Here is a 144,179-nt window from a genome sequence, read left to right as displayed (position 1 = left end):
ATCATGTTTTCAAATCCAATTATGTCATTCTATTTCTTCTACAATTAAATGTAGGAACAATAATAACTAATACAACAACAACAACAACAACAACAACAACAACAATGCCCTGCTTTCCATCCATTGTAATCAAATCCTGCCTAAAATGGAATTGCCAATGTTACAGGCAGTTCTCTTTTGGTAAAACGAAACAAAAACTGAAGGCTACCTGCATGAAAATGCTACATTTATTTGTCTGAAATTGGAAGACTTCATCCACTCAGAAGGGGCTACTCTGTGTGCAAATGCCATCCAATTCTGTCAATAGATTAAGGGAATGGTGATATTCATTTGTCGGTTTCCTTATGCTAGTCAAAGGGGAGACACAGAGATCCAGATTTTCTGCAGCAAGGTTCTGATTCTAGGGATGGACAAAAGTCACTTATCTGCTCCTGCAGCTTGCTTCGTGGTGGGGGGGAGGTGCTCCATCCCTCCCCCTGAAATTCTGGGTGGGGGGGAGGCACCTCATCCCTCCCCGCTGAAATTCTGGCTGGGGGGGAGGTGCCCCATCCCTCCCTGTCGAAATTCTGGCCAGGGGGTAGTGCCCCGCCCCTCCGGCCGTGAAAGTTCTTCTCCTGCCGGAACGCAAATGGCGGCGGCTGTAGCTGCCACCGTTTGCGTCCCTGGCCTGCAGTCAGCTGTGATAGGCTACGTAAATCTTTACGTAGCCTATCATGGCTAACTTTGAAAAAAAAAAAAGCGCATACACAAATGGCGGCGCCCATGGGTCCTGCCATTTGCGTTCCTTATTTTGGCCCGGGTAGTCTACGTAAATATTTACGTAGACTACGGCGAAAATAAGGGCAATGCTATTTAATATTTAAATGTAAATATTTACGTAGACTACCCAGGCCAAAATAAGAAACGCAAATGGCAGGACCCATGGGCGCCGCCATTTGCGTACGCACTTTTTTTTTTTTCAAAGTCAGCCATGATAGGCTACGTAAAGATTTACGTAGCCTATCACGGTGTTTTTTGAAAATCTAGCTGTGATAGGCTACGTAAATCTTTACGTAGCCTATCACGTTTGTTGTTGTTGTTTTACTTGGAAATGGTGGCGGTGGCAGCCAGTCGGAAGACCGGCAGCCGCTGCCACCGCCGCCGAACCGCCGCCTGGAGCTGCCGCCGCCAGGGACATTCGCCGAAGGTAAGTCCCATCCCGGGGGGGCAGGGGGGTGGCGGACCGTTTCTCCACCAATTTCGGGGGGGCAAATGCGTTGGCATTAGGCCTCCCAGAGATTCGTGGAGAAATTCTCCGACATCCCTAATTACGACCAGAGGCCAAGTGCGTGGCGTCCAATGTGATCTGAGCCTCCTCAGCCTTCTTTCCAGAGTCCCCAAACAGGGCCTCAGCTGAATTTGGCTTTTGGCACCCTGGCTTAAAGTTGAAAAAAAAATGGAAAGGGGGGTGAAGTTCATCACCTGATCAAATGTAACTAACTCCCTGTGAAGAAATGCCATGTCAATAACTGTTATTGGTCAATAATGTTCTTTTGTCTTGTGTGGCCTCTGTAAGGCTATGGTGCATCATGGTAGGACTGAGGCCTAGCATGGATATCATGTTGAACATCAGTTTTGGTAGTTAGTGCTTTATTATAGTTCTGATTGGGAAGAGAGAGGCGATCACTTGTGATACTTCCGGATGGGGCCTGGCTCAAATAAATTCAATTTTGATTGGTCTGAGAACATCAGACTCTGATTGGCTCAGAGTTCTAGCTAGGTGCAAAAGAGCAGCTGGAAAATGTTAGTTGACAGGGAGTTGATCATTAGAAGTTAGTCAGTGGGTGGTGGTGGAATAATCTTTTGGTTGGTGTGTGCGATAGAAGGACTGGGAGAAAGCTAGGAGAAAGTCAACAGCTGAGACCTGAACATTAAGCTATTCCTTCTTTATGTGATCATCATCCATGGCTAGGGATGTATGAAAGTCACTTACCTTTTCGCGGATGTGATTCGCGGTGGGGGGGAGGCACTCTGTCCTTACCCCTAGAATCTTCAACGGGGGGGGGAGGCGATCCGGTCCTCTCCCCCACCGGAATCCTGCCTGGCCGGCTCCGCTCCGCGGCGGCTCCGCAGAGCAGCCAGCCAGGGCCATCCGGAGCCGGACTTCCGGCCGCAGACAGGCTGCTGCGGACGCAAATGGTGGCTGCCATAGCATCCGCCATTTGCATCCTTCCAGGCTGCCATGATAGGCTACATAAGTATTTACATAGCCTATCATGGCAAGCCAAAAAAACCCCACATCCTCAAATGGTGGGCAGCTACGGCAGCCGCCATTTGCGTTCCCTATTTTTCGCCATTTTATCCTATGTAAATATTTATGTAAGCAATTACGGTGAAAAAAAGGGAACCACAAATAGCGTAGTGGGCACTATATGTGTTCCTTTTTTTTTTGCCATAAAAGCCTACATAATTATATATGTAGGCTAAAACGCCGAAAAATAGGGAACGCAAGTGGCGTCTGCGGTTTTGTTTTGTTTGTTTGTTTTTTGGCATGCCATCAATGATAGGCTATGTTAATACTTACATAGCCTATCATGGCTATGATGATGGAGAAGTGAATGGCGGCCGCAGGGTGGCCGCCATTCGCAAGTCAGCGTGGACGGCAGCAGGTAAGTGCTCCATTTCGCGCGCCTTTCATGGGTTGGGGGCTCGGCTCTGTGCACCTTTCATGGGGTGGGGGGGCAGGGGCTTTGTTCTGTCATGGATTTCAGGCGGCCAAATGCACTGGCATTCAGCCTCACTGAGATCCGTCATGGAATTCTCTGACATCCCTATCCATGGCTGATGAAGATCAGCAGTAGGAGCAGATGGCTGTGTTATGCTGAAGATCTTGGCAGACGAAGGTTACACAATCAGGCATTACAAACCAGATGAAGTGTCCAAGCAGCCAATAGTACAACAGGGGGAGCCTGTAGTGTCAGAGAAAGACTGTATGGACCTGGTTGTGGGTGTATTTGGCTCGGGTGGCGGTTAGGGAATTTGGCCTGAGGTTGAAGAACTCATTAAAAGGCTTGCTTTAGCAACAGTATCTTGAGACCTTAAAAAGTGTTAGCAAGCATTCTTTTGAAACCCCCAAATTAAATAGTAATATCCCCTTATGTATGGACTATCCATTTAATAAACACACTTCTTTAATAGTTCATCTTGTCTCTAGTGGCATTTGCTAGAAAAATTAAGAAACCCCATCAGTGAGATTTTCCAGTGAAGAAGCAATTTCTCCTCTCTCTCTCTCTCTCTCTCTCTCACACACACACACACACACACACACACACACAAATGCCCCTTAAGCTTCAGGGAGGATTTCCTCCCTTTAACCCTCCAGAGTCGAGTGGGGGAGCACGAATGAAGGTTTCAGTATAGCAGGAGCTAGCTACCCTATACAGGATACCTTAAATTAATCTATGGAGGCATGCTGGGGTTTTGCCAAAAGGAAGCTTCTCAACTGAAAAACTTCTTAAGATTTGTTTTTCTTTGGGGGTGGTATTCCCAATTATGGAGAATCTGTTGGTAAATCCATTCACTTCACATACCTCTTGCAGAGAAAACTGATAAGAATCAGAGTCGACACAGATCAGAGTGTGGATTGAGATTCACACCCCCTATGTTTTCTTACCTATTTGAATAGAAATACTCCCATCAGGACATTTTGCGCAGTTATAGCAACATACTTGTTCCCCCTGCCGAACAACCATGCTATATCCAGGATGGCAGCTCTCAACACACATGGAACGGGGTAGTGTCTAATGGTAACCGCAAAGAAGGATGTTTTTCAGCAGTGAGGTCATTTTAGACACTGGACATAATGGCCTGATTCCCCCCCCCAATATAATATTTGTGTCTGGGGGGCAGGCTCCTTATATAGTAAACCCAGATGTCAAACACAATTTCTACTTGTCTCAGTTTTTATAACCTTGGTTAGAAGTATATTTTCCCTAGCCATCGCTACACTCAGCAGAGGAACTAGGTTGCAATTTCCCCCATCCCTGCATACATAGCCTTCCTCTATAACATCTGAGACTTCTGGTCTCTATCCATGTAGCATTTGAACCAGTCTACACTTCTATGGTCCAGACAGTAGGTTAAGCCCAGCTCATTCAAGTTAACTCCTAGATGGTTTCAGTGGATTTATCAACTATGTGACTTAGATTGGCAAGGCTGAATTGTAGGCCTATTCAAATGTTAGGGCAATATATGACTATCCAGACATCTCAAAGGCACCATAGGCTAGTGTGATGGGCAGGAGCAAAAGACACAATCTCACTTTTGCACCATGCAAAGGTGGGTGAAAATTGAAAGTGTCATCTCAACCATGTTAATGCTCATAATCATTATCTGATTTGTAAAATAGTATCCATGTATGATATATGTAGTTTATTTATTTATTTGATTTATACCCCACCTTCGTATCAAAGAAATGGTGCTCAATGTTTGTTTGCAGCATAGAAGAGGGTGGAGAATCAAACACCTCACCAGAAACCTCACACTTTAGCATTCCCAAGAACCTCAAAACCAGCATGCCCCTCTTTATCTTTGCTATAAAATTGTTCAAACCTGATTAAACTTGTGATTCCAGACAATGGCACTTCCATTAACGCTGAACTGTTTTCCTGCAGGAGCATTTGGATCCATGTGTCCAACATGAATTCTTTGGAAGGACTGATTGGGGAATATGAGTGTGTTGATGATATTGTATCCAGAGGTGAGGTCCCCATCCTCATCCAAAGCTATTTCTTCACCAGCTGTGTTGTTAAAGTGGATGTTTCTCAGAAATGAGGCAAGCTGGTTGGAGAACAAAAATTTTACAAACTGGGTGAAATGGTGGGAAATGTTTTATTTTATTCATGTATTCATGTATTCATGTATGTATGTATGTATTTCTATACCGCCCAATAGCCGAAGCTCTCTGGGTGGCACACAAAAATTAAAACCACAAAGTGCAGCATATAACAATATAAAATATTGTTAAATATATTATAACAATATAAAATCTTGTTATAATTTTCAAATGTTTTGAAAATTATGTGTATGGAGTTTGCTTACTTGTGACTGCTGGGCTTGAAAAACCTCCTTGCCACTCTTTTAATATCACCAATGAGGGATAGGCAAGATTCTGTATTTTCCAAAAATCCCAATTTAAAAAACATCCCCATCTCTCTCTCTGTCTCTGGAATTAACAGTGTTACATTTGGGGTTAAGCAAAATATCCCACGTTTTTGCCCAGGCAGCTCTCAGGAGCACATTTTTGCTCTAGAACTGACATTATGAGCAGAAAGTTGCAACTGCCACGTACACCTTGTGGGCAGCAGCTTTATCATGGAGAACAAGTTGCTCCCTAGAAAGTCTTCGCCATTGGCACACATCCCAAATAGCTCTATCCACATATGGAGACTTTCGCGGGAACAACTGAATGCCCATGCCAACCCGCTTCTTTTATCTCACTTCCTTTTTAACCACTGGTGATACATCAGGATTTTATTTAATTTTTACACATGCACACACGCGCGTGCGCACACATACACACCTCTGTTTATTGATAGTCATTCTGCAACACTGAAAAGAAAAAGTCTGAGCTCAACTGGCCTTCCCACATTTTCCCTCACATGCTTGCCCGTACTGAAGACAATCTAGGGAATAACTAGAATAATCCCAACTGAAAGTGGTGCCTAGGCAAGGTAAGTTTGTATGAACACGTTTTTATCCCACCTGTCCACCAAAAAAGGTGGTCTAAAGGTTTGATAGCAAATATTTAAAAACAAATTCATTTTAAAATCACAACAGCAGCTATACAAGCAGAAGTTAAAATAAAAACTAATCAGAGTTAAAACCATCAACATTTAAGTACTCCTCATAAATGTTTGCAGGGTACCAGAACGGTATGGGCCATGCAGAAGGTATACTGAGGTCCCTCCTGATGTCCCGCTCCCCACTCAACCCAAACAGTCTCACCTAATCATCTGCCAGAACAGGGATCCTGGGGACAATCTCTATCATACTTCATATTTCTAAGGCAGAGTGAGTTCAATTTTCTTTGGCAAAACATTTCAGATGTGAGAAAAGTAGTGATCAGAATGAAAAAGCGGTTTCTTCTCTGCTGTCTATCCTCTTGCACCTATAGAACGTCCACCCTATGACAGCATACATCACTTTGTAAAGGGGGGATTCACTCCACTTGGACACAGAGTAGAGTAGAGGGTATCCTCACACAACAAACGTATATCCTGAAGAAAAGTCGGTGCCAGCCTTGTTAGTGTTTAGCTTAGGGATGGGGGAGGAATTTGTTCAGTTCACATTTGAATACAAATGTTCCTAATTTTGCACTCTCAAACCACTATGCAAGCTGAAACTCATTTACCCATTGATATTTGCACTTCTCCAGATGTTGTAATGCTGTTCTCCATTAAAAAAGTACAAAAATGCATATATTGGGGAGAACAGCATTAAAATACATTACATTAGGAAAATTGCTTGCAACAAATTTGTATATTAGGCAAAATGTGTACAAAAATGCATTCATTAGGAGAAATGTGCAGTAGATGTAACACAAGCCTCCCTCAGGTCTGTCTGCCTTTGCTTTGGGACAACTGTCCTCACTGTCCCATAAGTTTCAGCCCTAAATTCACCAGGTAAAAGAGACACCCAGTAGGCCAAATTGGTTCCCTTTACCCAGCCAGAAGTACTCAGGGAATATGACCAGTATTGGTAGCACAGAAAAATGAACAAGACGTGGCAATTTATAATTTAAAAACAAACTGATTAAAGTGTATTTAACGAAAGAGATGTTATATCTTATAATTAATCACTCAGTTCTCAGTTGTTCCCTGCCTAATCTACCGCTTCTAACTCCTATTCTCACAACCCCACTATCTATATGTAGCTTCATCAAACCCCAAGGCTCTACCTGTCTGCTCCTGCCTTTTATCAACTCATTCTCCCCACACATGCCCCTCCTACCTTTCACTCACTGTCTTCCAGACAATTAACTCTAACTTACCTGGGCTCTATTTAACATAGCAAACACATATAAATATTCATATAGACTCAACATGGCAAGTATCGTGATTTTGTCACAGTGCACAAATCTGGTTATGACTGTTCATGCAAACTTTTAAAAAACTGCTCAAAGTTTGGGATAAACTGAACTGAAGGCTGGAGTAATTCTCAAAATTCTAATCAAACCAAATTTAAGACTGGGAAAAATGAGAAACAGTGAGAAACAAAAATGACAGTTTTGTCCATACATACATAAGAAGAGCCTTGCTGGATCAGACCAAGGGTCCATCTAGTCCAGCATTCTGTTCACACAGTGGACTACCAGCTGTTGACCAGGAACCCACAAGCAAGCCGTGAGTGCAACAGCACCCTCCCACCCATGTTCCCCAGCATCTGGTGGACATACAGCCACTGCCTCTGGTACTGGAGGTAGCATGGATCCATAAGGACTAGTAGCCATCAATAGCCTTCTCCAGGAATTTGTCCAACCCCCTTTTAAAGCCATCCAAATTGGTGGCCATCACTACATCCTGCGGTAGCGAATTCCATAGTTTAACTCTGCGCTGTGTGAAGAAGTCCTTCCTTTTATCTGTCCTGAATCTCCCACCGATCAGCTTCATAGGATGACTCCAGGTTCTAGTATTTTGAGAGTGGGAGAAAAACATCTCCCGTAGTTTAACTGTAGTGTGTGTGTGTGTGTGTGTGGAGGAGGAGGATGCAACGAAGTATAAATGAGGTATACAAGCCATTACATTACTTTGTGGGTTATAACTTGTATCATCTAGCCATCAATCACCTGAAAGTCATCAGATCGAAGTCCCTGCAATGCTTGGTAATTTGCTCATGAAAATTAGTGATTGCTAAGGGCTGCCCCAGTGCGTATCAGTTTGAGTCAGAAATAAACTGACCTGGAGATAGCTTATGTTGCTTTCTGAGCCTATCCTACTTTAGAAAATGTCTACATTCTCCCTTCCACTCAATCCTGACTCTCCAAAATACCTTCTGTGCCATTCCCCAAATCCCCAACTCTACTATTCCTTTTAAAGTACACTTACTTGGCAGAGCACTATCAGGATCAAAATGTAGCCGCAAGGGAGCAATTTTAACTAGGGTGATGGGCCCCAATCTGTATTGGTAATACATTCTGGACTGGGGCTGTGTGGTTTCTTTTTTTAATCAAAGCAGAAGCTGCCAGGTTAAGGGCACAATCCTATCGATTGTGCCCTCAATGATCAGAAGCCCCTGAAGTCAGACACTTCCAATTGTCTAATGCAGGGCAGGAAGAGTAGCAGAGGTGATCTTCACCTCCCTACCCTCCCATTCTGCATTTTTTCCTAGACAGTTTTTTTTTTTTTTGTCTGCCTAGCTGGGGCACTTTGGAGTGGGGAGGGGGAGGAGGCTGGAGAGGCCACAGGGTAGCTCATATCCTAGACTCTCCAGTCTCCTCCCTCCCCACCCATTGAAATGTCCCCTTTCCCCCTCTCTGAGGCTGCATTTCTGACCTTGGGGAACAGCCAGCATGGTTCTTTCCATGCCAGCTATGGGCAGCGGGGGGGGGGGGGTCAGATCTCCAACTACCCTTTCCAAGATTGGAGCGCTGTCTCTGTCCTCCGAGGGAGGACTCCAAACAATCCTATGGCCCCTCCAATACTGTCTAGAGGCCATATCATTGCTCCCTAAATATATTTGAACCAACCAGAACACCCCCTTTTCTCAATTTCTGAGGCTGGCTGGTACAATACTTTCCATGCAGGCCGGGGTGTATGTAGCAAATCTCCAATTCCCCCTTCTGAGCTCAGAGCACTGTCTCCAAACTCGGAGGCAGTACTCTGAACAATCCTATGGCTCCTCAGATGCTGTCTCAGGGGCACAGCATTGCTCCTGATTGAATGCATGACTAGCATGTTGGCCCTAAGAGGAGTTATAACTTACCTGCCATGGATGGGCTTTCAGGGTATTCCACCTGATGCCACTTTCCATCACTTTGTGTTTAGCCATTAAGGAATCCATGGCATGGAGAGCATGTGCTACAGCATAAGCAGCATTGTAGATACTGTAGCTCTGGCCAGACATCTCCATTTCAAACACAGATCCGGGGAGGCTCACCAGCTTCTCTGTCCCAGTGCAGTTTCTCTTGTTTGTGGCATAAAGGTTATACATAGGGAAGGAACAGATAAATGCACTGGCCCAGAATGGATGGATGAAATAGATCTTAGATTGGTATGGATTTATGCTGTCAAGAAAGTCATGAAATCCTGGCACCACCTTGCTGTGGATTGCAAAGGACAAAGTGCCATTGAGAGATTTTGCTGTGAATTTTTCTGGACTAAAAACAGCTGTGAAATCCCACTGAGTGGTGATGATCCAAACTCTCTCCATTGGATTCATATTGAAATACTCATAATTTTCTAGAAGTATTCGTAAACCCTCCATTGACCGACTATCGCCATGGACAAGGAACACATTGATGTTGTTCTGCAATAGAGCAGAATTTGCCCTATTTAGAGATTTATTTGTTGTGTAACCCGTCACTGTTGGAATCACCTGCATCATAGCAATACAGATATCACTCTGGAACAGCCTGGGTTGCAAAGTTCGAAGAAAAGTTTCTCCACTGTCATCGTCTGCAACTATGAGGCCAATCCAGTTCCATCCAAAATGCTTCAGTAGCTGAACAATCCCATCATACTGAAGGTTTTCTTTGGGTACCATCCAAAAGAAAGAAGGGAACTGAGTTTTATCACCCAGCACATGGTCAAAAGAGCCATAACTGACCTAAGAAGAAGTAATAATTTAAAAATTGGAAATGTAGTCCTTTGTTCCTGAACATAATGCTTTAACTGTGCCTTTCTACATAGATGGTTAACAACCATTAAAAACCAATAAAACAACAACTAATAATGTCAAGGGCTCCTTGGAGGCCTCTCTCAGTCTAATCCAGTAGCCAAGTCCAGACACAGACAAAGGAATTCCTTTCAAAGCTTTATTCTTCTTTTACAACTTAACAACTACACCGATTGCAACTAGATCTGAGCAGCACAGTACCTATGCCCTAAATTGGAACAGTTGGTCCCCGTTTGAAGGGGAATTACTGGCAGACCCGTGAACTTAAGGACTAGGGAGAGTCCCTCCCCTTTTCCCTTGGATCCTCTGGGTGCAGCCGTTGTTTGCGCGCCAACCTGGCATTACGCCTCCTTTTCGCGCCCTCCATCTGGCGCCGCTCTCTGCATCTGCGTCGCGCATCCACCAAGTCTGCTATCTGTGCTTGGTCACTCCCTGGACTGCTAACTAAATTAGGAATGTGGGGGGGAGGAAACTCCGTCAGCTGTTGGTCCTGGGAAAGAGGAGTGCGCTCCTCTCCCAGGAGCGACTGCTCTTCCTCAGAATCAGAACTACTCTGGGATTCTATGGGCTCAGTGTCCACCCTGACAAATAACTATACAAAAACAAGCACAAATGTCATACCATTGGTTAAAATTCAAACTCACAAGGAAAATGCACAAGTGTCTTATAATATCATGCCTCTGTTTGCCAAGTTTCCTAGATAGTTAACAGACTTTAAAAACCCAATAGAATCACTATTAAAAGCAACAAAAAACAGACATAAAAGACAAATCAGTTGTTAAAATTTAATAACAGCAAGTCTATTTGAGCAATTTGTATCTACTACAGTGTGAGAAAGCCCAATTGGACCAACTGCCCAGGATGGTGGTGGGCTCTCTGTCACTGCAAGTACTCAAGCAGAGACTGGGCAGCCATCTGTCATGGATGCTTTAAACTGGAGTCCTGCACTGAACAGGAGGTTGGACTTGATGGCCTAAATTGCCCTTCCAACTCTATGATTCTATGAAGGGTTATCCAATCCAAGTTCTGATTAAAGATAAAGAACCATCAGAAGGAAGATCTAGGCCCTGAAGATGCCCATCAAAAGCACCTGTACAGCAGACCTAAGAGGGAAACACACAGATCACCTATGCACGATCTTCTACATGTACTGCATTTCCATTTAAATTATAATTGTAATTTCTAAATGCCTGAGGTGCTGTGGTCCACGGGGTCACAAAGAGTCGGACACGACTTAATGACTGAACAACATCTATCTATCTATCTATCTATCTATCTATCTATCTATCATCATCATCATCATCATCATCTATCATCTATCAATCATCTATCAATCATCTATCAATCATCTATCAATCATCTACCAATCATCTACCAATCATCTACCAATCATCTACCAATCATCTATCATCTATCTATCTTCATAAGTACATTGTATACTAATTGGTGTGTCTTTTGTCCTCTGTTTTGGTGATGGATTTCCTCTTTTTTTGGTGATTCATAACAGGCCACTCTAAACAGCACTGCTTGCTCAAGTGAAATCACTGATGGTTGTGATCCCCATCATTCCAAGAAGATTATAGAAACAGTGAGCTTATGACAGAATGGTGGACTGAACTGGATTGTGAACTAAACATTACAAATTCTGAGAGAAACACCAATAGGGTGTTGGAGGGGAACCCCAGCATCTATATTTCCTCACACATGTACTTGAAAATCTGCAAAGATTATCATACCTGTGGAATCTTGTAGGTATTTAAGATGTTGGCCATCTGAATGGAATTCTGGGAGGTGAGCCCACCAATAATGGCCATTACATTCTTCTCTTTGTCACAGCAGTAATTGAGATGATTGCCCTGTCCTGCAAAGAGAAAGTCCAGGATGGTCCAACAGGTTCTCCTTGCATCGAAAAGATTGTCATAGGTCTTGAATCCCAGCGTTGTATTGGGCAAGAGATTATAATTTCTGTTGATTTCATCAATGGCAAAAACAAACACAAGGACATGCTGGTAGTTTTTAGGCATTAACCTGTAACGAGATTTTCCCACGTGCTTATCACACATCAGAGAGACAAGTGCAATTTATTTGCATCAAAGTTCACCCTGCCAGTCATGTGATGGTATAGACCACGTAGTGTCAAGGAGTTAAAAAGAAAGCCTTTTTTTTCCATGACAAGCAGAAATTTAGCCTGTCCAGCATTCCCCACCTATTGAGAGCTACTCCTATTGAATGTCTGTCTGTTGCTCTGGCTCATTTATAACAAAGGCTGTATCCTAAACCCATATGAGTGGGAATTAGGGTTTCTTTTTGTGTTTGTTTGTTTGCTTGTTTGTTTGTTTTACTTTCAGGAGTACAGCCAAATTTAGGTGAGTATTTTGGCTGAAACCTTGAAGCAAAACAAAAAGGAGAAAATGATTCAGAAGGAAGTGAGGGGGATTACAATTTTGGCATGTGGGAGGTTCCTGTCTTTTCACCCTTTTTATTTTTTAAAAAAAATTATTTCCTCCTTCCTCTTTAAAAAAATACTGCTAGTGTCCTGTCCAAAGCAGAAGTGTTTTCTGATGTGCCATTCCATCAGGCTGCAGACCAGAAGGAAAGAACAGAAGCAGGGCTATTCCATTGCCTCTGCTGAGACACCACCTGCCTGCCTTAGACTCTTCCCCATTAGTCACCTATCTGGCAGCCATTCCATCCAGCTACCTGAACTGTTTTAATCCCAGCTGGCCATGAGAACAACTGTAACTTTAAAAACTGGTTCCTGAAATTGTTTTCCCTCTCCTTTCTCCTCATCCCTTTCCCTTTGTGTGTCATATCTTTTACATGATTTCAATAAATCATAGATAAATAATTAATGCATTTCATGCAGAATTATTTGAAGCTGACATCTGACATTCCTGAGAGAAATTTTGCATGTTGAAATTCTGCATGATTAGGCTACTCTCAAACAGAAGTGGAGTCATGCATGTGGGCCTTGAGAAGATAAAGGTGCCAGATCTTTCCTAGAGGCACAGGGCATGTTCTGCTCCCTGTGAACTGCCTTGCCATGTTAAATTTCACAATGCATAGCAATAGCACCCTTAGCCTGGTACTAGTTTGGAAGGGGAAGGGAGAATTATATACAGGAATTCCCTAGGAGATACATTTGCACTCTGCTCTCTGCAAATCCAGGACCACGGCCCCTTACATTATCACAATGCTTGTTTACTGAGAAAGACAATAATAATACTCAAAACTGTGTGTGTGTGTGTGTGTGTGTGTGTGTGTGTGAGAGAGAGAGAGAGAGAGAGAGAGAGAGAGAGAGAGAGGTTTCCCCAGATGGTAATTGTCTTGCTTCCAACTACACTTGCTTCAAACTGTCTTTTCTTTTCTTTTCTTTTCTTTTCTTTTCTTCTAAATGGAGATCTGAAACTTAGTGAGGGTGCTATTCCCTCCCCACTTTCTCATGGCACCTGTCAGAGGGTGAAATTGCTTGGCTTTCAAATGGGAAGTACCTATAGTCTTACAAAGTGGTGAGGGTATTCCATACTCCCTTCTCTGTATTTTTAAAAAGCCCAGCCACAGCTCCAAGTGAATCCTTGGCTTTGGAATCATTGAAAATGGAGTTGAGGAGATGTGGTAAGGGAATTTTGTAATGTGATTACATAGTGTCATTCCCAGACCCTGGATGTGTAGTAGCCAATTCAAACATTCAGAACACCACTTCTGAATGAGTTTTTTTTACTGTGCAATCACACTGCCTCATTTGCAGCATTTTACAGGGAGTTCAGATTAGGGATGGCAGAGAATTCCGCCACGGATCCCGGTGAGGCTGAATGCCAGTGCATGGCGGAACGGCCTAAACCCCCTGCCCCCTCATGGATCCCCCCTCAGGACGAGACTTACCTGGGGCGGATCTTCCAGGTGGCTGCGGCGGCTGGTCTTCCGACAGGCTGCCACCACTGCCATTTCCAGTCTTGGGGGAAAAAAAAAGACGTGATAGGCTACGTAAAGATTTACGTAGCCTATCATGGCTAGGTTTTAAAAAACAAAACAAAAAACGACGTAATAGGCTACGTAAATCTTTACGTAGCCAATCACGTCTGACTTAAAAAAAAAAAATGCGCGTACGCAAATGGCGGTGGCTATGGCTACCGCCATTTGCATTCCTTATTTTGGCCTGTCTTAGTCTATGTAAATATTTACGTAGACTAAGATGGCGAAAATAAAGGGAAACGCAAATAGCGTCCACTCTGCTATTTGTGTTCCCCTTATTTTCGCCATCTTAGTCTACGTAAATATTTACGTAGACTAAGACGGGCCAAAAAGGAACACAAATGGCGGCAGTCGTAGCCGCCACCATTTGCATACGCGCGTGTGTGTTTTTTTTAAGTCAGACGTGATAGGCTATGTAAAGATTTACGTAGCCTATCACGGCTGACTACAGGGACACAAACGGCGGTGGCTATGGCCGCCGCCATTTGCATCCCTGCTAGCCAGTGGCTGGATGTCTGGCTGCTGGCGGAGCTGGCTGGCGGCTCTGCGGAATCCCCGTGGAGTGGAGCCGGCCAGCCAGGATTCCGGGGGGGGAAGGCGCGGAGAGCCTCCCCCCCGGCGAGGATTCCGGGGGGAGAGACAGAGCGCCTCCCCCCCCCAGCGGAACCCGGTGGAGCCAGGTAAGGCCAATTTCGTACATCCCTAGTTCAGATGCTTAGAGTAGAAATGACTAACTTAAGTCACATTTATATCAATGGGTCTGCTCTAAGTATGACTTACATTGGATCCCCCCCCCTCCAGCCTGCCCAGTGCTTTCCCACTCTTTCTTCTCTCTTATTTTTACCAGAAAAAACATTAAGAAAGGAAAGATGGAATAGCTGCACAATGCCTTTTGGTTATTATCTCTGTCTAGAAGCATGCTACATCAGAACCATTTAAATCAGATGTATCTGCATTTGATCAGAATTATCTAAAGGACCAATTCAGCCCTATTCTTTTGCGAAGAGTTACTTACCATCCATTGGGATTAGAGAGTGGGTTAACTTTAAAGCTGGGTAAATGCATTTCATGAAATCCAATGGAAACAAATTCCCCAATGATAATGTCATCTCTGGGCACTGGGAACCTATGCCAAACGTTTGGCAGCCAACTGCACATGGAGTTCAAAGTCTTGCTGAAAGTATGAGGTGGGAGTGGGAGAGATAGTAGTATCAAAAGCAATTGTTGCCCGCTATCCCAGCTCTGCACCTGCATCTTCAACAACATGCCACCTGTGTGATTATGAGCAGATATATCCAGCTACAGAGAACCAGCCACAAGGAAAAAGCAGCCCTCCCAAACAAAAGATGTTGGTGTAAGGGATGAAGTATCAAAGCAGTATTAGACAGAGCTCCCAGCCAGCCTCACGTTTACCTCCCAGATCTCTCTGGAAGTTGGCTTAAAAAGGAGTCTTTATAGCCTGAGTGTAGTATAAGTTAAGGAACTGAACTAAATTTGGCTCTTTTAGCTGTCAATTTTTCAAGTTGTCTCTGGCTAACTGTTGGGCTTCCACAGCAAATGCAGTTTAATCATAGTGATTTTGATAATTATAGGACAGAAAATTACCTTTCTCAAATCTATCAAGTCCCTCCACAACTGGAGTAAGCAAGTGTGATCCCAATGTAGCCAATGTTGAGTGGTATAGAAATGTAATACGTATATACATACATACATAGATACATGCATACATAAATGTCTGCTCCTCAGGGCAATAACAGAGTTCAGTGAACCCTCTTCATAGTGCATGCTGGGTATTGGGCCTGACTTTCTGAATAGAAAAAAAAAGTAAATATGTAGAAAAGGATCAAGATGACCAGCCAAGATCCATGGCAAGTGTGACTTACTCATGTAAGCATCAGACCATTCTCTCTTCAACCTCCTAGAAGTAATCCAGCATACACAATGGTGGCTGATGGCTCTGATGTCAGTGGGGTTGTGAATCCGCTCTGGGTTTCAGTCAGAACCAGCCAGAACTCTGAAGAAGCTATGGGTTCCGCATCTTGGAGAGCTCCTTTAGATTTCTGACTGGTTCTGACTGAAACCCAGAGTGGATTCACAGCCCCACTGACATCGGAGCCACCAGCCTCCGCTGAGCTTACATCCGCATGCTTCCTCCCCAAAGCAGTGAAAGCAGGACCCGTTCTCACCACTGCTTCATCTATGTATGTTGACTTCTAGGAAAGAGCAAGTGTCACTAGTCACCACTGTCACAGAGGTACCTAGACCAATGCCCTGATAGGAGCCCATTGCCACTTCTGACTCTGCTGTTCTTCCTCCTTGCCTTGTTGCCTGTTCATTTGCTATATCCTGGTGAGCAAACAAGATAGAGAAGAAGAAACACCCCCCCCACACACAAAATGTTCAGTCACTTAGGGGCTAGGGCACAATCCTATGCATGTTTATGGCTGGGGAATGCTGGCTGGAGAATGCTGGGAGTTGTAGGCCTTTTCTCTGTCTAAACATGCATAGGATTTGCACCCTTAGTGGAGGTTAGTAGAGTGTGGATTAGGCCAGATTGAAGATGTAGCGCATTATATTTTATACTGTCCTCTATATAATTCACCTAGGGTTAAGTTCATTCTCCCTCCTCAGATCTTTGTCGAAGGCTTATCCAATGATTTCAAGATCAGATGGCTGCTGGTGGATACACAAAATTTGTCAGTTACAAAGCAGCTGTGTTAGTGCTAGCTGCAACGCAGTTAAGAGTGGCCTTTCTGAATCACATCAGTGACAAAAACTAAGGGGAGTTTCGTTTTCTAATTTAAACATATGCTTAAAACCTTTTATTTGTATTTCCAAGGCCCTACTTATGTTTTATTGGTTTGATTGATCAATGTATTATAAATACCTTCACTTGTGTTTATATTGTAATGGCCATTGGCTATAAACATTAAAATTTCAGCAAATGAATGAATAAACAAAGGATACCAACATAGCAAGAATGTTGTCTTTGTTATCAGAAAACTGTCATGCAGTGGAGATTTTAAAATCCGGCCCCAGCACCCAAACATGCTGTTGTTGCAGGGGATGATTAAACATATTTAAAGGTCCTAAGTAGTGATGCCACCAAATTTTGTAAATATTCAGCTTGTTGGTTGAAACTAAAGATGTTTGTCACTGGGAAATCCACCTCTCTTTCTGCTCAATGGAGTTCAGTGGCATGCCTGACAGAGCTTAGTTATTCCTAAACTCCACAAACTTTTTGCATATTTTAGGCAAATATCAATTTGTGCCAATTGCAGCTGCAATTTGCATAATTTGAACAAATTACAGCTCAAATTTCAGAAAATTCAGCCATAATTTATGCAACTTAAAAAATGCAATGCAGATCAAGTCCGAAAGCAGATCAAGTCTGAAAGCGGAATGCAATCCAGGGGATTGAATCAAGGGAAGCTCATCAAGCTTCACCCCCAAGATGGATTCCTCTGAAATCCCTAGTCGAAACCCATATTTTTGTAATGCTCATGTTTACAGTGAACCTGGATCTACATATTTTGATTACACTATTAAGTTCAGTGAGCTAGGCTGTAAGCTCTTTGGAGGAAAAAAAGAAGCCAAATGAAGGAGGCTCGCCCAGGTACTTCTCTCTGCCAGGCACAATCCCTTTCGGAGGGGGTGAGGAGTCCATTGATGGGTACAAGTATCCAGTTAAACTGCACGGGGTTACACACATGCGCATACATACACACACACACATACAAGCCCACATGTGCACAAATGATCTCTATGGACAGCAAGTGCTGTGCTTTGCTGCACCCTTCCACTGAGGGAGAATGAAAGAAGGAAGATCAAGGAAGAGGTGTCTGATGTGTGTGGAATGTTTTCCCATGTCCGTCCCATCCTCCTGAATGTTAAAGGGAGACTGGCGGTTAGAAGAGACTGTAGTTAAGCCACCTCCAAAGTACTCTGTGCAGGTAACCAGTTCTATGGGTACAGGTGTGTTTACATCAGGGAGATAAAAGGGGGGGGGGAGATTTGGGTACGAATGGCCCACATGACCTAAAAGCTATTGCTCACTTCTCATGACCTTTCCACTGTATACATTGGCATATGGCATGGAATTATAGGTTAAGAGTGAGCAAGCTGAATCACATTCTGCCATTATAATCAGAAATCAGAGAGGGGTGTTTAGTCTACATGATCCAGGCTAATTCAGACGATAAATGGCTATATTTATATTGGTCTACTGTCATCTTTTATTTTTTCTTGCTTTTCTTGCTTTTCTTTATATTCTTTATTTTAAAATAGATAATATATCTAGTATAAAATATATTACTGATGGTTGAAGGTTTATATTCAATTTTATTATTATATAATACTATATTTATTACTACTACTACTACTACTACTATAGGCTTTTGGGAATGAATTGTAGAGCTGTTTCTTTGATATAAGATTGATGATATGATATAGAAATATAAGGTTGTTTATTAAACTGTGAGATTGTTAAGGTTATAGATATAGTTTTTAAAATAGAATGCCATCAGAGGCCAGGGGGTGTTGGAGTTTAAATGCAATTCTTTAAGGGGGAGGGAGAGGGGGGGGAATTTTCTTCTTTTTTCTTCACTTCCTTTCCTCCTCCCTTTTCCCTCCACCCCTCTTTTTTCTCTTCTTTCTTCTCTCTTTGTTATTATCGTGTCCTAATCAGAATATTGTATGGTTGGGAAATTGAAGTATTGATTAAGTTGTTGGTAATTTTGGTATTATTTATTTCATTTATAAAGATAAAATAAATAAAAATATACTCAAAAAAGAAATTGGAGAGGGAGGCAACAGGTTCTAGGGATGTACAAAAGTCACTTACCATTTCGCGGATCTGCTTCGCGGTGGGGGAAGAGGCGCTCCGTCCCTCCCCCTGGAGTCCTGCCCAGACGGCTCCATTCCGCGGGGATTCCACAGAGCCGCTGGCCGGCTCCGCCCGCAGCTGGACATCTGGCTGCTGGGCAGCAGGGATGCAAATGGCAGCTGCTGTAGCCGCCACCGTTTGCGTCCCTGTATTTAACCGTGATAGGCTACGTAAATATTTACGTAGCCTATCATGGCAAAGTTAAAAAAAAAAATGTACGCAAATGGTGGCGGCTACAGCGGCCGCCATTTGCATTCCTTTTTTCCCGCCATTTTAGCCTATGTAAATATTTATGTTAGCTATTACGGCGAAAAAAAAGGGGAACGCAAATGCTACACCTTTTGCGTCCCTGCATTAGCTGTGATAGGCTACGTATATATTTAGATAGCCTATCATGGCAAAACGTAGGGATGCAAATGGTGTCTCTGCGTTAGCTGTGATAGGCTACGTAAATACTTATGTAGCCTATCACGGCTAAAGTACAGAGGAAATGGCAGCTGCAGACCAGGGCAGCCATTCGTAGGGATGGCAGAGAATTCCGCCATGGATTCCAGTGAAGCCGGATTCTAAAGAATGGCCTCCCGCCCCCCGCCCCCCCGCGGAGTCCCCCTGGGATGGAACTTACCTGGGGCAGATGCGGCAGCGGCGGCAGTGGTGGTGGCTCTGGTGGCGGCGGCAGCTGGTCTCCCGCCGGCCGTGGCCGCCATTTGCGACCTTGCAGCCGTGATAGGCTACGTAAGTATTTACGTAGCCTATCACGGCAAAGAACAGGGATGCAAATGGTGGCCTCTACACCATTTGAGCCTATGCTCTTTACCGTGTTGGCTATGTAAGTATTTACGTAGCCTATGATGGTAAAGGCAGCCACGCAAATGGCATAGCAGCCGCCATTTGCGTGGCTGCCTTTACCGCGATAGGCTACATAAATACTTACGTAGCCTATCATGGCTGGTAGCAAGGATGCAAATGGCAGCTGCTACGACAGCCACCATTTGTGGTCGCAGCAGCCTGGCTGCGGCCAGAACTCCAGCTGTGGCCGGCCCCAGCCGGCAGCTCTGTGGAGCTGCCGTGGAGCAGAGCCAGCCGGGGAGGATTCCGGAGGGAGGGACAGAGTGCCTCCCCCCACCGCAGATGGTCACTTACCTTTTCGTACATCCCTAGGCTAACAGTGCTTGTGCAGGGGGGAAACGATCAGAACTTTCGCAGCACAGCCACCTGTAACATGTCATAAACACAGCCTCACTTCTCAGGCACATCCTAGACCCTGATGAGATACTAGCCTTCATTAGGATGGAGTGTGCTGAGGCCGCGCTATCGACCTTTGCCTCATCTCACATGCTCAGAGGACCACTAGTAGGGATGTTAAAGAATTCCGCCATGGACTTCAGTGAGACCATATTCTTTAGAATCCATCCCCCGGAGTCTGTGGTGGAACACAGCAATCCTCCCTGCCACCCCACAGAATCCCCCTGGAGTGGAGACTACCTTTGTTGGCTGTCCACTGCCCTGTGAATGGCTAGGGATGTACAAATCCCTTACCTGGCTCCACACAGGGGCATCTAAAGGGGGAGGGAAAATCCTCCAAAATTTCTCACAGGAAGGAAAGATAGCTGCAGCATGAATTCTACTTTAATAAATAAAAAAAAAGTTTATTAAATGGTTAAAAAAGAACCCTTCCAGTTTAGGACCAGAGTTCAGGCTATCTCATGCTGGCCCAAGCTCCAAAAAGCTGGGAAACTGGAAGCTAAGGGTGATGCCTTAACTGGCATGCCCCATGATCAATGTTATAATGATGTTGTGCAATTTCACATCCTGGGCTTTCTTGCAACTTACCCTGCATGCACCCACACTTTTCCTTGGGCAGCAAATATGCCCCACATCATTCTGCTCATGTATTTCCTTAATGAATGATGTAGCCTTAGTGCTAGAAGACATCTCCCTCTCACTGTTTAACCCATCTGGCCACTACTGATGTAAGCAGCAAACTGGCATGGGTAGACTCACACCACGATCCCACCAACAATATAGTAAGGCTCATACGCATACCAGGCAGCTTACTAATACTTCTCAAGCATGGTGCTCCTTTGTTAATACTTGCATCAGGCAATCAGTGTTGCCTCCTCACTCTGCCTACCTCCACTACCACCCACACCCCCTCTTTGCCTGCCTGGGGCAATGATGAAGCAGCACAGTTTGGTGGGATTTGTAGTTCAACACATCTGGATTGAAGGCTGGGTTAGAGTCTCTTTCTAATGTCCTTAGAGCCCGCATTCCTTCACATTGGTGCTAGTGAGAACTTTCCTTGAAATACAAAAATAACTTCAGATGGATGATCTGGGATTGGACTCGAGGGTCTTATAGGCCTCTTCCAACCCTACTATTCTATGATTCTACTATTCTATGATATGGGGGATTATGGTAAAAAGGGAAGGGGTTAAATTTTCCATTCACATACCCCACAGCCCAAATACTACAAAAAAAAAAAAAAAAAATCCCTCACAGCTATTTACATAATAAAAACGTATACGTTGATTGCATTCACACAATTAACTTCATGTCTCGTTTGGCCCCAAAATGATAGAACTTCTTCAGCCATAGTGAAGATGACAGTAATGTGGAAGACCCAACACCACTGACCACCATCACATTAGGACACCCTTAGCAAAGCTAATATTTTAGTAATAAATATAAAGGTAGGGATGGCAGAGAATTCCGCCACGGATCTGAGGGAGGCCGAGTGCCAGTGCAGGAATGGCCTGCCCCCCCCCCCGCAGATCCCCCCGGGACGAGACTTACCTGGGGCAGATCTTCCGGGTGGCGGCGGCGCCAGCGGTGGCTCCGGCGGTGGCGGCGGCGGCTGGTCTTCCGACCGACTGCCGCCACCACCATTTGCAGGTTTTTTGGTTTTTTTTACTCCCACGTGATAGGCTACGTAAGTTTTTACATAGCCTAAAATGTCTGGGTAAAAAAAAAAAGGGGTATGCAAATGGCGGCGGCTACGGCCGCCACCATTTGTGTACGCCTTTTTTTTTTTTTACCCAGACGTTTTAGGCTACGTAAAAACTTATGTAGCCTAAAAAGAACTGGGTTAAAAAAAAAGTACACAAATGGCGGCGGCCATAGCCGCCGCCATTTGCGTATGCAGTTGTTTTTTTTTTTCCCAGAGCCCTCCGCAGCCGGAAATCCGGCTGTGGACGTCTCTGGCCTGGCTGGGCCTGGCCAGCTGCTCAGCCGGCCAAGGAGGATTCCGAGGGGGGAGGAACGGAGCGCCTCCCCCCCCTGTCCAGGATTCCGGGGGGAGGGACGGAGCGCCTCCCTCCCCACCATCAGCATAATCCGCGAACAGGTAAGTGATTTTCATACATCCCTATTAAAGGTATGTATCACATTTTTAACCATTACATAATACTGTACAAAAAAAAATCAAAATACAATATAGGTCATATGGAGAAGAGTACCATTACATGATAGAAAGAAAGTAGTAGCCAAAAGAACCCTGGGGAAAATGTTTTTAATCAATGGACATATTAATATTAAAATTACATGTTCTTTTTATATACAATAAATATATTCTGCTACTCCATTTTAATGTTTATATTTTATGATATCCTTGATAAAGACCAGCAACCTCAAACATATTGGGTAGATGTTAAAAATATCTCTATTTTTTACATCAATTTGGTGATAGCTGTAGTCCAACACTTCTACAGTGCATAGGGATGTATGAAAGTAACTTACCTTTTTTAAGGGTGGCATTCACGGTGGGGGGGAGGTGCTCCGTCCCTCCCCCCGAAATTCTCTCCGGCTGGCTCCACTCCGCGAAGATTCCGCAGAGCCACTAGGCAGGGCCGCCTGCAGCTGGGCATCCAGCCGCTGGGCAGCCTGCAGGGACGCAAATGGCGGCTGCTGTAGCTGCCGCCATTTGCGTCCCTGTATTTTGCCATGATAGGCTACATAAATATTTACGTATCCTATCACAGCAAAAAAATAAAAGCGAACGCAAATGGCGACGGCTACGGCAGCCACCATTTGCGTTCCCTTCTTTTTTTTTTTTTTTGCCGTGATAGGTTACATAAATATTTACATAGCCTATTACGGCCAAAAAAAAAAAAAAGGGAACAGAAATGGTGGCCACTAAGTAGGGATGGCGGAGAATTCCTGAGAATTTCTCCACAAATCTTGGGGAGGCCGAATGCCAACGCATTCGGCCCCCCGAAATTGGCGGTGAAATTCTCCGCCCCCCCGCCCCCCCCCCCCAGGATGGGACTTACTTCCTGCAAATGTCCCTCTCGGCAGCGGGTCCTGGCGGCGGTTCGGCGGTGGTTTGGCGGGGGCAGGGGTGGCAGCCGGTCTTCTGACTGGCTGCCGCCGCCGCCATTACAAAATAAAGTAAAAAAAAAAAAACGCGTGATAGGCTATGTAACGATTAACGTAGCCTATCACTGCTAGATTTCCAAAGTCAGCCGTGATAGGCTACGTTAATCATTATGTAGCCTATCACGGGTGACTTTGGAAAAAAAAAAAAAGCACGTACGGAAATGGCGGCGCCCATGGGTGCCGCCATTTGCGTTCCTTATTTGGGCCCAGGTAGTCTACATAAAGATTTATGTAGACTATGGCGAAAATAAGGGCAACGGGTGTGTGTTTTTTTTTTCTTTTCACTTTTGTATTTCGTGGCCGGGGAGACAGGGCGCTTCTCCCCGGCCTGAATTTCGGCCGTGCGAGGAAGGGCGCCTCCCCCCTGGCCTGAACTTTGGGGGGAGAACCGAAGCGCCTCCCCCCCACCGCAAAGCAAGCTGTGGGACCAGGTAAGTGCCTTCCGTACATCCCTACCACTATGCCATTTGTGCCCCTCTCTTTTGCCATAATAGCCTACGTAAATATTTATGTAGGCAATCACAGCCAAAAAAAAAAAAGGGAACGCAATTGGTGGCCGCCGTAGCTGCCACCACTTTCATTCCCTTTTTTTTTATTTTGCCGTGATAGGCTACGTAAATACTTATGCAGCCTATCACGGCTTCTGCAGGGATGCAAATAGCATCCCTGCGTTAGCCGTGATAGGCTATGTAAATAGCCGTAATAGGCTATGTAAATAGCCATGATAGGCTGCGTAAGTATTTACAGTGACTGTAATGACTACAGTGACTACAGTGATGAAGCGAATGGCAGCAGCAGACGCGGCCCCATTCGCAAGTCAGTGCGAATTGCAGCAGGTAGTTGTCCCGTTTCACGCGCCTTCGCGGGGTGGGGGGGCGGGAGGGCTTCGTTCCGCCATGGATTTTGGGGATCCGAATACATTAGCAGAGTTACTCTAGACTGGTCTTCGCTAACCTGGTGCACTGTTAGGGATGTCAGATCTCGGTGAGGCCGAATATCCCTAACAGTGCACCAGGTAAGCGAAGACCAGTCTGGAGTAACTCAGCTAATGTATTCGGATCCTACATTCCTTCTCATTCATTCCTGCCAGGGAGAACTTTCCTTGAAATGCAAAGATTAGCTTCATTGGGATGATTCTTGTCAGCAGAAGGGCAAGGAGATTTAAGAGTTAAACTCTGCATCCCCATACCCCATAATCCTAATATTTTACTAGTTCCACTACAGCTTTTTACATGATGAAATGTACACACTGATTGCATTCATGCAATTAGCCTAAAGTCTAGTTTGGCCCCAAATTGACAGAATTTTTTCAACCATAACAAAGATGACAGTAGGGTGGAAGGCGCAACCCAATTAACCTCCATCACATCAGGAAACTCTTGGCCAAGCTGATATTTGCTAATTAATCTAAATATAAGTATCACATTTTAACCATTACATAAAACTGGACAAACGCATAACAGAAACATAGTGCCGGTGATATGGAGAAGAGTAGCATTACGTGATACAAAGAAGGTGGTAGCCAAAAGAACCCTGGGGGATTGTTTTTAATCAATGGGCATATTATTAAGATTAAAATTACATATTCTTTTTACATACAATGTATATTATGTTACTTCAACTTAACATTTAATATGTTTTATGGTATCTTTGATAAAGACCAGCAGCCTCATATTGGGTAGTTTTTAAAAATAATGCTGTTTTCAACATCAGTTTTTGATACATGCATGCTGGATCTTCCCCTTTCCCCAAGAATAAAAACACCCGAAGAATTAACTGTGACCATTCTTCTTCCTTACAAGCTGCTCCTTGGTGTTCAGTTCAGGTCTCAGTATAATAATGTAGCATTTGGGGAGGAATATGCAGCCCAGTAAGCCAACACTAGAGGCCAAGATGCTGAAGATCTCCACAGCCACCATGTATTTCCCCTTGGTGCTCAGGTAAGTTGGCATAAAGGAAGCCCAAACACTGCAGAAGACCAACATGCTGAAGGTGATCAGCTTAGCTTCATTAAAAGTATCAGGCAACTTTCTGGCCAAGAAAGCCACAGTGAAGCTGATGATGGCCAGAAGCCACATGTAGCCCAGGACAAGGTAGAACATGATGCCTGAACCCTCATTGCATTGAACGATGATCTGGCCAATCTGAGATTGCATATCCAAGTCAGGGAATGGGGGAGACGTTGCCAGCCACACAGCACAGATGCTAGTTTGAATAAGAGAGCAGAGAATGATGACTGATCCTGCCAGTCTCTTCCCTACCCATTTCCTCATCCTGTTTCCTGGCTTGGTGGCCATGAAGGCCAGGACCACGGTGATGGTTTTGCCCAGCACACAAGAAACTGCAACAGAGAAGATGATGCCGAACACTGTTTGGCGGAGAATGCAGGTCTCTCTCTGAGGCTGTCCTATGAATAGAAAGGGGCACAGGAATGCAAGAAGGAGAGCGGAAAGGAGGGTACAGGTGATGTCCCAGTTGTTGGCTTTGACAATGGGAGATTTCCGGTTCAGAATGAAGTTCCCCATCACCACAATCGTGATGACAGAAAAGAACAGGGCAATGGAAGCCAAAACTGCTCCCAACGGTTCTCCGTAGCATAAGTAGGTGATACTTTTTGGGATGCATTGATCCTGTTTCTCATTTGAATATTGATCTTCTAGGCATTTCTCACAATGGTCTGCATCTGGAAGCCATAAGCAAGGTGTCAGCATATCACAAATATGCAAAAATTCTCAATTTTAAACAAAATTTATCAATCTTTATTGTTTCAATCAAAATATGCCTTGAGCTTATACAAGGGAAACCCCTCCTCACAACAACAATGAAAAATTCTAGGTTGGATCCAGATATAGTCGTGCTTTGTGTAAACCCACTGAAATCAATGGCACAAGTTCATAACATTCATAAGGAATATTAAAACATTGAATGTACTTCTTACAACATTCATATACGGATGGGTATTGTAATCATATTAGGAACATTGTATAGTAGTCCATCTTTGTAGACCCAAACAACAGATTTCCATGAAAACGTTATCAGTTGAATCCAGATCTAGTCATTCTTAAAGTATTTCCATTGATTTCAATGTGTCTACTCTGTTATTAAATCTGAATCTAATGCCATGCCTTTCAAGTTGGGGTGTACGAAACCCTGCTTACCTGGCTCTGCAGGGTTCCGCAGGTGGGGGGAGGCGATCCGTTCCTCCCCCCAGAATCCTCGATGGGGGGGAGGTGATCTGTTCCCCCCGCCAGAATCCTGCCCGGCTGGCTCCGCTCTGCGGCCAGGCCGCGGAGCCACCAACCGGGCCAACCCATAGCCGGGCCTCCAGCCACTGCCAGGCTGCTGCGGACGCAAATGGCGTCCTGTGTAGGGGATGCCATTTGTGTCCCTACGCCGGCCCGTGATAGGCTACGTAAATATTTACGTAGCCTATCACGGCAAAAAAAAAGGGAATGCAAATGGCAGTGGCTATGGCAGCTGCCATTTGCATTCCATTTTTTAGCTGTTCTTCTCGTTCCGGTGCTCCTCAAATGGTGGTCGCGTCTGCAGCCGCCATTTGCATCTTTTGAATGGCCATGATAGGCTATGTAAATACTTACCTAGCCTATCATGGCTAACTCAGTGACGCCATTTGCGTTCCTGCTTTAGCCATGATAGGCTACGTAAATATTTATGTAGCCTATCACAGCCTCTGCAGGGACACAAATGCCGTCACTGCATTAGCCGTGATAGGCTATGTAAGTATTTATGTAGCCTATCACGGCCATTCGAAAGATGCAAATGGCGGCTGCAGATGCGGCCACTGTTCAAGGAGCACCGGAATGGCCGACCAAGGTAGGCTCCGTTCCAGGCCCATTTCAGGGGGTGGTGGTGAGGTGGGGGGCTTTGTTCTGCCATGGATTTCAGGGGGCCAAATGCGCCAGCATTCGGCCTCACCGAGGTCAATGGCGGAATTCTCCGCCATGCCAACTTTCAAGATTGCAGCCAGATTTGCCCTTCCTTAATCTAGTACTTTCTTCTTCTTTTTTGCTGAAAATCACATTGCATTTTGGATTGTGCAGTATGAGTGGTGAAAAATGATTAGGTGTTGCTTATGTTTATTTTAGTTACTGCCATAACCTTAGTACTATATGTGAAAAGGTTCATGAGTGTGAGAACAAAGTTATTGCAAGAATACAACATACACACACACACACATAGTATATCCTCAGTATCTGCAAAAACCTATAGAACATTTCCTAGAGGAATATGTAGGTAGTGCAACAGACTTCAGGCAAGGCAAAGAGGAAGAAAAGTGTCTCCAATGAAAAATGTCTTCAGCCTGGATATGGCTGAAAGGTCTTCCCTTGCCTGCCACTGTTCAAGAAGATGGATGGTGATAAATCAATTCATATATTTGTTGTAGAGGAAAGTAATTGAAATTAGAGTAGACCAATATTAAAAGAATGTGGACACCCCCAGCCCCTGCCCAGTCCAATGTAATTCTATGTTCCTTTTACTTACCCATCTGGTTTGAAATCATTCCTTCTGGACACTTAGTGCAATCGTAGCAACAAACTTCTTTCCCCTGCTGGGCAATCTTGCTGTATCCAGGGTAGCAGCTCTCAACACACGTGGCACGAGGAACTGCCTAATGCAATCAGAAAAATTGTTGGTGATGGAAATAAAGTGTGTTTTCCACTCTTTGATTTCTGTATGAAGCTTCTCAGTTTCTCTCTTTTTTTCTGTGGAAACATGGGGGGAGGGAGCTCCATGACAGTGGAAGGAGAAGCATGGTGGCTTACCTGGATTTTTCAAGGAATCGGCTTTGGTCCACGCAGGGCTTCGCAGACAAGTGCTCCACACCTTTATAAATCGTTTGACAGTCACATACTTCTGGGTGTGGGAGGGGATTGGAACTGAATGTCATCAGACTGGCAGGGGCTGCTCAGCCAATGAGAGAGCCTTCCCCCCATCCAGGCTCTACCTCCCTTTCTCCTTTTCCCTGAAGCTCAACCAATGAGAGAGCCTCCCCCCCATCCAGGCTCTACCTCCCTTTCTCCTTTTTCCTGAAGCTCAACCAATGAGAGAGCCCCCCCATCCAAGGTCTCCCCCCCTTTTTCCTTCCCCATTAAGCTCCCACTGCAAAGGGTCAAAGGATCAAAGTTATAGATTAGTTACTTCTTAAAAGCAATGGACCAAACATCAAAGAAATGGAGCTTCGAGATCACGCTTCACAGGCTTTAGGAGGGCTACCCTGGACAGCCTTTAAATTGTCAATACTTGATTTTGCCTGGCTCCAACCAGCCCTGTCAACACTTTTTCTCCTTCCCCCTGAAGCTCCAGCGCTGTGATGCAGCGAAGGAGTGAAGCTGCAGGTTAGTTACTTCCTAAAAGCAATGAACACGAAAGAAAAGCAGCTTCTAGATTATACTTCACAGCCTTTATGGGAATAACTTAGAGCTTTATGTCTCAGGAAATTCGGGAGTGTGATTTTAGGGACCAAGCCTCATTGACCACAATGGGAAATTACTCCTGAGTAGACACAAATAGGTTTGTGCTGGGAAACACAGAAACACCCCTTGACCAGGGCCACAGTGAAAGGCTAGCATACCCATGGTAAATGCGAGAGTTGGGGCACACAACAACTATAGTATGAAGAACCCAACTTAATGGAAAGAATTGGACTTAAAGTAGTCTCAGGAAATCCAGATTTTCCATGAATAGCTCCAGGGTGGCTGTGGGATGGCCACAACATCATGTGTCCTGAACAACCTCCAATGGAGCCAGCTCACAGCAAGTCAACTGTGGAAACACCCCCATGGTAACACCCAACTGGGGGGACAAAAAGTAGTCCTTCTCTCTTAAGTGGAAGCACTTGTGCCCCTAATTTGGATCAGGGCCATGGTGATTCAGAAGGGAGGATTTAAGCTTCCATCCTCCTGTTTTCATATCAACATTCCACCACCCCCATGGGTGGGGAGGAGGGTTGAAAATGAAAAATACCCACCCGCTTTGACCCCAAGATGTGATTGGCAGAGCTATGCATGATCAGCAGATTGTTTCGTTTGTCTGTTAGATCACCCACTGATCTCCATATATTCACTCCACCCTCCGTCTCTTGTTTTCCACTCAGCCTTCAGACTCTATTAATCAAAGTGTCATCAAAGCCCCTTCCTGCCCACCAGGAGAAAAGGCTGGAATTTAGCTTCTTCATATCAAGCGCTAGAAATAACATCCGTGTTGCATCTGGACTCCTGGTCATGTTTTTCTCTGCTAACTGCAAGGCCTCTATATTGGCTCCAAGGAGAGTAAACGGCAAAAATAGGAGTGCTGAGCAGCCAGGAAGGCTGGGGGAGGGGGAGGGGATTGTGCATCGGAATAGGCAGCAGAGCTCGAGGAAAGGGGAGCTGCATTAGGGAGCCCAAGGGCAGGATTGGTGGACAAATGAAGAGGAGCGGCAAAGCATGATGTTCTCATTGTGTGGGCTGCATTGCTCTTCATGGAACTTCAGGATAACTGCTGCCAAAGGTCTTGTGCAAAACGTAATCATTGTTCTATTAATATCAACATGGAAGTAGAGCTGGTGAGAAACCGTGATTCCTTCAAGCCATTTGTGAAAATGACACAATGATTTAACTATGAATGGCTGAATGAAATGGCTCCCATCCCAAACTTCGTTCCTCCAGTTCATGTTACCAGTTCTTCAGTAATTTTACTTATGGGCGAACTCAACTGGGCTTACTTCTTTTTAGACATGCAGATAATTGCATGGCTAACCTCCAATTCTATCCTCTCCTTTCTTTCCCCCAAACACGGTAATGAACACCTTTATTAGGTGTTTATTACACCTAATAATGAACACACCTTTGGAAACTTTCGTCTGCATTTGAACAAAGAAATGTTTAGGTTTTGCAAGACATTCTGGTTCATTTCTCCATTTTGCGAAACAGCAACAACAACAACAACCACCACCAAACTGCTTGGTTGAAACAACAAATTCTGATCTGGGTGAAATGCCTTCAAAATGATCATTGCCATTTCAAACTAGGCCTACATGGAAGTATAAAATTCAGCAATAAAACCTGAAGTTTATTAACAAATGATTTGGGGGGAAATCTTATTTTCCCTGCATGACAGACAGGGATTACATTTGAATTTAGTGCCAGACATGGATGGGAACAAAAGAAACTAGAGTGGCATGTCTGGGTTGCCATGAAACACAGGCCCTGTATCTATGCAATGCCTGACATAAAAAGATCCTGATCCTAGTCAATAGCCACAAAAGTCTTTCAACACTTTTCAATAAAATGCACCTCTGATCACCCTCAACTTTCATAATCCTGATCCAGATTATCTTTTTCTCTCTCCCTTCTCCCTACACACAAGTGGGTGAGTGAGATGAGATGGGGTGGGTTGGTCTTGTAGGCCCCTTCCAACCCTACTGTACTAGTCTATGATTCTACTGCCCTACACACTGGTCAGTTATGTGCTACCTTCAAAACCTTCAGAAGTCCGCAAATAGCGTTGCCCTTATTTTCACCGTAGTCTACGTAAATCTTTACGTAGACTAGCCGGGCCCAAATAAGGAACGCAGATGGCGGCGCCCATGGGCAGCCCATTTGCGTATGCGCTTTTTTTTTTTTTTCAAAGTCACCCGTGATAGGCTACATAATGATTTACGTAGCCTATCACAGCTGACTTTGGAAATCTAGCTGTGATAGGCTACGTTAATTGTTACGTAGCTATCACGGGGTTGTGTTTTTTTTACTTTATTTTGTAATGGCGGCGGTGGCAGCCGGTCGGAAGACCGGCTGCCGCCCCCGCCCCCAACAAAACGCTGCCGGGAGGGACATTCGCAGGAGGTAAGTCCCATCCCGGGGGGGGGGGGCGGGGAGGTGGAGAATTTCACCGCCAATTTCGGGGGGCCGAATGTGTTGGCATTCAGCCTCCCCGAGATTCAGGGAGAAATTCACGGCCATCCCTACTTTTAACAAGCTGAACTATTAGGGTATGTCCATGTCCTGGTTGTGAACACCAGATTCCGCCTCCAAGAGAATTTACCTAATCTCCCCATACTCCAGTTCTCTCTGCAGACTCTGAAGGTTCTGGTTGGTTTGTGTAGTTTTATCTGAATTACAAATGCTATACCAAATTGCTTTCTCTGAAGTAATGAATGCAAATTTTAAATGCTTGCTTGTGTTCAATCAATTCCCCATTATATGAAGGGGTGTGTGTGTGTGTATGTGTGTGTTACTGGATTCAGCTTTTCCAAAGATAAAAAGATGCTTTTGTGAATGCGTATCTTGAGAACATGCACAAGTCTGAACACGTATCTAAAGGAACACATTCAGCAACTTTCCAGCAGGAATATCGCAGGTGTTGATTCCCAGGACATGGGGGGAAAATACATTATCTATGTTAATCTCAGATCATAATATTAATTAAAGATCTGTTGAAAAATTATTCAAACCTGGTTAAACTTGTGATTCCACACAATGGCGCTTCCATTAATGCTGAACCCATTCCCTTGAGGATCCTGAGGGCCCATCCTTCCAACTCGGACTCTCTGGAAGGATCGATTGGGGAATGTGACTGTGTTCATGATATCGTACCCTGATGCCAGTTCTCTATTCTCGTCAAAAAATATTTCTTCCCCAGCACTATTGTTAAACTCGATGCTTCTCAGAAAAGAGCGAAGCTGGAGTGGATAACAAAAAGTTTACAAACTAGGTCAAATGGTGGAAAATGTTACTTCTTAGGAACCTGATTTATTTGCCATTCTATTAATAGTATGAAATGCAAATTTGCAAGATTTTGTATTTCCCCAAAATACAAAATACTGACAAATATTTTAAAAGTAAGATGAATATTGTGAAAGATACAGATGAGTGGAACCTCCCACAGGAATTCCCCACCAGGTGATTCCCAAATGTGGTTTCTTCCTTATGATCTGAACAGAATCAACCCTGGAAAGAGAACATCCACTTGAACTGGAATGGATGACTCATCTGGACCCTCCATAATATTTAGGGAATGAAGCAGGATGATTGCACAAAAAAAAACCTCATCTGGAAGCACCCCTGGAAGTAACAGTTTCCATACTGAGAACTCCAGCTCATCCATCATTTTGTGAGTTTCATCTAGCTATTTTTTTCTTTAATTACTGGTGCCCAGGGTTTTAAAAAGGATGTCAGAGGAATCCATCTGGGTCTTGAAGCCTGCCGAGCATTCCGGACTCTGACTCTCCAGTCCACAAGCTGGCCTGACTCAGTCTGTGTGAGTTGGGCCAGCTCGCAGTTTTCCATTTTATTTATTTATTTATTTATTTATTATTAAATTTATTAATCGCCCATCTGGATGGTCACCCAGCCACTCTGGGCGATGTACAACATACCATAAAACAATTTAAAACAATAAAATTCTACCATAATTTTTTTAAAAAATACCCTAACCCACCCCAAATGCCTGCCTGAACAACCACGTTTTTAATGCACGACGGAAGCTCATTGAAGAGGGGGCATGACGGAGTTCCCTAGGGAGGGAGTTCCACAGAGTGGGGGCCACCACAGAAAAGGCCCTCTCCCTCATCCCCACCAGTCTAGCTGTCCTGGCTGATGGGACAGAGAGAAGGCCATCCGAGGCTGATCTTGTTAAGTGGCCTGTCTGGTGTTGCTTTTATTTTGTTTCTCTCTAAAACAGGCAAAACTTTTCTCTAGCACTGAGGCTGCAATTTGTACAACAACAAACACTTTATGACCACGATTTGTGCAAATTTCGGTCATTGCAGCTGAAATTTGTGCATGTTGTAGCCACAATTTGCTGAACTTGCCAATTTTAGAGGAAAAAAAATAAAATGGAAATTTCCTGGATTCCGGGAAAAAGTCCTGAGCTCGGCTGAGGGTTCCAGGAAAATCCATCAATCCCCCAAAGGGCCAGATTTCCCCAGACAGACAGCCCTTTTGATTGTTTTTTTTTTAAAAAAGTGCAATTTCTGCTTCTGAGAATGACTTAATTTGAACAATGGTGCTCCCACAGTGCCTCATGAAAGATTACTTTTACAAAATCTCTGACTCTTTGGCATATTTTTCATGACATTTCATATGTTATAATCAGCAGTGTAACAGTGCATTTTTAATGACACAATTATCCTGGAATTAATTAATCAGACCTAGGTCACATCCATGTTCTGTCATTGCTTCATGAAAATTGCCATTATGTCTTAAGAATCAATGCTATCACATGCAATGTTATATTCTTTAGGGACGTACAAATCCCCTTACCTGGGCTCAGCAGGGGCGTCCACGGCGGGGGAGGCGATCTGTTCCTCTCCCCGGAATCCTTGCTGGCCAGTTCCACTCTGCGGTGAGTCCATGGAGCCGCTGGCTGGCTCCGTTCTGCAAGCGATACGGCCGCCATTGCCATGCCGTATCGCTGCAGATGAGAAACAGGAAGTGATCCGGACACAAATGGAGTCCGTTACGCCATTTGCATCCCTGTTTCTTCTTGCGATAGGCTACGCGTCTGTATTTACATAGCTATTTATGTAGCCTATTGCGTGAAAAAAGGACCCTGTTTTTTTCACTCAATAGGCTATGTAACGTAAATACAGACACGTAGCCTATTGCAAGAAGAAACAGGGAAGCAAATGGCGTGGCATGCGCCATTTGCATCCGGATCACTTCCTGTTTCTCATCCACAGCAATACAGACGGCAATGGCAGCCATATTGCTTGCAGAATGGAGCTGCTGGTAAGGAGGATTCGGCTCCGCAACAATCTGGCAGGAGGCGGGGGTGAGTGGGAACGTCTGCCATGGACTCCAGAGGCTGAATTCCCTGGAATTCGGATTCATTGGAGTCTGTGGCGGAATTCTCCACCATCCCTAGTATTCTGGCATCTTTCTTGCAAACATTTTATTTAATTTTTTCATGTGAAAATTTGCAGAAGATCCGGGGGGGGGGTATCTTTAAATTCGTCTTCTTCCTGGAGTGTTATAGCAAAAATGTTGGTGTGGCTTCAGTCAAAGGTTTCTGCCACTAGCCTACAGCACTTGAACAAGTAGCCAGAGTCCAGCCCAGGGGGTGGCACAGCGGTCTATATATACTAATTCGTGCAATACGCCTGTACTCTGATAAAGAGGAACCATGCCTTACCTGCCATGGATGACGTCGAAGAAGCTTCTGTCTCTCTCCGTTCGGTGTTGCTTTCTGCTTCGCTCTCAATGATTCCATGGCATGGAGAGCATGTGCGACAGCATAAGCAGCATTGTAGATACTGTAGCTCTGGCCAGACATCCCCATTTCAAACACAGATCCAGGGAGACTCCCCAGCTTCTCCTCCCCAGTGCAGTTTTTCTTATTCCGTGCATACAGGTTAAACATTGGGAGTGCACAGAGAAATGCAGTGTACCAGAACTCTTGGATGAAATGAATATTTGACGTGAATGGACTTAGAGTCTCAAGGAAGTCCTGAAATCCTGGAACCACATTTGTGTGAAGTGAAAAGGACAAGGTGCCATTGAGGGATTTGGCTGGAAATTTATTCCAAGAAAAAAAAGCTGTGAAATCCCATTGAGCCGTTATAATCCAAACTTTCTCAGTTGGATGCTTCTTGAAAAATTCATACTGATCTAGAACTATTTGGAAACCTGCCATGGATTGGGAATCGCCATACATGACAATTACACTGATTTCATTCAAGTGCATTGTGAAAGATATGGTTTCAAAGTACTGAAGAATAGTCTCTTTTGTGTGATTTATCACCACTGGGATCAGTTGAACCAAAGCAACGCAAATATTGCTCTGGAAGAGGCTTGGTCTCAAAGTTCGAAGAAACGTTTCTCCGCTGTCATCATCTGAGATCAGGAGGCCAATCCAGTTCCACCCAAAATGCTTGAGTAGCTGAACAATCCCATCATACTGAGGGCTTTCATTTGGAACCATCCGAAAGAAAGAAGGGAACTGACTCCTATCACTCAACAGAGGGTCAAAAGACCCATAACTGAGCTGTCAGGACAAAAGATGCTGTTAAGGCTACAGACCAACGTTCATTTGCTAAGCAAATTTCTGGTTTATAGACCAGAGTGATCTGCTGGTGTGACTTGATGGAAGCTAACGGTTAGGAGCCACTGAGAGATCTCCATCAGAGCTTGACCCCACCCACCCCTGCTACTGTTTCGGAGCCACCTAGAGATTTGTCTTGAGTATTAGCCATCAGAGGTTGCAGGAGGTGACTTCAAGTACTTTCTGCCAATGGGAACAGTTGATATGGGTGTGTGTATGAAGACACAGTACAGAGGGACAGAAGCAGAGACAAAGCTGAGAATTCACTTAAAGCTGAAAGGTTCTCACAGATGCAGCATGTTCTCTCTCTCTCTCTCTCTCTCTCTCTCTGGGGTACTTCTGAGGAGCAAAGACCTTAAACTATGAAGATGTTTACCCACTTTTTGCTTCTTTTGTATATTTGCAAATACTAGAAAGGCACAACAAGTTTCCAGTAGTGTCTTCTGCAATAGAATCCAAACCTAAAACTTACTACTTCTGGAACTTCTCAGTGCTAACAGATGTTGGGATGTGTGCACAACTACTTTCAAAACTGAGAAATATGTCCTTTTATCCTTGAACAGAAATGCATTTCTTCAGTTCATGCTTTCTGATCTGCCAACAAATCCCTTCCAGAACCTAGTGCCCACCATGTGTTTTGGAGTACAAGTCCCGTCCTCCCTAGTAACTGTCAATGGCCAATGGTCAGGGAAGCTGGGGATTGTAGTCCAAAACATCAGGATGTCCCCAGGTCAGTCAAGGCTGTGATATAGAACAACACATTCTCCAGTTGCCAATCCATATGAAGCCAAAATGGCAACTTCTACATGCATGAGCAGGTATCAACAGGACTGGGGGACCCCAACTTCAGTAGAAGTAACAAAACAAAACACAGCCTTTAGAAAAACTGAATGTGGGGTACAAAATACAATCCAATGATCTTGATCAGTGCCACTAGAATGCTATGTGTTCATCAAGGAAGAAAACAAGAAATGAGGCTAAGGAGAATGAATGGAGTATCTTGGAATAGAGTACAGCTGCCAGGATGGAACTCTACATAGGAGCATGCCGCACTGCAACTTTTTGTTGCAGGTTCCACTTACTGCATATTACAATCCAAACGTTATTATCTCATTTGGAGTATTGGTCCTGCCAACTCTCACACTGGTAATGGGTTCTACACAGGAAGCTGGGAAAACTGAATTACTTATAGTTTAGACCTTAAAATAACATAGTGTTAAATTCTGGGTGAGTGTGAACCACAACTCAGGAAAACATGGGTTCGAGGGAGTGGGGTCCTTTCATGCCAAGAATCCCACAGGATGATGGCTTCGTTATAGGACAGTATTCAAGGGATTAAGTAGAATCCTTTTATCCTTACAAAGTCTGTGGGGTGTACAAGTAAGGTCCTGGAGAGAGACCTGCACTGCTCTGTTTCCTATGCATGCATATAAAGACACATACCTGTGGTATCTTGTAGGCATTTAAGATGTTGGCCATTGGAATGGAGGTTTGTGAGGTGAGCCCACCAATGATGGCCATTAATGTCTTCCCCCTGACACACCTGTAATTGGGGGGATTTCCCTGTCCCATGAAGAGAATATCCAGAGTTGTCCCATAGGCTCGCTTTGAACTAAAAGCATTCTCATAGATCTTGAATCCCAGTGTGGTGTTGGGCAAGAGACGCTCATCCCTGTTGACCTCATTAATGGCAAAAGCAAGGGCTAGGACATGTTGGTAGTTTTTGCACATTATCCTGCAATGAGAATTTCACATCAGTGAAAGAAGCGTGTTCTATTTCCATACAATTCTAGATTCAGAATCTGCAACAGTGCAGAGTATCTACTTCAGACCCTTGCAGGATTGCCGTGGTTTTTGCTTTGCTTTTCTTTGCTTTGTCTACTTTTAAAGAATTCTTCACTTCTGGAAAAAAAAATAGAGCTACTTACCATGCTCCGGGAGAGAAGCCTGGGTATCCTGTAAAGGGGTGTAAAAGCATTTCAGCAAGTACAATGGACACAAATCCCCCAATGATGATGTCAGCATGAAATCTATGTTCAACTTTTGGGTGAGAACTGGATGTGGACTTTGAAGCCTTGCTGGATGTATTTGGGAACAGCAGGGAGAGAGGGAAGAGGAGCAAGAGGAAGAGGAGCAAGGCCATTCTGAATGCCAGCAAATCTGTGCCCCAATCACACCTAGAGATCAACACTGTCACCTACATACCAATAGCATCAATGTGAGTAGAAAGTAACTGTCTTGAGAGAAGCTACAGAAAACCACCCAAAAACGATTGGCCAGCTGACACCAATCCATACAGCACAAGGATCCACTCTGAAAATCTTTCAAGTCATAAATAAATAAATAAATAAATAAATAAATAAGTACCTAGCTAGCTAGCTAGCTACCTTTCAGCTTTGGGTCTAAGGGATGACGTTTCAATGCTCCAAATGCCAGAGCCTTGCCTGCCTCAAGTTCACCTCTCTCAGCTCAGTTTGGGAGGTGACTTTATAGACTAAGTAAAGCAAAGCACAAGCTATGGAGCTGAATCAGGCTGCTTTTGTTTCATAGAATACACTAGGAGTTCTCCAGCTAGCCATGGGGGTTCCACAAGATGCCAATTTCAATCATGTGATTTTGATAATTACAGGGTAATTAAATATCTCTTCCAAGGTCCCTGTATTAACAGATAAAATATGTTTGTATAATCCCATGATAGCCTACATTTGCCGTTCGTCAGGGCAGGCTATCTGAGAATTAGAGTCTGTGTTTGGTATTAGTCTGACTTTCTGAATCACTAACCTATGAATTCGGGGGACGGGGGGAGACAGAAAAGAGCCACAGACTGGATTACCAATCCAGACCATAGCCAATGTAACTACACAAAGTGCACCTAGCCTCAGTTATGTGTCTGCTGGGTATATCCAGAGTACACTACTGTATGCACACAACATGGGGTGCCTTTGAAAAGAACTCACAAAGTTATGCTGGTACATTGGGGTTAAGCAGCCAGAACAGATTACATTGATTTTTTGTGAATTACATTGGTTACCAGTGCATTTTTGGACCCAATTAAAGCCCTAAGTAGTTTAGGGCTAGCTTATTTGAAGGACTACATGTTCCTATATGAACTTGCCCATGCCTGAGATTGGCATTAGAGACTCTGCTCGCTGGCCCACTTTTAAACCTGGTCAGATTTGTGGGCAGTACTACAGACAGGACCTTTTTGGTAGTGGCCAGTACATTGTGGAACTGGAACTCCCAAGGCTTATACATTAGGATGCTTCAGTCTTGGTGCACAGAAGGACTTCAAAACCTATCTGTTCCATGGGGCTTTTGATTGGTGTATATTTTTATTGGACATACTGCTGAATTCATTGTTGTGGCTTTTAGGAGGAAATATTTTGTGCTGGCTGAATAATTTTTAAATGGATTGTATGTTTTTTGTGTTTTTTTTTTGCACATTTTGAACTGTGAAGTGTGAATATGTCATATTATTCTACTTGTATGTTTATAGTCCCCTTCATGGATCACTGCCTTGTTGTGGCGAAGGGGCTTGCGTAACTCAGTGAAGCCATAAGCTATGCCGTGCAGGGCCACCCAAGACGGACAGGTCATGGCAGAGAGTTCTGACAAAATGTGGTCCACTGGAGAAGGAAATGGCAACCCACTCCAGTATTCTTGCCAAGAAAACCCCATGGAACGTATCACAAGGCTAAAAGATATGACGCCGGAAGATGAGCCCCTCAGGTCGGAAGGTGTCCAATATACTACTGGGGAAGAGCAGAGGGTATTTCCAAGTAGCGCCAGAAAGAGTGAAGCGGTTAGGCCAAACCCGAAAGGACACTCAGCTGTGGATGTGTCTGGTGGTGAAAAGAAAATCCGATGCTGTAAAGACCAATATTGTTTAGGAACCTGGAATGTCAGATCAATGAACCAAGGTAAGCTGGAGGTGGTCAAACATGAGATGGCAAGATTGAACATCGACATCTTGGGAATCAGCGAACTAAAATGGACAGGCATGGGCGAATTTAATTCAGGTGACCATCATATCTACTATTGTGGGCAAGAATCCCTTAGAAGAAATGGAGTAGCACTCATAGTCAACAAAAGGGTGGGAAAAGCAGTACTGGGGTACAATCTTAAAAATGATAGAATGATCTCAGTACGAATCCAAGGCAAACCATTCAACATCACAGTAATTCAAGTCTATGCCCCAACCACTGAGGCCGAAGAAGCTGAGGTTGATCGGTTCTATGAAGACCTACAACACCTTCTAGAACTAACACCAAAAAAAGATGTCCTCTTCATCATAGGTGATTGGAATGCTAAAGTAGGAAGTCAAGAAATCACCGGGATAACAGGCAGGCATGGCCTTGGTGTACAAAATGAAGCAGGACAAAAGCTAATAGAGTTTTGCCAAGAGAACATGCTGATCATAGCAAACACTCTTTTCCAACAGCACAAGAGGCGACTCTACACATGGACGTCACCAGATGGTCAATATCGAAATCAGATTGATTATGTCCTTTGCAGCCAAAGATGGAGAAGCTCCATACAGTCAGTAAAAACAAGACCTGGAGCTGACTGTGGCTCAGATCATGAGCTGCTTCTTGCAAAATTTCGGCTTAAATTGAAGAACGTCGGGAAAACCACTAAACTGTTCAGGTATGACCTAAATCATATCCCTGATGAATATACAGTGGAGGTGAGGAATAGATTTCAGGGATTAGACCTGATAGACAGAGTGCCTGAGGAACTATGGACGGAGGTCCGTAACATTGTTCAGGAGGCAGCAACGAAATCCATCCCAAAGAAAAAGAAATGCAAGAAAGCAAAGTGGCTGTCTGATGAGGCTTTACAAGTAGCTCACGAAAGAAGGGAAGCGAAAAGCAAGGGAGAAAGGGGAAGATATAGCCAACTGATTGCAGAAAGCGAAGAGGATCTCAAGAGCCTCTTGTTGAGGGTGAAAGTGCCCACTACGCTATTTGCGTTCCCCTTTCTTTTCTTCGTCTTAGTCTACGTAAATATTGACTTAGACTAAGATGAAGAAAAATAAGGAACGCAAATGGCGGGGGCCGTAGCAGCCTCCATTTGCGTACACGTTTTTTGTGTTTTTTTACCTAGAGCCCTCCGCGGCTGGAAATCCAGCTGTGGACGGCCCTGGCCTGGGCCTGGTTGGCTGCTCTGCAGAGCTGTCGCAGAGCACAGCCGGCCATCAAGGATTCCAGGGGGGAGGACCGGATCGCCTCCCTCCCCATCAAGGATTCCGGGGGGAGGGACGGAACGCCTCCCCCCCCATGCACAGAATCCGTGGAAAGGTAAGTGACTTTCGTACATCCCTAGGCACACCTAAGGCAGCCTTGTTTTGGGAAGCCCCTAGGAGGAGGAAGTGTTCTGGCTGAAAGTAATTACTGCACATCTCAGGGTATGGGAAAGAATACGTAAATATCTACGAAAAATAGCCTTTCTTACGGAAGCTATGCAGAATTATGGCTGTCAGTACAGATTTATCTTTGTAATTCTTGGAGCGGAAAAAAAGAGGAGAATTCCGGGGGCTTGCGAACGACAGTACGGAGCACTGGCCGCAAACTGCGGAAGTCAAGCAGCACGGAAGGTACACAATTCATACATCCATATCTGCTCCAATGGGGCAATTCATACATGCTTATGGTTAATAAGCAATGATACAATACAAATAGTTAAAGAATAAAATGCAATCTAGTGTGCCATTCCATCCGTCAGGAGCAGATGGAGAAATTCTATGCAAGGACATTCTACTGGCTATGCTTAGAGCCCACTTGCCATTGGTAGGGATGGGCGGAATGCTCCAAAGTGCCAGCGATACGGCCGCCATGCCATATCGCTGGTTGAAGGGAGGGAAGTGACTGTGGACACAAATAGGGATGTCAGAGAATTCCGCCACGGATCTCGGTGAGGCCGAATGCCAGTGCATTCAGCCCCCAAACTCCGTGGCGGAACAGCCTTCCACCCCTCCGCCCCCACCGCGGATCCCCCCCAGGACAAGACTTACCTGGGGTGGAACTTCCAGGTGGCGGCGGCTGCAGCAGCTGGTCTTCCAACCGGCTGCCATCGCCACCATTCCCAGTCTTGTTAAAAAAAAAAAAATGTGATAGGCTACGTAAAGATTTACGTAGCCTATCATGGTTGGGTTTAAAAAAAAAACACGAAGTGATAGGCTACTTAAATCTTTACATAGCCTATCAAGGCTGGGTGGGTTTAAAAAACAACAACCTCATATGCAAATGGAGGCGGTGATGGCCACCGCCATTTGCGTTCCTTCTTTTTGGCCATCTTAGTCTATGTAAATATTTATATACACTATGATGGCAAAAATAAAGGGGAACGCAAATAGCGTAGTGGGCGCTATTTGTGTCCCTTTTTGATTCCCCATTTTAGCCTATGTAAAGATTTACGTAGGCTAAAATGGTGAATCAAAAAGGGACGCAAATAGCACCCGCTATGCTATTTGCGTCCCCCTTTATTTTCGCCATCATAGTCTACATAAATATTTACATAGATTCAGACGGCCAAAAAGAAGGAACGCAAATGGCGGCGGCCATAGCCGCCACCATTTGCGTACGCATTTTTTTTTTTCCCCAGAGCCCTCCGCAGCCGGAAATCCGGCTGCAGATGGCTCTGGGCTGGGCTGGGCCTGGCCGGCTGCTCTGCGGAGCTGCCGCGGAGTACAGCCAGCCATCAAGGATTCTGTGGGGGAGGAACGGATTGCCTCCCCCCCCCGTCGAGGATTCTGGGGGTAGGGATGGAACGCCTCCCCCCCATCAACATAATCCTCGAAAGGTAAGTCACTTTCGTACATCCCTAGACACAAATGGCACCCAGGACGCCATTTGCGGCCGTAAAGGCCTTAGTTTTAGATAAATGCAGCTGTAAATGGACCAGGATGCACCATCCTTATATTACTTTTCACATTTGCTTTTCACATCATATTACTATTCACATTTGCCTCCATAAAGGCCTTAGTTTAAGGTAAATGCAACCATAAATTGCTGCATTTACCTTAAACTAAGGCCTTTACGGACGCAAATGGCATCCAGGATGCCATTTGCGTCTGTGCTTTTTGTTAACGCGACAGGCTACGCAAATATTTACATAGCCCATCACAGCAAAGAGCAGGGATGCAAATGTAAATATTTACATAGCCTATCACTGAAAAGAGCAGAGACGCAGATGGCGTCGGCTATGCCGGGCACCATTTCCGTCCTCAGCCCGGCTGCGGACAGGCCTGGCCGGCGGCTCCACAGACTTGCTGCGGAGTGGAGCCGGCCAAGGAGGATTCCAGGGGCAGGGAAGGATCGCCTGCCCCCACCCCGCGGACACCCGAACCGGAACGGGGTAAGTATTTCGTACACCCCTACAGATGATAAGGCCATCTCACATTGGTCCAAACTCCACAAAACCAGGAAATTGGAAGCTAAGGCCGACATGTCCTGTAATCAGTCATGATGTTGTGCAATGTCACAAATTGTGCTTGCTTACAACTTACCCTCCAGGCACCCACACTTTTCCTGCGACTTTCAGTCCCAAATCCAGATTGGGGGATGGAGTGCCTGGGACCAGCAAAGATGCTTCACATTGTCCTCATCATGTATGGCCTTATGAAGCATCTCAGTCTTACTGTATTCCTAGAGGAATCCTACTGTGAGGTGACACATGCGCGTTTGTTGCTTAAACCAGTAGCTTCCAGGATGGGTTGAACAGTGAGAGGGAGCCCTCTTCTTGCACCCCTCACCATCCTTATATTACTATTGCATTTCAGTACAAGGTAAGCCTGTATTATATTGTAACTCAAGTTTTTTGTTTTGGTTTATCTATTGCACCAACAGGAATGAGCCAAAATGTAATTCAACACCATACTGAGATTTCCAGCAGCAGGCATGCTGCAAGCTTTTGGGGGATGCTTTCTAATATGGGATGTTTGGTTGTGATACAACAGGTTTGGAGTCTGAAAGGAAAATATTTATTCTGTACCATACTGAGATTTCCACTAGCATGCATACTGCAGGACCGACCCATGGTTGCTTTGGATCTTGAGATGCTTGGTGAAGATAAAACAATGTGGTGGTATGATGCTGTAGATTAAAAGAAGTGATTAGTGGAAGGCTTTAACACCCTCTTCCAGCACACTACTAATAGAATAATAGAATAGTAGGGTTGGAAGGGGCCTACAAGGCCATCGAGTCCAACACCCTGCTCAATGCAGGAATCCAAGTCAGAGCATCCCCGACAGATGGCTGTCCAGCCTCGTCTTGAATGCCTCCAGTGTGGGAGAGCCCACCACCTCCCTAGGGAATTGGTTCCATTGTCGTATTGCTCTAACAATCAGGAAGTTTTTTCCTGATGTTCAGCCGGAATCTGGCTTCCTGTCACTTGAGCCCATTATTCCGTGTCCTGCACTCTGCGAAGATTGAGACAAGATCCTGGCCTTCCTCTTTGTGACAACTTTTCAAGTACTTGAAACACACTCTCATATCTCCCCTCGGTCTTCTCTTTGCAAGGCTAAACATGCCCAGTTCTGTCAGTCTCTCCTCATAGGGCTTTGTTTCCAGTCCCCTGATCATCTTGGTTGCCCTCCTCTGAACCCTCTCCAGGTTGTCTGCATCCTTCTGAAAGTGTGGTGCCTGGAACTGGACACAGTACTCCAGGTGAGGCCTAACCAGTGCTGAGTAGAGGGGAACTATTACTTTCCAGGATTTGGAAGCTATGCTTCTATTAATGCAGCCAAAAATAGCATTTGCCTTTTCTGCAGCCACATCACAGGTTGGCTCATATTCAGCCTGTGATCTACAACAATTCCAAGATCCTTCTCGCTCATGGTGTTGTTGAGCCATGTATCCCCCATCTTGTAACTGAGCATTTGGTTTCTTTTTCTTAGGTGCAGATCTTGGCATTTATCCCTATTCAATGTCATTCTGTTGTTTTCTGCCCAGCACTCCAGGCTATCCAGATCACTTTGAATTTTGTTTCTGTCTTCCAGGGTATTAGCTATCCCACCCAATTTTGTGTAATCATATGTAAATCTGATCAGCATTCCCTGCACCTCCTCCTCCAAGTCCTTAATACAAATGTTGAAGAGCACTGGGCCCAGGACTGAGCCCTGCGGTACCCCACTCGTTACCTCTCCCCAGTTTGAGAAGGTCCCATTGATAAGCACTCTTTGAGTCCGATTCTGTAGCCAACTGTGGATCCACCGGATCGTTGTTTCATCTAGCCCACTTTGAGCTAGTTTGCTCATCAGGATATCATGGGGCACTTTGTTGAAAGCTTTGCTGAAGTCGAGGTATATGATGTCTACAGCATTCCCACGGTCCACAAGGGAGGTGACCTGAGATAGAGTAACTCTGCTAATGTATTCGAATCCTACATCCCTTCTCATTCATTGCTGCCAGTGAGAACTTTCCTCGAAATGCAAAGATTAGCTCCAGAGGGATGATTTTTGTCAACAGAAGGGCAAAGTGATCCCACACCCAACAGTCCCAATACTGCACTTGTTCCTCAATGGCTTTTTACAAAATCAAATGTACACAATCATTTCAGTTCATGATACAATTCCCCTCATGTCTAGTTCGACCCCAAATTGACAGAGTTTTTTCAACCATAACGAAGATGAGAGGAGTGTGGAAGGCCCAACCCCATTGACCTCAATCATTTTAGGACACCCTTGGCAAAGCTTATATTTTAGTAGTGAATATAAATATATTTCCTGCATTTTTAAACATTCCATAGTATTGGATGAACACACAACCAAAATACAACACAAGCGATATGGGGAAGAGTAGCGTTACAAGATACAAACAAAGCGGTGGCCAAAGGAAACCTGGGGGACTGTTTTTAATCAATGGGCATATCATTAAGATTAAAACTACATGTTCTTTATTACATACAATAAATATAACCTGTTACTTCATCTTAATGTTTATTAAGTGTTATGGTATCCCTGATAAAGACCAGCAGTCTCAAACACATTGGGTAGATTTTAAAAAATAATGCTGTTTTCAACATCAGTTTTTGATACATGCATGCTGGATCTTCCCCTTTCCCTAAGAATAAAAATACCCGAAGAATTAACTGTGACCATTCTTCTTCCTTACAAGCTGCTCCTTGGTGTTCAGTTCAGGTCTCAGTATAATAATGTAGCATTTGGGGAGGAATATGCAGCCCAGTAAGCCAACACTAGAGGCCAAGATGCTGAAGATCTCCACAGCCACCATGTATTTTCCTTTGGTGCTCAGGTAAGTTGGGACAAAGGAAGCCCAAACACTGCAGAAGACCAACATGCTGAAGGTGATCAGCTTGGCTTCATTAAAAGTATCAGGCAACTTTCTGGCCAAGAAAGCCACAGTGAAGCTGATGATGGCCAGAAGCCACATGTAGCCCAGGACAAGGTAGAACATGATGCCTGAACCCTCATTGCATTGAACGATGATCTGGCCAATCTGAGATTGCATGTCCAAGTCAGGGAATGGGGGAGAAGTTGCCAGCCACACAGCACAGATGCTAGTTTGAATAAGAGAGCAGAGAATGATGACTGAAACTGCCAGTCTCCTCCCTACCCATTTCCTCATCCTGTTTCCTGGCTTGGTGGCCATGAAGGCCAGGACCACAGTGATGGTTTTGCCCAGCACACAAGAAACTGCAACAGAGAAGATGATGCCGAACACTGTTTGGCGGAGAATGCAGGTCTCTCTCTGAGGCTGTCCTATGAATAGGAAGGTGCACAGGAATGCAAGAAGGAGAGCGGAAAGGAGGGTACAGGTGATGTCCCAGTTGTTGGCTTTGACAATGGGAGATTTCCGGTTCAGAATGAAGCTCCCCATCACCACAATTGCGATCACAGAAAAGAACAGGGCAATGGAAGCCAAAACTGCTCCCAACGGTTCTCCATAGGATAAGTAGGTAATACTTTTAGGGATGCATTCATCCTGTTTCTCATTTGGATATTGATCTTCTAGACACTTCTCACAATGGTCAGCATCTGGAATCCATAAGCAAGGTGTCAGTATATCAGAAATACACAAAAAATAAAGTTTGCTAGTTTAACTAAAGTTCAAGAATCCTCTTTGTTTCCTTCAAAATGTGTTTTGAGCTTATATGAGGGGAACCCCCTCCTGCCAACGTCAATGAAAAATACTGGGTTGGATCTAGATATAGTCATCATTTGTGTAGGCCCACTGAAGTCAATGACACATGTTCATAACAGTCATAATGAGTATTAAAATGTTTTGTTTTCTTCCTATAACATTCATATATGGGTATGCATTGTAACCAAATTAGGAAATTTGTATAATAATCCATCTTCATAGACCCAAACAATAGATTTCCATGAAAATTTTATCAGTTGGATCCAAATGTAGTCATTCTTAAAGTATTCCCATTGATTTCGGTGTGTCTACTCTAAGTGTTACTCAATCTCAATCTAACTCTATGCCTTTCAAGATTGCAGCCAGATTTGCTAAGACATGATCTGATGAGCAAAGGGCTGGATGCTCCCAATCTTGTCTGATTGCAGAAGCTAAGCAGGGTCAGGCCTGGTTAGTACTTGGATGGGAGACTGCCTGGGGAGCAGGCTTCCTGCACTGAGCAGGGGGTTGGAATTGATGGTCTTGTAAGCCCCTTCCAACCCTAATATTCTATGATTCTACTATGTTTCTTATTTTGCACCTCTACTTTGCTCAAAATCACATTGCATTATGGATTTTGCAGTATGAATGGTGAACAATGATTAGGTGATGCTTGTGTTTGTTTTAGGTACTGACATCCCTTGTTATAGATGCCATAACCTTAATACTTATATGTGGAAAGGGTTTTTTTAATTTTTTTATTGTGACTTTTTATCGTGAATGTTTACAAAACAAAACAAACTGAAAATATTACAAAACCTAAAAAGAAAAGAAAAGAAATAAAAATACAGATACAACAACATGTTCAAAATCCCCAGTCTCTAACATTAAAATATTCGAGAGAAAGTGTGTGTGTGTGTGTGTGTGTGAGGAGGTTACACATAAACTTCAGTAAAAGCAGATCAAATATTCACATATAAGTCCATTTGCAAGTTACTCCTATATACCACTCTTTCAAATGTTGCTAGTTTTGTTAAGTCTTCAGTCCATTGTGTTATAGGTGGTGAGCTTTTATCCTTCCAATATTGTAGTATCAGTCTTTTAGCAACCAAAAGGACGTGAAAAATCCATTTACGCTGACCATGTTTTACATTCCAAGAAGCAGGTATGTAGTTTAAAAGAACATTTACATCAGTAAATATTAAAGAGCTTTCCAATACAAAATGTATCCATACAATAACTTCCTCCCAAAAGGAGGTTGCCATTTGGCATTTCCAAGACATAGGAATAAAAGAAGCATTGACTGCATTATACCTCCAACAATTAGCCAAATTTGACAAGCCTTTACTAAAAAGACACTGTGGCATCCAATAGACCTCAAAGTCAAACAAGAGATTTTGCTGAATAAGGCGTAACCAAAGATCCATTGAAATGTCTGATGCAGATGCCAAAATGGCAGTCCATTGATTAAGCAAAATAGGACGTTTCAATTCCCTGTTCCATTCCTGCTGCAAACCACTTGTGTCATATTTATTAATTGATAATAAATGTTTATTAAGGATGGAAGAAAGTGCCTTACCTGGTCCCGCAGCTTGCTTCATGGTGGGGGGGAGGCGCTTCGGTTCTCCCCCCAAAGTTCTTGGCGGGGGGGAGGTGCCCCGCCCCTCCTGGACGAAATTCAGGCCGGGGGGGAGCGCCCCGTCTCCCCGGCCGCGAAATAAAAAAAGTAAAGTAAAAAAAACAACCATGTGATAGGCTACATAACAATTTACGTAGCCTATCACGGCTAGATTTTCATGGCTAGATTTTCAAAGCGTTGCCCTTATTTTCTCCGTAGTCTATGTAAATCTTTATGTAGACTACCCCTGCCCAAATAAGGAACGCAAATGGCGGTGCCCATGGTCGCCGCCATTTGCGTAGGCACTTTTTTTTTTTTTCAAAGTCACCCGTGATAGGCTACGCAAAGATTTACGTAGCCTATCATGGCTGACTTTGAAAATCTAGCCACGATAGGCTACGTAAATCATTACGTAGCCTATCGCGTGTTTTTTTTTTTTTTTACTTTACTTTGTAATGGCGGTGGCGGCAGCCGGTCAGAAGACCGGCCGCCGCCCCCACCCCTGCCGAAACGCCACCGAAACGCCGCCGGGACCCGCCGCCGAGAGGGACATTCGAAGGAGGTAAGTCCCATCCCAGGAGGGGCGGGGGGGCAGAGAATTTCCCCACCAATTTTGGGGGGCTGAATGCGTTGGCATTCGGCCTCCTGGAGATTTGTGGAGAAATTCTCCGCCATCCCTAATGTTTATAAAAACAGTAAAACATTAAAAACAGCAGGACCGAATCTAGATACCGACAAATGTTTCAATTGCAAACACTGCCTTTCCGCTGAGGCCAGCAGATCAAATTGATCTCGCAAAATTGAAAATACTGAAAACTAGGAGTGCACGAAAGCCACTTACCTGGTCTCGCAGCTTTTCGCGGTGGGGGGGAGGTGCTTCGCTGCTCTCCCCCCGAAGTTCAGGCCAGGGGGGGAGGCTTCCCGCCTCGCCCGGCCGAAATTCAGGCCGGGGAGGAGGCGCCTCGCCTCGCCTGGCCGTGAAATAAAAAGTTAAAAAAAAACCACCCCCGTGATAGGCTACGTGATGATTAACGTAGCCTATCACGGCTAGATCTGCAAAGTCAGCCATGATAGGCTATGTAAATCGTCATGTACCCTATCATGGGTGACTTTAAAAAAAAAAAAGCGCGTACGCAAATGGCGGCCCCCATAGGGAGCCGCCATTCGCGTTCCTTATTTGGTCGCTGTAGTCTATGTAATCTTTACGTAGACTACAGCGACCAAATAAGGAATGCGAATGGCGGCTCCCTATAGGGGCCGCCATTAGCCGTATGCACTTTTTTTTTTAAGTCACCCATGATAGGCTACGTGACGATTTACGTAACCTATCATGGCTGACTTTGCAAATCTAGCCGTGATAGGCTACATTAATCGTCTCATAGCCTTAGGGTTGGCGGAGAATTTCTCCCCGAAACTTCGGGGGGCCGAGCGCCAACGTGTTCGGCCCCCCGAACAAGTTTCGGGGAGAAATCCTCCGAACCCCCCCCACGCCCCGCACCCCCCCCCCGGGACAGGACTTACCTTCACCGAATGTCCCTCCCGGCGGCGGGTCCGGCCGGCGGTTCGGCGGGTGTTCGAGCGGTCTTTCGACCGGCTGCCGCCACCGCCGCCATTGCAATAAAAGAAAAAAAAAACGCCCCCTGATAGGCTACGTGATGATTAACGTAGCCTATCACGGCTAGATTTGCAAAGTCAGCCGTGATAGGCTACATCAATCGTCACATAGCCTATCACGGGTGACTTAAAAAAAAAAAAAAGTGTGTACGGATAATGGCAGCCCCCATAGGGAGCCGCCATTCCTGTTCCTTATTTGGTCGCTGTAGTCTATGTAAAGATTTACGTAGACTACGGCGAAAATAAGGGCAACGCTATTTGCATTGCCCTTATTTTCTCCGTAGTCTACATAAACATTTACGTAGACTACAGCGATTAAATAAGGAACGCGAATGGCGGCTCCCTATGGGGGCCGCCATTAGCATACGTGCTTTTTTTTTTTTTTTTAAAGTCACCCGTGATAGGCTATGTGATGATTGATGTAGCCTATCACGGCTGACTTTGCAGATCTAGCCATGATAGGCTACGTTAATCATCACGTAGCCTATCAGGGGGCGTTTAAAAAAAAAAAAAAAAACTTTCGCGTTCGCGGCCAGGCGAGGCGGGAAGCCTCCTCCCCGGCCTGAATTTTGGCCGGGCGAGGCGGGAAGCCTCCCCCCCCGGCCTGAACTTTGGGGGGGAACCACGAAGCGCCTCCCCCCCCTCTGCGGGAAATCTTCGAGGACAGGTAAGTGACTTTCGTCCACCCCTACGTAGCCTATCACGGGGGCGTTTTTTTTTTTTTTTACTTTTATTGGAATGGCGGCGGCGGCAGCTGGTCGAAAGATCGGCTGCCACCCCCGCCCCTGACGAAGACCCGACGAACCGCCGGCCGGACCCGCCGCCGGGAGGGACATTCGGGAAAGGTAAGTCCTGCCCTGGGGGGGGTGCGGGGGCCGGGGGGTGCAGAGAATTTCTCCCCGAAACTTCTTCGGGGGTCCGAACACGTTGGCGCTCGGCCCCCCGAAGTTTTGGGGAGAAATTCTCTGCCAACCCTACTGAAAACTCATCATCAACCCCTATTAATTGATCTAAAGTAAAGATCATCCTATCTGTCCAGGTCTGTCATAAAAACATTTTCTTGCCAATCCTTAAATCTGGAATTCCCCATAAAGTCAATTTAGCATGGGAAAATGGATCAAACTGTAATTGACGTGACATTATACACCAAACTTCCCTAACTGCCAAAATTGTGGGAGGAGCTCTGTCTACCTTAATATGTCAAGAACCTAATGCCATCCATTTAAAGAGAGGCTCCGAACAAGAACATTCCAAAACTGACCATGGAGGAAAATCTAATTTGAGTCGAAAAGACCAAAATTTAGTTGAGGTCAGCAAATAGGCCCGATGATACATAGCTAGATCCGGAAAACCGAACCCGCCTTCATTAATTGGAAGTTGCATCTTTTTAAAGATATTCTTGGTGGAGAGGAACCCCCAAAGAATTTACAAGACAAAGCACTGAGTTTTGGGAAATATTTGCCAGGTTTAAGTATTGGGATCCCTCATATAACATAAATAATCTGGGGTATGGTATTCATCTTAAGTGTATTCACCTTACCCCATAAACTCAACCTTAAAGATGCTAGGCATGGCAGAGAATTCCACCACGGATCTCAGTGAGGCCGAATGCCAACACATTCGGCCCCCCAAAATCTGTGGCGGAACGAAGCCCCCCACCCCCCCACCCTGTGAAATGGGCCCAGAATGGAGCCTACCTTGGTTGACCATTCCGGTGCTCCTCGAATGGCGGCTGCGTCTGCAGTCGCCATTCGCGTGTCTTTAGAATGGCCATCATAGGCTATGTAAATACTTACGTAGCCTATCACGGCTAATGCAGGGATGCCATTTGCATCCCTGCAGAGGCTGTGATAGGCTATGTAAATATTTACATAGCCTATCACAGCTAAAAAAGGCGACACAAATGGCGGCCGCTGTAGCCGCCGCCATTTGTGTTCCCTTCTTTTTTTTGGCATGATAGGCTACTTAAATATTTATGTAGGCTATCACAGCTAGGGATGTCAGAGAATTCCGCCACGGATCTTGGTGAGATCCATGGTGGAACGGCCTGCCCCCCTGGCCCCCCGTGGATCCACCCCCGGGCGATACTCACCTGGGGCGGATCTTCTGGGCAGCGGCGGCTCCGGCAGCGGTGGCGGCGGTGGCCGGTCTTCCAACTGGCTGCCACTGCCACCATTTCCAGGCTTGTGTAAAAAAAAAAAATGAAGAAGACGTGATAGGCTACATAAAGATTTACGTAGCTTATCATGGCTAGGTTTAAAAAAAGAAGAAGAGAAAGACGTGATAGGCTACATAAATCTTTACGTAGCCTATCATGGTTGGGTGGGTTTAAAAAATAAAAAAACCGCGTACGCAAATGGTGGTGGCTACGGCCGCCGCCATTTGCGTTCCTTCTTTTCACTGTCTTAATCTACGTCAATATTTACGTAGACTATGACGGCGAAAATAAAGGGGAATGCAAGTAGCGTAGCAGGCGCTATTTGCATCCCCTTTTGATTCGCCATTTTAGCCTACGTAAAGATTTACATAGGCTAAAACGGTGAATGAAAAAGGGACGCAAATAGCGCCCGCTACGCTATTTGCGTTCCCCTTTATTTTCGCCATCATAGTCTACATAAATATTTACGTAGACTAAGATGGCCAAAAAGAAGGAACGCAAATGGCGGCAGCTGTAGCCACCGCCATTTGCGTACGCATTTTTTTTTTCCCCCAGAGCCCTCCACGGCCAGAAATCCGGCTGCGGATGGCTCTAGCCTGGCTGGACCTGGGCGGCTCCTCCGCGAAGCTGCCACGGAGCACAGCCAGCCATTCAAGGATTCTGGGGGGAGGAACGGAGCGCCTCCCCTCCTGGTCAGGATTCCTGGGGGAGGGATGGAACTCCTCCCCCCCCCACCATCAACATAATCCGTGAAAGGTAAGTCACTTTCGTACATCCCTAAAAGCAGGAATGCAAATGGCGTGGGGGACGCCATTTGCGTCCCTGCTTTAGCCGTGATAGGCTACGTAAATATTTATGTAGCCTATGGGCCAGAGTAGGGACGCAAATGGCGTCCCCTACACAGGACAGCATTTGCGTCCACACCAGCCCAACAGCGGTTGGAGGCCCTGCTGTGGGTTGGCCTGGCCAGCGGCTCCGTGGCCTGGCCACAGAGCGGAGCCAGCCGGGCAGGATTCCAGGGGGGAGGAACGGATCGCCTCCCCCTCCATCAAGGATTCCTGGGGGAGGAATGGATCGCCTCCCCCCACCTGCGGAACCCAGCGGAGCCAGGTAAGCAGGGTTTCGTACACCCCTAAAAGATGCTCATCTATCTATATCTCGTGAAATATCATTAATCAACTTGTTTAAATTTAAACTAATCATTTGAGAGATAGCTCTAGGAATAATTATTCCCAAAAAATTAATAAACTCTGGGCACCATTGAAATTGTCAAATGGCTAATACACTAGAGTATATCCTATGTCCAATCGGCATTATATCCTACTTTGACCAATTAACTGAATAGCTGGATAATTCACCAAAGGTATTAATCAATTTAATCAAAGATGGAACTGACAACTGGAGTCTTGAGATAAACAATAAAAGATCAACAGCTTAAAGACTAATTTTAAATTCTAATCCAAAATGGACAAATCCATGAATACTATTATTTTGTCTAATTGCACATGCCAGGGGTTCCAAACATAAATTGAATATCAATGGGGAAAGTGGGCAACCTTATCTGGTGCCCCGCCGCAGTAAAAAAAAAAAAAAAAAGTGAGAATACACCATTGGCCATTACTCTTGCTCTTGGAGCTGAGTATAGAATTTTAACCAATTTCAGAAAGTCTATAGGAAAACCAGAATTAGTCAATGTAGTAAAAATAAATTCCCAATGAATTTTGTTGAAGGCCTTTTCTGCATCCAAGGAAATGATGGCCGCCTGATCAGTTCTTTCAGAGTTTAAAGCAACCAGATCAACAACTAATCTAAGATTATCAGCCCCCTGTCTATTTTTGATAAATCCCACCTGGTCTGGTCTAATGGTGGTGAACAATGATTAGGTGATGCTTGCATTTGTTTTAGCTACTGACATCCCTTGTCATAGATGCCATAGCCTTAATGCTATTTGTGAAAAGGTTAATGAGTGTGAGAACAAAGTTATTGCAAGAATAATTAAAAACAAAAACTATTTTCATCATAACCAAAAACCTATAGAACATTTCCTAGGTGACTATGGATTTGGTGCAACAGATTTGTGGCAAGGCAAAGAGGGAGAAAAGTATCTCCAATGAAAAACATCTTCAGCCTGAATATGGCAGGCTTTTATTGCCTGCCACTGTTCAAGGAGATGCATGGAGATAAATCCATGCATATGTTTGTTGTAGAGGAAAGTGGTCCGAATTAGTGTAGACCAATATTTAAAGAATGTGGACCCCCCCCCAATTCAATGTAACTCTGTGTACCTTTTACTTACCAATCTGGTTTGAAATCATTCCTTCTGGACACTTCGTGCAATCGTAGCAACAGACTTCTTTCCCCTGCTGGGCAATCGTGCTGTATCCAGGGTGGCAGCTCTCAACACACGTGGCACGAGGAACTGCCTAATGCAATCAGAAAAAATTGCTGATGATGGAAATAAGGTGTCTTCTCCACTCTTCATCTTTTATTTGAAGCTTCTCAGCTCCTTTTGCATTGAATCATGGGCACACCCAACTGGAGGGACAATGATAGTCCTTCTCATTGCAAAGTATGTTGATTTCCTTCACTCTGGGCAAAACTAAATGTTCTGCTAATCCTGCACATCAGAAATTAGGGATGTACGAAAGTTCTGCCATGGATCTCGGGGAGGCCGAATGCCAGCGCATTTGGCCCCCTGAAATCGGTGGCGGAACGGCCCACCACCCCCTGCCACCCCCCCCCCGGGACGGGACTTACCTGGGGCGGATCTTCCTGGCGGCGGCGGTGCGGCCGCCGCCATTTCAAGGTTTAAAAAAAAAAAAAAACATGATAGGCTACGTAAGGATTTACATAGCCTATCACGGCTGACTTTAAAAAAAAAAAACCCACCATACACAAATGACGGAGGCCATGGCCGCCACCATTTGCGTTCCTTATTTTGGCACGTCTTAGTCTACGTAAACATTTACGTAGACTAAGACGGTGAAAATAAGGGGAACGCAAATAGCGTAGATGCTACGCTATTTGCGTTCCCCTTATTTTCGCTGTCTTACTCTACGTAAATGTTTACGTAGACTAAGACGTGCCAAAATAAGGGATGCAAATGGCGGCAGCCCTGGCCACCATCATTTGCGTACGTGCATTTTTTTGTTTTTGTTTTTAATCACCCGTGATAGGCTACATAAAGATTTACGTAGCCTATCACAGCTGACTGCAGGGATGCAAACTCTGCGTCCCTGCAGTCAGCGTCCCTGCATTTGCGTCCTTGCTAGCCAGAGGCCGGATGTCCGGCTGCTGGCGGAGCCGGCCGGAGGTTCTGCAGAATCGCTGCCGAGCACAGCCGGATGGCCAGGATTCCGGGGAGGAAGAAGGGAACACCTCCCCCCGCACCACCAGCATAATCCCCGAAAGGTAAGTACCTTTCGTACATCCCTAGCAGAAATATGCATGATTGGCCTACTTACTTGTGAGGACTTGTGGCTCTGATTTGGATTGGGGCCATGGTGATTTGGAAGGGGGGATTTAAGCTTCCATCCTCCTGTTTTCATATCAACATTCCACCACTCTCATGGGTGGGGAGGGGGGTTAAAAATGAAAAATACCCACCTGCTTTGACCTCAAAGTGTGATTGGCAGAGCTATGTATGATTAGCAGATTGTTTTGTTTGTCTATTAGATCACCCACTGATCTCCATATTGGCTCCAAGGAGAGTAAACAGCAAAAATAGGAGTGCTGAGCAGCAAGGAAGGCTGGGGGAGGGGGAGGGGGAGGGGATTGTGCATCGGAATAGGCAGCAGAGCTCGAGGAAAGGGGAGCTGCTTTAGGGAGCCCAATGGCAGGATTGGTGGAGCAAATGAAGAGGAGCGGCAAAGCATGATGTTCTCATTGTGTGGGCTGCATTGCTCTTCATGGAACTTCACGATAACTGCTGCCAAAGGTCTTGTGCAAAATGTAATAATTGTTCTATGAATATCAACATGGAAGTAGAGCTGGTGAGAAACAGTGATTCCTTCAAGCCATTTGTGAAAATGACACAATGATTTAACTATGAATGGCTGAATGAAATGGCACCCATCCCGAACTTTGTTTCTCCAGTTCATGTTACCAGTTCTTCATAGGGAGATGAAAGTCACTTACCTGATCCTGAAGCTTGCTTCATGGTGGGGGGGAGGCACCCCGTCCCTCCCCACCGAAATTCTGGCCACGGGGGAGGCGCCCCGTCCCTCCGGCTGCGAAACGTCGTCTCCTGCCAGGACGCAAGTGGCGGCCGCCGCCGTTTGCGTCCCTGCAGTCAGCCGTGATAGACTACGTAAATGTTTACGTAGCCTATCATGGCTGACTTTGAAAAAAAACGCGTACGCAAATAGCGTTGCCCTTATTTTCGCCGTAGTCTACATAAATCTTTACGTAGACTACCCGTGCCCAAATAAGGAACACAAATGGTGGCGCCCATGGGTGCTGCCATTTGCATACATGCTTTTTTTTCAAAGTCAGCCATGATAGGCTACATAAACATTTATGTAGCCTATCACAGTGTTTTTTAAAAATCTAGCCATGATAGGCTACGAAAATCACATTTCACATTTCACAAAATCACATTTGGAAACTTTTGTCTGCTTTTGAATAAAGCAATGTTTAGGTTTAACAAGACATTCTAGTTTATTCCTCCATTTTGAAAAAAAAAAAAAAAGACAGGTTGAAACAGCAAATTCTGAAGTGGAGGAAATGTAGGAATGTATGAAAGTCTTACCTGGCTCCAGCCAGGCAATCTGCAGTGGGAGGGAGGTGCTCCATCCCTCCCCGCGGAATCCTCCCCGGCCGGCTCCGCTCTGTGGAGATTCCATGTGGTGGGGTGGGGAGGCCGTTCTGCCATGGATTCCAGGGGGGCAGATTCTAAAGAATCCAGCTTTACTGGAGTCCATGGCGGAATTCTCTGACATCCCTAGTGAAATGCCTTTGAAATGGGCAATGTCATTTCAAACCAGGCCTATGTAGAAATATAAAATTCAGCAATAAAACCAGAAGTTTATTAACAAATTACTTCTTTTTCCCTGCATGACAAGGATGACTTTTGAATTTAGCCCAATACAAAGATGGGAACAAAGGAAACTAGAGTGGCATGACTGGGTTACCATAAAACACAGGCCCTGTTCCTGCTCAATGCCTGATGATATAAAAAGACCCTGCTCCTAGTTAATAGCCACGGAAGTCTTTCAACATTTTGCCATAAAATGCACCTCTGATCACCCTCAACTTTCATAATCCTGATTCAAATTATTATTTTTTTCTCTCCCTTCTCCCTACATGCAAGTGGGTGAGTGAGGTGAGATGAAGTCCTTTTATCCTACACACTGGTCAGTTATGCGCTACCTTCAAAACCTTCAGAAGTCCATTGACGGAGCTTTTGAAGTGGGTGTACTCAACTAAAATCCAACTCACAGAATCCCAATTATCCAGTCTGTTCCCTATCTTGTTGTGTTTGTTTTTTGATGGGATGTCAAGACGTGGTTTTACCAAATGGAGATTTTTAAGTGCAAACACCCTACTCAGAGATTATACCCACTTGCAGCTACAACTCACAGAGGCATTCCAAGTGTGGAGGGCAAGAAACTACAGTCTTAAATCCCCAACACTTGGAGAAGGTACTGGACAGAATAATCTAAGTTTGGCAACTGCTCATTTTTGACAACAGCATTTGTATGAATGGGCCCTTGCCTTATCTAGGTATTCATGTCATGATGGTAGAGGAGTGAGACACAAGGCCTAATCTGAGCAGGCTGCTCAGTGGTCTGGCTGGCCAGGCTCCCTCTATGAGATTGGCAGTCACAAGCATGGCGCCTCTGAGAAAGTTTGGCTGCAGCCAAGGCTGGGGACTTGGGCATTAACCAAGGAGGATTACTCACCAGCTTTAGATTCGATGAGAGGTAGAATTAATCAAACATGCAAGAAACCAGTCCTGGAGGAATCACCCTCCAGGTGTAAGAAAGAGAAATTTTGTAATTTATAATTTTTGATATATTTTGATATTTTGAGTGTGGCGCAGGGTGGTAGGTGGCAGTATTGCAACCGAAACTCTCCCCACGACCTGAGTTCGATCCCAGCGGAAGCTGGGTCTCGGGTAGCCAGCTCAGGTTGACTCAGCCCTCCATCCTTCCAAAGTCGGTAAAATGGGTACCCAGCTTGCTGGGGGAAAGGTAGTCATGACTGGGGAAGGCAATGGCAAACCACCCCTCTATAGTCTGCCATGAAAACACCAGCGAAAGTGGCATCCCTCTAGGGGTCAATAATGACCCGGTGCTTGCACAGGAGGAACCTTTCCTATAATTTTCCACAATTGTGCATGGTCGGGGCACAGCTCCGTGGGGAGGAGCACCCATTTCCAAGAATCACCCACTTTTGTGTTACTGATGGGTGTGGTAGTAGGGTGACCAACCTCATTGGTTTCATCCAGGAATTGCTGTTCTGGACAACTGAGAATCTCCCTGCAGCTTTTGGGCATTTCGTCATAATACCTACATCACAGTCTGTCTAAACTGGATAAAAACTGCGTAACCCGGTTTTTTTTTTAAGAAATGTTTTGTGCAGTCTGTGTGCTGGGTTATGCAGCTGATAGACCAGTTCCACCATGTCCTTAGTGCTTTGGACTCTTGGCCCACCCACATATTTTGTCAGGAACTGCAACCAATGTCTCAGAGAGAGAGAGAGAGAGAGAGAGAAACCTTGGAGTCCCAATTCCCTCAGCAAAGCCCAGATAGACCTGGGTTCTCCAGGTAGGGCTAGGAAAGAATCCTGCCTGAAACCCTGGATTGTTGCTGCCAGTCAGTGTGGCAGTACCAGGCTAGACGGATTGATGGTTTGACTCAGTATAAGGCAGCTTCCTATGTCTCCCTTCCACAAAAGCCTCTTCTTAAAAACAACCCATTTTTTCTTTATCCCTGAGACTCTGGAGTCTCAGTGCACCACAGTCTTCAGCTTCAGGAACAGGTCAGACCGACCCAGGGAGACGTATCTCTGAAAGCATACTCTATTTTTGGCGATCTTTCCAGACAGTGTACGTTCTGCCATACATTCCCCTTTCTATGCTGCATGTGAGTGTGTGCTCAGATTTGGTCTAATTTTGAATAGTATTTGGTCAGAACCCCAGCCATTGTGCAGCCCTCCATGGCTGAATTAGTGGAAGGATTGCAATGGAGCTCCTGGTTGCTTACTTGTGCTCCCTCCCTATTTCTACCTCAATTTGCCAAAATTGGAAAATTGAGACAAGCTGATAGCGATAGTAGCTAAGGGTCCCTGAGGGATGTGGTGGTAATTTTGGGTGCAAGCCCATTTGCCCTCTGTTGAGAGGAAACAGCACAAATAAATTGGAGGGAATGCATTTTGAGCTTTAGGTAATTTCCTTCTCGCATTCTCTCCTCTTATTGTGACCATGTCTCAGGATGAGCTTGACCACACTACTTCTTTTTAGCACAAACCTCCCTAAATAACATTTCTTCTCCCCACTCTGTAATCCTCAGCACAAAACTGGCTTTTTCTTTCCCAAGCATATTACACATTCTACTTTTATTTGAACTCCACCTCTTTGATCTCTCACAGTGACAAGTTCACCTTTTAACAAGCCAAACTATTAGGGTATATCCATGGCCTGGTTTTACACTCCAGATTCAGCCTCCAAGAGAATTTGCCTAATCTCCCCATAATCCAGTTCTCTCTGCAGGCTCTGAAGGTTCTGGTTGGTTTGTGTGGTTTTCTCTGAAATACAAATGCTATACCAAGTTGCTTTCTCTGAAGTAATGAATGTAAATTTTAAATGCTTGCTTGTGTTCAATCAATTCCCCATTATATGAAGGTGTGTGTGTGTGTGTGTGTGTGTGTGTGTGTGTGTGACTGGATTCAGCTTTTCTAAAGATAAAAAGATTCTTTTGTGAATGCGTATCTTGAGAACATGCACAAGTCTGAATACGTATCTAAAGGAACACATTCAGCAACTTTCCAGCAGGAATATCTCAGGTGTTGATTCCCAGGACATGGGGGGAAAAAACAATTGTCTGTGTTAATCTCTGATCATAATATTCAATAGAGATCTAATAAAAAAAAATTCAAACCTGGTTAAACTTGTGATTCCACACAATGGCACTTCCATTAATGCTGAACCCATTCCCTTGAGGATCCTGAGGGCCCATCCTTCCAACTCGGACTCTCTGGAAGGATCGATTGGGGAATGTGACTGTGTTCATGATATCGTACCCTGATGCCAGTTCTCTATTCTCGTCAAAAAATATTTCTTCCCCAGCGCTATTGTTAAACCGGATGCTTCTCAGAAAAGAGTCAAGCTGGAGTAGATGACAAAAAAGTTTACAAACTAAGTCAAATGGCAGAAAATGTTACTTCTTACAAACCTGAAAGGCTTGAGCTGGCAAAATTTATTTATTATTCAATTAATAGCATGAGAAGGGAATTTACAAGATTTTGTATTTTCCCGAATACCAATACTGGAGAACAATATCTGGTTTAAAAGTAAGATGAACATTGTGAAAAATACAGATGAGTGGAACCTCCCACAGGAATTCCCCACCAGGTGCTTCTTCCCAGGTGATTCTCAAATGTGGTTTCTTCCTTATGATCTGAACAGAATCAACTCTGGAAAGAAGCCATCCACTTGAACTGTGACACAGTCTTTAATATGACAGCATGCAAGTGACTGCCTAGAAAGCCTGCCATATAAGATAGTACTAGGGATGTATGAATCCCTTACCTTGCTCCGCTCAAGGGCATCCACAGTGGGGGGGAGGTGATCCATCCCTCCCCCCGGAATCCTGCCTGGCCGGCTGCACTCTGCAACAAGACTGCGGAGTCGCCGGCCGGGGCCGGCCGCAGCCGGACTTCCGGCCACTGCTGGGCTGTGGCCGCAAATGGCAGCCGCTGCACTGGCCACCATTTGCATCCCTGCCAAGCCATGATAGGGTATGTAAGTATCTATGTAGCCTATCATGGCAAGAGACAGGGATGCAAATGGCAGCCGCTACACCATTTGCATCCCTGCCTTTTGCCGTGATAGGCTACGTAGATACTTACGTAGCCTATCATGGCAAAGAACAGGGGTGCAAATGCCATGCAGCCGGAAGATGGCCCGAAGCCGCCACTGCCGCCAGAGCTGCCGCCGGAGTCACCGCTGGAGCCTGGTAGGCTCCGTCCCGGGGGGATTCTGTGGGGTGGCAGGGCGGGGGAACTGGCCTCACTGGAGTCTGTGGCGGAATTCTCCAGCATCCCTAGATAGCACCATTCATGTGTGAGAACCTTGTATGGAGGAATTTCAGTGCTCATGCTGGCTGGACCAATTCTTATTGTACTCACCATTGTTTCTGCTGCTGCTGCTGCTGCAGTAGAAACATTTTTATGTAATGCAGTCTGTGCGTAGAGGGAGTCCTACTGGTACTACTGTGAGAAGAGCTTTAGACTTATTTATTTATATATATTTAGTCCACCCAATAACAAGCAATCTCTGTCTGAATTACAAAGAATTAAAAAAATGAAACAACCCTCCCAGCTCCCTGAAACTGCTACAGAGATGGTCAGGTGACCCTGCTGAATGGGGTGAGCTGTGATGCAGAGTGGGAGGCAGGACCCTGCAAATTAGGCAGAGGCACCTCTGGTGAGCAAAGCACTTCCATCAACAGAAGGCAGGTCCTGGATCCAACCCTTTTGTTTCCAAATCCTATTTCTTCAAAGGGAAAACAGAAGGGCAGTTGTTGGGATCTACAAAGCTCAGTATCAGTTTCACCACCCTGTCGCCATTTAAGGCAGCTCTTGTGCAATTTTAGAGTGCCTCTATTCAAGCATAGTGACATTTTATTTATTTTTTAAAAAATCTATCAAGGACCAGTATGACTCATGAAGAGTTGCAGCCAGATCCTGCACCTGTCTCCTCAGACCTAAGTGCTGCTGTATACAGCAAAACCACTCCCTGTCTTGAAAGCTTGGAAAAGACAGAGAGAGGAGAAACAACTTCTTTTGCAGGACACAAAATAGTTTTGCAACCAGAAACGCATGGCAAGCGATAAAGAAAGGATGGGTCATCTGGACCCTCCATAGTATTTAAAGAATGAAGCAGGGTGATTGCACAATAAAAAACCTCATCTGGAACCATCCTTGGAAGTCGCAGTTTCCATACTGAAAACTCCAGCTCATTTGTTATTATTAACTTGCTAATCTTTTTTTTTTTTTTTTCCCCTAATGCGCAGGGTTTTAATAGGGATGTTGGAGGAATCCATCCTGGAGGTGAAGTCTGCCCAGCATTCTGGATTCTGACTCGCCAATCTGCAAGCTGACCCAACTCAGCCTGTGTGAGTTGGGCCTGCTCGCAGTTTTCCATTTATTTAGTTTTTTTTCTAAAAAAGGCAAAACATTTCTCTAACACTGCGACTGCAGTTTGCAATTTGATACTAAGCACTTGAGGGCCAATATTTGTGGACATTTTGGTCATTATGGCTGAAATTTGTGCACGTTATGCAGATTGCATTCACAATTTGCTGAACTTGCCAATTTTAGAGAGAGAAAAAATTAAATGGAAATTTTCTGGATTCCAGGAAAAAGCCTGCAGCTTGGCTCATGAATACAAGCATGGCTGAGGGTTCCAGGGAAATCGGTTGAGCCCCCAAAGGGCCAGATTTTTCCGTGATGACCAGCCCAAGTTTTTAATTGCTTTTTTTTTAAGTCCAATTTCTGCTTCTGAATGCTTTTTAACTGGAACAACAGTGCTCCCACCCATCAATGATTACTTTTACAAAGTCTCTTAACTTGTTCTTTCATGACATTTGCTTGGTTATAATCAGCAGTGTAACAGCACATTCTTCTTGCCACAAGTGTCCTGGAATTAATCAGACCTAGGTCACATCCGTTTCTGTCATTGCTTCATGAAAACTGCCACTATTTATTCATTTATTTATTTATTAGATTCATTAGCCGCCCAACTGGCCAGTTACCAAATGGCAGCATACAATACTAATAACATGGAATACAACGAATTTACATAATCAACTGAACAGAACAACACAACAAAACAACACTGCTCTAAAAAAAACAACACACAATCACACGCTGTGTTGTATTCTGGCATCTTGCAATCATTTTGTTAAAACTTTTTATGTGAAAAAAGTGAATGTGAAAAGTGCAGAAGATGCTTTGGAGGGGATATTTAAATTCATTTTCTTCCTGGAGTGTTATAGCAGAAATATTGGTGTGGCTTCAGTTAAAGGTTTCTGCCACTAGCCTACAGCACTTGAACAAGCAGCCAGAGTCCAGCCCAGGGGGTGGCACAGCGGTCAATATATACTAATTTGTGCAATACGCCTGTACTCTAATAAAGAGGAACCATGCCTTACCTGCCATGGATGACGTCGAAGAAGCTTCTGTCTCTCTCCGTTCTGTGTTGCTTTCTGCTTCGCTCTCAATGAATCCATGGCGTGGAGAGCATGTGCGACAGCATAAGCAGCATTGTAGATACTGTAGCTCTGGCCAGACATCCCCATTTCAAACACAGATCCAGGGAGACTCCCCAGCTTCTCCTCCCCAGTGCAGTTTTTCTTATTCCGTGCATACAGGTTAAACATTGGGAGTGCACAGAGAAATGCAGTGTACCAGAACTCTTGGATGAAATAAATATTTGATGTGAATGGACTGAGAGTCTCAAGGAAGTCCTGAAATCCTGGAACCACATTTTTATGAAGTGAAAAGGACAGGGTGCCATTGAGGGATTTGGATGGAAATTTATTCCAAGAAAAAAAAGCTGTGAAATCCCATTGAGCTGTTATAATCCAAACTTTCTCAGTTGGATGCTTCTTGAAAAATTCATACTGATCTAGAACTATTTGGAAACCTGCCATAGATTGGGAATCACCATACATGACAATTACACTGATTTCATTCAAGTGCATTGTGAAAGATATGGTTTCAAAGTACTGAAGAATAGTCTCTTTTGTGTGATTTATCACCACTGGGATCCGCTGAACCAAAGCAATGCAAATATTGCTCTGGAAGAGGCTTGGTCTCAAAGTTCGAAGAAACATTTCTCCACTGTCATCATCTGAGATCAGGAGGCCAATCCAGTTCCACCCAAAATGCTTGAGTAGCTGAACAATCCCATCATACTGAGGGCTTTCATTTGGAACCATCCGAAAGAAAGAAGGGAACTGACTCCTATCACTCAACACAGGGTCAAAAGACCCATAACTGAGCTGTCAGGACAAAAGATGCTGTTAAGGCAACGTTCATTTGCTAAGCAAATTTCTGGTTTATAGACCAGAGTGGTCTGCTGGTGTAACTTGATGGAAGCTAACGGTTAGGAGCCACTGAGAGATCTCCATCAGAGCTTGACCCCACCCACCCCTGCTACTGTTTCAGAGCCACCTAGAGATTTGTCTTGAGTATTAGCCATCAGAGGTTGCAGGAGGTGACTTCAAGTACTTTCTGCCAATGGGAACAGTAGATATGGGTGTGTGTATGAAGACACAGTACAGAGGGACAGAAGCAGAGACAAAGCTGAGAATTCACTTAAAGCTGAAAGGTTCTCATTGATGCAGCACGTTCTCTCTCTCTCTCTCTCTCTCTCTCTCTCTGGGGATCTTCTGAGGAGCAAAGATCTTAAACTATGAAGAAGTTTACCCACTTTTTGCTTCTTTTGTATATTTGCAAATACTAGAAAGGCACAACAAGTTTCCAGTAGTATCTTCTGCAATAGAATCCAAACCTAAAACTTACTGCTTCTGGAACTTCTCAGTGCTAACAGATGTTGGGATGTGTGCACAACTACTTTCAAAACTGAGAAATGTGTCCCTTTATCCTTGAACAGAAATGCATTTCTTCAGTTCATGCTATCTGATCTGCCAACAAATCCCTTCCAGAACCTAGGGTCCACCAGATGTTTTGGAATACAATTCCCATCCTCCCTAGCAACTGTCAATGGCCAATGGTCAGGGAAGCTGGGGATTGTAGTCCAAAACATCAGGATGTCCCCAGGTCAGTCAAGGCTGTGATATACAACAACACATTCTCCAGTTGCCAATCCATATGAAGCCAGAATGGCACCTTCTACATACAAGAGGAGGTATCAGCAGGACTGGGGGACCCCAGCTTCAGTGGAAGTAACAAAACAAAACAAAAACTTTAGAAAAACCTAATGTGGGGGATAAAATCAGTCCAATGATCTGGGCACCAGAATGCTTTTTGTGTGTTTGAGAAGATAACAAGAAATCAGGCTAGCTAGGAGGAGTGTAATATCTTGGAATAGAGCATGGCTGCCAGGATGGAAGACTACAGAGGAGCATGCCACACTGCAACTTTTTGTTGCAGGTTCCACTTACTGTATATTAAATTTATTTATTTATTTATTCATTTATTTATTTAACTTATTACTTGTCCATCTGGCCAGTCACCCAGCCACTCTGGGCGATGTACAACAATAAAAACAGTCCATACAATAAAATTCAAGTTTAAAAACATCACATTTCTAAAATTACTCTAGTCCACCCCAAATGCCTGCCTGAACAACCACATTTTTAATGTGTGGAGGAAGCTCATTAAAGAGGGGGCATGGCACAGTCCCCTAGGGAGGGAGTTCCACAGAATGGGGGCCACCACAGAGAAGGCCCTCTCCCTTGTCCTCACCAGCCTAGCTGTCCTGGCTGATGGGACAGAGAGAAGGCAATCTGAGGCTGATCTTGTTGAGTGGCCTGTCTGGTGTTGCTGGAGGTGATCCTTGAGATAGGCTGAGCCGGAACCATATAGGGTTTTAAAGGTCAAAACCAACACCTTGAATTTGGCCCAGAAAACAACTGGTAGTAGCCAGTGCATCTCCAAACGTTATTCTGAATTGGGAATATTGGTCCTGTCAACTCTCACACTGATAATGGATATTAAACAGGAAGCTGGGAAAACTGAATTACTTATAGTTTAAACCTAAAAAAAAAAAAAAAAAAAATACCATAGTGTTAAATTCTGGGTTAGTGTGAACCACAACTCAGGAGAATATGAGATTGAGGGAGTGGAGTCCTTTCATGCCAAGAATCCCACAGGATGATGGCTAGATCACAGAATGCTGTTCAATGGATTAAGTAGAATCCTTTTATCCTTACAAAGTCTGTGGGGTGTACAAGTAAGGTCCTGGAGAGAGACCTGCACTGCTCTGTTTCCAATGCATGCATATGAAGACACATACCTGTGGTATCTTGTAGGCATTTAAGATGTTGGCCATTGGAATGGAGGTTTGTGAGGTGAGCCCACCAATGATGGCCATTAATGTCTTCCCCCTGACACACCTGTAATTGGGGGGATTCCTCTGTCCCATGAAGAGAATATGCAAAATAGTCCCATAGGCTCGCTTTGAACTAAAAGCATTCTCATAGATCTTGAATCTCAGTGTGGTGTTGGGCAAGAGATGCTCATCCCTGTTGACCTCATTAATGGCAAAAACAAGGGCAAGGACCTGCTGGTAGTTTTTACACATTATCCTGCAATGAGAATTTCACATCAGTGAAAGAAGCATGTTCTATTTCCATATAATTCTAGATTCAGAATCTGCAACAGTACAGAGTATCTACTTCAAACCCTTGTAGGATTGTCATGGTTATTGGTTTTCCTTTCCTTTGTTTTACTTTTAAAAGCCAATGTGGTGTAGTGGTGAGAGTGCTGGAGAGTGTAGTGGTGAGAGTGTTGGACTGGGTGTTGGGAGATCTATACTCCAGTCCCCACTTATCCATGGAAACTCACTGGGTGATGTTGGACCAGTCACTAACTTTCAGCCCAACCTACCTCACAAGATTGTTGATGTGAGGATAAAATGGAGAGGAGGAGGATTATGTATGCCACCTTGGGTTCCTTAAGGAGGGGAAAAAGTGGGATATAAATCTAATACATAATAATAAAAAGGACTTTAGTTTTTTTAAAAATAGAGCTACTTACCAACCCCCTGGAGAGGAGCCTGGGTGTCGTGTAAAGGGGTGTAAAAGCAGTTCAACAAGTACAATGGACACAAATCCTCCGATGATAATGTCATCATGAAAACTATGTTCAACTTTTGGCTGAGAACTGGATGTGCACTTTGAAGCCTTGCTGGACTTATTTGGGAACAGCAGGAGGAGAGGGAGGAGGAGCAAGAAGAAGAGGAGCAAGGCCATTCTGAATACCTGCAGATGTCTGCCCGGGTCACAACTGTACATTGGCATTGTCACCTACACATCAATAGCATCACTGTGAATGGAAGTTATCTGTCTTGGAAGAAGCTACAGAAAGCCACCTGCAAAGGACTGGCCAGCTGATACCAATCCATACATTACAAGGATCCACTGTGAGAACCATTCAAGTCAAAAAGAGGAATTTAAAATCCTGAAATAAACAAAAACAAAAAAAAAGGCTTCCAACTTTGGGTCTAAGGATGACGTTTCAAAGCTCCAAATGACAGGTCCTTGCCTGCCTCAAGTTCACCTCTCTTAGCTCAGGTTTGGGAGGAGCCTTTATACGCTGAGTGAAGCAAAGCACAGCAGGCTATTGAACGTAATCAGGCTGTTCTTGTTATTTAGAATACTACAGGAGTTCTCTAGCTAGCCGTGGGGTTTCCACAAGATGCCAGTTTAAATCGCTGTGATTTTGATAATTACAAGGTACTTTTACATCTCTTCCAAGGTCCCTGTATTACCAGATAAAACAGGTTTGTGTGATCCCATGACAGCCTACATCTATTCTCATCAGGGCAGCAGTGATTAAGTTCTGAGAATCAAAGTGCATGTTAGCTATTGGCCTAACTTTCTGAACTCTTAGCCTGTGAATTGTGGGAAGAAAAAGAAAAAGAAAGACAGAAATGAGCCACAGATTACCAGTCCAGACCATAGCCATTGTGACTAAACCTAAGTGGACCTAGCCTCAGTTGTGTGTGTGCTGGATATATCTGACTAGACTACTGTAATGCATACTACATGGGGCTGCCTTTGAAAAGAGCTCACAAATTTATGCTGGTACCACTGGGGCTAAGCAAGCAGAACAGATGAGGGCTGTGCATCATTTCGGTCCAAATTGCAAATTCTGAAGTGAATCAAGGTGATTTGGACTGCTTAAGTCTGAATCTGAAGCAGGTCCAGAATAGATTACATTGATTCTGTGTGAATTGTATGTGTAACCAGTGTGGTTTAGGGGCCAATGAAAGCCCTAAGTGGTTTGGGGCTTGCTCATTTGAAGGACCACCTGTACCTATAAGTACTTGCCCTGCCCATACTTGAGATTGGCACCGGAGACCCTGCTCACTGGCCCACCTTTAAAGCTGGTCAGATTGGAGGACAGCACTAGAGACAGGGCCTTTTTGGGAGTGGCCAGTACATTCTGGAACTCCCTTCCAAGTAGGGATGGCAGAGAATTCCGCCACGGATCTCGGTGAGGCCGAATGCCAGTGCATTTGGCCACCTGAAATCTGTGGCAGAATGGCCTGCCACCCCCTGCCCCCCTGTGGATCCCCCCCAGGACGAGACTTACCTGGGGCGGATCTTCCGGGCGGCAGCAGCTCCGGCAGCGGCTTTGGCGGCGGCAGCCGGTCTTCCGAATGGCTGCTGCCACCGCCATTTGCAGTCTTACGTACGCAAATGGCGGCGGCTACGGCCGCCGCCATTTGCGTTCCTTATTTTTGGCCATCTTAGTCTACGTAAATATTTATGTAGACTAAGATGGCGAAAATAAGGGGAACGCAAATAGCATAGCGTCTACGCTATTTGCGTCCCCCTTATTTTCGCCGTCTTAGTCTACGTGAATATTTACATAGACTAAGATGGCCAAAAATAAGGAATGTAAATGGCGGCGGCCATAGCCGCCGCCATTTGCGTATGCGCATTTTTGTTTTGTTTTATAAGCCAGATGTGATAGGCTACATAAGTCTTTACATAGCCTATCACGGCTGACTACAGGGACGCAAATGGCGGTGGCTACGGCTGCCGCCATTTGCGTCCCTGCTAGCCAGCGGCCGGATGTCCAGCTGCTGGCGGAGCCAGCCGGTGGCTCTGCGGAATCCCGGGTCAGGATTCCAGGGGGAGGGATGGAGCACCTCCCCCCCCCCAGCGGAACCCGGCGGAGCCAGGTAAGGGGAGTTTCGTACATCCCTACTTCCAAGGCTTAATCTTGGCACTCAAAAAGACTTCAAAACCTATCCATTTCATGAGTCTTTTAGTTGGTTTGCTTTTTCTTGGACATACTGCTGAATTCATTCCTGTGGCTTTTAGAGGACAAACATTTTGTGCTGGCTGAATGAAATTTTACCGGATTGTATATTTTTGCACATTTTGAACTGTGAAGTGTGAATATGTTATATTATTCTAATTGTGTGTTTATAGGGTTGCCCACTCACTTCATAGGACTTTGCCCAGAAAGGCAGCTTCTAAATATTGAAAATTAATCATAATTGTGTGGGCTCACCACCTCTGACTGGGCTGCTGCTCAGTCCCTCATGGCGTCATTGGCTTTCCCTGGGCTTGCTGGGTCTCCTCGCCTGATGAGAATGGCAAGGTGAGGACGGCTACAAGTGCTGATGGCCCAAGCTGGTGATGATGCCGCCACTTGTCACTTACTCGCAGTTCCCATGGACAGCCAGCCACACTGAGAATCAACTTGAGTGTGGCGGGGGCGAGGAGGAGATGGAGAAAAACAGAGGAAAGGAGAGCAAACAAGGGGAACAGAGCTGGGGAAGAGAAGGTGGACATCTCCTTACCTGGGAGAAGAGAGTAACCCCTGATCTTGGTGAAGTGCTAACCCACAGTCTGTGTTGTTTGTTGTTGTTCAGTCATTCAGTCATGTCCGACTCTTCGTGACCCCATGGACCATGGCACGCCAGGCCTTCCTGTCCTCTGCTTTCTCCTGGAGTGTGCTCAAGTTCATATTCATTGCATCAGTGATGCTATCTAGCCATCTCATCCTCTGCCGTCCCCTTCTCCTTTTGCCTTCAGTCTTTCCCAGCATCAGGGTCTTTTCCAGAAAGTTTTCTCTTCGCATTAGGTGGCCAAAATATTTGAGCTTCAGCTTCAGTATCTGTCCTTCCAATGAGCACTCAGGGTTGATTTCCTTTAGGATGGACTGATTTGACCTCCTTGGAACATCGCTTTCTAGGGATCCTGGTTGCCAATGGGAAAGGAAGGCTTTTCAACCTCCTGCCATTAACCCTAATTATTCAGGACTATTAGCCATGAGAGAAAAAATGGAACTTCCATGTTCAAAGCCAGTATACCTTTCAAGAGCAGATGCTAGGAGAAAAAGCTGTTGCCCTTTTGCTCTGCTTCCTAGAAGCATCAGGCTGGACACTATTGGAAAAGGTATGCTGATCTAGATGGATTGGTCCTGTGGGACATTTCCTATATTCCAATACAGTGGGTCTGACCCAATGGGGCAATTCATATATGCTCATGATAAATAAGCAATAAAACAATAATACAACACCAACAGTTAAAAGGATAAAATACAATCTAGTGTGCCAATTCATCGGTCTGAAACAGATGAAGAAATGGGATGTAGGGGCACTCTACTGGCTCTGCTTAGAGACCTTTGGTTGCCATCTGCCTTTGGGTTGGATCCATACATAGTCATACGTAGAGTACACCCATTGAAATCAATGGGGCTGTAAAGGAACAAAACTGTCTTATAGTTTTACATATTTTGGTATTATTGAATGAATTTATTCCTCCATGTGTTGAAACAAATGGTCAGAAGTTCAGGAAGCCAAAGGCACCAGCAGGTCTGCAAAGCAAGTGCGAGAACAGGGCCGTGTTTCCATGACAATGGAAGGAGAAGCTAATGAAGGAGTACCTGATTTTTTTAAAAGGAATCGGCCTGATAAGCTCCAGGGTGGCTGCTGGATGGCCATGACATCATCTATCCCTAATGACCTCAACAGGCAGCTGGCTCAGAGTAAATCACTGGTGGAAGCACCCCCCAGGTGGTTCAGTAGATGCTCAGCCACAAAAGGAGCTAACAAAAAAAATTGTTTGTTTTTACTGGGGTGCCTAAATGTCTCAAGAGAAAGAAGTGCATGTCTGAAGTTTTACAAAGCAACATTTCGCATTAGAAAAAAAATGCAAAGAGTTCAGAAGAGGGACAGGGACTCAATTTAGGGCAAATTGTGCCCTCCTGATTGGTCATAGTTATCAAAGCACAGGCTAGCTTTAACTTATAAAAACGTGAGGAGAAAAATAGAGAAATTAAGCTGGTAGGCTGGAAGGAGGGAAGAAGCAAGAACAAGAAAGAAACCTGCTTTGGAAAGCTGAGAACTCTAAGAAATTGCTTGGAAAATCTTGGATAAAATAGAGAGAGTTTAATTAGGAAAACCAAGATACATTTAACACTCATTGTTTTCTTACTCTTTTGGTCTTCTGGTTTTGGTGTGTGTGTGTGTGTTGTAATCATTCAGACGTTAACACCTTTCCCTCCCAAATACTAATACTCCTCCTCCTCCTCCTCCTCCTTCTTCTTCTTCTTCTTCTTCTTCTTCTTCTTCTTCTTCAGTCAATTTTTAAAAATGTGGTGCTTAAGCTTTGTGGTCTCTTTTCTTATTGGGTTACTCACCCCACACCTAGAAGCCAAACTGCACACTACCTAAAGCTATTTAAAGGAGACTCAGAGGGTTTTAAGGTGCTTTGGTGGAGCTAGCAAGGGAAATAAAGATTTCTACCTGGCAGCACCACCCACTTAAAAAAAAATCTTACTGGCCGTTGGGATGGCTTCAAATAAAAGTGAGGAGCCCAAGCCACAGCCATCTTCATTTCCCATGAATGTTTCTGGGCTACAAGTGCTAAATGAAGAAGGTGGGATGGCAGCAGGCCAATGCTTTCCTCTGCAGTGTGTCCAGTCACCAAGAAAACAAAGCGAGGTGGGAGGGAGAAAAAAAGACTCCTGCCACTTCTGTTTGGGGGTCAGGGAAGCCTGCTGGGAGCAACATGTGTTCATTGTATTGGGGCCCAGACCCCACATATACCATGTATTCAGCCTTTCAGGCAAGTTACTTGTCTTTTGTGATGAGCCATGCCTCCCATGGCAGCCATTTTGTGGTGGTGCTCAGGACAGTTTCCCAAATGGCCAAATGTTCCCACATGTCCCCCAATGTTGCCTACCCTTGCCTTAGTATGTAATGCCAAGTTTCAGTTGTTTTTCATAGGTTTGATGCTGTGGCATGGACAGTGAGACACACATCCACTTCTATTATTATAGAATATATATTGTTACACAAATTTTTGGAGAGGAATTGCCCTGTCAGCCTGCCCCTGGGTCTCCGGATGCTGCTTTTAAATGCCAGATCAGTTCAAACTAAGACCTCCCTCATCCGTGACAATAGTGGATGAGGCAGCCAATCTGCCATGTATAATCAAGACCTGGGTGGGTGAGCAGGGAGGACTTAGTCTGTCCCAGCTCTGCCCACCGGGGTACTTGGTTCAGCATCAGGAAAGACCTGAGGGTGGGCTGCAGTGGTCTATAGGAATTCCATCTCCCTCTGATGGCTGTTTGCACCTTGTGTTGGGCCAGCAGGACAGTCTGGGGACTCTGTTGGTGTACCGCCCACCCTGCTGCTCAACAGACTCCCTATCTGAGCTGATGGAGGAGGTCTCTGGTGTGCTGTTGTGATCCCCCAGACTGTTGGTTGTTGGGGATGTCAACATTCACTCTGAGGGCACCTTGTTTGGGGCGGCTCAGGATTTCATGGCCTCCATGACGACCATGGGACTGTCCCATTGGCATGATGCATGTAGCGGGGCATACTCTAGACATGGTTTTCGCAACTGGACATGGAGATGGTGGTCTGAAGGTAGAGGACTTTGCATCAGTCCCCTCATCATGGTCAGATCATTACCTGCTGAGGTTTAGACTTACAGCAGCTTTTCCCCTCTGCAAGGGCGGGGGACCTATTAAGTTGTCCCCACCCCTGGAGGCTAATGGATCCAGATGATTTCCAGAGGACTCAGGGGAGGTTTCCGGCTGATATGGTAGGCTCTCCTGTCAAAACCTTGGTTGATCTGTGGAATGCAGAAATGTCCCGGGCAGTAGGTGTGAGTGGATCACTTACCTGGTTCTGGTCAGGGACATCTGCTGGGTGGGGAGGCGATCTGTCCCTCCCCCGGAATCCTCCCCAGCTGGCCGCAGCCGGACTTCCGGCAGCTGCTGCCGCACTGTCGACGCAAATGGAGGCCGCTATGCTGGCCGCCATTTGGTTGCGTCCGTGCCTTAGGCCGTGATAGGCTATGTAAGTATTTACAAAGCCTATCACGGCAAAGAGCAGGGGCACAAATGGTGCTCATTATGCCATTTGCACCCCTGCTTTTTGCTGTGATAGGCTACGTAAGTATTTACATGAACGACTGAACAACAACAACAAAATCACGGCCTAAGGCACAGACACAAATGGCAGCTGCTAAGATGGCTGCCATTGGTGGCCATAGCAGCCCAGCAGTGGCTGGAAGATGACCCGGAGCTGCCGCCGCCGCTGCCACATCTGCCACTGCCACCACCAGGTAGGTCCGTTCCAGGGGGGATTTCGGGGGGGTAGTCCATTCCACCACGGACTACGGGGGACCAAATTCTTTCTTTTTTTAATATATTTTTATATATTTTATCTGTATAAACACTACCAAAATTACCAACAATCTACTCAGTACTTCAATTCTCATCCATACAATATTTTAGTTAGGATACCATAATAACAGAAAGAGAAGAAAGAAAGGAAAAATAAACTCCAACTTCTCCCAACCTCCAATGGTATTCTATTTTAAAAAACTATATATATTATACAATCTTAGAATTTAGTAAAACAATCTTTTATATCAATGCAACAGTTCCATACGTCATTCCCAAAAGCCCAAATATTAGTAGTAGTAGTAGTAGTAGTAGTAATAATAATAATAATAACAACAACAATAATAATAATAATCAAAAAGAGAGAGTATAGTATTGTATAATAATAAAACTTAAGATAAATCTTCAATAGTCAATAAGATTTTTACACTATATAAAAATATAGCGGACCCCTCCCCTGTCTGGTGGTGCCATGAGGGGGCTCCCAAAAGGCAGCAGCCACCTCTTCTCACCCCGCCCACCTGCAACGCCCCCCCCCCCTTTTGTCAGACAAGCTGGCCCTTGGGTTAGGGCATTTCTTTTGTGTATATTGTATATTCATGTGTTTTTTATGTAAAAGTTTTTTAATCTCTGTATATTGAATTTTTAATGTTTTTAATCTTTGCAAACCGCCCAGAGAGCTCCAACTATTGGGAAGTATAGAAATGATGATGATGATAAATAATCAATCCAGGTTGAGAATTGAGTTACTGCACTGTTAGAGCAGGTCAATGGGCAGAGGACAGAGCTGGGCCGGGAACGTCACTTACAAACTTGCCACGCATACACACTGAAAATAGGTTCAAAGTGTAGCTCTATTGAGTTTGCTCCAGAGAGCTAGCGGAGGTAACCAGAAAAGACCCAAGTCAGAAAATTTGAAAGATTTTTTAAAATGAGAAATTATGGAAACATGCAGGCTCCACAAATGAGATAAGAGAGCAGTGTATAAATGGAAAAGTAAATATATGTGTAGATTGTTTGGGATAGGTGGGTGATATAGAAATAATACAAAATTAATGGAAGAGATAGGACAATATAATGGGAGTATATCAATGTAACAATGTACACCCCCTTCATGGATCACTGCCTTGTTGTGGCGAAGGGGCTTGTGTAACTCAGTGAAGCCATAAGCTATGCCGTGCAGGGCCACCCAAGATGGACAGGTCATGGCGGAGAGTTCTGACAAAATGTGGTCCACTGGAGAAGGAAATGGCAACCCACTCCAATATTCTTACCAAGAAAACCCCATGGAACGTATCACAAGGCTAAAAGATATGACGCCGGAAGATGAGCCCCTCAGGTCGGAAGGTGTCCAATATACTACTGGGGAAGAGCAGAAGGTATTCCCAAGTAGTGCCAGAAAGAGTGAAGTGGCTGGGCCAAAGCCGAAAGGACACTCAGCTGTGGATGTGTCTGGTGGTGAAAAGAAAGTCCGATGCTGTAAAGAACAATATTGTTTAGGAACCTGGAATGTCAAATCAATGAATCAAGGTAAGCTGGAGGTGGTCAAACATGAGATGGCAAGATTGAACATCGACATCTTGGGAATCAGTGAACTAAAATGGACAAGCATGGGTGAATTTAATTCAGGTGACCATTATATGTACTACTGTGGGCAAGAATCCCTTCGAAGAAAAGGAGTAGCACTTATAGTCAACAAAAGGGTGGGAAAAGCAGTCCTGGGGTACAATCTCAAAAACAATAGAATGATCTCAGTACGAATCCAAGGCAAACCATTCAACATCACAGTAATTCAAGTCTATGCCCCAACCACTGATGCTGAAGAAGCTGAGGTTGATCGGTTCTATGAAGACCTACAACACCTTGTAGAACTAACACCAAAAAAGATGTCCTCTTCATCATAGGGGATTGGAATGCTAAAGTAGGAAGTCAAGAAATCACCGGGATAACAGGCAGGCATGGCCTTGGTATACAAAATGAAGCAGGACAAAGGTTAATAGAGTTTTGCCAAGAGAACACGCTGATCATAGCAAACACTCTTCTCCAACAGCACAAGAGGCGACTCTACACATGGACATCACCAGATGGTCAATATCGAAATCAGATTGATTATGTCCTTTGCAGCCAAAGATGGAGAAGCTCTATACAGTCAGTGAAAACAAGACCTGGAGCTGACTGTGGCTCAGATCATGAGCTTCTTTTTGCAAAATTTTGGCTTAAATTGAAGAACGTAGGGAAAACCACTAAACCATTCAGGTATGACCTAAATCATATCCCTTATGAATATACAGTGGAGGTGAGGAATAGATTTCAGGGATTAGACCTGATAGACAGAGTGCCTGAGGAACTATGGACAGAGGTCCGTAACATTGTTCAGGAGGCAGCAACTCAATCTGTCCCAAAGAAGAAGAAATGCAAGAAAGCAAAGTGGCTCTTTGATGAGGCTTTACAGGTAACTGAGGAAAGAAGGGAAGTGAAAAGCAAGGGAGAAAGGGGAAGATATATCCAACTGAATGCAGAGTTCCAGAGAATAGTAAAGGGAGACAAGAAGGCCTTCTTAAATGAACAATGCAAAGAAATCGAGGAAAACAACAGAATGGGAAAGACTAGAGATCTCTTCAAGAAAATTGAAGATCAAAAGGGAATGTTCTGTGCAAAGACGGGCATGATAAAGGACAAAGAAGGCAAGGACCCAACAGAAGCAGATGAGATTAAGAAGAGGTGGAAAGAATACACAAAAGAACTATACAAGAAAGATCTTAATGTCTCTGATAGCCATGATAGTGCAGTCACTAAACTTGAGCCGGACATCCTCGAGAGTGAAGTCAAGTGGGCCTTAGGAAGCATTAGTAACAACAAGGCTAGTGGAGTGACAGTATTCCAGCTGAGCTATTTAGCAGTATGCTTCAGCAGTATGTGAACCAAGAACTACCGGAAGTACAAGCTGGTTTTCAAAGAGGCAGAGGAACTAGAGATCAAATCGCCAACATTCGCTGGATCATGGGGAAAGCAAGAGAATTCCAGAAAAACATCTATTTCTGCTTCATTGACTACACTAAAGCCTTTGATTGTGTGGATCACAACAAACTCTGGCAAATTCTGAAAGAGATGGGAGTACCAGACCACCTTACCTGTCTCCTGAGAACCCTGTACGAGGGCCAAGAAGCAACAGTAACAACCGGACATGGAACAACCGATTGGTTCAAAATTGGAAAAGGAGTACAACAAGGCTGTATATTGTCACCCTGCTTATTTAACTTATATGCAGAGTACATCATGAGAAACACTGGCCAGGTTGGATGAATCATAGGTCGGAATTAAGATTGCCAGGAGAATTGTCCACAACCTCCAATACGCAGACGATACCACCCTAATGGCAGAAAGCGAAGAAGATCTCAAGAGCCTCTTGTTGAGGGTGAAAGTGGAGAGTGTAAAAGCTGGTTTGAAACTCAACATTAAAAACTAAGATCATGTCATCTGGCCCCATCACTTCCTGGCATATAGAAGGGAAAGAAATGGAAGCAGTGACAGATTTTATTTTCTTGGGCTCCAAGATCACCACAGACGGTGACTGTAGCCATGAAATTAAAAGACGCTTGCTCCTTGGGAGGAAAGCTATGGCACACCTAGGCAGCATAGTAAGAAGCAGAGACATCACCTTGCCAACAAAGGTCCGTCTAATCAAAGCTATGGTTTTCCCAGTAGTAACGTATGGCTGTGAGAGCTGGACTATAAGGAAGGCTGAGCGCCGAAGAATCGATGCTTTTGAACAGTGGTGCTGGAGAAGACTCTTACAAGTCCCCTGGACTACAAGGAGGTCAAATCAGTCCATCCTAAAGGAAATCAACCCTGAATGCTCATTGGAAGGAGAGATACTGAAGCTCAAATATTTTGGCCACCTAATGCGAAGAGAAAAGTCACTGGAAAAGACCCTGATGGTGGGAAAGATTGAAGGCAAAGGAGAAGGGGACAGCAGAGGATGAGATGGCTAGATAGCATCACTGATGCAATGAATATGAACTTGAGCACCCTCCAGGAGAAAGCAGAGGACAGGAAGGCCTGGCATGCTATGGTCCATGGGGTCACGAAGAGTCGGACACGACGTAACGACTGAACAACAACCAACAATGTACACAAAAAACAATTAATCAGATAATAATATTCAAAGGGTTATCAACAAAGTATGGATATAACTAAACACTAAACTGCATCCTCCTAAAATTTCCACCTGTCACATTTATTTATTTATTTATTTGTAATTCTTCGCTAGGCGGCCACGGTGGCTTAGTGGTTAAGATGCTGAACTGCAGACCGGAAGGTCAGCAGGACAGCAGTTCGAGACCCGAGTGCTGCGTGACGGAGTGAGCTCCCGTCTTCAGTCCCAGCTTTTGCCAACCTAGCAGTTCGAAAGCAAGAAATTGCAAGTAGATAAATAGGCACCGCTTCGGCAGGAAAGATAATAGCGTTCTGTACACCTCGGTGTTCAGTCATGCCGGCCACATGACCACGGAAGCATCTTCGGACAGCGCTGGCTCTTCAGCTTAGAAATGGAGATGAGCACCACACCCTAGAGTCGGATACGACTGGTTGGGGACACCTTTACCTTTTTTTTTTTTACCTTTTTAATTCTTCGCTACTACTTTATTTAGTAAAATCCCTAAGAGGTTCAAATATAAATATTAAGATGACATTTAAAATACATTATTAAGAACAATTACATTTACAATAACATTACAAAGCAATACAACCAGCAGCATATGATTATTTATGATTAATTACAAGCTAGAGAAAGCTAGGATGAACAAGTCCAGTTATAGGGGGCATTTGCAACATGCCAGATTTTCTGCCTTCCAAACTACATGGGGCAGGGTTTTCCAGAGGATGGGTGCTACCACCGAGAAGGCCCACCATTAAGGTATTACATGGCAACATTCTGTTGGTTGTGGAATGACCAGCAAGGGCTCCTCTGAAGATCTTAAAGGTCAGCTGTTATTTATAAGGGAAGGTGGTCTGCTACGTTCATGTCAGGGTGGACACTGAGCCCATAGAATCCCAGAGTAGTTCTGATGCTGAGGAAGAGCAGTCACTCCTTCAGGAGAGGAGCGCGCTCCTTTTTTCCCAGGACCAACAGCTGACGGAGATTCCTCCCACCCACATTCCTAGTTTAGAAAGCAGTCCAGGGAGTGACTCAGCACAGATAGCAGACTGGGGGGGATGCGCGGCGCAGACGCAGAGAGCAGCGCCAAATTGTTCGCGCTCAAAGAACAGTTGCGCCAAGAGGATCCAAGGGAAAAGGGGAGGGATTCTCCCTAGTCCTTATATTCAGGGGTCTGCCAGTAATTGCCCTTCAAACGGGGACCAACTGTTCTAACTTAGGGCATAGGGATGCTGCTGCTCAGATCTAGTTGCTACCTGTAGAGCTGTTAAGTTGTAAAAGAAGAATAAAGCTTTGAAAAGAGTCCCTTTGTCTGTGTCTGGACTTGGCTACTGGATTAGACTGAGAGCCCTCCAAGGAGCCCTTGACAGTTCAGCTCAAGGCATTTAGTAGGTGCTTCACAATGCTCTGGGTTCTCTGCTTGACTACCCCCCTTGGACTCAGAATGGTCAATTCACGCATAGGTCACAACCCCCTGTGGGGCACCAGAAAGGTTGTATGGAGCTTACAGGCTGTGTTGTATTTTTCATTGACTACCAGAAAAGCCAAGGGCAAAAGGCTAGAAAAAAAGGGTGTTTAATGCGATAAAAGAACTCCAACGCATTTTGGACCCTCAGGTCCTTCTTCAGGGTAATCTAAAAAGACAGTATATCATGTTTATACAGTCACATGTCCATCATTGTACATCACATAAATCATACATAAATCATATATACATTCTCATATAAAATTATAAATCTATGAAAGGGTACCACATAAAGAATGAGAAGCTCAAAGCATGCAAGCTTTTTACAAATGTTCACATATCTGGAAAATAAACCGACTCACTTGTTTGAATGTAATGTAATAAAATTATACATGTATAAAAGGGTAAACAAAGAATGAAAAGCTCCAAGCGTACAAGCCATTTACAACATTCACATCTCTAAAAGATAGCCAGACTCACTTGTTAGGATGCAATCGATATCATTTACTCATCCCCAGTCTCCTTGGTTATGTTCACTCCAAGGGAAAACACCAAGTATTAAAATACACAGAAGATAATTAGAAACAGCTGCTTTTCAAAGAAGTCCTGCAAGGTCAAGGGACTCATTGTTGCCTTCTCACTCTGTCTACCTCCACTACCACATGCACCCCTATCTCTGCCACCCTGCCTGCCTGCCTACTCCAATGATGAAGCAGCAGGGTTTGGTAGGAGTTGTAGTCCAACACATCTACTGAACACCAGGTTAGTAAAGGCTGGAATAGAGTAACTCTGCTAATGTCTTAAGAACTTACATGCCTTCTCATTCATTGGTGCCAGTGAGACCTTTCCTTGAAATGCACTTATGAGCTTCAGAGGGATGATTTTTGTCAGGAGAAAGTCAAGGAGATAAAGGGTTAAGTAATTCATGTCTAGTTTGGCCCCACGTTGACTGTAGTGTGGAAGGTTCTATTGATGGAGGACGTCAGGGTGGAAACTGAGCCCATAGAGCCCCAGAGCAGTTCTGATTCTGAGGAGGAACAGCAATCTGTGGGAGAGGAGCTTGCTCATCTCTCACAAGCACAGCAGCTGGCAGAGATTCCTTCTGCCAGCATTCCTGGGATAGAAAGTGACCCTGGCAGTGAGAGAGCAGAGGAGGGGGGCTTGCTGGATGCTCAGCGCAGATGCAGGGAGCGGCGCCAGATGGAGGGCGCCGAAAGGAGGCGCTCTGCTCGTTTGGCGCTAAAACAACGGTCGCATCCCAAGGGCCCAAGGGTAAGAGGGAGGATCTCTCCATAGCCCATACATTCAGAGTCTTCCAGCACTTCTCCTTCAAATGGGGACTAACTGCCTTACCTGGAGCTTAGGCTACACTGCTATCTACCCCAGTGCAGTTCCTTGCTTAGTCGTTAGTGATTAGTATCTGTAAGAGTCATTAAGTAATGAAGGAATAAAGCCTTGGAAAGAATCTTCATCATCTGTGTCTTAAGTTGGTTATTGGAGGGGACTGTAAGAGGCAGCTAGGGCGCTCCTGACAGCAGTCCCATTGACGTCCATCTAGGGATGGCAGAGAATTCCGCCACAGATTTCAGTGAGGACGAATGCACTGGCATTCGTCCGCCCAAAATCTGTGGCGGAATGGCCTGCCCCCCCCCCCCGTGGATTCCCCCCGAGATGAGGCTTACCTGGGGTGGATGTTCCGGACAGCAGTGGCTCTGGCGGTGGCTCCGGCAGCGGCAGCGGCGGCTGGTCTCTCGACCGGCTGCCGCAGCCACCATTTTCATCTGGGTCTTTGCTGTGATAGGCTACGTAAGTATTTACATAGCCTATCATGGCAAGCCAAGCCAAGCCAAAAAAATGGCGTACGCAAATGGTGGCGGCTATGGTGGCCGCAATTTGCATTCCCTATTTTTTGCCATTTTAGTCTACGTAAATATTTACATAGGCTATTACGGTGGGAAAAAAGGGGAACGCAAATAGCATAGTGGGCGCTATTTGCGTTCCTTTCCCCCCCCCCGCCATTTTATCCTAAGTAAATATTTACGTAAGCTATTATGGCAAAAAAAAAAAAAAGAATGCAAATAGCACCCACTACACTATTTGTGTTCCCCTTTTTTTTCACCGTAATAGCTTATGTAAATATTTACATAGGCTAAAACAGCGAAAAAAAGGGAACGCAATTGGTGGCTGCCATAGTCGCCGCCATTTGCGTATGAGGTTTTTTGTTTTTTGTTTGCCCAGCCGTGATAGGCTACGTAAATACTTATGTAGCCTATCATGGCTGCCTGGCTGGACGCAAATGGCAGCCGCTACAACGGCCACCATTTGCATTCGCAGCAGCCCGTCTGCGGCTGGAACTCCGGCTGTGGACGGGCCTGGCCAGCTGCAGAGCGGAGCCAGCCGGGCAGGATTCTGGGGGGGAGGATCAGATCACCTCCCCCCATTGAGGATTCCAGGGGGAGGGATGGAGTGCCTCCCCCCCACGAACACAATCCACGAAAAGGTAAGTGACTTTCATATATCCCTATCTCCATCACATTAGGACAGCCTTGGCAAAGGTGATGTTTTAGTAATAAATATAAATCTATTTACTGCATTGTTAACCATTACATAATATTGGACAAACACATTGCCAAAATACATTACAGGTGATATGGAGAAGCAGGATGGTAGCCAAAAGAGCCCTGGGAGACTGACCTTAATCAACCTTAATCTTAATTTGGTTAAGATTAAAAATGCAGGGTATTTCATTACATAAAATTTATTACTGTATGTTACTCCATCTTTATGTTTATTATGTTTTATGATATCCTTGATAAAGACCAGCAACCTCAAACAGATTGGGTAATTAAAAAAAATAGAATCTGTTTTCTACATATATTTTTGGTATTTGTATCCTGGATTCTTCCCTCCCCTTCCCCCCAAGAATAACACCATCTGAAGAATTAACGGTGAGCATTCTTTTTCCTTGCAAGCTGCTCCTTGGTATTCAGTTCAGGTCTCAATATAATAATGTAGCATTTGGGGAAGAATATGCAGCCCAATAAGCCAAAACTAGAGGCCAAGATGCTGAAGATCTCCACAGCCACCATGGATTTCCCCTTGGTGCTCAGGTAAGATGGGACAAAGGAAGCCCAAACACTGCAGAAGACCAACATGCTGAAGGTAATCAGCTTGGCTTCATTAAAAGTATCAGGCAACTTTCTGGCCAAGAAAGCCACAGTGAAGCTGATGATGGCCAGAAGCCACATGTAGCCCAGGACAAGGTAGAACATGATGACTGAACCTTCATTGCATTGAACGATTATCTGGCCTATCTGAGATTGCATGTCCAAGTCGGGGAATGGGCGAGAAGTTGCCAGCCACACAGCACATATGCTGGTTTGAATAAGAGAGCAGAGAATGATGACTGATCCTGCCAGTCTCCTCCCTACCCATTTCCTCATCCTGTTTCCTGGCTTAGTGGCCATGAAGGCCAGGACCACGGTGATGGTTTTGCCCAGCACACAAGAAACTGCAACAGAGAAGATGATGCCAAACACTGTTTGGCGGAGAATGCAGGTCTCTCTCTGAGGCTGTCCTATGAATAGGAAGGTGCACAGGAATGCAAGAAGGAGAGCGGAAAGGAGGGTACAGGTGATGTCCCAGTTGTTGGCTTTGACAATGGGAGTTTTCCGGTTCAGAATGAAGCTCCCCATCACCACAATTGTGATCACAGAAAAGAACAGGGCAACGGAAGCCAAAACTGCTCCCAACGGTTCTCCATAGGATAAGTAGGTGATACTTTTGGGGATGCATTGATCATGTTTCTCATTTGGATATTGATCTTCTGGGCACTTCTCACAATGGTCTGCATCTGGAATCCATAAGCAAGGTGTCAGTATATCCAAAATACACAAACGTTCTCTAGTTGAAGTAAAATGTATCAATCCTCATTGTTCCAATCAAAACATGCCTTGAGCTTATATGAGGGGAACCACTCATCACAACATAAATGAAAAATTCTGGGTTGGATCCAGATATAGTCATGTTTTGTGTAAGCCCACTGAAGTGGGCTTACACACAAATTCATAACATTCATAATAAGTATTAAAATGTTTTATTTACTTCCTATAACATTCACATATGGATGTGTATTGTAATCATATTAGGAACGTTGTATAGTAATCCATCCTTGTAGACCCAAACAGTATATTTCTATGAAGACTTTATCAGCTGAATCCAAATGTAGTCATTCTTAAAGTATATCCACTGATTTCAATGTGTCTACTTTAGATATTATTAAATCTGGATCTAACTCTATGTTTTTCAAGATTGCAGCCAGATTTGCTCAGATATGATCTACTTTTGCACCTCTACTTTGCTCAAAATCACATTGCAATATGGATTTTGCAGTATGAATGGTGAACCATGATGAGGTGATGCTTGTGTTTGTTTTAGCTACTGACATCCCTTGTCATAGATGCCATAGCCTTATACCATATGTGGAAAGGTTAATGAGTGTGAGAACAAAATAATTGCAAGAATACAAAAAAACCAAAACACAAAAACCAAAACCCTATTCTCATCATAAGCAAAAAACCTATAGAACATTTCCTATGGGAATATGTAGGTGGTGCAAGAGACTTGTGGCAAGGCAAAGAAGGAGAAAAGTGTCTCCAATGAAAAACATCTTCAGGCTGGATATGGCAGAAAGCCATTTCATTGCCTGCTACTGTTCAAGAAGATGGATGGTGGTAAATCCATGCATATGTTTGTTGTAGAAGAAAGTGATCAGAATTAGTGTAGACCAATGTTTAAAGCAGGTGTAATCCCCACCCACCCCCTGCCCCGCTGCCACTGCCTCCAATGTAACTGTATATTCCTTTTTTACTTACCAATCTGGATTGAAATAATTCCTTCTGGACACTTCGTGCAATCATAGCAACATACTTGTGTCCCCTGCTGGGCAATTTTGCTGTATCCAGGGTGGCAGCTCTCAACACACGTGGCACGAGGAACTGCCTAAAGCAATCAGAATAATTGTTGATGATGGAAATCAGGTGTCTTCTCCACTCTTCATCTTTTCTTGGAAGCTTCTCAGCTTCTCTCTTTTGTTTGTAAATATGGTAACACCCAACTGGAGGGACAATAATAGTCCTTCTCATTATGAAGCTTCTTGATTTCCTATCCTTAAAACCCCTGATCTTCATATATTCACTGCACCCTCACAATACATAACCCACTAGGTGCCCTTTAGGCCATTCTCTCTGTCTCTTGATTTCCACTCAGCCTTAAAATTCCATTAATTACAGTGTCATCAAAGCTCCTTTCCCCACCATGAGGAAAAGACAAAATGTAGTTTCTTCATATCATGATCTTGAAATAACATCGGTGTTGGATCTGGATTCCTAGTCGTGTTTTTCTCTGCTAACTTCAAGGCCTCTACACTGTCTCCAAGATGATTAAGCTGCAAAAATGGGATTGCTGAGCAACCAGGAAGGCTCTGTGTTGTGCATCAGATTAGACAGCAGAGCAGGAGGAACAGGGAGAGCTGAGAGGCAGAATTAGTTGGGAAAATAAAGAGGAGCTGCCTGCAGTGCATCAAATTTAGGCATGTCAGAGAATTCCGTGACGGATCTCAGTGAGGCCGAATGCCAGTGCATTCGGCCCCCCGAAATCCATTGAGGAACAACCTGCCACCCCCCCACCCCCCGCTGATCCCCCCGGGATGAGACTTACCTGGGGCGGATGTTCTGGACGGCAACGGCTCCAGCAGCAGCTTCGGCGGTGGCGGCAGCGGTGGCTGGTCTTCCGACTGGCTGCCGCCGCCACCATTTGCAGTCTGTGGCTTTTTCTTCCCCCCCCCCCCATAGACGTGATAAGCTATGTAAAGACTTACATAGCCTATCACGTTTGGGTTTTTTTTTAAAGTGTACGCAAATGACGATGGCTACAGCTGCCGCCATTTGCGTTCCTTATTTTTCGCTGTCTTAGTCTACATCAATAATTACGTAGACTAAGATGAAGAAAAGAAAGGGGAACGCAAATAGCACCCACTACGCTATTTGCGTTCCCCTTTCTTTTCTTCATCTTAGTCTACGTAAATATTGACGTAGACTAAGACGGCAAAAAATAAGGAACACAAATGGCGGCAGCCGTAGCAGCCGCCATTTGCGTACGCGTGGGGTTTTTTTTACCCAGAGCCCTCCACCTCCCCCCCTGTCGAGATCACCTCCCCCCATCGAGGATTCTGGGGGGAGGGACGGAACGCCTCCCCCCATGAACAGAATCTGCAAAAAGGGAAGTCACTTTCGTACATCCCTAAATCATTGTGTAGACTCCATTGCTCAAAATGTAACTTCAGCATAACTGCTGCCTAAGGTCATGAGCACAATTTCACCACTTTCCTATCACTTTCAACATGGAAGCAGAACTCCCAATAAACAGTGAATCATAAAAAAAAAATGGACATAAAAGGTGCTTTGATGGTGCCAACCACTCTGTTTTCTCCATGGAGGTTTATCCCCCTCCTGCTTATCCAAAGGGGCCAAACGATACTGCAAGCACAGTTATGCCAAAATCATGTCAGATTATGAAACTCTAGGAAGGGAGCACAAGAAATTTTGGGCTCAAGTGGTATTTCTGTCCATCCTTCTTTTCCATGGAAGAGGACTGGAAAGGGAAAGAAGAATTCTGCAGAAGAACAACTGGCTACAAAGATTGTGTCACCAGAAGGGATTTTGTTTCTAGGACCATAGTGTACACTTTGAGGATGAAGGTCTTTTGGAGGGAGATGGGCTGCACCTCATAAAGCCTGCAGGAATGAATGTGTTTGGCCAAAGAATGTCAAGTTTGATCAGGAGGGTTTTAAATGGAATCCTGATGGGTGGGGGGACAGAGAGGAAAGCCCAGAGGTAAAGACTATAGAGAAGGACTCATGCACTGAAGCAGGAACTGGGAGAGCAGCTATAATGGGTCCTGTTAAACGTGTTTATAAAATACAGGTAGGTCACTGGAGCATTAAGTTCATGGCTTTCAATGTCTGTATACTAATGATCAGAGTACAGGAAATAAACAGGACAAACTTGAATGCTTGATTGAAGAAGGTAAATATGACTTAATAGGTATAACTGAGACTTGGTGGGATGATTCTCATGCGTGGAATATAGCAACTGAAAGATATAACTTGTTCAAATACCACAGAAGCCATCGGAAGTGGGGAGGAGTCGCACTTTGTTTTAGAAATGTACGCCTGCACAGCAAGTCAAGAGCATGAACATTATGGCCCTGTTGAAAGCATCTGCATTAAAATAAATGGAGGAAGGAATAAAAACAGTCCTGTCATTGGAGTCTACTACCAACCACCCAGCCAAGAGGATGAGGATGAAGGTTTCTAAAGGCAAACTGCGGATATTTCAAGGAAGCATCAAGCAGCAGTAATGCGGGGCTTCAATTACCATGATATCTGTTGGGAACCAAACTCAGCCAAGCATGGCCTTGCTGGCAACTTTCTCGTTCAGATGGTGGAGGAAGAATCATAGAATCAAAGAATAGTAGGGTTGGAAGGGGCCTACAAGACCATCGAGTCCAACCCGCTGCTCAATGCAGGAATCCAAGTCAGAGCATCCCTGACAGATGGCTGTCCAGCCTCGTCTTGAATGCCTCCAGTGTGGGAGAGCCCACCACCTCCCTAGGTAACTGGTTCCATTGTCGTGTTGCTCTAACAGTCAGGAAGTTTTTCCTGATGTTCAGCCAGAATCTGGCTTCCAGATTCCGAAGAAACAAGGTGATCAGCCACCCTGGATGTGATTCTGACCAATAGCGAAGAGTTAGTTGACGAGATGAAAGCACCTGGAACTCTGGGGGAAGGGGCAATGAAACACTTGAGTTACTGATTTTAAGGAAACTGAAGTTGAGTGTAGTCAAATGTGTACCTTGCATTTCAGGAAAGCTGTTTTTAATAAACTCAGAACAATGATAAGTGGGATTCCATGGCATGAAAACCTAACAGGAAGAGAAGTTTCATATGGATGGTTATTCCTTAAAAAGGAGATACTAACGGCATGATAAGAAACAATTCCAATGAGAGAGAGCAGAAGATCTCGATGTGGCTACACAAAAAAACTTACCAATAGGGATGGCGTGGGCACCCGACTGGGAGGCCGTTGGGCTCCACCCCGCCAGTGCCACCAGACCATGCCTGCTGAGCCTCTGGCCTCATTTGCCTCTGCTCGTGCCCTCCTGGACATTCCCTGCACTCACCCAGACCCATCCACGAGTGCCCACCATATTCCCGAGCTTCTTTTTATGGGAAAAGGAGGTCTTTAAAAATGTGCATATTTAATATGCCCAAATTTGGGCTGGGAAAGGCTGATCTATGAAATATTAGAGACATAAATGGCCCATTTATGCCTCTAATATTGCGAATATCAACCCTTCCCAGACTGAATCTGTGCATATTTAAGTATGCACATTTTTAAAGACCTCCGTTTTTCATAAAAACTAGCTCAGGAAAATGGCGGGCACTCGCGAATGGGATCCAGAGTGAGTGCAGGCAGCTCGGTGAGCTCATGGGGGCTGGAGCGTGGGTCTGGGGGGCTCAAGTGGAGGCAGCACTTCAGCAGGCTCCCACCAAAACCAGACAGGAGTGGGTCCATCCATCCATACTTATCAATAACCTGAAAATTTAAAAAGGGACACTTATAAAAGATGGAAGGATGGACAGGTCACCAAGGGAGCCTGAAACTGCTGAGATGATGTAACGAAGGCTAAAACTCAGAATGGTTGAGGTTGGTGAGGGATGCTAAAAATATCCAAAAGGGCTTCCAAGTGGAGGACACAAGTAATGGTAGACCAAAGATGGCAAAATGCTGACAGGTGACAAAGAAACGGTGGAACTGTTCGACTCCTGTTTTGGCTCAGTCTTGCCCCCAAAGAGGATCTGTGACTGTGTCACATCTTGCATATGTAAGAAACAGGCGGAATGGGTAAGAGTGCAGCTTGAAGTTGACAGAAAGATAGTCAGAGAATATTTAAGCACCTGAAATTAGTTCAAGTCCTCAGGTTCAGATGAATTGCTTTCTAGGGTGTGGAAAGAGCTAGCAGATGGGCTCTTGGAACATCTATGTATTATCTTTGAGAAATCTTGGAGAACGAGTGAAGTATCAGAGGACTGGAGGAGGGCAAATGTTGTGTTGTCCCCATATTCAAAAGGGCAAAAAGAAAGATCCAGGAAATTATATATCAGTCAGTCTGATATCGATACCAGGGAAGATTTTAGAGCAGATTATAAAGCACTCAATTTGAAGGCACTTTGACACTAATGCAGTGATCACTGGAAGCCAGCATGGATTTGTCAAGAACAACTTCTGACAGACTAATTTCATTTTTTGATTCAGTAACTTCCTTAGCAGATAGTGGAAATGCTGAAGACATAATATATCTGGACTTCAGAAAGGCATTTGACAAAGTGCCCCATGATATTCTGAGCTGGGGGCTGGACTCAATGACCTAAATGTCCCCTTCCAACCCTACGGTTCTAGGATTCTAAGTCCATAAAAGGGAACTTTTGAATTTGGTATAGTCAACTAAAATCCAACTTGGGTAAATCTAAATCATTCAACGTGCCCCACATTTTTGAGGAGGGATATCAAGCACAGAAAGTTGATTTACAAATGGAGATTTTTAAGCACACTCTGTCCAAATGCTATACTCACTTGCAAATAGGCACAAGTTGTAGAAGCATTCTAAGAGCTTCTCTGCACAAGGCTTTTATTAGGCAGTCATGATCAGTCACTCACAGTAGTTTTCAGGCCCATCAACCTCCAAGGCCTCCCCCATGCTTTCTGACCATTATTGCAACTTTTTTTCTTAATGGGGAAAATGCAGCATTTAATTTTAATGCTGCTCCAATGGCACGTGTATTCCTGCAATTCTGCTATACCACAGTGTCATCTAGTGGTTGTATAATGAAATGTATAGAACTTGCAGACAAAGAAAATCCCTGGAAAAAAGCACATGCAAAGCAGCTGATCTTAATCCTGCAAAGAATCCAGAAGCAGAAGTGGGATGTGGGATAAAAGCCTGGTGTAGAGAAGCCCTTAGTGTGCAGGGCAAGAAACTACAATCTTGATCACCCAACACCCAGAGAACGTCATGTACAGGATAACTTGACCAGTGCTCAAGTCTGACAACAGCATTTGTATGACAGTGACCACACCTTATCAATCTTTTTTATAGGATATGAGAGGAGAGAGACACAAGACCTTCACCTGGAATATTTCAGGTGTTGAAATGATGTGGAAAAACAGCATATCTCTGGTTATACCAGATCTCAGCATTTATTAAAGATCTAAAAAAATATCCAAACCTGAAACTTGTGATTCCACACAATGGCACTTCCATTAATGCTGAACCCATTTCCTGAAGAAACCTGGGGATCTATCCTTCCAACTCGGATTCTCTGGAAGGATTGATTTTGGAATGTGACTGTGTTCATGATATTGTATCCAGATGCAAGTTCCCCATTCTCATCAAAAAATATTTCTTCCCCAGCACTATTGTTAAAACGGATGTTTCTCAGAAAAGAGTGGAGCTAGATCAGATAACAAAAAAGTTTACTAACAAGATCAAATGGTGGTAAACAGGTTAATTTTACTCCTTTGGAACCTCTCAGGTTTCAGATGGCAAATCTATCTGCCATTCTATTAACACTAACAGTGTCAAATGTGAATCTCCAAGATTTTGTACTTTCCAAATGTCAAATGCTGGAAGTTGTCTATCTTGAAGGGAAGTTGAATATTGTTAAAGACAGGGATGAGTGGGGACCTTCCACAGGTATTCACCAGATGGTTCTGCCCAGGTGGTTCCCAAACGTGATGTATTGCTTATGATCTGAACAGAATCAAGCATAGAATCAGGACATCCGCTCCCACGGGGGCACAATGTTCAATACAAGGGCATTCAAGTTACTCCCTAGAATGCTATCTGTATAAGATGTCTCCATTTATACATGAAAACCTTCCATAGAATGCACATGCTGGAGCAATTCTTCTCTTTTTCACCATTGTTTCTGCAGCTGTGGTGGAACCATTTTACATACATTTGTGTTGAGATAGCCCTGCTGCTGCTAGTGTGAGAAGATCCCATTCAAGCTGTTCCTGAAAGGATTCCTACTTCCTATGATTATGGAATATCAGGTCTCACCCAGGGTTTTAAGGTTCTGATGATGGAATATCAGGTCTCACCCAGGGTTTTAAGGTTCTGATGATGGAATATCAGGTCTCACCCAGGGTTTTAAGGTTCTGATGATGGAATATCAGGTCTCACCCAGGGTTTTAAGGTTCTGATGATGGAATATCAGGTCTCACCCAGGGTTTTAAGGTTCTGATGATGGAATATCAGGTCTCACCCAGGGTTTTAAGGTTCTGATGATGGAATATCAGGTCTCACCCAGGGTTTTAAGGTTCTGATGATGGAATATCAGGTCTCACCCAGGGTTTTAAGGTTCTGATGATGGAATATCAGGTCTCACCCAGGGTTTTAAGGTTCTGATGATGGAATATCAGGTCTCACCCAGGGTTTTAAGGTTCTGATGATGGAATATCAGGTCTCACCCAGGGTTTTAAGGTTCTGATGATGGAATATCAGGTCTCACCCAGGGTTTTAAGGTTCTCCTTTAATGGATATATTTTACTGATCTGTTTTGGGATCAGCTGTTCTTCCAGTTACTATTTCTGGAACGTAGACTTCTGCTGCAATGCTATGCATGTCTACACAGTAGTAACCCCCATTGAGTTCAAGGGGATGTACTCCCAGATAAGTGTGTATAGTAGGGATGGGAATATGTGGTCTTCCACATATTGTTGGAATGCAAGTCCCATCATCCCTCACCACTGGCTATGCTGGCTGCAGCACAACATCTGGAGGGACAGATGTTGCCCACTCCTGGGGTAGAGGACTGTACTTGTAGCTGAAAAAAAAATGTGTCTAGCTTTTTAAAAAACACCCGGGAGGAGAAGCACAATTGCGATCTTGTGGGAAGAAAAAAGAAAAAGCTATTACACAGTGCCAGGTAATGCCATTTGGAACATGGCAAGTGGATTGCAGCTTTATGTCTGAGTAAATGTGGCTATGATGGGGCTCTAATCCTGATATTTTCTGGTTAGTTTCACAGCCTGGCAAGGAAATTCACCCATTGCTTTTTTTCTAGTTGATTTTAGACTTGCCCCTTGATTTTTCTGATCACTTTCACAACCAGCCTAGAAAATGTAGCTTTTCAGTACATCTTCAAATCACACATACCCCTCTCTTGTCATTTGAGCAGGTGCCTTTGCTTCATCACATGGGAATCTGATTTAGGTGTGTGTAACTGTACTGGTGGGAGTGGACTTCCCTCTCCCTTCCTCACAGCAACCCCTTCAGCCCCCTGAAAATGCTACACAGATGGTCAGGGGACCCTGCTGAATGGGGTGAGCTGTGGTGCAGCGTGGGAGGTGGGATCCCCCCCCCACACACACACAAATCAGGCAGAAATACCTTCCATGAGAAGAGCCCTTCCACCAACAGAAGGCAGATCCTGAATCCAACCCTTTGTTTCTAAATGCTGTTTCTTCAAACAGAGAACAGAAGGCAGCCACTGAAACTGACAAAGCTGTGCATTGGTTTCACCTCCCTGTCCCCTTTTAAGGCTGCTCTTGTGCAATTCCAGAGTACCTCTATTCATAGAATCATAGAATAGTAGGGTTGGAAGGGGCATATAAGACCACTTAGTCACTATTCAAGCATAGTGACTTCTTAAATTTAAAAGTTTTTTTTTAAATAATAAATCTACAGTAAGAGGATTGAAGACTTACAACCAGACCCTACACATCTTTGCTCAGAAGTACGCACTACTGTGTTCAGTGGAACCTCTCCCTGCTTTGTAAGTTTGGAGAAGCCTTGTATGGGAGAAAACAGCTTGCCCTCCAGGACAAAAGAAAAGAAACTGTTTTGCAACCAGAAATGCATATCAAGCAATAGAGAAAGGATGGGCATTACCAATGCATCATCCATCTTCCCCAAGGATAACTCCTCCTACTCTGCCTTAATATAACACATAATATATTAATATAATATAATATAATATAATATAATATAATATAATATAATATAATATTTTCCTGTCCCCATTAGCTGAAAAATTGCACAGCTGTTGTGCTCTTTCCCTCCTTATTGGATATTTTGTCATTAGAAAAAAGATGGATGGAGCTGTGGGAACACACCAGCTGATTTCAAATGGATCATGATGTCTTCTGGACCTCCATAATATTTAGTGAATGAGGGAGGGCAACTGCACAGTAAAAAAAAAACTCATCTGGAAGCACGCCAAGAAGTAGCAATTTTCAGTCCTTCAGCATTTTGTCGCTCTTAATTTGTTGTAGTTCCCCCACCTTTCATTGCCGATACTTGGGTCTTGTGTTTCTGCTTCTAAGGGCTATTTTAATAAATTGGAAGAATGGTGCTCCCACAGTTCCTGTCCAAAACTTTTGTTCACAAAATCTCTTGACTTTTGCGCATACTCTTTCATGGCATTTCCTAGATTATAATCACCAGGATAACAACACAGGCTTGATGCCTAAATTATACTGAAATTAATCAGATTCTGTCACTGATTAATTAAATTATACTGAAATTAATCAGATTCTGTCACTGATTAATCCCCACTGAGTTTTATGAATCAAGGCAAGCATAAGCTATGTTGTATTCTAGCATTTTTCTTGCAGTCATTTTGTTTGGCCTGTTTATTTCAAAATGTGCAGAAGACCCTTTGGGGGGGGGGGAATTTTAAAATACATTTTTTTCCAGGAGGATTGTAGCAGAAATATTTGTATGGTTTTATTTAAAGGTGTTTCGCCACAAGCCACAGCGCTTCAACAAGGAGCCAGAGTCCAGCTTAGGGGGTGGCTTAGCTATCCATGCACAGAAATTGGTGCACTATCCTTGCACTGCAGCAAAGAGGAACCATGCCTTACCTGCCATGGATGATGTTGAAGAAGCTTCTGTCTCTCTCCGTTCTGTGTTGCTTTCTGCTTCACTCTCAAAGAATCCATGGCATGGAGAGCATGTGTGACAGCATAGACAGCATTGTAGATACTGTAGCTCTGGCCAGACATCCCCATTTCAAACACAGATCCAGGGAGGCTCCCCAGCTTCTCCTCCCCAGTGCACTTTTTTGGAATTGACACATATATATTATGTATTGGGAATGCGCAGAGAAATGCACTGTGCCAGAACTCCCGGATGAAATAAATATTTAACTGAAAAGGATTTATGGTCTCAAGGAAGTCCTGGAATCCTGGAACCACATTTGTGTGAAGTGAGAAGGACAAGGTGCCATTGAGGGATTTGGCTGGAAATTTATTCCAAGCAAAAACAGCTGTGAAATCCCATTGAGCCGTTATAACCCAAACTCTCTCAATTGGATGCTTCTTTAAAAATTCATACTCATCTAGAACCATTCGGAAACCTGCCATAGACTGAACATCACCATAGACAACAATTACACTGATTTCATTCAAGTGCAGTGTGAAAGATATCCTTTCAAGATATCGAGTAATAGTCTCCTTTGTGTAACTCATCACCATTGGGAGCAGCTGAACCAATGCAACACAAATATTGCTCCGGAAGAAGCTTGGTCTCAAAGTTCGAAGAAATGTTTCTCCACTGTCATCATCTGAGATCAGGAGGCCAATCCAGTTCCACCCAAAATGCTTGAGCAGCTGAACAATCCCATCATACTGAGGGCTTTCATTTGGAACCATCCGAAAGAAAGAAGGGAATTGTGTTTTATCATTCAACACAGGGTCAAAAGATCCATAACTGAGCTATCAGGACAAAATAAACTGTTAAGGCTACAGACCAGCTTCATTTGCTATTCAGTTTCTGGTTAATAGCCCAGAATGGTCTACTGATGTTTCTTGATGGAAGCAAATAGTTAGGCCCTAACTTGAGTACTACTGTACTAGCTATCAGAGCTTTCAGGAGATGACTTCAGATACTGTCAGCTAAGGGGAAACAGTGGAAAGAGACAGAGGCAGAGACAAAGCTGAGAACTGGTGGTAAGCTGAAAGGTCCTCATGCACTGCAGCCTCTCTCTGTCTCTCTGGGGTTCTGCTGGGGATCACAGATCTGCTGCCTTGAAAGAGTTTCTCCACTTTATTATCTTCTTGCATATTTGCAAATAAAGCAAATATCACAAAAATGATCACAAGTTTCCGGTGGTCTTTCCTCCAAAGGACACCAAACCTGGATTGCACTTCCCCTGAACCTCTGACTGCTAAGTGAAGTGGGACACGTGCAACAATACTTAACAAACTGAGAAATTCACCATTTTATCCTTGAACAGTAAGTTACACCTTCAATCCACTGCATTTGATCCTCCAGCAAATCTTTTCCCCAATGTAGTACCCTCCAGAAATGTTGGACTACAATGTCCATCATGCCTAGACAGCATGCCCAATGGCAAGGGAAGATGGGGGTTGTAATCCAAAACATCCAGAAGCAGCGTTGGCTCAAGGATTAGGGGGGCCCTGGGGAACAGCACCTTCACAGGGCCCCACTAACCTGGAAGAATTTGGACATTCAAACTGAGAACTCCCTTGAGCTATAATGAACCTTCTTTGATACTCTGTGTAATGTGAAAATGGCAGCAGTCCTAGACTGTGTGACCTCTGCTTTTCCTGGGGCCCTTGCAGATGCCTAGCAATGCTACCCTCTGGAATCAACCCTGTCTGGAAGGCACAAGGTTGTGGAAGGCCACTAGATACAGATAGTGTACATATAATCTAATTGATGATCCATATGAAGCCATATATATATATATATATATATATATATATATATATACACACACACACACATATATATATATATATACACACACACACATATGAATATGGAAGCATATAATGCCAAAATGTCAAGAGGGAGGTGTCAGCAGGTATGGGGGAACAAGCTTCATAGAAGTGCAAAGAATACATTATGAAAAATAAAAGAATGTGGGAGAACCCACCCCACTCCCCCACCCCCAAATTGAATGAGGACTGAGCATGCTCAGTGGCCACAGAAGACTATCTGATTATGGGGGGAAATAGAAAACAGAGGGGGAGGAATGAGTATTCCAGGAAAAAGCATGGGTGCCTGGATGGAACCTTGAACAGGAGAATTCCACAGTGCAGTACTTTGTTGCAGGTTCCACATTTGTTATAAACCAAACACTGTTATCTGAATACATACAGGCTGTTGGTGCTGTCAAGTTTCACATTGCTAATGGATTCTAAGCAGGAAGTTGGGGAAATCAAATTACTCATAGTTTAAACCATAAAATACCATGGTGTTAAATTCTGGGGCTGGTGTGGACCACAACTGCGGAGAATATGAACTCAAGGTCCTTTCATGCCAAGAAGCCCAAAGGATGATGAGTTGACAATAGTACCTGCTAGAAAGGATTAGGTAGAATCCTTTTTTCCTTACAAAGTCTGTGGGGCGTACAAGTAAGGTCCTGGAGAGAGACCTGCACTGTTCTGCTTCCTATGCATGCATATGGAGACACATACCTGTGGTATCTTGTAGGCATTTAAGATGTTGGCCATTGGAATGGAGGTTTGTGAGGTGAGCCCACCAATGACGGCCATTAATGTCTTCTCTCTGACACACCTGTAATTGGGGGGATTTCCCTGTCCCATGAAGAGAATATGCAGTGTGGTTGTATAGGCTCGCTTTGAACTAAATGCATTCTCGTAGATCTTGGATCCCAGTGTGGTGTTGGGCAAGAGATGCTCATCCCTGTTGACCTCATTAATGGCAAAAGCAAGGGCTAGGACCTGCTGGTAGTTTTTACACATTACCCTGCAATGAGAATGTCACAGAGTCATACAGCCTTATATCAGTGAAACAAGTGCATCCGTTTTCTTTATCATTCTACATTCCGAATTTGCAACAGCAGTACAGTCTACTTCAAACTCTTGTAGTATTAACTTTTTTTTAAAAAAAGTACCTCTTCAAAAAGTACCTTACTTTTTAAAAGCACACACAGGAGAACTACTTACCATGCCTTTGTAGGGAAGTATGGATATCTCGTGAATTTGTGTAAAAACATTTCAGTAAGTACAATAGATACAAATTCCCCAAGGATAATGTCACCGCTGGAGCTGTTAAAACTATGCTCAGCTTCTGGCTGCCAAGTGCATGTGGAGTTCGAAGCTTTGCTGAAATTATTAGGGAACATCAGGGGGAGAGGGAGGAGGAGCAAGAGGAAGAAGAGCAAGACCAATCTTAATGCCCACAAATCCCTGCCCCAATCACAACTATCCATTGGCATTGTCACCTACACACTACTAGGATGACTGTGAACGGTAACTGGCTTGAAATAGACTACAGAAAACCACCCACAATGGACTGGCCAACCCTTTCCAATCCATAAATTGCAAGGATCCACTTTGAGAACCATTCAAGTCAGAAAGTGAATTCATAATCCTCATTGAAATAACTAACTTGCAACTTTTGGTCTAAGGGATGAAGTTCCAAAGCTCAAAATGACACAGCCTTGCCTGCCTCAAGTTAACTTCTCTTAGCTCAGGTTTGGAGGAGTCTTTAGAGTCAGACTGAGTGAAGCAAAGCAAGCTATTTCATGGAATCAGACTGTTTTTGTTGTTTAGGATATATATTATAGGAGTCCTATATAGGGTTTCCACAAGATATCAGTTTCAATCATTGTGATTTTGATAATTACAAGGTAATTATACATCTCTTCCAAGGTCCTTGTATTACCAGTCAAAGCACATTGGTGTGATCCCGTGATAGCCTGCATCTACTCTCATCAGGGCAGCAGAGACCGAGTTCTCAGAATCAAGGTGCATGTTTGGTATTGACCAAACTTTCTGAACTGCTAGCCTAGGAATTGTGGGAAGAAAAAGAAAGATAGAAATGAGCCACAGATGACCAGTCCAGACCATAGCCAGTGTAACTGAACCTAAGTGGACCTAGCCTCAGTTATGTGTGTGCTGGGTATATCCAGACTAGACTACTGTAATGCACACTGCATGGGGCTGCCTTTGAAAAGAACTCACAAAGTTATGCTGGTACCACTGGGGCTAAGCAGTCAGAACATGTTACACTGATTCTGTGTGAATCACATTGGTTTCTGGGTCAATTAAAGCCCTAAGCAGTTTGGGACTAGCTTATTTGAAGGACCACCTGTGTCTATATGGACTTGCTCATGCTTGAGATCAGCAATGGAGACTCTGCTCTCTGGCCCACCTTTAAGACTGCTCTGATTGGCAGACACTAGACAGGTCCTTTTCAGCAGGGGCCAGTACATTGTGGAACTCTCTTCCAATGGATATACAGTTGTCCCCCTCACTCCTGGCACTTGGAAAACTTATCTGTTTCAAGAGGCTTTTAACTGATGTGCTTTTATTGAACATACTGCTGAGTATATTGTTGTGGAAAGATAATAGATAGATAGATAGATAGATAGATAGATAGATAGATAGATAGATAGATAGATAGATAGACAGACAGACAGACAGACAGACAGACAGACAGATGATGGGTAGATGATAGGTAGATGATAGAGATATAGATAGATACAGACATACACACACACACACACTTGTGTGTGTGTGTGTGGTCTGGCTAAATCATTATTTAATGCATTGTGGTATATTCTTTGCATATTTAAGTCAAAATGTTTTAATGTAATATTCTAATTTTATGGTTATATTGTTTTCTGCTGACTTTAGGGGACTTTGCCCAGAAACATGGCTTATAACTATTTAAAATCATAATAATACTAATGAACTAAATATCAGAGCAGATATGCCTGATACCTGAGGGTACCTCATCACACATCAGTCCACTCTTGATTCAAAGTGGAGTTTCCCACCACTGTTCTTTCATTGCATACCCTACACAGCTGGCATAAGACATCCCATAGCCTGAGGAGATAGGGCACACACTGCCACTACTGCCACCTCCCTATTTTGCCTCCCTGGCTGCAACTCTCCTTTCCCTCAGTGTTTCACTCTGAAGGTTCTTTTCTCAGAGTGAGGCATTGGCGGTGAGGTGACCCTGAAGATTGCCTTTGCCACAGCAGCACAGGCAAACTCCATGGTCACCTCACCCACAAGCCTCACTCTGAGGAAGGACCCCATCAGAGCAAGGGCTTTCAGCTTGGTGGGCTCTCTACACAAAGGATTCAAACTTTGGATTTCATAAGTAGTAGGGATGTGAGAAAGTCATTTACCTTTTCGAAGGGGTGATTCATGGTAGGGGGGAGGCACTCCGCACCTCCCCCTGAAATCCTAACCCGGCCAGCTCTGCTCCATGGCAACTGCTGGCCGGAGCTGCTGGCCGGGTGCATTTGCAGGCATGCAGAGCCTGCGGACGCAAATGGTGGTGGCTACGGTGGCCGCCATTTGCATTCCTGTTTTTTTGCCATGATAGGCTACATAAATATGTACGTAGCCTATCACAGCAAAAAAAACAGGAACGCAAATGGCAGCCACCGTAGCCACTGCCATTTGCGTTCCCTTTTTTTGCCATGATAGGCTATGTAAATATTTACATGGCCTATCACAGCCTCCGCAGGGACGCAAATGGCCTCCCTGCATTAGCTGTGATAGGCTACATAAGTATTTACATAGCCTATCATGGCAAAAATGGGGAAGCGAATGGCGGCCGCAGACGCGGCCGCCATTTGCAAAGCAGCACGAACGACACCAGGTAAGTGCTCTGTTTCGCACGCCTTTCACGGGGTGGGGGGGCTTTTTTCCGCCAAGGATTTCGGGGGGCTAAATACACTGGCATTCAGCCTCACTGAGACCCATGGAGGAATCCTCTGACATCACTAATAAGTAGGGATGTCTGTCGCTGGGCAGTCTGGCCCTTTCTGGGCTTGCCAGAGTTCCACGGCATGCCCAACTGTGCTGGCATTTGCGAGCTGAGCTGTGGCTTTCCCCCCAAATCTGGGGAGTTTTTACATATTGGGGGGGGGTCATCCATAATTTACGCAAATCAAGTTTTGCACCAATCATGCCTACAATTTGCACAAATTTGCATCATTTGTGAAAATTACAGCTGCAATTTGCATAGTTTGCACAAATTCACTGTGTAATTTGTGCAAATTAAAAAAACACCAAAATTCAAGTGTGGATTTTAGAATTGTTCTTATGGCCCACCTAGCTACCTTTGGTAATAATAATAAAGGTAAAGGTAAAGGTGTCCCCAACCAGTCGTGTCCGACTCTAGGGTGCGGTGCTCATCCCCGTTTCTAAGCCGAAGAGCCAGCGCTGTCCGAAGATGCTTCCGTGGTCATGTGGCCGGCATGAATGAACACCGAGGTGCACAGAACGCTGTTACCTTTCCTGCCGAGGCAGTACCTATTTATCTACTTGCAATTTCGTGCTTTCAAACTGCTAGGTTGGCAGAAGCTGGGACTGAAGACGGGAGCTCACTCCGTCACGCAGCACTCGGGTCTCGAACTGCTGACCTGCCGACCTTCCAGTCTGCAGTTCAGCGTCTTAACCACTAAGCCACCGTGGCCCCCTGGTAATAATAATAATAATAATAATAATGATGATGATGATGATGATGATGATGATGGAGTCATGTGATACCTTAAAGAGTAACATTTATTGTGGCGTAAAACTAGGGATGCTCATCATGGGGAAATCTGCCCCTTTGGGGGCTCATCAGATTTCCCTGGAGCCCCAGCTCAGCTTGCATTTGCAAGCTAATACATGGGCTTTTCCCCCCAAATCCAGGAACTTTTCTCCCCACCCCCACCCCGCCTAAATAGCAGCTTCCACAAGTTGTGACTGCAATTGGCATGATTTGTGCAAATTTCAGCCATAATTTGGGTAATTTGCTGAAGTTGCTATTTAGGGGTGGGGGGAATCCACATGACCAAAATACACATGTTGACATGGACCCCTGGTCTCATCCAGCACAACTCTTCTTACATTTTTATGTTCTGTATGGGGTGGGATGTAGAGGAGATCTTTCCAGTCAAAGGTACACTGACTGGATTCACACAAGATGATAATGTGAACTCAAGGTTAAGTATTGGTTGAGTGTGGATTGTCATTGAATCGTGGGTTGTTGTTGAAACAAGGGTTATTGTGTTGTCTGAATCCAGCTGCAATAACAAATGATAGTTTGTTAACCACAAACAATCTACAGTTTATAACCCAACAACAAATCATAGGGGGGATAAACTATTTGTTTAATTACACCATTGGTTTGTGAGAAAACAAATAACGTTTTGCATGAAAACTTCATGTACACATTCATGTGCATTTCACCTGATATACTCATTTGAAATGTTTGCTATTTTAGCTTGTGTTGCATTTTTATCATATTGGCTTTTGTATTTGTATCAGCATTTCATCATGTTTGCCTAATGTTATGGTAATTTAAAATCTTTACTAGTATTTTGTGTAGGCAGTGTGGAGAGGTGGAGAAATGACACATACAACTTCAGTGGGTTAAATATGGCCACACGTTTATTGATTGCAGCTTTAATAGATTTAATGAGGTATATAGGTTAGATCCCCCCTTCATGGATCACTGCCTTGTTGTGGCGAAGGGGCTTGTGTAACTCAGTGAAGCCATAAGCTATGCCATGCAGGGCCACCCAAGACGGACAGGTCATGGTGGACAGTTCTGACAAAATGTGGTCCACTGGAGAAGGAAATGGCAACCCACTCCAGTATTCTTGCCATGGAACGTAGCACAAGGCTAAAAGATATGACGCCAGAAGATGAGCCCCTCAGGTCGGAAGGTGTCCAATATACTACTGGGGAAGAGCAGAGGAAATTTCGAAGTAGCTCCAGAAAGAGTGAAGCGGCTGGGCCAAACCCGAAAGGACACTCAGCTGTGGATGTATCTGGTGGTGAAAAGAAAGTCCGATGCTGTAAAGAACAATATTGTTTAGGAACCTGGAATGTAAGATCAATGAATCAAGGTAAGCTGGAGGTGGTCAAACATGAGATGGCAAGATTGAACATCGACATCTTGGGAAACAGCGAACTAAAATGGACAAGCATGGGCGAATTTAATTCAGGTGACCATTATATGTACTACTGTGGGCAAGAATCCCTTAGAAGAAATGGAGTAGCACTCATAGTCAACAAAAAGGTGGGGGGGAAAGCAGTAGTGGGGTACAATCTCAAAAATGATAGAATGATCTCAGTACGAATCCAAGGCAAACCATTCAACATCACAGTAATTCAAGTCTATGCCCCAACCACTGAGGCCGAAGAAACTGAGGTTGATCGGTTCTATGGAGACCTACAACACGTTCTAGAACTAACATAAAAAAAGATGTCCTCTACATCATAGGGGATTGGAATGCTAAAGTAGGAAGTCAAGAAATCACCAGGATAACAGGCAAGCATGGCCTTGGTGTACAAAATGAAGCTTGACAAAGGCTAATAGAGTTCTGTCAAGAGAATACGCTAATCACAGCAAACCCTCTTTTCCAACAGCACAAGAGGCGACTCTACACATGGACATCACCAGATGGTCAATGTCAAAATCAGAGTGATTATGTCCTTTGCAGCCAAAGATGGAGACACTCTGTACAGTCAGTCAAAACAAGACCTGGAGCTGACTGTGGCTCAGATCATGAGCTGCTTCTTGAAAAATTTTGGCTTAAATTGAAGAACGTAGGGGAAACCACTAAGTCATTCAGGTATGACCTAAATCATATCCCTTATGAATATACAGTGGAGGTGAGGAATAGATTTCAGGGATTAGACCTGATAGACAGAGTGCCTGAGGAACTATGGACGGAGGTCTGTAACATTGTTCAGGAGGCAGCAACTCAATCCATCCCAAAGAAAAAGAAGCAAGAAAGCAAAGTGGCAGTCTGATGAGGCTTTACAAGTAGCTGACGAAAGAAAGGAAGTGAAAAAGGAAGGGAGAAAGGGGAAGATATATCCAACTGAATGCAGAGTTCCAAAGAATAGCAAGGAGAGACAAGAAGGCCTTCTGAAATGAACAATGCAAAGAAATCGAGGAAAACAATAGAATGGGATAGACTAGAGATCTTTTCAAGAAAATCGGAGATCTCAAGGGAACGTTTTGTTCAAAGACGGGCATGATAAAGGACAAAGAAAGCAGGGACCTAACAGAAGCAGATGAGATTAAGAAGAGGTGGAAAGAATACACAGAAGAACTATACAGGAAAGATCTGAATGTCCCTGATAGCCATGATAGTGTGATCACTGAACTTGGGCCGGACATCCTAGAGAGTGAAGTCAAGTGGGTCTTAGGAAGCATTAGTAACAACAAAGCTAGCGGAGATGACAGTATTCCAGCTGAGCTATTTAAAATCCTAAAAGATGATGCTGTTAAAGCGCTGCACTCAATATGCCAACAAATTTGGAACACTCAGCAGTGTCCACAAGACTGGAAAAGGTCAGTTTACATTCCAATTCCAAAGCAGGGCAATGCCAAAGAGTGTTCAGACTACCTCATAATTGTGCTCATTTCACATGGCAGCAAGGTTATGCTCAAAATCCTACAAGCTAGGCTTCAGCAGCATGTGAACCGAGAACTACCGGAAGTACAAGCTGGGTTTCGAAGAGGCAGAGGAACTAGAGATCAAATTGTCAACATTCGCTGGATCATGGAGAAAGCAAGAGAATTCCAGAAAAATGTCTATTCCTGCTTCATTGACTATGCTAAAGCCTTTGATTGTGTGGATCACAACAAACTGTGGCAAATTCTGAAAGAGATGGGAGTACCAGACCACCTTACCTGTCTCCTGAGAAACCTGTACGAGGGTCAAGAAGCAACAGTAAGAACCAGACATGGAACAACTGATTGGTTCCAAATTGGGAAAGGAATATGACAAGGCTGTATATTGTCACCCTGCTTATTTAATTTATATGCAGAGTACATCATGAGAAATGCTGGGTTGGATGAATCACAGGTCGGAATTAAGATTGCCGGGAGAATGATCAACAACCTCAGATACGCAGATGATACCACCCTAATGGCAGAAAGTGAAGAGGATCTAAAGAGCCTCTTGTTGAGGGTGAAAGTGGAGAGTGCAAAAGCTGGTTTGAAACTCAACATTAAAAAAACTAAGATCATGTCATTTGGCCCCATCACTTCCTGGCATATAGAAGGGGACAAAATGGAAGCTGTGACAGATTTTATTTTCTTGGGCTCTAAGATCACCGCAGACGGTGACTGTGGCCATGAAATTAAAAGACGCTTGCTCCTTGGGAGGAAAGCTATGGCACACCTAGGCAGCATAGTAAGAAGCATAGACATCACCTTTCCGACAAAGGTTCATATAATCAAAGCTATGGTTTTCCCAGTAGTAATGTATGGCTGTGAGAGCTGGACTATAAGGAAGGCTGAGTGCCGAAGAATTGATGCTTTCGAACTGTGGTGCTGGAGAAGACTCTTACGAGTCCCCTGGACTGCAAGGAGGTCAAATCAGTCCATCCTAAAGGAAATCAACCCTGAGTGCTCATTGGAAGGACAGATACTGAAGCTGAAGCTCCAATATTTTGGCCACCTAATGCCAAGAGAAAACTCTCTGGAAAAGACCCTGATGCTGGGAAAGACTGAAGGCGAAAGGAGAAGGGGATGGCAGAGGATGACATGGCTAGATAGCATCACCGATGCAATGAATATGAACTTGATCACACTCCGGGAGAGAGCGCAGGACAGGAAGGCCTGGCATGCTATGGTCCATGGGGTCACGAAGAGTCGGACATGACTTAACAACTTAACAACAACAACAACAACAGTTTAGATCCAGTCCTTGGTCAGCCCACCTGCTGCTGGCTGATACCAACTTGGCACAAGAGCTAGGTGCGTGGTGGGAAGGGTAAGAAACCAATGGGCCCACCACAGCATAAACCATTCTTGAGACCCTCCTGCACCCTTGAATGTAACTGACCCACCCTTCCCAGAGCTGGCCTGGACCTTGAAGTATGAAGACTGCCACTGCAGGGGCTCAGGCCTTAATTTATGCCCATGAGGCAGACTGCAGGGAGACAGTTGTCCCTCTAGTTTGCCTCAAAGTCCCATCCCTATGTGAGCCAGGCAGCATTCTGATTTGCTTCCTGAGTGCCACACTGCCTCCAACCACCCCACAGGCCCCTGCAGTTCTGAGGCAGGACAGAATGGGTCTGGCTCCTGTTCCCTGCCTGCATACCAGCACAAACTGGTATCCCTGGTGAGCTAGTTTCCCTTTCTTTATTTCAAAAGAATTGTCTGACATGTACAGAACTTATTATGTGTGTATCTTACCAAGTAAATAAATAATTTTTCATACCCAATTTTGCCCAATACATGCAATTGTGCGAGCAATTTCCCCTAACATACTGCATTTCTTGTACATTATATTTAGTGGAATAGAGAAGAGGAAACAAAACATAGATGGTGTTGAAATTGTCTAGACCAGGGGTCCCCAACCTTTTTGGACCCATGAGCACATTTGGAAATGTGATAAACTGCTGTGGGCGCCACCACAAAATGGCTCCCATGGAAGATGTGGCTGGTCACAAAATAAGTGCTTTAGGAGCCTGGGTAGTCAAAAGAAAAGTAATTCATTGCAGAAACAGATTACAAGTAGAGTAAAAATCTGAACTCCAAAGCCAATCTACTTATTAGATCCCAACGAAGCACAACAAAATGTCCATTTAAGGTTGCATTCCTATGCATGCTTACATGGAACTCAATCAGAATTACTTCTGAGTAGGCCTACATAGGATTGTTCTGCTCATCCTGTTCACACACACACACATTTTCCTAGTCTCGGAGCAAAGGCAAATGCCTACAATCCTAAAAGGATTTTAACTCTAGGCTCAGCCATTCCTTTTTCCCCACCTGACATTCTTATGTCTTCTTCTGCTACCAGAACTCTTGCCAGGAACATGGTGTGTGTGTGTGGGGGGGTGAAGAATAAAAGAGGCTGGGAAGGGAGAGAAAAAGAGCAAGGCTAGGGGCTGGGAGGATGAAGAAAGAATGAGATAAAGGGATGAGATGGATAGAAAGAACAAGGCTAGGGACTGGGTGGAAGGGAGAGAAAGCAAGGAACAGGGTGGGGGGAGAGAAAGAAAAAGGCTGGATGCTAGGTGGAAGAAGAAACAGTGACGTAAAGAGATGGGGGAGAGAAATAGTGATGGTAGAAGCTGCGGGGGGGGGAGAAAGAGAAGAAAGGGGAAAGGTGTGAGTGGGCAGAAGATAGGGGGGGCAGGAATCAACTCTTTGTGGTTTTTTTCCTGCCTGCCACACAGATGATCAGTGGCAGGTTCAGGAACTGGAAGGGGAACCTAGTGATGACCTAATGTTTTTCAAGTTTTCAAATAAAAATAAATTTTTGAAAGGGGCTGGGAGTGGAGAGGTTCCCACAGGTGCCATGGTAGGTATGAGGGAGGGCTGTACATCGCTTCTGCACTGAATCTGAATACCGAAGTGTCTCAGGCTACTACGGGGGTGCCTTGGTGAGATCCAAAGTGGATCAGACCAGCACTGAGGCAATCCAAACTAGGGATGTACGAATCCCTTACCTGGTTCTGGTTGGGGCATCTGCTGGGGGGGGGAGAGGCGCTCTGTCCCTCCCCCCGGAATCCTTGAAGGGTGGGAGGCGATCTGGTCCTCCCCCCCGGAATCCTGCCCAGCCGGCTTTGTTCTGCGGCTGCTCCGCGGAGCAGCTGGCCAGGACCGTCCATGGCTGGACGTCCGGCCGCGGATGGGCTGCTGCGGATGCAAATGGTGGCCGCCATAGCGGCCGCCATTTGCATCCTTCCAGGCTTCCATGATAGGCTACGTAAGTATTTACGTAGCCTATCACGGCATGTCCCCCTCCAAAAAACAGCGTACACAAATGGTGGCGGCTACGGCGGCCACCATTTGCATTCCCTATTTTTCGCCGTTCTAGCCTACATAAATATTTACATAGGCAATTACGGCAAAAAAAAGGGGGGGAACCGCAAATAGCATAGTGGGCGCTATTTGCGTTTCTTTTTTTTTTGCCGTAAAAGCCTACGTAAATATTTATGTAGGATAAAATTGGCGGGGAAAAAAAGAACGCAAATAGCGTCCACTACTCTATTTGCTGTTCCCTTTTTTTTGGCCACAATTGCCTACATAAATATTTACGTAGGCTAGAACGGTGAAAAATAGGGAACGCAAATGGTGGCCACTGTAGCTGCCACCATTTGCTTACGCTGTTTTTTTTGGGGGGGATTAGCCGTGATAGGCTACGTAAATCCTTACGTAGCCTATCACAGCTGCAAGGACGGCAATGGCGGCCTCAGCAGCCTGGCCGCAGCCAACCAGGAGACCGCCGCCACCGGAACCACCGCCACCGGAACCGCCGCCACATCCGCCGCATCCGCCGCATCCACCCCAGGTAAGTTCCATCCCAGGGGATTCCGCGGGGGGGGGCGGGGGGGCAGGAGGCCATTCTGCCATGGATTCAGGGGGCTGGATTCTCTGCCATCCCTAATCCAAACTGAAGCGAGTCACTGCCAAAGCACCTTGGTCTGCCTCAGAGATTCAGAGCTATTTTGATGCCTTCTGAAGCCCAGACAGCCTGTCTCCAAAATGTATCAACTTGTGAAACATCAGGGAGAGGGAAAGGAGGCGGAGGAAGAGGAGGAGGAGGAGGAGGAGGGAGGGAGGGAGCTTTGGCAAATGGCAACTCTAGTTGCCAAATTAGGACTGAACTTAACCCAGCAGTCTCCAATCAGTCATGGTGGTGGTGATGGGGGATACTGTATATATTGGAGATCAGCATATGTTTGTTTCATTGTGTGAGAGAGAGCTGGTTAGAGTTGGTTAGAGAGAAAGTTGGCTAGATCTGTGGTGTGTGTGTGTGTGTGTTGTACTTAGGGATGGCAGAGAATTCCGCCACAGATTCCAGGGAGAATCTCGCCTCCCGCCTCCCGCCCCCCACCCCCCCACGGAATCCCCCTGGGACGGAACTTACCTGTGGTGGATGCGGCGGTGGCAGTGGAGACTCCAGCAACAGCTCTGGTGGTGGCTGGTCTCCCGGCCAGCCACAGCCGGGCTGCTGCGGCTGCCATTAGCGACCTTGCAGCCGTGATAGGCTACATAAGTATTTAAGTAGCCTATCATGGCAAAGAACAGGGATGCAAATGGTGGCCGCTATGCCATTTGCTCCCCTGCTTTTTGCTGTGTTAGGTTACGTAAGTATTTACATAGCCTATCATAGTAAAGGCAGCCACACAAATGGTGTAGCAGCTGCCATTTGCGTCCCTGATCTTTGCCGTGATAGGCTACGTAAATACTTACATAGCCTATCACGGCTGCTAGCAAGGATGCAAATGGTGGCCACTACGACGGCTGCCATTTGCGGCCACAGCAGCCCAGCCATGGCTGGAACTCTGGCTGCAGCTGGCCCTGGCCAGCGGCTCTGCAGAGCCGCTGTGGAGCGGAGCCGGCCAGGGAGGATTCTGGGAGGAGGGATGAAGTGCCTCCACCCCACCGCGGATGCCTCTGCGTGGAGCCAGGTAAGGGATTCATACATCCCTAGTTGTACTGCAGCTTTGTCATTCTTCTTTCTCACCCAGCTCTTCTCAATCCAACTATTCCCTTTCTTTCTTTTCTTTCTTTTCTTTCTTTTAACCCCCACCACCAAAGTACTTATTTTCCCTCCCTCCCTCCCGCCCTTTCTTTCTTTCTTTCTTTCTTTCTTTCTTTCTAGATTCTTTATAAGCCAGAACAAAAAACACACTCAGTATTTTAGTTTTCTGCCTTGTCTTGTTCTTTGCCCCCACTCAATTAAACTATTTCTTAGTAGCTTTCCATTTCTTTCTTTCTAGATCATATATATATGATCTATATATATATATAGAGAGAGAGAGAGAGATATCTCTCTCTATATATATATATAGATAGATAGATAGATAGATAGACAGATAGACAGATAGATATAGATAGATAGATAGATAGATAGATAGATAGATATATATATAGAGAGAGAGAGATTAAAAATAAGTACTTTCCTTACCGTGTTCTTCGCTCCCTCCTTCTCAATTCCTGTATTCCTTCCCTCCCATTTTTGAACTCTATATCTTTTCCCTTTAATTTTTTTAAAACCCTTTGCTTTGCTTTACATAGTTCTGTATTTGCTTTATCTTTTGCTCTTGTGTGTGTGTGTCTCTCTGTGTGTGTGTGCTTGTGTTTCAGTCAAGCAAACAGTGTGTGGCAAAGCACTACACACATTAACATATGTTATTTAAATTTAATACTACGCTGTGTGGCAAAGCAAGCCCAATATGAGGCATCTTCGGAGTCTTCGCAGGGCAGAGGTGGCCGAGGTGCTGCTGAAACTGGTGTAGGGATGTACGAATTAGGGATGGCGGAAAATTCTGCCACGGATTTCAGTGAGGCCGAATGAACTTGCATTCAGCCCCCCGAAATCCGTCACAGAATGGCCTGCCCCCTGCCCCCCTGCGGATTACCCCCAGGACAAGGCTTACCTGGGGCGGGTGTTCCGGACAGCGGCAGCTCCGGCGGCGGCTGGTCTTTCGACCGGCTGCTGCGGCCGCCATTTGCATCCTGGTCTTTGCCGTGATAGGCTACGTAAGTATTTATGTAACCTATCATGGCAAGCCAAGCAAAAAAAAAAAAAAACGGCATACGCAAATGGCAGCGGCTACAGTGGCCGCCATTTGCGTTCCCTATTTTTTGCCGTTTTAGCCTACGTAAATATTTACGTAAGCTATTACAGCGAAAAAAATGGAACGCAAATAACGCCCACTACAGTGGCTGCCATTTGCGTACACTGTTTTTTTTTTTTTTTGGCCCAGCTGTGATAGGCTACGTAAATACTTATGTAGCCTATCACAGCAGGCTGGCTGGATGCAAATGGTGGCCGCTACGGCGGCCGCCATTTGCGTCCGCAGCAGCCCGTCTGCGGCCGGAACTCCGGCTGCGGATGACCCTGGCCAGCTGCTCTGCAGAGCCACCGCAGAGCAGAGCCGGCCAGGCAGGATTCCAGGGGGGAGGACTGGATTGCCTCCCCCCCATTGAGGATTCCAGGGGGAGGGACGGAGGGCCTTCCCCCCCCCACGAATCAATTCCGTGAAAAGGTAAGTGATTTTCGTACATCCCTAGTATGAATTCCTTACCTGGTTCCGTTCCGGGGCGTCTGCAGTGGAGGGGAGGCGATCCGTCCCTCCCCCTGGAATCCTCCCTGGCCGGCTCTGCTCCATGGTGAGTCTGCAGAGCCACCGGCCAGGGCTGCCCGCAGCTGGACCCCCATCCGCTGCCAGGCTGCGGCCGCAAATGGTGGCTGCCATAGCGGCCGCCATTTGCATCCCTGCGATAGCCGTGATAGGTTATGTAAATATTTACGTAGTCTATCACGGCAAAGAGCAGGGACGCAAATGCGCCCACTACATCATTTGCATCCCTGCTGTTTTTGTGATAGGCTATGTAAATATATACGTAACGTATCATGGCTAATGCAGGGACGCAAATGGCATAGTGGCCGCTGTTTGTGTCCCTGATCTTTGCTGTGATAGGCTACATAAATACTTATGTCGCCTATGATGGCTAAAGTAGCGAGGGAAATGGCAGCCACAGACGGGGGCAGCCATTCGCAGCCGCAGACAAGGGCAGTGGACGGCCAACAAAAGGTAGTGTCCATCCTGGGGAAGCTTCTCAGGGTGGTGGTGGGGATTGCTTCGTTCCGCCATGGACTCCAAGAGGCTGGATTCTAAAGAATCCGGCCTCCCTGGAGTCCATGGCAGAATTCTCTAACATCCCTACACTGGTGGCCAAGCTGGCTACCATCCCTGCCTTGATAGTGTGTCCTGGGGTACGGCAGCAGAGTGTGGAGGGCAGTCACAAGGCTGGAGGTCACTGTTTGGGAAGGCTGGTGCAGGAAGCAGCAGTAGCGCTCTTGGAAAAGGAGCATCATCTCCCTCTATAGTGGAAGAGAGGAGCCCACTGATGGACGTCACGTCAGAGGTAGGGGTGGACAAAAGTCACTTACCTGTCCTCGAAGGACGTTCGCGGTGGGGGGGAGGCGCTTCGCTGCTCCCCCTGCGAAGTTCAGGCCAGGGGGGGAGGCTTCCCGCCTCGCCCGGCCACGAACGCGAAAGTTTAAAAAAAAAAAAAACGCCCCCTGATAGGCTACGTGACGATTCACGTAGCCTATCATGGCTAGATCTGCAAAGTCAGCCGTGATAGGCTACGTCAATCGTCACGTAGCCTATCACGGGTGACTTTAAAAAAAAAAAAAGCGCGTACGCTAATGGCGGCCCCCATAGGGAGCCGCCATTCCCGTTCCTTATTTGGTCGCTGTAGTCTACGTAAAGATTTATGTAGACTACGGCGACCAAATAAGGAACGGGAATGGCGGCTCCCTATGGGGGCCGCCATTATCCGTACACACTTTTTTTTTTTTTTTTAAGTCACCCGTGATAGGCTACGTGACGTGATAGGCTACGTGACGGAACCCGGCAAAGCCAGGTAAGCGGGGTTTCGTACACCCCTAATTGAAACTAGTTCATTCTGCATTTCCCTTGCCTACCAGACCATGGAGATTCATACATTTGTTTTTAGAGAAATGTGATAGTTCTTAAAATACACCTGAACTTTACACTTCTGGACTTTCTCCTAAGTAAAGCTAGAGTCATTCACTTACCTATCTGGATTGAAAACCTTCCTTTGGGGCACTCAATGCAATCATAGCAACACACTTGATTCCCCTGCTGGACAAACATGCTCTGTCCAGGGTGGCAGCTCTTGACGCAGGTGGACCTGGGCAGCATCTAGTGGTAATGACAAGGAAGGATGATTGGGAGGGAAATGAGCTCATTCTTTCTCAGTGCTCTAATTTTCAGCCAGATCTCTTTTTTATTAGAACATATTAAGATCTCAGAATAATTTCAGAACAGTTCCTTGGGGCATATCTGCTGTGGCTGCCTAATGTGACATTAGCAGCCACCCGCAAGAGGACTTTTTCCTTTGCCACCCCTCAGTTGTGGAACGACCTGCTGCTTGAAATGCGCCTGCTGACCTCTTTGACAGTCTTTAAGCAGGGATTAAGGACTCTATTATTCTGGCAGGCCTTCCCTTTTTAGAACTTTTGTTCCTTTTGCTGCTTCTTGTATACTGTTGTTAAGCTGTGTTGTTTCTATTGTTGGATTTTTTGTTAAACTGCTTTTAGTTCAAAGTTATTCTTCATTATATGTTGTTTGTGTTTTGTCTGTGTGCTTTTATGTAAATGGCTTTTAATCTTTGTATATTTGATTTTAATGTTTTAAGTTTTGTAAACTGCCCAGAGAGCTTCGGCTATGGGTCAGTGTAGAAAAGAATGAATGAATGAATGAATGAATGAATACTATCCCAAGGCATTAGTACATCAGAAGTAGGGGTGGATGAAAGTCCCTTACCTGTCGTGGAAGGACGTTCGCGGTGGGGGGGAGGCGCTTCGCTGGTCCCCCCGCGAAGTTCAGGCCGGGGGGGGAGGCTTCCCGCCTCGCCCCGGCCGAAATTCAGGCCGGGGGGGAGGCTTCCCGCCTCGCCCCGGCCGAAATTCAGGCCGGGGAGGAGGCTTTCCGCCTCGCCCGGCCGCGAACGCGAAAGTTTTTTTTTTAAAAAAAAAAACACCCCCTGATAGGCTACGTGACGATTCACGTAGCCTATCACAGCTAGATCTGCAAAGTCAGCCGTGATAGGCTACGTCAATCGTCTGTTCTTATCATTGCTACTTGGTCATTATACAGATTCCTCAGGAGGCAGACAAGATGACTTGGTATCCCCATACCACCAAGAACTTGCCACAATTTGTGATGATCCACACAGTCAAAGGCTTTAGAATAGGGGTGGACGAAAGTCACTTACCTTTTCTCGCAGCTTGTTCGCGGTGGGGGGGAGTGCTTCGCTGCTCCCCCCACGAAGTTCAGGCCGGGGGGGGAGGCTTCCCACCTCGCCCGGCCGAAATTCAGGCCGGGGAGGAGGCGCCTCTTCTCGCCCGGCCGCGAACGTGGAAGTCAATAGCATTGCCCTTATTTTCGCCGTAGTCTACGTAAACATTTACGTAGACTACAGCGACCAAATAAGGAACGGGAATGGCGGCTCCCTATGGGGGCCGCCATTATCCGTACACACTTTTTTTTTTTTTTTTAAGTCACCCGTGATAGGCTACGTGACGATTCACGTAGCCTATCACGGCTGACTTTGCAGATCTAGCCATGATAGGCTACGTGAATCGTCACGTAGCCTATCAGGGGACGTTTTTTTTTTTTCTTTGATTGCAATGGCGGGGGCGGCAGCCGGTCGAAAGACCGGCTGCCGCTCCTGCCCCGCTCGAACACCCGACGAACCGCCAGCCGGACCCACCGCTGGGAGGGACATTCAGGGAACGTAAGTCCCGTCCCGGGGGGGTGCGGGGTGCAGGGGGGTGCGGAGGATTTCTCCCCGAAACTTGTTCGGGGGGCCGAACACGTTGGTGCTCAGCCCCCCGAAGTTTCGGGGAGAAATTCTCCGCCATCCCTACTTTAGAATAGTCAATAAAACAGAAAGATATGTTTTTCTGAAACTTCCTGGTTTTCTCCATTATCTAGTGGATATTGGCAATTTGGTCTCTAGTTCCTCTGCCTTTTTGAAACCCAGCTTGTATATCTGGCAGTTCTCGTTCTATGAATTGCTGGAGTTTACCTTGCAAGACCTTGAGCATTACCTTACTGGCATGTGAAATAAGTGCCTCTGTTCCATAGTTTGAACATTCTTTAGTGTTTCCCTTCTTTGGTATGGGGATATAAGTTGATTTTTTCCAATCAAGCAGATAATTTTACCAGATAGATAGACAGAGAGAGGGAGAGAGACAGACAGAGACAGAGAGACAGAGACAGAGACAGAGACAGAGAGGTATAGGGATAGGGATAGGGATAGGGATAGGGATAGATGTAGAGAGAGAGAGGGAGAGAGGGGGAGAGAGAGAGAGAGAGAGAGAAAGAGAGCGGGAGCGAGAGAGAGAGAGGTATAGGGGGAGAGAGAGAGAGAAATATAGATAGAGACAGAAACAGAGACAGAGACAGAGACAGAGAGGTATAGGTATAGGTAAAGGTATAGGTATAGATGGAGAGAGAGAGAGAAAGAGAGAGGGAGAGAGAGAGAGTGGGAGAGAGAGAGAGAGAGAGGTGTAGGGAGAGAGAGAAAGAGAGAAGGAGAGAGAGAGAGAGAGAAGTATAGAGATAGAGATAGAGATAGAGATAGAGATAGAGATAGAGACAGAGACAGAGACAGAGACAGAGATAGAGAGGTATAGGTATAGGTATAGGTATAGGTATAGGTATAGGTATAGATGGAGAGAGAGAGAGAGAAAGGGAAAGAGAGAGGGAGGGAGAGAGAGAGAAAGAGAGCGGGAGAGAGAGAGAGAGGTATAGGGAGAGAGAGAGAGAGAGAGAGAGAGAGAGAGAGAGAAGTAGAGATAGAGATAGAGATAGAGATAGAGATAGAGATAGAGACAGAGATAGAGACAGAGATAGAGACAGAGAGAGAGAGAGAGAGAGAGAGACAGAGACAGAGACAGAGACAGAGACAGAGACAGAGAGAGAGAGAGAGAGATACTGTATATATATAGAGAGATAGGTATTTTGTTGTTTATTCGGTCAGTTGCTTCCGACTCTTCGTGACTTCATGGACCAGCCCACTCCAGAGCTTCCTGTCAGTCGTCGCCACCCCCAGCTCCCCCAAGGTTGAGTCCGTCACCTCCAGAATATCATCCATCCATCTTGCCCTTGGTCGGCCCCTCTTCCTTTTGCCTTCCACTTTCCCGAGCATCAGCATCTTCTCCAGGGTGTTCTGTCTTCTCATTATGTGGCCAAAGTACTTCAGTTTTGCCTTTAATATCCTTCCCTCAAGTGAGCAGTCTGGCTTGATTTCCTGGAGTATGGACTGGTTGGATCTTCTTACAGTCCAAGGCACTCTCAGAATTTTCCTCCAGCACCACAGTTCAAAAGCATCTATCTTCCTTCGCTCAGCCTTCGTGATGGTCCAGCTCTTGCAGCCATAGGTCACTAGGGGGAATACCACTGCTTGAACTATGCGGACCTTTGTTGTCAGTGTGATGTCTTTGCTCTTCACTATTTTATCAAGATTTGTCATTGCTCTCCTCCCAAGAAGGAAACGTCTTCTGATTTCCTGGCTGCAGTCAGCATCTGCAGTAATCTTTGCGCCTAGGAATACAAAGTCTGTCACTGCCTCCACATTTTCTCCCTCTATTTGCCAGTTCTCAATCAAGCTGGTTGCCATAATCTTGGTTTTTTTGAGGTTGCACTGCAACCCAGCTTTAGCACTTTCTTCTTTCACCTTCGTCATGAGGTTCCTCAGCTCCTCCTCGCTTTCAGCCATCAAAGTGGCATCATCTGTATATCGGAGATTGTTAATGTTTCTTCCAGTGATTTTTAACTCCAGCCTTGGTTTCATCAAGCCCAGCATGTTGCATGATGTGTTCTGTGTACAGATTGAATAGGTAGGGTGAGAGTATACAACCCTGCCATACTCCTTTCCCAATCTTAAACCAGTCTGTTGTTCCGTGGTCTGTTCTTACCATTGCTACTTGGTTGTTATACAGATTCCTCAGGAGGCAGACAAGATGACTTGGTATCCCCATACCACCAAGAACTTGCCACAATTTGTGATGATCCACACAGTCAAAGGCTTTAGAATAGTCAATAAAACAGAAAGAGATGTTTTTCTGAAACTCCCTGGCTTTCTCCATTATCCAGCAGATAGTGGCAATTTGGTCTCTCGTTCCTCTGCCTTTTCTATACCCAGCTTGTACATCTGGCAATTCTCGTTCCATGAATTGCTGGAGTCTACCTTGCAAGATCTTGAGTGTTACCTTACTGGCATGTGAAATAACTGCCACTGTTCCATAATTTGAACATTCTTTGGTGATTCCCTTTTTTGGTATAGGGATATAAGTTGATCATTTCCAATCTGTTGGCCATTCTTGTGTTTTCCAAATTTGCTGGCATATGGCATGCATCACCTTGACAGCATCATCTTGCAAGATTTTAAACAGTTCAGCTGGGATACCGTCATCTCCTGCTGTCTTGTTATTAGCAATGCTTCTTAAGGCCCATTCAACCTCACTCTTCAGGATGTCTGGCTCTAGCTCACTGACCACACTGTCAAATCTATCCCCGATATTATTATCCTTCCTATGCAGATCTTCCGTATATTCTTGCCACCTTTTCTTGCTCTCTTTTGCTTCTGTTAGGTCCTTGCCATCTTTGTTTTTGATCATACCCATTTTTGCCTGGAATTTGCCTCCAATGTTTCTAATTTTCTGGAAGAGGTCTCTTGTCCTTCCTATTCTATTATCTTCTTCCACTTCAGCGCATTGCTTGTTTAAAAATAATTCTTTATCTCTTCTGGCTAACCTCTGGAATTTTGCATTTAATTGGGCATATCTCCCCCTATCATTGTTGCCTTTTGCTTTCCTTCTTTCTTGGTCTGCTTCCAGTGTCTTAGCAGACAGCCATCTTGCCTTCTTGGTTTTCTTTTTCTTTGGGACGTTTTTTGTTGCCACCTCCTGAACAATGTTGCAAACTTCTGTCCATAGTTCTTCCGGGACCCTATCTACTAAATCTAGTCCCTTCAATCTATTCTTCACCTCCACTGCATATTCATGAGGAATATTCGTGAGCTCATATCTAACTGATCTGCAGGTCTTCCCTATTCTCTTTAGTCTGATTCTAAATTGTGCAATAAGAAGTTTGTGATCTGAACTACAATCAGCTCCAGGTCTTGTTTTACCAACTGCGTAGATGTCCGCCACCTTTGGCTACAAAGGATGTAGTCAATCTGATTTCGGTGTCGACCGTTAGGTGAAGTCCATGTATAAAATCTCTTAGGCTGTTGGAAGAGAGTGTTTGTTATGCACAGTGAGTTGTCTTGGCAAAATTCTATCAGCCTATGTCCTGCTTCATTTTGTTCTCCCAGACCATGCTTGCCTGTAATTCCAGGTGTCGTTTGACTACCACCTTAGCATTCCAGTCTCCTATAATGTAAATAACATCTTTTTTTGGCGTACTATCCAGTAGGTGCTGCAGATCCTCATAGATCCTCATAGATTCTGCTTTTTCAGCATCTGTGGTTGGGCGTATATTTGGATCACTGTGATGTTAAATGGCTTACCCTGAATTCGAATTGAGATCATTCTGTCATTTTTTGGATTGTATCCAAGCACTGCTTTAGCCACTTTATTATTAATTATGAAGGCTACTCCATTTCTTCTGTGGTCTTCTTGTCCACAGTAGTAGATCTGGTGGTCATTTGATGTGAAGTGGCCCATTCCAGTCCATTTCAGTTCACTGACACCCAAAATGTCTATATTTAATCTTGACATCTCCCCAATAAACACATCCAACTTGCCCTGGCTCATAGATCTTACATTCCAGGTTCCTATGGTGAACTGATATTTAGAACATCGGATTCGTCGTTCACCACCAGCACCATCGGCTGCTAGCCGTCCTTTCGGCTTTGAGCTAGCTGCATCATCACATCTGGAGCTAGTTGAACTTATCCTCAGTTCCTCCCCAGTAGCATTTTGACCATCTTCCGACCTGGGAGTCCCATCTTCCGATGGTATACCGACATATCTCTGGTTGTACTGATCCATTTTGTTTTCATGGCAAGAATACTGGGGTGGGTTGCCGTTTCCTTCCCTAGGGATCATATTTAGTCTGACCTCTCTGCCATGACCTTCCCGTCTTGGGTGTCCCTTCATGGTTTAGCTCATGATGTCATTGAGGTGCTCAAGCTCCAGCACCACGACAAGGTAACGATCTCCTTTGCTGAAGAGATAGGTATAGATATAGGTATAGTAGGTATAGGTATAGATAGATATAGATAGATATAGATATACTGTAGATATAGATATAGATATAGATATAGATATAGATATAGATATAGATATCTATATGGTGGCACGGGGGGAGGTGTAGTACCCCAGGGGTGGGGTGGGTCCATGGGGTAAAAATGGCACCAGGACCTCGCAAACTTGTTCTATAGTGTTCTAAACAGTTAAACAAGTTAAACAATGTTAAGAGGAATGGTAGAGACCACCTAGCATGTGAACGTATTGACATATGAATCACTGCATTTTTCACATGGTTAGCGGTGTTAGTCTGTTGCAGGAAAAAAAAGCTTTACGTAGACTACGGCGAAAATAAGGGCAACGCAAATAGCGTTCCCTTATTTTCGCCGTAGTCTACTTAAATCTTTATGTAGACTAGACGTGCCAAACTAAGGAACGCAAATGGCGGTGCCTCATGGGCGCCGCCATTTGCGTACGCGCTTTTTTTTTTTAAAGTCACCCGTGATAGGCTACGTGACGATTTACGTAGCCTATCATGGCTGACCTTGGAAACCTAGCCGTGATAGGCTACGTAAATCGTTACATAGCCTATCACGGGTGTGGTTTTGTTTTGTTTTACTTTACCTTTTTTTCGCGGCCAGGGAGACGGGGCGCTCCTCCCTGGCCTGAATTTCGGCGGCGAGGGATGGAGCGCCTCCCCCCCTGGCCTGAATTTCGGCTGGGCCAGGCGGGGTGCCTCCCCCCCTCACCTGAACTTCGGGGGGAGAACCGAAGCGCCTTCCCCCCACCGCGAAGCAAGCTGCGGGACCAGGTAAGTCCCTTTCGTCCATCCCTAGAAGAGGCCAAGATCTCTGCCAAACAATAAGCAGACACAAATCTGACATCAGAAGTGGTTATATTAAAAACAAAACAAAAAAAACATGCAAGAACAGTTCAGCCTTCCAGGACACTCTTTTCCTGACCTTAAATTGGCCCTTGTGGAGAAAAGATACTTCAAAGGGAGATTAGAATAAGAGATTGCTGTTTTATATTCCACCAAGAGACTTGAATGAAATATTTTATCAACATACTATACACGTTCATTGACTTAGAACAGAGGAGGACCCACTGAATGATTCAGTCCTGCTTACTTATGAGTAGAAAATGCTAGTGGAGGTGGAGAAAGTACATACCCTACTAATGGTGATGTGTGTGTGTGTGTGCAATCGCGTGCGCACATGTGCGCATGTGCACGCACACACACATCCAATCCCCAGCCCCACCTCCCATGCTGAATGCAGTCGTCAGGGCTAAAATGTTCCACTCCAGTTTAAGGTGCCATGAGACATACCTAGTGAAGTGGAGCATAGTAAATCAAATCTTATGCCATAATACATCTTTAATGTGCCACAAGACTCTTCATTATAGTTTCCATGAAAGAGAACAATTGGCTAGGTTGGCAGTGGCTGATGGGAGTTGTAGGTCAAAACATCTGGAGAGCCCCAGGTCATGGAAGGCAGTTCAAGGGGACTGTTCAGAGGGGACGGAGTCCATTTCATCTAATTGTTACCAACACCACAAAAGAGAGCACATTGAAGTGAGTGGAAACTAAATATCTTTGTTGTTCACTCATTTGAGGAAGTGGACAAATAATTAGTGTCAATGGCAGCACTAAGCAACATCATTAAGGAGCTGAGATAGGTAATGGGCCCTTCTGATTAGGAATGGCGGAGAATTTCTCCTCGAAACTTCGGGGGGCCGAGCGCCAACGTGTTCGGCCCCCCGAACAAGTTTCGGGGAGAAATCCTCCGAACCCCCCCGCACCCCGCACCCCCCCCCGGGACGGGACTTACCTTCACCGAATGTCCCTCCCGGTACGAAAGTCACTTACTTTTTCGCCGGTGTGATTTGCAGGTGTGGGGAGGTGCGCCGTCCTTCTCCCTGGAATCCTCCCTGGCCAGCTCCACTTCGTGGCGGCTCCACAGAGCCTCTGGCCAGGGCTGTCTGCAGCCGGAGTTCTGGCCACAACTAGGCTGCTGCGAATGCAAATGGCAGCCACCGTAGCGGCCGCCATTTGCGTCCGGACAGGCTACCATGATAGGCTATGTAAGTATTTATGTAGCCTATCATGGCAAAGAGCAGGGATGCAAACAGCAGCCGCTATGCCGTTTGCGCTGCCGCTCTTTCCGTGACAGGCTACGTAAGTATTTACATAGCCTATCATGGTAAAGGCAGCCACGCAAATGGCGTAGTGGCCACCATTTGCGTGGCTGCCTTTACCGTGACAGGCTACGTAAGTACGTAAGTAAGTAAGTATCACAGAAAGAGCAGCGGCACAAATGGCATAGAGGCTGCCATTTGCACCCCTGCTCTTTGCCGTGATAGGCTACGTAAATACTTACGTAGCCTATCACGGCAGCCTGGCAGGACGCAAATGGCGGCTGCTATGGCAGCCGCCATTTGCATCCACAGCAGCCAGCCGAGAGATCAGCTGCCACCGTCAGAGCCACTGCTGGAGCTGCTGCCACCGGAACATCCACCCCAGGTAAGCTTCATCCCAGGGGGGATTCTGCGGGGGGACATTCTGCCACAGGTTTCGGGGGGCCGAATGCCAGTGCATTTGGCCTCACTGAAATCCATGGCGGAATTCTCTGCCATCCCTACATATTATTGATAAGAAAAGGAAAGCTTTCCAAATATGGCAGAAAGACATCAACTGTACCGCTAAGAAAAAAATCTATGCCAGTGCAAAGACTGAGGTCCAAAGAAGAACTAGAGAACTTAAGAACACCTGGTGGATAAAGAAAGCTCAAGAAATCCAGCATTTTGCAGATGCCTATGACGCACGGTACTTTTTTAATGCCACATAGGCCATCTACAGACCAACAAACCATGGTACAAATCCCTTATGCTCAATAGATGGTGTCAAACTTCTAAAGGACAAAGAGTCTATTGCACTGCATTGGAAAGAGCATTACCACAACCTCCTTAACCATAACTCTATTGTGGCTGATGGGGTTTTCTTGCAAATCCCACAAAAACAAACCAGAGATGAGCTTGCAGTATCCCCTAGTTTGGAGGAAGTCAGTAAAGCCATTAACCAAATGGAAGATAATAAAGCTAGTGGAGCCAATAGGATCCCTGTTGAAGTCTTTAAAGTAGGTGGGCCTGAAGCTACACAACAGCTTCACAAGCTCATCAAAAAAATCTGGATGAAGGAGGAGATCCCAGCAGACTTCAGGGATGCCATAATTATTACTCTCTTTAAAAAGGGTGACAGAACAGATTTTGGAAACTATTGAGGCATCTCCCTTCTTGCGACGGCAGGCAAAATCCTGGCAAGGATCCTCACAAACCACCTTCTACCTATCTCAGAAGACATCCTCCCTGAATCCCAAAATGGATTCCGCCCTTCCAGGGGGACAGTGGATATGATCTTCACCACATGACAGCTCCAAGAAAAATGCAGGGAGCAAAACCAACCCCTTTACATGGCGTTTATTGATCTGACTAAGGCCTTTGACACTGTAAATCGTACTGCTCTCTGGACCATCCTTCTGAAAACTGGATGCCCTAATAAATTTGTGAACATCTTGTGGCTCCTCCATGACAACATGATGGCAACAATCTTGGATAACAATAGCTCTCAAAGTGATCCATTCAAAGTGGGATCAGGCGTTAAACAGGGATGCGTCATTGCTCCAACCTTTTTTGTTATTTTTATTGCTATGGTTCTACACCTTGTTGAAGGGAAACTTCCCACTGGTGTAGAAATCATATATCGAACAGATGGAAAACTTTTTAATCTCAGTAGGCTGAAAGCAAAAAGTAAGGTAATTACAACCTCTGTCACAGAACTTCAATATGCTGATGATAACGTAATCTGCGCACAATCAGAGGAAAATCTCCAAACTATCCTAAACATCTTCGCAGAAGTATATGAAAAGCTTGGCTTCTAGCTTAACATCAAAAAAACCAAAGTGCTTTACCAGCAAGCACAAACCAATCCCTCTGTAGTGCTCTCACAGCAGAGCGGAGCCAGCCAGGGAGGATTCCGGGGGAAGGAATGGATCACCTCCCCTCCCCCTGCAGACCCCCAGGCGGACTGGTGAGTGGGATTCGTACACCCCTATCCCCAGGTAGGGAAATGTCCTATCTCAGCTATCTTGGATCTTTTATCTAGACATTTAATGAGGCTGAAATTGAGGCCTATGATTTCTGAAACATATGCTCCACCACTGACGCTTTGCCTTCAATAGATGAACTTAAAACCTTTAAGAAGATTCCAGAGGAACTTGGTGATTGGTTTGGACAACATGCAGATGTGTTTTTCAATCCAGAGACTGGCATCATCTCTGGTCACCCTGACAGTGAGCCTTTGAAGAAATATAGGTCAACATGATGGATGATACTAAAGACATGAATCATGGATATCACCAAAATAGAAGCTGAAAAGTCAGGAAGGGGAAAAAAGAAAAAAGGAGTTGTCTAGACATATCCCCTTGTTTCCTCACAATGATATCATCCAGTTTGTTGATGATTTATGGGGCACAACTTGCTGTGCATGCAGGTGTGTGTGTGTGTGTGTGTGTGTGCAGGCAGGGGGATTTCCAGCCTTAGTTTAGATACATGAAGATGAGAAATGGAGGGGGGGTCTTCTCAAGAGTGAAATGAGACAATTCAATTTTTTCTATCTGATCTCTCTCTCTCTCTCTCTCTCTCTCCTCCCTCCCTCTCTCTCCCTCTCTCTCTCTCTCCCCCTCTGTCACTGGATGATGTCAGTTCCTGATGATACTGTCACTACCCACACCAAAGTGGTGGCTATTTTTTCCTTACTAATTGCTCTCTTTTGTTCAGTTCAGGCCGGAATAGAATAATGTAGCATTTAGGGAGAAAGATACAACCCAATAACCCAGAACCAGAGGCCAGGATGGAGAAGATCTCTACAGCCACCATGAATTTCCCCTTCGTGCTCAGGTAGGTTGGAACAAAAGACACCCAGACACTGCAGAACACCAACATGCTGAAAGTGATCAGCTTGGCTTCATTGAAAGTATCAGGCAACTTCCTGGCAAAGAAAGCAACAGTGAAGCTGATGGTGGCCAAAACCCCCATGTAGCCCAGGACAATGTAGAATGCAAGGGATGAGCCTTCATTGCATTGAACTATGCTTGTCTCAACCTGGGAGTGCATGTCAAACTCTGGGAAGGGGGGAGAAGTTGCCAGCCACACAGCACAGATGCCAGCTTGAATAAGAGAAGACAGAATGATAACTGATACTGTAAGTCTCTTCCCAACCCATTTCCTCATTTTGTTTCCAGGCTTTGTGGCCATGAAGGCCAGAACCACAGTGATGGTCTTTGCCAACACACAAGCAACAGCGGTGGAGAAGATGATGCCAAACACTGTTTGCCTCAGCAGGCAGGTCACCTTCCCAGGCCACCCAATGAATAAGAAGGAGCAGAGAAAGCAGAGCAGCAAAGAGGAGAGCAGGGCACACGTGATGCTCCAGTTGTTGGCTTTGACGATGGGGGTGTTCCAATGCAGACTGAAGCTCCCAATCACAGCAACTGTGATCACAGAGAGGAGAAGAGCTAAGGATGCCAGAGCAATTCCCAAGGGCTCCCCATAGGATAGGTAGCTTATTTCCTTGGTAATACATTGGTCCTGGTTCTTGTTTGGATATTGATCTTGTGGGCACTTCTCACATTGGTCTGCATCTGAAAATAATAAGCACAGGCCTCATATTTCCAGAGTTCACAAATCCCCCCTCTATTTAGCACAACTCTTTTAATTGGAATTCATACAAAAAATCCTTTCTTCAGCTTCATTGAAATTAGTTTGGTCAGCATTTTCTTTGCCCACAAACTAAACACATCCATACATCTGTGTTTAGAGAAATGTGATAGATATTAAAATTGACCTGAACTTCACACTTCTGGACTTTTGTCTAAGTAAAGCTAGAATCTTTCACTTACCCATCTGGATTGAAAACATCCCTTGGTGGCACTCAAAGCAATCATAGCAACACACTTGCTTCCCCTGCTGGATGGACATGCTCTGTCCGGGGTGGCAGCTCTTGACACAGGTCGAACTGGGCAGCATCTGTTGGTAAACACAAGGAAGGATGTTTGGGAAGGAAATGAGCTCATTCTTTTTCACTGCTCCAACTTTCAGCCAGATCTCTTTTTAATTAGAACATATTAAGATCTCAGGACAAGATCAGAACAGCATCTTGGGGCATATTCCAAGGCATTAGTACATCAGAAGGGCCCATTGCCCATCTCAACCCACTAATGATGTTGTTTCTTGATTCCATTGACACTCATTATTTGTCCAGTTCCTCAAATGGGTGAACAGCAAAGATATTCCTTCCCATTCACTTCATTGCACTCTCTTTCGTGGTGGTATTAACAGTTAGAGTGAATGGACTCTGTCAAATGGCAAAAGGTTTTGCCATTTGCACAAATTTTGGAGCAATTTGTGCAAAGTGCATCCAAATTTGCCAAATTATGGGTGAATTTCTGGAAATTACACAAATTACCTCCAAGGTTGCATAATCTGTATGAATTCATCTGTAACTTGCACAAGTTTGTCCATGATTTGCACAAATTGCAGAACCTTCCCCAAATGAGCAGAAATGTTCCTGGACTTTGGGGAAAAGCCGCAGCTCAGATCACAGACACAAATCAAACCATATACACCCTTGAGCAAAAAACAATGGATTATCCAGCGACACACATCCCTAGTATGTGGATAGAAGACGATGACTGTTCCTACCTGATTAAATTTCTGATTCCAAATAATGATGCTTCCATTAATGCTAAACCCTTTCCCTGCAGGAGCCTGGGGTTCCATGCTTCCAACACGTATTCTCTGGAAGGATTCATTGCTGAAAGTTACCAAGTTGATGAGATCGTATCCCCCTGCCAGATCCCTATTATCATCAAAAAATATTTCTTCGCCAGCACTATTGTTAAAATGGACGTTTCGGAGGAACCAGTGAAGCTAAAAGAAAAGGTTTTTTGTTTTGCTTTTAGGAACCATTCCAAATACTGAGAAACTTGTTGGTGTTATCTCAAAGCAAAGCATTTAGATTTTCAGTGCCTATTACCCTCTGTATCATTGCTGTCAGAATTTATTTTAGGAGGGTGTTTCACTGTGGACAAGATCAGAAGTACTAAAAAAAACATAGATCCTCATTGAGATGAATCCTACAAACCTCACATTCATTGAGATCTTTCCTGTAGCAGGTTACCCAAGATGTGGGAGTGTCCACATCCTTGCCCTTTCATGTCTTTTTATGTTTTTATCCCCAAACCCAAGTTTGGTTATGTTGCCCATTTCAAACATTGATTGGTTCCTATGTCACTTATGTCCCTGCTTGTCGTCAGCTGTCAGTACCCCCTCTGTCATGTCAATTGTCCATCTCCCGATCTCCAAATGACTGTTGTCATCTGCATTGGTTATATCACCGACTTCCTCATTATTTGTTATATTTGACCAAGCAGACCCTTTCTCTCTACACTTTTGTAACTTTCCAAACCACTCTACACATGTCCTAACCAAAGCCGCACTATTGTGATGTTAATGCAGGGCTTTATTAGTCAGTCTTTATTCCCTCTGACCTATGACCATGCCAACTCCACGCCATGAACTGAGCTCACAAGCAAAATACCTGTACGTGTAGCATAAGTATGTTCACAGGGTTTGCTTGTTTGTGATATACCTTTGGATTCCTTTCCTGAGTTCCTCTTTTGTCACTTTCCAAACCACTCTACACATATCCTAAGCAAAGCTGCACTACTGCGATGTTAATACAGGCCTTTATTGGCAGGCCTTTGCTCCCTCTGATTAATTACTGTGACGACAACTCCTTGCCACCATCCCACAAGCAAAACACACATATGTATGCGCAGGTATAGCGTTTGTTCAGTTTTTTGTTTTGTTTTTTACATAACTTCAGTTTCCTACATTACCACCAAAAAATGGGTTTCCGAGAGTTTGTACTTTCCAAAGATTTTAAAATGTCACATAACATTAAGATCCCTAAGGTTGACTGTACTTCCCTTTCCTCTCCATTGTGACAAGGAGTTTCCTTACACTGAGTAAGGCCATTGTCCTGTCTAGCCAGGAACTGTCACCCGAGTCTGCAAACTGATCTACAGGAAGTTGGGCAGAGAATTACACTTAGCTGTGCTTTCTGAGACTTTTTAATTTGAATGGACAAGTGACCTCCACCATAAGAAGCATGTGATGTGCTCTCTGTTTCTTGTTACCCATTTTGCATGTCAGAGCTCAACCCAAAGATATACGAAGAAATGATTTTTTTAAAAAGTTCTTCTGAACATTTTCTGTTTCTTCCTCCATGCCCAGGGATCCATTACAGCCTGCTCATGTTGGGGATCATAGATACTTCTCAAGCACCTCTCTCCATATAAATTGAGACCTGCATATTAGCTGGCCAGAAGTGAGGACCATCAAATCCAGCTCCCTGCCAAACTCTGTCCCTCTTTCATGAAGAAGAATCTTGTGATGAAGAGTCTTGTGGCACCTTAAAGATTTATTATGACATAAGATGAGAAAAACGTCTATTTCTGCTTCATTGACTACGCTAAAGCCTTTGATTGTGTGGATCACAACAAAATGTGGCAAATTCTGAAAGTGATGGGAGTACCAGACCACCTTTCCTGTCTCCTGAGAAACCTGTACCAGGGTTAAGAAGCAACAATAAGAACCAGACATGGAACAACCGAGTGGTTCAAAACTGGGAAAGGAGTACGACAAGGCTGCATATTGTCACCCTGCTTATTTAACTTATATGCAGAGTACATCATGAGAAATGCTGGGTTGGATGAATCACAGGTTGGAAATAAGATTGCCGGGAGAATTATCAACAACCTCCGATATGCAGACGATACCACCCTAATGGCAGAAAGCAAAGAGGATCTAAAGAGCCTCTTGTTGAGGGTGAAAGAGGAGAGTGCAAAAGCTGGTTTGAAACTCAACATTAAAAAACTAAGATCATGGCATCTGGACCCATCACTTCCTGGCATATAGAAGGGGAAGAAATGGAAGCAGTGACAGATTTTACTTTCTTGGGCTCCAAGATCACCACAGACGGTGACTGTAGCCATGAAATTAAAAGACGCTTGCTCCTGGGGAGGAAAGCTATGGCACACCTAGACAGCATAGTAAGAAGCAGAGACATCACCTTGCCAACAAAGGTCCGTCTAATCAAAGCTATGGTTTTCCCAGTAGTAATGTATGGCTGTGAGAGCTGGACTATAAGGAAGGCTGAGCGCCAAAGAATTGATGCTTTCGAACTGTGGTGCTGGAGAAGACTCTTACGAGTCCCCTGGACTGCAAGGAGGTCCAATCAGTCCATCCTAAAGGAAATCAACCCTGAGTGCTCATTGGAAGGACAGATCCTGAAGCTGAAGCTCCAATATTTTGGCCACCTAATGCCAAGAGAAAACTCTCTGGAAAGGACCCTGATGCTGGGAAAGACTGAAGGCAAAAGGAGAAGGGGACGACAGAGGATGAGATGGCTAGATAGCATCACCGATGCAATGAATATGAACTTGAGCACACTCCGGGAGAGAGCGCAGGACAGGAAGGCCTGGCATGCTATGGTCCATGGGGTCACGAAGAGTTGGACATGACTGAACGACTGAACAACAACAAGATTTGATGAACTAAGCTCCACTTCATCAGATCTGTCTCGTAGCATCTTAAACCACGGTGAAACACATATTAGCTTTGAGGACTGAATCCAGCATGGGAGGTGAGGCTTGGGGACTGGATGTGCACACACACACACAGACACACACATCACCATTAGTGGGGTATGTTGTTTCTCCACTTCCACTAGCATTTTCTACTCATGCATAAGCATTATGGAATCAGTTAGCGAGTTCTCCCTGATGGAAGTCAGTGAATATGTTTAGCATGTTGAAAAAATCGTTATGCTGATTCAAGCCTCTTGATTAAATACAAATCAACCATGACCATGCCAACTTCGTGCCATGAACTCACAAGCAAAATACCTGTACACGTAGCATACGTGTGTTCACAGGGTTTGTTTGTTTTTTTATATACCTTTTGATTCCTTTCTTGAGTTCCTATTTTATGACTTTGCAGACTGCTCTACACATATCCTAAGCAAAGCTGCACTATTGTGATTTTAATGGAGGCCCTTATTAGCCCGCCTTGGCTCCCTCTGACTAATGACTATGACGTTGTTGTTACATATAACTTCAGTTTCCTACATTGCCACCAAAAATGGATTTCCAAGAGTTTGTACTTCCCAAAGATTTTAAAAATGCATTTTCAAGGTGAGAAGGAAGATGTCACGTAATATTAATATCTGTAAGGTTGACTGTGCTTTCGTTTCCTCTCTATTGAGACAAGGATTTGGCTTTCACTGAGCAAGGCCATTGCCCTGTCTAGCCCAGAACTCTCACCCGGGTCTGCAAACTGCTCTACAGGAAGCTGGGTAGAGAATCACATATTACTGAGACCCTTTTTAATTTGAACAGAAAAGTGACCTCCACCAAGAGAGTCATATGATGTGTGATCTGCCTCTCATTACCTATTTTCCATGTCGGAGCTCAACCCTCAGATATACAAAGCAGTGATTTAAAAAAGTGCTTCTGAACATTTTCTGAGTGTTTCTTCCTCCATGCCCAGGGATCCATTACAGCCTGCTCATGTTGGAGATCATAGATACTTCTCAAGCACCCCTCTCCTTATAAATTGAGACCTGCATATTAGCTGGCCAGAAGTGAGGACCATCAAATCCAGCTCCCTGCCAAACTCTGTCCCTCTTTCATGAAGAAGAGTCTTGTGAAGAAGAGCCCTGTGGCACCTTAAACATTTATTATGAGATAAGATTTGATGGACTAAGCTTTACTTCACCAGAACTGTTTCATAGCACCTTAAACTGGCATGGAAACCCTACTAGCCCTGAGGACTGCATCCAGCATGGAAAGTGAGGCTGGGGGACTGGATGTGCATGCGTGCGCACAGACACAAACACACGCACTAAAAGGGTCAAATGACTTCAGAATCACTTCTCTCGGTGCCATTTTTGTTTTATTTTTAAATTTCTATTTTTAGGTCCAGTGGCAGGCTAAGCAAGAGGCAGCTGGGTCGGCCTATGACCCACAGGCTTCAGTGCAGACTACACCTGGTATCGATCAAATACAGACAAACATACCAATCAAGAACCACCTGTGAGAACATTATTATTTACATTCAAAAATAAGGATGACTTGATCTTCTCTGTTATGCTGTGCATTCATTTTTTTTTTACTTTGCTGTTGTTGTTGTTTGCATACTTCCCCTATGATACTTTATAATATTTTTATTACTTTACTCCTGGAGCTACAACTACCTGCCATGGCTGAAGTTTATAGAGGTTCCATGCTCCTCCATCCCCAAATGCTTTGTATTTGACTCTGAATGAATCCATGGCTTGGAGAGCATGTGCTACAGCATAGACAGCATTGTAGATATTGTAGCTCTGGCCAGACATCTCCATTTCAAACACAGACCTAGGGAGGCTCCCCAGCTTCTCCTCCCCAGTGCAGTTTCCCTTGTTCGGGATAAAGAGGTTATACATAGGGAAGGAACAGAGAAATGTACTCAACCAGAATTGTTGGATGAAATAATAAGTAGACTGGAAAGGACTGATCATCTCAACAAAGTCTTGAAATCCTGGCACCACATTTGTATGCAGTCTGAATGACAAGGTGCCATTGAAGGATAGTGTGGGAAGTTTTCTTAAAGATATTAAAGCAGTGAAATCCCATTCAGCTGTTGTTATCCACACCCTCTCTACAGGGTCCATATAAACAATTTCTTTAGAATATAAAACCATTTGTAGAGCCTCCAGAGACTGGCTGTCTCCGTACACAAGAAGCACATTGATGTCACTCATGGAAAGTGTCAACTGAATTGATCCCAATTTCTCTTGTGCACTTTGTGAAAATGCTGTCACTAGCGGGATCACTTGTGTCCAGGCAATGCAAATGCTATTGTGCAAGAGCCTTGGTTTCAGGGTCCGAAGGAAGGTTTCTCCATTGTCGTCATCTGAAACAAGGAGGCCAATCCAGTTCCATCCAAAATGCTTTAGTAGCTGAACAATCCCGACATACTGAGGATCATCATTTGGGACCAGCCCGTAGAGAGAACGGAACTGAGTTTTGTCCCTCAGCGCTGGGTCAAATGAGCCATAGCTGAGCTAGTAAGAAAAATAAGTTATTTTAAGGACTGAGAAAACTATTTCATGGTCTCCATCCAAACACCTACCAAAGTTTAACTTTTGATCTCATTCAATATTATCTTTAAATACATTTTGGTCTCTAACTGTCCAATCTTTTCTTGGAAAACTCACCTGCTATTATCAATAGGTCAGAAGTAAATTTTGAGCAACATGTTGAAGGAACTATAATTCTCAAGGTTCACAGACCTGTCATGCAGCAACCACAGGTTGGAATATGTGGGTTCATCTTGCAGCAATCAGCATAGGTACATAATGGCAGTGACACCATGTGATTTCTCCCCTATTTTTCTTGAAGTTATATTTTTAATGACTCCTCGTATCCACTTATATTTCCCTTAAATATTTACTTCTAATATTTTATCACTTTTATTAATTTCTCTCATTTCTTAAATCTACCTTTACTTGATTTTTATCAATGAAAATTGCTTCCCACTATCACTCCCCCATCCCCGGCTCCTTGTAGATAACCTTGAAGACTTCAGGCACCACAGTGTACTCTGGTTTTCTTTGCAATGTAACAGATGCGGTGTGAAAAGAAATAGAATGCAAAGTTTGACCCTGAATACAAGCCTGAATTGTAAACATCCTGAATGTACCCTTTATCCCAAAACATTTAAGTGTCCGTTGAGAACATCATGAAATGTGAAAAGGTTAACTTTTAACCATTCCATGTCATGTGCATATGAAGTATTCTAGCCCAGGTCAAGAAGGGGAGGTGTGAATGGGGAATGAATGGTTTTATTGCAGGAGGGCCAGATGAGGATGCTCTGGTATGTGCTGAAGATTGCCAAAGTATCAGTTACAGAAGATGGAAATGGGCCAATAAAAGAGGAAGATGGCACGTTATGACCACAGAAACAACTTTGAGAAATGTTGGGGAGTCAGAAGGAGGTGCCAGTCTGTCTTCAACAAATGTCAATCCTGGAAATTGGGAACATGATGTATTATCAACAAAGAACATAGTGAACCCCTCTTTGATCTCATGAGCCCCAATGAGGGAAAAGGGTATAAAACCCCTGAAACTGCCATTGTTCAGGAGGGGTGTGGTTGCATCCGGATCATTTGTATGTGCACATACCAACAGTACCCTCGATCCACAGGACACATATTAACTGCTCTGGCCAAGTACTTGATAGCATTGTGGTGAGTATGTGTTGGGTAAAATTCAGGGAAAGGATTTTACTGTCCAGGGCTTAGATAAGGTGCAGTTATCTTTGTTCTGTCATACTTAACTGTTTGGGTTTGGGCTATAAGACAGCAGGATTAGGCTTGGGCCTGGCTGACACTGTATCGCCATTGCCTCAGTGGGCCATTTGCGGTGTGGACCAATCTGGAGCTGAGCAACAAACAGGGGCTAACTGTATATTTAGTAATTTAATGCACCACATTTGGTTAACTAAGTTTCTACGTAAGAGGCGTGCAACCTCTTAAGCCTCAGAGAAGGGTCCAACTTCTTGAGGATTGTTAGTTTGGGGCTCTTATCTAAGAGGTGTGCAACCTCTTGAGATTCAGAGGGCCTGAAACTCTTAGAGATTTCTTTGTAATTAAGTCTGTACCTGAGATGGGTGTAACCTCTTCAGCCTCAGAGAGTGTGCAACTCTCTGGGGAGGTTCTACTTTTCCTTATTTCGTTTATTTCAATAAATCTCCTTTTCTTTCACCTACATTGGTTGTGTGCTTGTTCTTCTCCACCTCATAAGATCCCAAACCTCTCAGCCTGATCACCTGAGTAGTCCTGGGTAAATTGAAATCCATATTTCACAGCAGTGCAGTTGAAACTGAGCAAAGATGTTTACCCTTATTGATTTTGATGTGTTAATTTTGAACACATACCTGTGGGTGCTTGTATATATTCAGGATGTTGGCCATCTGCATGGAGTTTGGGGAGGTGAGCCCTCCAACGACAGCCATTAGTTTCCTTTCCCTGGAACATTTGTAATTGATGTGATTCCCTTGGGCCTGGAAGAGGAAATCCAGAGTGGCCCAAGAGCTTCGCCTTGAATTAAAAGCATTGTCATAAATCATGGATCCTAGCGTGGCGTTGGGTAACAATTCAGCATTCTTGTTAACTTCATGAATTGCAAAGATGAAGGCTAGGACATACTGGTAGTTCTTGGGGACCATGCTGCAATGAGATTGTCATGCAGTATTAAATCAAGTATGGTACAGCTTGCATTATGATTTGTCCACCTAATAAATAGGAAGTTACCATCAGCACTATAGAATCCTTATTACTCATACTAATGACATATGGATTGTCTCAAAAGACAACATGTTTGTAAGTTCAAGCCAAAGAGATCTAATGCTGAGCAGGGTCTAGGAGACAATGTGATACAAGTGAACAGCAATCTTCTGACACACCAAGACACCTGATTACTACCAATTTCAATTTCAAAATATTTCATATTTTCTGAGTCTCGCATCAAAACAAAGTGGGAGCCTCTAGCTGCTGCCATCTTATTTTCCAACAGATGTCTTAGGTATATTACTCATACCACCCATGGCAGTCATTTTAAGTCTGTGTCCAAGGCAGTTCCTCAGTTTTCCAAATATGCCCACGGACTCCAGTGGGTTCCATCCTGTGGTCTATATTATTCAGTGTTGATGTGGGAAAGCCAAAACCAACCCCGCTTCAGCTTTGAAGCTCACTAAACCTGCAACCCCATACCCACCAACATCAGTATAAGCCCCACTGAACATAGTAAGATTTACCCAAGAGGAAACATTTGTAGGAATACCCTGTAAGTGTTCTTAAGGTATCTCTTTTCCTGATATGGTTTCCTGGTTTGTGATGTAAGTTGTCATGCCATCCTAAGCTTTCCAGATTTAGCATATGATACATATAAAAACATGAGCCATAGTTTCAGCATTTCTAGGGTACCTTTCAATGCAGACCATCTCAGTCCTCCAACCCCCCACATTCTTCATGTCCAATCAGTGAATGTGGGAAACCATCTACTTTCACTGTTTTTGCTCTCTCACTTTCTCACCAGTCTCTGTCTTGTGCATGTCCCCTTTACTTCCATCTCTTTCCTTCACACCCATTTTATTCTCTCTCACCACCTTCATGCCTATCTTTCCTTTACCTGCCCCTCCCAACCCAGGTGCATGCTGTTGTTGCATACAGGAGGCAAGCAGAAGAAAAGATGATCACCATTGATTCCTGTAGGTAGCCACACACTTTATCCCAGAAGAAATCCCTGAGGTTTTATCAGATTGTACAGAGGGTAAACACTGAATGGAGGCAAGCGTCCAAATCTGAATCTGTGCTACATGATAAATGTTAGAACCTGTTGAATGACGGAGGCCTTTTCAAAGCTCAGAGCTTCATTCAGAAAAAAAAGCTGGGATGCTTAGAAGGGATTACAAAGGTAGGCCGTGATAGGGGTTGCAGGATTTAGAGATGTGCAGTACAGTCCTATGCATGTCTAATTTGCTGTCAATTAAAAGGATTAGGAGTAAGAGACTTTTATTGTGCAATGGCACTGCCACATTCAGGGAATTATATGGGGTACTCAGATGATAACATCTTCGACTTGTAACCCTCCTATCTTTTATCATCACTTCTTCCATTTTGTTATTTTTTTTCCAATCAAAACAAACAAACATTAAGAAGTGAAACACAGAAGAGCTGCACAATGCCTTTTGATTGGTTAAAATATCAAGAAGCACCTAATGCAGAACATGGAAACATCAATCAATTTGAAGCCTGAGAATTATAAATCATAGTGTGTTGGGGGATGCCTCTCTCTTTTTCTTTTATAAATTTCCTTTGTCTCAGATGAATTTACATATTAATAAAAAAACTATGTGGAAGACTTTGATCTTGTTTCAGTGTTCTGCATCTCTTGGTGTTGAGCTTTCTTTTTATACCGTGCCAAACTTTTCAGGAAATTCAGGATATTTCTTTCTTTCTTTCTTTTTATTACTTTTGTATAACACCAAATAGCCAAAGATCTCTGGGCAGTTCACAACAGCTTAAACCATAAAATACAACATAAGGTGCACTATAGAAGTTTAAACTTTTAAATCTACTGCATAAACTAGCAATAAAAACCAAAACAAAACTTATCAGCAATACAAAGATGTAAAATACAGTAAAAAGATGTTTAAAAGATATTGAAAGATTAAAATGCCAGGGAAAATAACAAGGTCTTCCCTGGTACCAGAATGAATACAACATACTGTAGTTCCCAGGAGGGCCTCTCTGGGAAGCTCTTTCCACAACTAGTGTGCCACAACAGAAAACATCCTCATCTTAGTAATGATCCAACTTACTTCCTTTGGCAGTGGCTCTGGAGATAATAGACATTTCTATGTCTGGAATGATCAGGACTATTTAAAATAAGGTTTTATCAAAAAAAATCAATGGCTCCATAATACCTAAGTCTCTCTCTTTCAATCGATATATATACAAAATTTCAGAAAAACAATATTTCACCTGCAGAACAAAAAAGTAACATTTTTGAGCACCACCAAATTACACTTCCAGCCAAAAATGAGCACTTAAGGATTCTTAGAACAAGGTTGACTATCCCAAAAGGAAGAACCAGATCTAACGACCTGCTGATGGCTCTATTCTGAGTAAAGCAGTATAACATTAGCCCGAATGTACACCATCAAGGGTTAGAAAAGAATGGAACAGTAAACAAAAAGACAAGCTCATAGTTAACTGTAGTGATTTATATTATGAAACTAAGAATGATCACTGTGCCCAGTACTAAACTTTTGATAAGAGGAAGACAGAGGGAAAGGGGTGGGGGAGAGAGAGAGGACTACTTACTAAGCATTTAGTGCAGAAAGATCTGGGTATACCGTAAACTCCGGTGGAATGATGTTCGCAAGTGTCATGGATATGAAATCACCAATGATAATCTCATCCAAAGGACTATATGAATTTGTTTGAACTCTGATCCTCTGGCCATATCTGAAGGAGTTTGAACACCTGCTGAAAGAATAATGCTGCAAAACCAGACAGAGTGCTAAGAAATCTTGGGTCACGGCCGAGATGGACGACTTCATAGTAACTAATTGCTACACTGACTGCTAACAGTATCAATCTTGGAAGAAGCTACAGAAAAGCTTTGATTGACAAATCTGTGCCTGCCTCAAATAAGAGTCCCAGATTGGAATGGGTGGGAAATTCAGCAGGGGTCCTTATAGACCGATATCACAGTAAAGGTGTGTTCTTGTTTTTGATTTTGCACATGGAGACCTCTGATTCCCCATGGGGCTGCCAAAATCAGCAGTACTGATCACAGTAATTTTAATAACTGACGGACAGATCGTCTGTTTTGCCAAAGTCCTGAAGGCTCAACCAATGTTATTCATTTCCCACTATAAGGTGTGCAACATCCATCTTGGGACAGTACAATTATATGCAAAACTATATTGGGACGATATAGTTCATCACTGGACGATACATCTCTTGGGAGATTTGGTCTCATTTTCTGAACAGCTTTTGATTGGCATATGACCAGTGTGAAGAAAGAGGATGTTGGATGCCCAGTCCACCTCTGAGATCCTTTAAACTAGAGATGGTGGCAATTAGGGATGGCGGAGAATTCCGCAACGGATTCCACTGAGGCCAAATGCACTGGCATTCAGCCCCCTGGAATCTGTGGCGGAATGGCGTCCTGCCCCACCCGCCCACCCCGCGGAACCCCCTGGGATGGCACTTACCTGGGGTGGATGCGATGGATGCGGTGGCAGCTTTGGCGGTGGGGGCGGCGGCAGCAGCGTGGCAGCAGCAGTGGAAGGTGCAGCGGCGGGGGCATCGGAAGGTGCGGTAGCAGGGGCAGCAGGGGCGGTGGAAGCGGGGGTGGCAGGTGCGGTAGCGGGGCTGGCAGGGGTGGCGGGGTGGTGGCGGGGGCGGCGGCAGGGGCGGTAGCGGGGGTGGCAGGGGCGGCGGAGGCGGGGGCGACAGGTGCGGTAGTGGGGGCAGCAGGTGCGGCGGGGGGGCGGCAGAAGCTGCAGTGGCAGCAGAAGGTGCAGCACCAGGGGTGGCAGGTGCGGTGGGGGCAGCAGGGGCGGCAGGGGTGGCGGCAGGGGTAGCAGTTGTGGCGGCAGAGGGTGTGGGGGCGGTGGCAGTGGGGGGGCAGCAGTGGGGGCGGCGGCTGCTGGTCTCCTGGCCAGCCGTGGCTGGGAGCAGAGTACGCAAATGGCGGCGGCTACAGCGGCCGCCATTTGGGTTCGCTATTTTTAGCCGTTCTAGCCTACGTAAATATTTACGTAGACTAGAACGGCGAAAAATAGCGAACACAAATGGCGGCCGCCATGGCAACCACCATTTGTGTATGCGTGTTTTTTTTTACTTTGCCATGATAGGATGCATAAATATTTAAGTAGCCTATCATGGTTAAATACAGGAACGCAAACAGCGGTGGCTACGGCCACCGCCATTTGCGTTCCTGCTGCCCAGTGGCCGGATGTCCGGCTGCCAGCAGACCCGGCCGGCGGTTCCGCAGAATCCCCGTGGAGTGGGGCCGGCCAGGCAGGATTCCAGAGGGAGGGACAGAGCGCCTCTCCCCCATCGAGGATTCCGGGGGGAGGGATGGAGCGTCTCCCCCCCACCACGAAGCAGATCCACGAAACGGTAAGTGACTTTCGTACATCCCTAGTGGCAATTTAATCTGGATCATTCAATGCATGAGCTCTGTTACTAAGCTACGGCCCTTTGTCTCTGAGCTAGTCACTTAAACAGAAAAATATAGCAGCACCCCAAGATATCATGTCCTTTTAAACACCTCCTACAGATATTCCCATAAATATCAGTGTGGTCTTTCCTCTAAGCAGCCTAAAGAGCCGTTCCCTGACAACTTACCTCTGGATATTTTCTAGAGCTTTTGACATGCAGGTGCAGGTGATAGGCCAGGTGTGAAGGCCAGTGTGACCAAAGGCTGGAAGTAGTAATCAAATCTTCCAATACATATCCATTCATATGGATGGAAAAATCTGAGCATTTCAATTTCTCTCAGTTTCTCATTTTTCCGCTGTCACGTTTTGTGCTTTGAGATGTTTTGCACAAAAACGCCTAGAATTGCTGACCATTGGCCATGCTTTCTGGGGCTCATGAGAGTTCTAGCCCCAAACACCTGGAGGCCACCATGTAAGGGGAGCTTGTTTTAAAATGTAGTCCCCTGCAAGATGCCTGGATCACAATTGCGTTACCTGACCCTGATGATGGATGGGGAACATGTTTCTCTTCACTTCTCCTCTCTGCCTTACAAGAGGTAACATAAAAAGCAACAATTACACTTGCAGAGTTCAACTCATGTCTCATCTGAGAGACAAACTAAGTGTTCAGATAATCACGCATGGTAGAGCTATGCATGATATTTCACACAAATCCGCTCGTCAGTTTTCTTCACTATGGCGAGGTGTATTGTATTTCCATTTACAGTAGAGTTCTCTCTACATTTGCATTTCTCCATGTACATGAGCACATACAAATGTTATGCAAAGTGGTGTCCCTTCTGCAGGTGATGCATTGCATCTTTTTTGTCCATTTATACAGTATGTGACCACACTAGTTTTGAGTGGCACTTAATAGCTTCATTGTAGGGGTGGACGAAAGTCCCTTACCTGTCCTCGAAGGACGTTCGCAGTGGGGGGCTGCTCCCCCCGCGATGTTCAGGCTGGGGGGGGAGGCTTCCTGCCTCGCCCCGGCCGAAATTCAGGCCGGGGGGGAGGCTTCCCGCCTTGCCCCGGCCGAAATTCAGGCCGGGGAGGAAGCTTCCCGCCTCGCCCGGCCGCAAACGCGAAATTTTTTTTTAAAAAAAAAACACGCCCCCTGATAAGCTACGTGACGATTCACGTAGCCTATCATGGCTAGATCTGCAAAGTCAGCCGTGATAGGCTACGTCAATCGTCACGTAGCCTATCACGGGTGACTTTAAAAAAAAAAAAGCGCGTATGCTAATGGTGGCCCCCATAGGGAGCCGCCATTCGCGTTCCTTATTTAGTCGCTGTAGTCTACGTAAATGTTTATGTAGACTTAGGGATGGCAGAGAATTTCTCCCCGAAACTTAGGGGGGCCCGAGCGCCAACGTGTTCGGCCCCCCGAACAAGTTTCGGGGAGAAATCCTCCGAACCCCCCCGCCCCCCGCACCCCCCCGGGACGGGACTTACCTTCACCGAATGTCCCTCCCGGTGGCGGGTCCAGATGGTGGTTCGGCGGGTGTTCGAGCGGGGCGGGAGCGGCAGCCGGTCTTTTGACCGGCTGCCGCCGCCACCATTGCAATCAAAGGAAAAAAAAACGCCCCCTGATAGGCTACGTGACGATTCACGTAGCCTATCACGGCTAGATCTGCAAAGTCAGCTGTGATAGGCTACGTCAATCATCACGTAGCCTATCACGGGTGACTTTAAAAAAAAAAAAAAGCGCGTACGCTAATGGCGGCCCCCATAGGGAGCCGCCATTAGCGTTCCTTATTTAGTCGCTGTAGTCTACGTAAATGTTTACGTAGACTACAGTGAAAATAAGGGCAACGCTTATTTTCCTGCCCCGCTCGAACACCTGCCGAACCGCCGGCCGGACCCGCCACCGGGAGGAACATTCGGCGAAGGTAAGTCCCGTCCCGGGGGGAGTGCAGGGGGCGGGGGGGTTCGGAGGATTTCTCCCCGAAACTTGTTCGGGGGGCCGAACACGTTGGCGCTCGGCCCCCCGAAGTTTTGGGGAGAAATTCTCCGCCAACCCTACTTCATTGACCTTTTTTGAATGCATCTAGAATTGCTGAAGCAGTTTCAGGAACAGCAGGAAAGCAAGGCTCAGCAAATGACTGAATTAGAGCTGGAATGTCCTTACCTTGTCTCCACAATTTCTTTTCTCTCCTTTACTTTCCCTATTTATTTATTTGTTTGTTTGCTTTGTTTTGTTTATTGGAATAAAATTTTGATTTCATTGATCGCGTGCCTAATAACACTCTCCTGTTAATCCCCTAATCTCTGTCTGAAAGTTTACGACAGTGAAGGGGGAGGGGGAGTAGGAAGACAGAACATTGATGAAGGTCTGATCTTTTGAATGTCTTGCTTCCATGCCAGTGAGCTTAAAAAACTCTTCAAGTTGCATTTCATTTTGCCATCAAATCGAGATATCTCCTCTCCACCTTCCACTGCATAACCTTTCATAGTTGGTTGTTTTGCTTCCTTCATGCAGGAGGAAAGAGTGAAACCAACAATGGATTTTTTTAAACAAACCAATTAATAAAATTGTCCCTCCTCCCTCCCCCTCCAAAAGAAACTGGCTAAGCACTCAAAAGCCTGGGTCAGGATGGATGAATCTATCCATTCAAATTTCTCCCATGTTTGAATTTTTACCCACAAATTTATTTTGTCCTTAATATGGAGAAATTTTCAAATTTGATAAATTCTTATCTAAACAAAGCTGAAACAAAGTTTTAACCCCCAGCTTCTTATATATCTTGTGAGATCTAATAAGCTTCATTTTGTTAATGCAGGGGACATTGTCTTTCTTTCTTTCTTTCTTTCTTTCTTTCATTTATTCATTCATTCATTTCTATACCACCCAATAGCCGAAGCTCTCTGGGCGGTTGTGTGATTTGTGAACTGAAATTTTTTTTCAGTTCACAAATCAACGCCAACAGGAGCACACGTTCTTCACAGATATTTACACTCTCCCATACTTGCATTTGTATTTGCAAAATATACACTTTCTCAAAATGTGCAACTTTCTCAAAATGTGCAACTTACTCAAAATGTGCAACTTACTCAACAATGCACAACTTTTGAAAAGTGCACAACTATTTAGGTGTATACGGATTCCCCACTATCCAGTCTGGTGGGGAATCCGCAGCGGGGGGAGGCGATCCATTCTTCCCCCACTGGAATCCTCATGGAGCAGCTCCACTTTGCAGGGATTCTGCAGAGCCGAGGGTCACCCCATTCCACCATCCACCTGCCCCAGATTCCCCCCCCCAGTTCTTTTTCCGGCTCCAGAACTTATGTAAATAGTTTCGTAATTCCTGCCGAAAAATCCTTTCCGTGTGCCCTCGGTCTCTGGAAGAGTAAAGCCCTTCGTGGGGATTCCCCATTTAACTTCTGGTCACCTGACCTCACCTCAGCTGACCTCACCGGACCTGACCTGACTTCATCTCATCTCACCTGACCTCACCTCACCTGACCTCACCGGAGCTGTCCTGTCCTCACCTCACCTCACTGGAGCAATCCTGACCTCATCTCACCTGACCTCACCTCACCTGACCTCACTGGAGCTGTCCTGACCTCACCTCACCTCACCGGAACTGTCCTGACCTCACCTCACCTCACCGGAACTGTCCTGACCTCACCTCACCTCACTGGAGCAGTCCTGACCTCATCTCACCTGCCCTCACTGGAGCTGTCCTGACCTCACCTCACCTCACTGGAGATGTCCTGACCTCACCTCACCTGACCTCCACAGACAATATTCAGACAAGATGGAGGATTTCTGTGGATGACCCAGCCCCAGCGCAAGAAAGCCTCTAGAAAATGCCCCGTCAAAAGGGTAAAGCCGTTCACGGTCTTTCTTCCTCCATTTCTGATGTACATTTTTATTTTTGTAATTATTTTTGAAAAATCCACCGTTCGGTGGAAAAAAAAGGGGGGGGGCCGCATGAGCTCCGGTCCAAGTTGACTTGGTCGCCCCGTTCCGAGGAGGATTTCATGGACCGGATTTGTCAGAATCCGATCCCATTTAAAATCTGGGCAGAATTCTCTGACATACCAGAACTATCCAGCTTTGAATGAACAAATACCCAGGTCATGAATGAGAATGGGAGCCAACCGAACCAAGCTATGAAGGTTCAAAGACATCAGGAATCTCTGAGTCTCCACTCTCAAATCAAGATTCTCCTAAATGGTTTGTCTTATTTCTATTTGAGTTTGTAATGTGTTTTTATTTTTCTTCAAATGAGAAAAGTGTGCATTTCAAACAAAAAAAACTGTGCATTTCCATGTGCATTTTTCAAAAGTGTGCTGTTTCCCCCATTGACTAAAGCATGACAAAGCATATCTTTTAGAAAACTTGCATATTTCAATGTACACCTTTTCCAAAATGCACATTTTGGGGGATGTGATTCACAAACTTGGGAACATGTGAGTAGGGATGTACGAATCCCTTACCTGGCTCCACGCAGGGGCATCCGCGGTGGGGGGGAGGCACTCTGTCCCTCCCCCCGGAATCCTCCCCGGCCAGCTCCACTCCATGGCTGCTGTGGCCGCAAATGGTGGCCGTCGTAGTGGCCACCATTTGCGTCCTTGCAAGTAGCCGTGATAGGCTATGTAAATATTTACATAGCCTATCATGGCAAAGAACAGGGGCACAAATGGCTGCCATTTCCGCCCCTGCTCTTTGCCATGATAGGCTACATAAATACTTACATAGCCTATCACGGCTGCTTCCAAGGACGCAAATGGCGGCCGCAGCAGCCCGGCTGCAGCCAGCCGGGAGACCAGCCACCCCTGCCGCCGCTGCATCCGCCCCAGATAAGTTCCATCGTGGGGGGATTTCGCAGGGGGGCGGGGGGAGGGAGGGAGGCTGTTCCACCATGGATTCCGGAATTCCTCACTGGAATCCGTGGCAGAATTCTCTGACATCCCTACATGTGAGGTTTTGCAAGAGGAAATGTGTTCATGTTGAGGGTTGCAAATGGGGAAAGGTCTGACACATCTGGCTGGAGCCATGGTCACCCTGGTAAGCATCCTGCAGAGGCTCTGCAGGTCACCTCCTCAAACAACTTTTAAAAGGTTGAAAAACCTTTTCATCTTCCCCTGGAATTAAAAGAGGAAGCCTGAGTACCATCTGGATAAAGATCTTGGAAGAACAACTCCTTTTGTGGAGCAGCAGAAGGGCTGGACTCTCAGGTTAGTTTTCTGGAGCATCACCTACTCAAAGCTGTTTTGAAACTCCTATGTTATTAGGAGACTTCAGGGCTAGGGTTGGTGGAGAATTTCTCCCCAAAACTTCGGGGGGCCAAGCACCAACGTGTTCGGCCCCCCGAAGAAGTTTCGGGGAGAAATTCTCAGCCTCCCCGCACCCCCGCATCCCCCCGGGACAGGACTTACCTTTCCTGAATGTCCCTCCTGGCGGCGGGTCCCGGCGACGGTTCGTCGGGTCTTCGTCAGGGGCGGGGGAGACAGCTGATCTTTCGACCGGTTGCCGCCGCCGCCATTCCAATAAAAGTTAAAAAAAAAACCTCCCCCGTGATAGGCTACGTGACGATTAACGTAGCCTATCACGGCTAGATTTGCAAAGTCAGCCGTGATAGGCTATGTAAATCGTCATGTCGCCTATCACGGGTGACTTTAAAAAAAAAAAAAAGCAGATACGGCTAATGGCGGCCCCCATAGGGAGCCGCCATTGACGTTCCTTATTTGGTCGATGTAGTCTACGTAAAGATTACGTAGACTATGGCGAAAATAAGGGGAACGCTATTTGCGTTGCCTTTATTTTTGCCGTAGTCTACATAAAGATTTACGTAGACTACAGCGACCAAATAAGGAACGCGAATGGCGGCTCCCTATGGGGGCCGCCATTTGCGTACGTGCTTTTTTTTTTTTTTAAGTCACCCATGATAGGCTACGTGACGATTTACGTAGCTGATCATGGCTGACTTTGCAGATCTAGCCGTGAGAGGCTACGTTAATCATCACGTAGCCTATCACGGGGGTGTTTGTTTTTTTTAAAAAAACTTTTTATTTTGCGGCCGGGCAAGGCGAGATGCCTCCTCCCCGGCCTGAATTTCGGCTGGGCGAGGCGGGAAGCCTCCCCCCCCAGCCTGAACTTCGGGGGGAGAGCAGCGAAGTGCCTCCCCCACACCGCGAAAAGCTGCGAGACCAGGTAAGTGGCTTTCATGCACTCCTATTCAGGGCTGACGAAGCTCCTGTAATTAGCATTTTTGAACTGAAAATAACAACAATACCTGAGGACCTGCAAAATCTGTTTAAGTGACTGTTTGTAATTTTACCTAATTGCTTTGTCTATGGAAGAGGAGGATGGCAGCACCAAGAGGAAGGAAAAAAGCTGTGGAACCACCGCCAAACCCTTCCTCAAACCCTCCCTTGGTAAAGGTTTCTAGATGTGCCGGAGATGAAGAGGAGTTGCTGGCTTTGATAAATCTTTGTCTTTTCAATTAGCAGAGCAAGCTAAGAGGCTGGATATAATCCAAGATTCCATTACTAACCTTCAAGAGGCTGTGGATTTAATTAATAGCCCTCTGTAAAAAATGGAAGGGAAGACTAATGATCTCCAAGACCAGGTGTCTGCGCAAGAGGCCACTATGAATGCCTCGCACAATACCCTGTCTGCCAGAATTTCCCAGCTGGAGGCATATACTCGAAAGGCAAACCTACGTATCCTTGGTATCAAAGATTTGCCTACTGATATAATCCTGTCCAAATTCCTGGCTAAATTTCTGCATGAGCTACTCGCTCTGCCATCTGATTATTTACTTGATATTGAGCATACTTATCATGTGCCAGATCCAGTTCATGGTACCAAAGGGACTCTCTATACTGTTATAGTTCAATTTGCAATAGTCTCTACAAAAAATCATATTCTGCATTTGGCAAGAGAAGTGGGGGAACTTTTTTGGAGGCCAACATGAAATAAAGTTATGTTATTTCCAGATTACACTAAAGAAATCTCTGACAAAAGAAGGCAATTTACCAAGGCGAGAAATCAGGCAAGACAAATGAATCTACAACATCATATCAAATAACTTGCTATATTTTGCATTATTTTTGAAGGTTGAAAAGTTTTTAAATCGTGAAATGGTGGAGGCTTGGCTAGCTGGTGTTCAAAGTAATGCACATGATACATCTTCCTAGGGATGTACGAAACCACTTACCTGTTTCATAAGTGGCATCCGTGGGGGGGAGGCGCTCCGTCCATCCCCCCAGAATCCTCCCCAGCCGACTCTGTGGAGCCGCTGGCCGGGTGCATCCACAGCCAGACATCTGACTGCGGGAGGTCTGCTGACGCAAATGGCAGCCGGCGTAGCGGCCGCCATTTGCATCCCTTCGCTATGCCATGTTAGGCTACATAAATATTTACATAGCCTATCACGGCTCAGTGAAGGGACACAAATGGCGGCCAGTGTAGTGGCTGCCATTTGCGGCCGCAGTTTGGGAGCGGCCAGAGCTGCTGCCGCCACCGGAGCTGCCGCCGCCAGGTAGGCTCCATTCCGGGGGGCTTCCACGGGGTGCTGGGGCGGGGTGCTCCGTTCCGCCAAGGATTCCGGGGGGCTGAATTCACTGGAATTTGGCCTCCCTGGGATTTGTGGCGGAATCCTCTGACATCCCTACATCTTCCCCAGCCTCATGAGCTGGGAACTTTTCAATTTATCGCTTTCCGGATGTGTTTGGGTTATAAGAGCCGGGCAGTGTGCCAGTCCAGAGGATTGTTTACTTATATCCATTTTTTTCCTACTTTCTCTTTTTTATATTAGACATGATATACTGTATATAAAATACCTGTTTGTGTGTGTATAGACATGTACACATTCATATATAGATCTAGAAATGATAGTATAAAATATATTAGTGATATTATTTTTTATCCTTTTTTAATTTCCTTCCTTTTTATTACTAGTATTATTACTATCATTATTATGAGAATTTGATTAGTAACATTTTTGGCTGGCTAAATTGTTAAGCTTTACTATTATACGTTAACTGAAGGGCAATATATGGTTATTGGAAATGAGTTGTGTGCTTGCTCCCTTGTTAAAAGACTGATACGATACTGAAATGTAAGGTTGATTACCTATGCTGCACTGAATCATAACGCTGGCAATGTTATAGGTATAATTTTTAAAGTAGAAAGAGATTTGAAGTTTGTGTGTAATGGAGTATACATTTAATCCTTTTAAGTAACTTTTAAAATATTTTTTCTTTCTTTGCTTTCTTCCTTTTCTTTCTTCTGCTCTTCCTTTTTTGTTATTGCTGTGTCCCCTTAAGAATATTATATTGTTGGAAACTGTAGATTATGATTAGATTGTTGGTATTGTTTATTTCATTTATAAAGATAAAAAATAGATTTTTTTTTTTAAAAAAAGCAAATGGGGCAAGTTCTGATGATTTGAAATTCTTACACTGAATAGGGATGGCAGAGAATTCTGCCATGGACTCCAATGATGACCCCAATTCTTTAAAATCCGTCCCTCCAGAGTCCATGGCAGAACGGAGCACTTACCTCCACCTCCCCGCGGAATCCTCTTTGGCCATATCCTCCGG

General features: G+C 44.9%; 6 protein-coding genes across 6 annotated transcripts in view; all 6 read right to left on the bottom strand.

The window, feature by feature from the left end:
- The window catches only part of LOC146342324 (vomeronasal type-2 receptor 26-like), a 12,850-nt gene extending 1,205 nt beyond the window's left edge, over positions 1-11,645 (bottom strand). Inside the window, exons 1-4 of the mRNA XM_084808501.1 lie at positions 11,610-11,645; positions 8,962-9,804; positions 4,591-4,818; positions 3,653-3,779 (exon numbers count right to left, since the gene is read on the bottom strand). Coding sequence (XP_084664627.1) covers positions 3,653-3,779; positions 4,591-4,818; positions 8,962-9,804; positions 11,610-11,645 — 1,234 coding nt within the window. The remainder of the gene's footprint in view (positions 1-3,652; positions 3,780-4,590; positions 4,819-8,961; positions 9,805-11,609) is intronic.
- Positions 11,646-24,879: 13,234 nt separating this feature from the next.
- Positions 24,880-36,628, bottom strand: LOC146342323 (vomeronasal type-2 receptor 26-like). Its single transcript, XM_084807797.1, has 5 exons — positions 36,593-36,628; positions 34,241-35,092; positions 31,560-31,787; positions 27,611-27,737; positions 24,880-25,790 (listed from the first exon to the last, which is right to left on the bottom strand). Exons 1-5 carry the CDS (start codon positions 36,626-36,628, stop codon positions 24,880-24,882), a joined length of 2,154 nt encoding a protein of 717 aa, XP_084663923.1.
- An 8,364-nt stretch (positions 36,629-44,992) lies between these two features.
- On the bottom strand, positions 44,993-65,865 carry LOC146342322 (vomeronasal type-2 receptor 26-like). The gene is made up of 5 exons (XM_084808499.1): positions 65,830-65,865; positions 62,999-63,850; positions 59,723-59,950; positions 53,917-54,043; positions 44,993-46,145 (listed from the first exon to the last, which is right to left on the bottom strand). Exons 1-5 carry the CDS (start codon positions 65,863-65,865, stop codon positions 45,235-45,237), a joined length of 2,154 nt encoding a protein of 717 aa, XP_084664625.1. The 3' UTR covers positions 44,993-45,234.
- A 15,894-nt stretch (positions 65,866-81,759) lies between these two features.
- Positions 81,760-111,857, bottom strand: LOC146342321 (vomeronasal type-2 receptor 26-like). Its single transcript, XM_084807796.1, has 7 exons — positions 111,692-111,857; positions 110,490-110,616; positions 95,392-95,683; positions 92,809-93,580; positions 89,166-89,390; positions 83,692-83,818; positions 81,760-82,670 (listed from the first exon to the last, which is right to left on the bottom strand). The coding sequence occupies exons 3-7, from the start codon at positions 95,409-95,411 to the stop codon at positions 81,760-81,762; spliced, it is 2,055 nt and encodes a 684-aa protein (XP_084663922.1). The 5' UTR covers positions 95,412-95,683; positions 110,490-110,616; positions 111,692-111,857.
- Positions 111,858-121,478: 9,621 nt separating this feature from the next.
- LOC146342320 (vomeronasal type-2 receptor 26-like) lies at positions 121,479-122,756 on the bottom strand. The gene is made up of 2 exons (XM_084808498.1): positions 122,636-122,756; positions 121,479-122,377 (listed from the first exon to the last, which is right to left on the bottom strand). The coding sequence occupies exons 1-2, from the start codon at positions 122,712-122,714 to the stop codon at positions 121,479-121,481; spliced, it is 978 nt and encodes a 325-aa protein (XP_084664624.1). The 5' UTR covers positions 122,715-122,756.
- A 4,982-nt stretch (positions 122,757-127,738) lies between these two features.
- On the bottom strand, positions 127,739-133,901 carry LOC146342319 (vomeronasal type-2 receptor 26-like). Its single transcript, XM_084808497.1, has 3 exons — positions 133,729-133,901; positions 130,779-131,070; positions 127,739-128,904 (listed from the first exon to the last, which is right to left on the bottom strand). The coding sequence occupies exons 1-3, from the start codon at positions 133,794-133,796 to the stop codon at positions 128,029-128,031; spliced, it is 1,236 nt and encodes a 411-aa protein (XP_084664623.1). The 5' UTR covers positions 133,797-133,901; the 3' UTR covers positions 127,739-128,028.
- Between the last annotated feature and the right edge of the window lie 10,278 nt (positions 133,902-144,179).

Source organism: Heloderma suspectum, chromosome 6 (genome assembly GCF_057233095.1).
Source record: "Heloderma suspectum isolate Gila_16-S chromosome 6, 16-S_ref, whole genome shotgun sequence".
Taxonomy (NCBI): domain Eukaryota; kingdom Metazoa; phylum Chordata; class Lepidosauria; order Squamata; family Helodermatidae; genus Heloderma; species Heloderma suspectum.
The sequence above is the reverse complement of the archived record's forward strand: the minus strand, read 5'-3'. Positions and strand labels throughout refer to the sequence as shown.

Coding starts and splice junctions, on each gene's coding strand:
- LOC146342321 (XM_084807796.1), bottom strand. CDS start 95,411: ATGCCTACAAGATACCACAG. Junction 93,581..95,391: donor ATGCCTACAAGATACCACAG/GTATGTGTCTCC, acceptor TCCAAATGAAAG/CCCTCAGTATGATGGGATTG. Junction 83,819..89,165: donor TGTGGAATCACAAGTTTCAG/GTTTGGATATTT, acceptor TGATTGCTTTAG/GCAGTTCCTCGTGCCACGTG.
- LOC146342320 (XM_084808498.1), bottom strand. CDS start 122,714: ATGTCCATCCAGCAGGGGAAGCAAGTGTGTTGCTATGATTGCTTTGAG. Junction 122,378..122,635: donor GATGTTTTCAATCCAGATGG/GTAAGTGAAAGA, acceptor TATTATTTTCAG/ATGCAGACCAATGTGAGAAG.
- LOC146342323 (XM_084807797.1), bottom strand. CDS start 36,628: ATGGCCAACATCTTAAATGCCTACAAGATACCACAG. Junction 35,093..36,592: donor ATGCCTACAAGATACCACAG/GTATGTGTCTTT, acceptor TTGTCCTGACAG/CTCAGTTATGGGTCTTTTGA. Junction 25,791..27,610: donor AATGATTTCAAACCAGATGG/GTAAGTAAAAGG, acceptor TATGGCTTCCAG/ATGCAGACCATTGTGAGAAA.
- LOC146342319 (XM_084808497.1), bottom strand. CDS start 133,796: ATGACACTTGCGAACATCATTCCACCGGAGTTTACGGTATACCCAGAT. Junction 131,071..133,728: donor CTTTCTGCACTAAATGCTTA/GTAAGTAGTCCT, acceptor ATCTCATTGCAG/CATGGTCCCCAAGAACTACC. Junction 128,905..130,778: donor ATATATACAAGCACCCACAG/GTATGTGTTCAA, acceptor TTTTCTTACTAG/CTCAGCTATGGCTCATTTGA.
- LOC146342322 (XM_084808499.1), bottom strand. CDS start 65,865: ATGGCCAACATCTTAAATGCCTACAAGATACCACAG. Junction 63,851..65,829: donor ATGCCTACAAGATACCACAG/GTATGTGTCTTC, acceptor TTGTCCTGACAG/CTCAGTTATGGGTCTTTTGA. Junction 46,146..53,916: donor AATGATTTCAAACCAGATTG/GTAAGTAAAAGG, acceptor TATGGATTCCAG/ATGCTGACCATTGTGAGAAG.